The sequence below is a fragment of the Lepidochelys kempii genome, chromosome 24, assembly GCF_965140265.1.
Source record: "Lepidochelys kempii isolate rLepKem1 chromosome 24, rLepKem1.hap2, whole genome shotgun sequence".
In the NCBI taxonomy this organism is placed as follows: Eukaryota; Metazoa; Chordata; order Testudines; family Cheloniidae; genus Lepidochelys; species Lepidochelys kempii.
Window position 1 is genome coordinate 14,628,030 of NC_133279.1, and position 125,027 is coordinate 14,753,056.

The following is a 125,027-nucleotide window of genomic DNA, read 5'->3' on the forward strand; positions in this document are numbered from 1 at the left end:
TTTGAAATTGCTTTAAAACCAAATCCTTGCATTTACCACAGTCAGAAGCATCCTCAATAGGCATCTTGTTGAATATGTCCAGAGCTCTGCCAGTCAATTTTGCTACCAATGTGGTCATCTTGTGATTTTCAGGAATTGCAAGGAGGGTGCACAGTCTCTTAAAGGTGATGAAATATTTAGCAATATCACTGGATTCATCATACTGTGGACATAGTCGCTCCCATCTGTGGATTTTTGAGGAGGTGGAGCCAAGTGCTGAAGGGTTTTGTCCTTTTAACTTTATCACCTCCAGTTTGTGCTTTCTCTCTCTTTCCCTCTCCTCCTGAGCATGCTGCCTCTCTTTTTCCTTCTCCACCCTAGCAGCTTGTTCTCTGGCCACTTGTGCATCAATCTTCATCTGTTTTAATTTCAGTTGTTTTTTATGTTTCTTCTTTCTTTCTTCAGCTTCCAATCTGGCTAAATCTAGGTTTTTTCGGACGTTACTTTTCGTCATCCTAGCCTCCCTGTGCTTAGCCTAGCCTAACCCGAGAGCTAGAAAGAAAGAAAAAAACCCAGCTTGTGAATTCCCTTGCTGTAACTTACCTACTCTGCCCTGAGGCAGAGAAGAAAGAAAAAACAAACAAACAAACAAACAAAAACCCTCCAGCTGCTTTCAGTTAAAAAAAAAAAGTGTCCTTTAAAAAAAAAAAAAAAACCCAAAAAAAACCTCCATGACTTCAAGCAGTCAAAAGAAAAAAATATTTTCTTTTTAAAATCCTAAGGTCTGTGCTTCTGGTTCAGAATGATCCCACCGCGCTGCTATGATGTCAGGGTTCCCTCCCCACTCTGAACTCTAGGGTACAGATGTGGGGACTCGCATGAAAGACCCCCGAAGCTTATTTTTACCAGCTTCGGTTAAAAACTTCCCCAAGGCACAAATCCTTCCTTGTCCTTGGATGAGTACTGCTGCCACCACCAAGTGAGTCAGACAAAGATTCAGGAAAAGGACAAGGACCACTTGGAGTTCCTGTTTCCCGAAAATATTCCCCCAAGCCCCTTCCCCCTCTTTCCTGGGGAGGCTAGAGAATAATCTACCAACCAGATAGGTAAACAAGCACAGGCCAGACCCTGGGGTTTTTAGGACACTAAAAACCAATCCGATTCTTAAAAAACAGAACTTTATTATAAAGAAAAAAAAAGTAAAAGAGACACCTCTGTAAAATCAGGATGGAAGGTAATTTTACAGGGTGATAAGACTTAAAACACAGAGGATTCCCCCCTAGGCAAAACTTCAAAGTTACAAAAAACAGGGATAAACCTCCCTCTTAGCACAGGGAAAATTCACGAGCTAAAACAAAAGATAATTTAACGCATTCCTTGCTATTACTTACTATTTCTGTAATATTAGGTGTATCATTTCAGTAGGAGCTGGATTACTTGCTTGGTCTCTCTCTTTGTCTTGGAGAGAACACACACAGAGCACAAAAACAAAGCCTTTCCCCCCTGGCCCAGATTTGAAAGTATCTTTTTTCCCCATTGGTCTTTCTGGTCAGGTGCCAACTAGGTTAATTGAACTGATTAACCCCTTACAGGTAAGGGGATTCTGCATCTCTGGCCAAGAGGGATTTTATATTACTGCACACATAAAGGTTGTTACCCTTCCCTTTATATTTATAACAGCTCTGTTACAGACTTCCTGTGTGAGCATGAACAAATCACTTAGCTGCTCCATGCCTCAGTTTCCCCAGCTATATAATGGGGAGAATAGCCCTGCTTTGCCTCAAATGGGTGTGTGAGGATAAAGACATTGGCAACTGTGAGGTGCCCAGATGCTGCAGTGAATGGTTACACTTCCAGGGCATGGTGTTACACTAAGAACAAGGCATGAAATAATGTGGAGCTTCTGTGAACTAACCGCTCCCAACAGCAGAGGGCCTTTATTATTTAACATCTGTGCACAGAGCCAGGAGGGACAATCTAGCTAATGTGCCTGCAACGGCACTGTATGGACCCTATGCGGCAGCGCAGGTAGGAGAGGGAGTTGTCGGTGTCCTGAGGAACCAAGGATCAGTTGTTGTTCATGGTCTCGTGGATCCAGCTGACGTATCTACAGACGGTGACGTAGACACCTGGTTTGTTGGACAGTGCGCATGTCTGGCTCCCCCAAGACACAATACCCTGGAATTTCCCATTGCAGACTAGGGGTCCCCCGGAATCTCCCTAGAAGGAGACAAGACAACACTACATCATAGCCAAGAACGACAGGCAAGAATGCACCTCACCAGCAACATTATCGAACCTACAATGCCGTGACAAGAGTTCTCTGCCTTTGTATATGGGTACAGAGCAGAGCGCACCCAAAAAGGGGGTCTTTTCCAGTAGAAACGATCAACGAAAATGATAACAAATTTCACTTTTGCCCACGTCTTCCACCCAACTTTTTGATTTTCTTTGTTGAAAATTCAAATGCCAAAATAGTTTGGCCCCAACTGAAATATTTCAACTCGAAAATGATGTTCGGCTGATGGGAAGCAATATGCAGGGGAAGTCATTTGTAGCACAACGCATTTGACTGGTCTTAGAACACCCAGGACACATATTACATACTCTTAAGCACCACCTATTGGCACCGTTTGCCTTGACGAACTATATGCTAAGGACATTTTCCATAGAAACCACTTTTCGGTGGGAAATTGGGGTTTTGACTAACGTAAATTTTGGTGAAAAGTATCTGCTCGCTGTGAAAATTTGGTGAAAAACTAACTGCCTGAAAACTACTGCAGTTCCATCTGTAAAGAACATAAGAATGGCCAACAGTTCATATAGCCCAGTATCCTTTCTTCTGACAGTGGCTGGTGCCAGATGCTTAAGAGGGAATGAACAGAACAGGGCAATTATTGAGTGAGCCATTCCCTGCTGTCCAGTCCCATCTTCTGGCACTCAGAGGCTGAGGGACACACAGAGCATGGAGTTGCATCCATGACCATCTTGACTAATAGCCACTGATGGACGTATTCTCCATGAACTTCTCCGGAAGTTATCTTTTTTTAACCCAGTTCATTTTTTAGCCTTCACAACACCCCCTGGGGACCAGTTCCACAGGCTGACGGTGCGTTGTGTGAAGAAGTTTTGACTGGTTGTTTTAAACCTGTGATGCTTCATGGAAATTGTACTTTAGGTATCTCACGTTCTCCTCTATAGGTTGGACTACACCACCCATGATGCACCACGGTCTCCCCTCTTGGAGATGGGAGGTAGTGCATCATGGAAGTCCTAGGTTGTGGTGCATGACAGGTGATGTTGTCTGGCTGGGGAGTCCAGCCTATAGAGAACGGGGACATGTGCTGCCTGAACTATAACTCCTATGAAGCATCACAGTGGCCCTTCCAGATTTTTGTTTCTCTGGCATTTGGTTTGTCACCAAAAAATTTAAATGTTTGTGGACAGCAGACGCTTTTCACCATAAGCTTAGTTTAGTCAAAAACCCACTTTCACCATTTCTGTGGAAAATTTCCAACCAGCCCTAGCAAATAGCTCGTCAAGGCGAAAGGTGCCAATAGGTGGCACTCAAGAGTATGTAACACGTCCTGGGTGTTGTACGACCCACCAAATGGCTCTTCCCTTCAGCAACTTTCATTCTTCTTTGTGGCTGAACAGAGGCCCTGAAGCTTTCAGCAACAGCCAGGAGCAAAATTCCCCTCCCTGCTGTGATGCAAATGCACAGGGTTGCACGTGAATAGCTTCTTCCGAGCCCCATCGGCAGACCCCCAAAGCGATTGCACAGCTAGGGAACGAAAGCATGGGCGGTATCAGTCTTGTCTGCCACTAGATGGAGAACTTCAGGAACAGCGCAGTCCCAAGGGCTCTGCATCTCGGCGGGAAATAGCTCGTTAAAGGTGACGGGGGCACCAGGAACCAATGCAGCAGCCACTAGAGGGGGGCTGCGAGCCATTCTGTGTTCACCTGCACTGTGCATAGTCACTTTCTTCTGACACTGAACAAGGAGCTCTGTTCTAATAAAGGAAATGGTGTTATCCTCGAAAGCTGCTCTGTCTCCCTCTTCTGCTTCATTCCTGATTATGACAATCCCCAGCCCCTCCCACTGACTGGATTCTTGCTACCACTTTAAAACCACAGGCCAATGTTTTTCAAAAATGCCTTTCGTTTAGGTTTCCACTAACTGGCTAGGAAAGAGAGTCCAACGGTTAAGGTGCCAGCTTGGGTTCTGGGAGCCTGGGGTTTAATTCCCTGCCCCCGCCCCTTTCCAAAAAAAAGCACAGTCTAAGCAGACAAAGTCGGGGGGAGGGACTGAGGCAAGGAGAAGGTCACCTGGTGGCAACAGAACCCCGGTGTCCTGATTTCTAATCCAGCACCTTTGTCTAAGTCACTTGATGGCTACTTGCATGGGCGGAGCTTGTGATTTTCCCTTATTCTCCATTATGCAGAGGGGGAAACTGAGGCACAGAGTGGGGAGAAGTGATTTGGCCAAGGTCTCCCAGCAGGATCTGAGAATAGAATGAAGGTGTCCTGACTCCCTGACACACTGATTCTAGCCATGGGAGAAGCGGGCATTTTTATTATACCCCAGGTGGGGAAACTGAGGCACAGAGCAGGGCAGTCACTTGCCACAGCAGGTGGGGCTGGGATTTTCAAACCCAGTTTGAGGGAGTGGGGCGGAGGAAGGAAATGTGGCTGTTCCGCTTCTATTTAAATTTATGGACAGTGGGAAACACAGATCCACAGCGCATACACTCCCCTTCTCTAACGTGCGGACCACGCTGCCGATATGGGGGAAGAACGAGGAGATCCAGGCTTTTCTTGTCATGGGAAGCCTCCCCCCCACTCCCACCGCCGGGACACTCTTGGTGGGGCCAGGTTTATGCATCCTTTCCATTGTCTAAAGCAGAGCACTCAGCAGATTTCAGAGAACTTCTTGTCTTTGCAGCCACAATGGGATCGTTTTTGTGACGGGCTAATCTGGGTTCCTCCAACCCTCCCCTGTCAAGACATGTCTGCCCATTAGCTACTCAGATTCTACTGCAACAATCAGATAAGCAAGTCCCACCCACTATAATTGCACCCACTCACTCCTGCTCTTTATCCTGGGTTCCTGAGAACTCCTGGGCTCACCGCCAGACTTGCCAAACTCTGGTGAGTCTCAGGATATTTAAGGATTTTCTTAAACCCCCAGCTCCCAGAGTCACAGGATCCTGGCTATAATAATTTGGTCTCAGTTTGGTCGTTGTTTTCAGTGCTGATGGCCCGTGATCTACAGGAGGCTAAATGGTCTGGTGATCTCTTCTAGCCTGAACCTCCATGAGTTTATGACTATGGGAGGACAGCTGGGCAAAATTTTTTGCACAAAGCTTTCTTTCGGTTAAAAGCAGCGGTTTGGTGACATGGAAACATTTTGTGACGTCACCTCGATTTCACCAAATTTGTTTCAGATGGACAGAAACTGACCCAACATTTCTGAAACATCAGAATGTGTCGTCTCTCCAGTTTGAAAACCAAATCTGGTAATTTTCCGGCTCACAATGACTTTGCTTTTCACAATTTCCTTTTAAAACTAACCCTAGTTACAAATATTTTTGATGTTCTCAAAATGAAACCTTGCCCTCGACCCGAAGCTATTTTTTCTGACTTTTTGATTGACCAAAAATTATGAAAATTTTCAGATGTGGTTGGAGCAGAAACGAATTTTTTCCCTTCCGGAATGGCCAGAGACCATTATGGCCCTGGTCAGTGTAGGAGAATCTCAGTTCTGATTTAAAAAATAAAGCATCTTTCTAACCCTCTTGGGCTGGAAAAATGTGATCCGTGGAGAGGCTCAATAACCAGACAGCAGAGAACAGGTCAATTCTACAGAGCGATCTGATTGCACAGTAAACGGTGCTCACATAAACATGCATCTTAGTAAAGCTCTAGGCAACCTTGTACATCAAATTTGGTTCAATACAGGAGTATTTGGGTGAAATTTTGCATGCTAGTTGATCTAATCATCCTTCTTAGACATCAGAACTCTGAATTGGGCAGAGTTAAGAGCAAACATACTACAAGGCGGCGTTACGGATGCTCTAGCTCGACCCCTAGATATTGGCTGAATGCAGGAATCCCTGGGGAGGTTTTCCAGCCTGGGCACACTAGGTCGGTAGAATGGTCTGTTCTGGCCTTGAAAACGATGCCTCTATAGAAAACCACTCAAGAATCCATCGGAGTTGGTCTCACCTTCCTCCCATTCTCTCTCCCCGCACTTGGTCCCATTCCTGCACCAGCTGCCCCCAAGGCAGTAGGACCATCAGGCCAGCCCCCCAATCCCACCCTCAGCTCTGCCTTCCCCTCACCTGGCACGAGTCTATTCCCCCTTCCAGCACCCCAGCACAAAGCATGTTCTCGGTGTAGTAGCGAGGGTAGATACTGCGGCACTTTTGCTGGGAGATAATGGAGATGTTGCCACAATGGAGAACAGGTGGAAAGTACACTACAAAAAACAGCAACACAGCACAATGGATGTTTTGTCAGTGGGAAAAAGTCTTAGAGTTAGACCCAGGGCCAGGGTCAATGGACACAGCTCCACGGACACAGGGTTAGATCCAGGGCCGGGGTCAATTGACACACCTAGAACCTCTCTGAGGCACACGTTAACCTTAGATCAACCTTTCAAAAATCGAACTCTTGCTAGTTGGAAAATGGAGAGGGAGTGGAATTTCATCTTTTCCTCAAAGAAATACAGAATCTCCGAACTTTTTTCTGTTTTTCGCCAAATTTTTTCCTTTTTCACCCCCAAAATCTACAACTTTCCACCAGAAAAACCTCTTTGGGTTCTGGCCAAAATCTGTTTTCATTTTTAGTCAAAACCTTTCATTTTTGGCCAAAGTCTTCTCCAATTTCCAACCAAAATGTTTTTGGCAAAAGTTTTTCAGCACTCATTTTTTCAACCACAAATCAAACTTTTCCCAGGAAGCAGCCCCGTGCCATGGAAAATTTCCACTCATCGGCTACCCAATTTTAGGTTGGGGGGGGAGATAAAATTTCGATGGCAAATTTCCCAATGGCTCTAAATGGAACCTCAGGAATGATCGATTGCTGAAAAATAAATAAATAAATACATTCCTGGGAAAGTTTTCAGGGGAAACGGCCACAAAAGTTGCTGAGGCAAATAGGGACATGGCAAGAAAGAAGAAGAAATGTGGGGGGATGTTCAAAATTCTAGTAATGTATATTTTTCTCATTTTTCCGACCTGCTGGCTTCTTCCCCCTTGAAGCTAAGACCGCCCCTAAACATTGGTGTTACCGTACATTGAGGGCTTTTTGTTGTTCCCCATCCGGATACCACACATTTCTCCCCCGTGGAGGGGCAACTGGTAGGTAGCTCCAGGGGCTGGACGTTTTTGTTGAAGATCGCCGGGGTGAGCAGTTTGATGAGCATGATGTCATTGTCCTTGCTGGTGGGGTTATACTGGGGGTGGAGGATTGTTTTCTCTGAGACTCTCAGCTGCTCTGTCCAATCCAGATGCTTGATGTTGTGCTCTCCCAGGCGCACGCTGATGGGGCTGCAGAGAAATGGACACATGTAGAGAAAAGTGTGGGGTGGGGGACGGAGTCTATGGTGGAAACTGGGCACTGGTTGTTGGGCTGGAATCCCTGGGAGAGGTTCTCTGGCCTGGGCTATATAGGAAGCCAAACTGGATGGGTAGAGCATGAATCTATGGAATCCATGAATCTCTGAAAGTGGAGTTAAGGGCACACACACACGGGGGTGGAGTTAAGGGTGAGCTAGCTCAACCATCCAATATGGGCTGGATGCAGAAATCACTAGGCCTGGCTATGAGGTCAAACACAGGAACAATCCCATGGACACAGAAACGTCCTTTTACAAACACACATATACACAATCATGTATACACTCTTCCCCCCTAAATTTACAGTCACACATGCTCTCCCCAAACACACAAATGCACAGCTGCACTCTCCCAATCACAGTCACACATGCCCCCCCCAACCATTCACAAATGCTCAATCACAATCACACACATACACACTCCCTAACATATTCACAAAATACACAACCATGCTCTCAGACCCACTCACAATCACACATGCCGTACCCAACACACGCACACACACATGCACAACTGCACTCTCACACCCATTCACAATCAGACATACACTTCCCAAAACACGTACAACCACACCGTCACACCCACTTACAATCACACACCCACTCAGCTACACACAGACCCTCTCCCCGACACCCTCCACCTCACCCGACGCCCCCACAAACCCACACTCACCAATTGACGTGGCAGTGGGCTGCAGTCACCACCCAGTTTCTGGCAATCAAGGTCCCTCCACAGTTGAGCTGGGAGCCCACAAAGAGGGCGGCCTGCCAGGGTACGGAGTGAGGCCTGCAGGGGGCGCCGCCGATGATCCGGTCATTCTGGCCACTCACTGGGAGGCAAAGCAGAAGGGGTCACAACTGGGGAGGGAGGGGAAGTTCTGTCATGCAGCAGCGCCACCCTGCTTTGCCCCAGCTCAGGATCAGGGTCCCCCAGCTCCCTCCTCCTCTTGCTTCAGTGTCTGATTCAAATGTGCCCCAGGTGTAGCCAGTGGAAATTAGAAAACTTCACCAAACTGTGCCCTCGCCGTTAGCCAGCTCAGTCCCCCGGCATTTCTGTCTCTGACCTGACCATCACCGCAGCCCCTGGGCGCCTCCCGCTCTTTAGCACAGTGACCCTCACCTCCACCTCTGGAAGGCTGGGCAGGGCAATTGTCCCCTTTGTACACTAGGGGATCCAGTAAGAAGAGGGCCTGAAACATCAGGCCATGTATCAGAGGCCTGGTATGAGGCCTGAGGATGGAACTAAAGTAGTCAAAACTTTGCTGATGTAAAGGAAAGTTATGTTGTGAGCAAGAGGCAGGCCCCACTCACAGAATTTGGCAAGTACAGTGCTGATGTTGGAAAAAGACACATTCCTCAGAGGGGCTAAGCACAGGATACTCAGGCAAACACATTCCAGAAGGGTGGTAGCAGAACACCACTCCCCAAACATAACGGGAACACCCTGACCCATCTGAAGGATAAGGTCAGGATGACAACATGATGGATAGAGGTGTTTTGATTGAACCTACAGGTACAAGGAAATAGAGGGCGCCCTAAGACATCAGGGGCAATGGGTGACTTGTCTGTATCGGGGTATAAAGATGCATCTCAGAGGGGGTGTCTTTGGCCAGCCGAGGGGGCAGTGGAAAGTCCCACCACTGACTGAGCTGGTCCATTGTCATGGTCATCCGCGTGCTAGCATAACTGTAGACATTGATCCATGGAGCTAGGCCCATGCTCTGTTGGCAATAACCCCGGCCTGGTGCCTTCGCACCTTAACGATCTTGTGGTCATCAGGTGGTTCGTTTGAGGTCTGCTGTGCCAGCTGTCTGAGCAGGGCTGGGACGGCATATGGAGGGAACACACACACGCAGCCAAACATCTGACGACATTGGTGACCCCAACGTTTTGACCACTACTTTAGTTCAGGCCTCATACCAGGCCTTATGTTTCAGGCCCTCTTCTTACTACACAGGAAACTGGGGCACAGAGCAGCAACGTGACTTAACCGAGGTCACACCACATCTGTGTTGGGGAAGAATCAAAGCCACGACTCCCACATCCCAGGCCTGTGCGCTAACCCCTGGGCCATCCTTCCTGGCTCCTATTTGCAACTGATCTTTAGCAATGAAAATCACCTCGAAGGGGGGACTCCTTATTTGCTTCACAGGCATCTGCTTCAAGTGCAAAGCCATGCTCACCCCGTCTCTCACAAAACCGTGCACACAGACCAGACATTAGTGTACATTTTGACCAGGGAGAATAATTAATCACTGGACCCACTGCCTGAGGATTTTTCGTCACTGACAACTTTTACATCAAGATGGGGCGTTTTACAAAAAGATCGGCCTAGGGATCATTTGGGAGCCGTTTGCAGGCCCGTGTGACACAGGATGCCAACCGAGATGATCACAATGGTCCCATCTGGCCTTGAAAAAACACCCACTGGTGCACACACAAGCCTGCAGATGTGCACACTGAGAAATACACCCTCCCACACACTAGGGTTGCCAACATTCTACTCGCACAAAACCCAACACTCCTGCCCCACCCCTCCTCCAATGCACCAACCCTTCTCCAAGGTGCCGCCCCCCACTCCATCCCCCCCTCCCTCTGTCACTCGCTCTCCCCACCATCACTCAGTGGCTCATTTTCACCAGGCTGGGGCAGGGGCTTGGGGTGCGGGAGGGGGTGAGGGCTCTGGCTGGGGGTGCAGACTCTGGGGTGGGGCTGGGGATGAGGGGTTTGAGGTGCAGGAGGGGGCTCCGGGCTTGGACACAGGGGTTTGGAGAGCAGGAAAGTAATCAAGGCTTGGGCAGGGGGTTGGAGTGTGCGAGGGGGTGAGGACTCTGGCTGGGGGTGTAGATTCAGGTGGGGCTGGGGATGAGGAGTTGGGGTGCAGGAGGGGACTCCAGGTTGGGACCAAGGGGTTTAGAGGGTGGGAGGGAGATCAGGGCTGGGGCAGGGGGTTGGGGCGCGGGAGAAGGGTCAGGGGTGCGGGCTTCCAGCAGCACTTACCTCAAGCAGCTCCTGGAAGCAGCGGCATGCCCCCCTTCCAGCTCCTACATGGCGACATGGCAAGGCGGCGGTGCGCACTGCCCCGTCCACAAGTGCTGCCCCTGCAGCTCCCACAGGCCATGGTTCCTGGCCAATGGGAGCTGCAGAGCCGGCACTTGGGGCGGAGACAACGCATGGAGCCCCCTGGCTGGCCCTATGTAAAGGAACTGGAGGGGGGAACATGCCACTGCTTCCAGGAGCTGCGCAGGGCCACGGGAGGCAGGGAGCCTGCTGTAACCCCACTGTGCCGCTGACCGGACTTTTAACGGCCTGGTCAGCTGCTCTGACCAGAGCTACCAGGGTCCCTTTTCAACTGAGCGTTCCGGTCGAAAACCGGACACCTGGCAAGAATTATAACATTCATAAACCAGTCGGAGAACACTTCAATCTCTCTGGTCACGCGATCACAGACATGAAGGTCGCTATCTTAAAACAAAAAAACTTCAAATCCAGACTCCAGCGAGAAACTGCTGAATTGGAATTCATTTGCAAATTGGATACTATTAATTTAGGCTTAAATAGAGACTTGGAGTGGCTAAGTCATTATGCAAGGTAGCCTGTTTCCTCTTGTTTTTTCCTACCCCCCCCCCCCCCAGATGTTCTGGTTTAACTTGGATTTTAACTTGAAGAGTGGTCAGTTTGGATGAGCTATTACCAGCAGGAGAGTGAGTTTGTGTGTGTATGGGGGTGGGGGGGATGTGAGAACCTGGATTTATGCAGGAAATAGCCCAGCTTGATTGTCATGCACATTGTGTAAAGAGTTGTCACTTTGGATGGGCTATCACCAGCAGGAGAGTGAATTTGTGTGGGGGGGTGGAGGGTGAGAAAACCTGGATTTGTGCTGGAAATCACTTTAGATAAGCTATTACCAGCAGGACAGTGGGGTGGGAATAGGTATTGTTTCATATTCTCTGTGTATATATAAAGCCTGCTGCAGTTTCCACGATATGCATCTGAGGAAGTGAGCTGTAGCTCACGAAAGCTTATGCTCTAATAAATTGGTTAGTCTCTAAGGTGCCACAAGTCCTCCTTTTCTTTTTGCGAATACAGACTAACACGGCTGTTACTCTGAAAATAGTCACATTGACAGATTCAAACACAACTGTGCACCGCTGCAGTCCGAAAATACGGTAAGGGCTGTTCTAACGTGGACGGGGATCCATTATTCTCTGTGTCAACCAAGAATGAGAAGGAAACAGCTAAATCTGCATCAAAGGAGGCTGAGGATAGATATTTGGAACAACTTTCTCACCTCTGGAATCGATTTCCAAGGTAGGTTGTGGAAGACCCGTCACTGGAGGTTTTTAAGAACCGGCAAACACCTGTCCGGGCTGGTCTAGATTTACTTGTTCCTGCCACAGCATGGGAGGATGGACTAGATGACCTCTTGAGGTCCCATCCAGCCCCTCATTGCTGTGATTCAATGTGCACCCAGCCCCACACATTTGCATATAAACAACAGCACACCAACAGAATATGCAACACACCCCACCGTGCAGATACACACTCAGTCTTCTTTGCACAGCACTTGCAGATAAAGACTCACACGCACACACAGTCACGTGCTCACACTCGCACATGCTTGCAGATAAACACAATCACGCACGTCCATGTACTCACCGGTTAACACACACACAATCACCCACACATACCCTCACAGAGAAACACACACAGAGATAAAGACAGACAAACACAGGGTTGCACACACATACACACACACACACACACAGTCGTGCCCAAGCACACAATCGCACACACACTCAGAGACAAACACTCACATGCACACAGGCAGGAACGCACACGAGTGTGCAGATACACACACTGAGAGAGCAGGGCTCATCCCCTCCAGTAGGGGGTCACACACACACACACACACACACCCACCTGCAGTCACCAACAGCAATGTGATGCCCAACTGCTCCATGCCGGTGGGGGCTTCTGGCTCCGGGAAGGCCCCTGTGTGCCAAGGGGCTGGCGGGGAAGGAAAGGGAATCATTACCAGAGAATTGGCCCATAAGAAACTCCCCACTGCAGGCTCCACCCCCTGAGCCCCGCCCATCACCTTTGCTGACCTGCCACCCTCAAGGAATCCCATGCTCTGATTGGTTCCTGCCAGAGCGTCTCAGCGCTGACCAATGGGAAAAGAGTGTGAGGGACGCTATAGGTCTGGTCGACCCCCCCTCCACCCCGAGGCCTGACTGCGTGCATGGCGCCAATGGGCGGCACGCTCCCTTCGTGGGCGTAAACACCAGGGGAGTCACTCCTGATTTACTCCGGGTCAGCGAGGGGGAATTGGCCCCATTGACACCAGTGGAGTCACTCCTACTTTACACCAGCACGAGCAAGAGCAGAATTGGCCCCATTGATGCCAATGGAGTCACTCCTGATTTACACTGGGTGAGTGAGAGGGGAACTGGCCAGCTTGACACGAGTGGAGTCACTCCTGATTTACATCAGGGTGAGTGAAAGGGGAATTGGCCCCATTGAAGCCAATGGAGTCACTCCTGATTTACACCGGGTCAGCGAGGGAGGAATCAGCCCCATTGACACCAATGGAGTCACTCCCGATTTACACCAGGGAGAGTGAGAGAGGAATTGGCCAGATTGACGCCACTGGAGTCACTCCTGATTTACTCCGGGTCATCGAGGGGGAATTGGCCCCATTGACACCAGTGGAGTCACTTCTGATTTACTCGGGGTCATCGAGGGGGAATCGGCCCCATTGCCGCCAGTGGAGTCACTCCAATTCGGCCCCGGCGCTCATGCCAGAGGGTGAGAATCCGACACCGAGAAGTGAGTGGCACCCCTGGATGAAAACCCAGCCCCTCCCCCCAAAAACCACATCATCAACACCCTGCGTGTCGTGATCCCACATGTCATTTTCAATCGTAGCTCAAACATGCCCTGACAGGTCAGAAAGAGGCCCCCGTGCAGCAGAACAAAAGAGAAGCGAACCAGGAGGGCTGGGCCTGCGAATTACCTGCAGCTCTGGCGTCAGCAGCCTCGTGTGACCTGTGGACGGAGACCGGAGCGGTGTAGCTTTATAACATGACTTCCTGGCCGGCCAAGAGAGATCTGGGCTGTCAAATCTGCCCCCCAATCTGAGGCTCGCACAATATCAAGATCTCCAGGTAGGAACCTCCCAACGCCTCCAGGAGCTGTGCGTAAAGGGCGGATTGGCCCAGGGAGCAGGAGCAGGGCGGATAATTGTGTTCTGCCCTTCCCCGCAAATTAATCCCTTTGGGTCAGGCAACAGCCCTAGTGCAAGGCAGCTCCTAAGGAACCAGCTCCAATCTCATTTCAGTCCTGCCTGAGGCAGCAGGAAGCTGCTGCTAGTGACAGGGTGTGTCAGTCTTCATTCTTAATCCTTCCAAGAAGGAAGAAGTCACATGCTCTTCCTTCTTCAATTCTACAAGCCATCGGGGCCAGCCAGGCACAGGAGGAGGTGCAGAAGGGGCAGCTGGAGAGGGATTTTTTGCACTGCAAAAAAAAAAAAAAGACCACTGGTTCATTAAAAGTGAGATTGGGGGCAAACCTCCTGATTTGGAAAGACCGAATGGCTCAGTTTTGACATTTTTCTAAACAAGAAGTGTTGGGTTTTTCGGCTCCAAACAATTTTACCTTTTGAACTTGGATTTAATTGAGCCGGAAAACAAACAGACAAGGCTAAAACCATGGAAAACAGTTGAAATCAAAACACGTTTCGAAACAATCACCGCAAACCGTTTCCGTTGACCCAAGCTGAAATGGTTTCCAGTGTGTTTGTTTGAAAAGCTTGTTGAAAATTTGACTTTTTGGCCCAATTTGGGGGGCAATGTTGCAATCTTGCAAATTCTCACAGGATAGGAGAAACATTTCCAGCCCAGCCCTAACTCTGAGTCCATTCTGCTCATGTCAAGGCCAGGCCAGCCAGGCCTGGAGTTTCCCCATCAACCCAAGGAACCTGACCCTAGAGGACACCTTAGTAATAATACCTGGTTGTTCATGAGTAGATCTCCAGGTGCTGTACAAAGGAGTGCTATGTCATTATCCCCACTGTACAGATGGGGAAACTGAGGCACAATGCAGGGCCAGAACTACCCCAAAGTCATCCAATTAACTAGTGGGACAACATCCTTAGAGACAGGGTGGATTCTCCATCACTTGGAAAATGGACGTCTCTTTCTAAAAGCACCACACTAGTTAGACCATCAGATATGGGCTGGATGCAGGAATGTGCAAGCAACAACTCCTTCTGCTAAAAAAAGTTCCATCCCCTCACTATGACCCCACCCCTCACTGGGGCCTGACCACTCCCAGGGGGCTTATGCAGTGGCAAATGCCCCTTATCCCCCTGGCCCATTGCTCCAAGAAGGGGGAGCTGCTCTGAGTGTAACTAACACAGTGACGCAGCCTGAATCTGCAGAGAGCCTGAACCCATCGCTGAGAGAGGGGAGCTTCCCTCAGTGTACCTGACTCAGTAACACTGCCTGGGTCTGCAGGGAGCCTGGGACCCAGGGAGCTGCCTTGAGTTTGACCTAACACCTAACACCTTAGCTCAACTGTGACAGGACACCGGGAATGTCATTACAAGTGACACATCTCAGCGAGATGTCACAAGAATAACACAGAACTCCCTCAGGGCAGCTCTCATAATGACTGGGAGGGGCCAGTTTGAATTAGGGCCCAGTATGGGGAAGCAGAAATACGCCCACCAGCTGCTCCACACAGATCCTTTATGTCTCTGTTATCTGGGCAGGGAAGCAACAGACAAGGGACTGAATCACACAGGAGTGAGATTAGATGCCCACTCACTCTAGTGAGCAATGGATCAAGGCCAGGGTAATATGCAATAGTGTCTATTCTCATTCCCCAGCCCCATACATTCACCCACACCTCATCCTTTCCTAGACCAGGAGTTCTGGGTTCAACATCCCGCCTACTGCAAGGAAATATCTGAATGCTCTAGGCCAGTGCTACTCAAAGTGGTGGTCCGCGGACCAGTGCCAGTCCGCGAACCATCGGCTGCTGGTCTGCATGCATATTGGGGAAAAAATTGCCGGTCCCCCACATCAGATAGCTTGAGAAGCACTGCTCTAGGCAGCAGCTGATTCAAGATCTGGGTTAAAATATTCCAAAAGTGGGATCCTGATTAGAGCTGGCCAAAAGCCAGACTATCCAACCCAAGGCAAATCCCGACCGGTTTTCATTCCGAATCGGAGCAAAAACAAGAAAACTCCCTATGGAAACATGAAATTTCAATTTGGTTTGGCTGGAACATTCTGTCTCACTACTGAGACCGAGAAATTTTTCTTCTGATTCCCCACGGAAATGCTGATATCCGGTTCGGTTCTGCTGAGATAAAAATCAAAAAGTTCCACTCCGATTCTGACTTTCCCCCTTAGTTTACAGTGTGTGAACATTGAGGGTTAAGGCTATGAGCCAGTCACGGCTTCCGTGATTTTATGTGACTTCTGCAACTTCAGTCCTGCACAGCAGGACTCCAGCTATCGGCCCTGGGCAGCGGGGCTTGGGCTTCCGTAATTTATTTTTTATTGCCTGCGTCCTGTCCGTGACTTTTACTAAAAATACTCAGGACAAAATCTTAGTCTTATTTATAGTCAAATCTAAAATCAGCTCGATTTTGAAAGGAAAGGTCACGTGAAAATGAAAGAGCAAAGAGTTCCCTTTCAACCCCATCAAACCGCTTTTTTTTTCTTTCCATTTTTCTTTTCTAAACACAATTGCATCCAAAGGGTGGAAATGGGATTTTTCTGATGGAAAGAATGTTTTTTTGGAAAATTTCCCACCAGCCCCCCACAGACAAAGGGGCAGATTTAAGTACCAACTCAGGGTGCCCTCATCTATCCTTGCTGAGCACTACCACCTGAGGCGTTTCAGGGTGTAGTTCTCCTTTTTTCCCAATGCACCTAACTGACCCAGGAGCCTGAACGCGCCGTGAATTAAGCACCTAAACACCTTTCCCAATCTGGCTTTAAATCACTTTGGAAAATAGGACTTAGGCTGTTAAGGAAAATTTTAAACCCAGATCTGGAAACAGCTGTGCTCTCAAGAAGTAGGGTAATCCTTTCCATAGTGTGGTGCTGAAGGTCAGAGCAGTAGGTTCGGACACAGCTCTCCTTGGTTCTATTCCCAGCCCTGTGACTTTGATCAAGTCCCTTCATCTCCCTGTGCCTCACTTTCCCTTCCTACCCATGTCTATTCAGAAGGTAAGTTCTTCAGGTCAGGGAGTGTTTCTCATTTTGTACAGCACCTGGTACAACAGAGCTATGACTGCTGTCACTAAATGCTACCATAATACACCTGCTTGTGCTTGCACCCTTATCATTGTCCCCTTGGTAGAGTCATAGATTTTGAGAACCAAAGAAACCATTCTGCCCAGCCAGCTTGCCCTCCTGCATGGACCAGGCCAGAGAACCTCCCTCAGGGACCCCTGCCTCCAGCCCAGATCTGGGGGTTGAACTAGAGTGAACTAAGGCTGCCCCTTTGCAGTGTGCCCTTAACCCCCCCACGCCCATCATAAATTTCAAGCCAATATCTGGTGGGTGAACTAAAACAGAGCTTTTAGAGAGAGATGCCTGATCTCTATGGAAAGACCCCCAAGGGAGGGAGAATCCACCCCATCCCTGGAAAGTCATTCCTGGGGCCAGTTCCCCTTATTCCCAGTCTGGATTGGTCTGGCTTCAGCTCCCAGCTGCTGGATCTTGCTCTGCTGTTGTCAGCTGGGTTAAAGAACCCTCTGCTCCCTGAAATCTTCTCCCCAGGGAGACCCTGATGGACCGGGATCAAGTCCCCTCTGAGCCGTTCCTTTATAGTATCACACAGGGAGACCATGGACAGTTGGCTTGCACCTGGATCCCAGAGTCCCATGCTGTCCGCTCATGTTCTCTTGTAGCTCTGCCCAATTTATCCCCAAAATTTCTACAAATCCCCCCTTTTTTTCTTCTGCTTTGATAAGTAACCCTCTCCAGTCAGCCTGTTCCACTCTCCACAAGCCCACACGTAGCCATCCACCAACCCCCAGCAATCCCGGCCACTGGAAAAGGTGATCGGTGCCATGATTCATCCTCCCACCCGGGCTCAGGGCTAATCCCACTCCAATGCCAACAAAACAATCACGCAAGGCCTTGGAACGAATCACTCAAATCCGCAGGGCGGTGGCTCGGTAAATTGCACAGGCTCGTCTTATCTACTGGGAAACGCGGCACTTAGGGCTAATTGGCTTCCAGGTAAAACTGGGAAATCTGGCACTCCCAAAGAAGGTTAAGGGGTGACTATCAGCCCCTCCTGGGGGCAGGGGGAGATTTTGGGGAGCAGAGGGCTTTGAACCCAGCAGACAGTACCCAGGCAGAGCAAAAGCCAACTTTTGGCAGAGGAAGTCTGCATAGTTCAGGTTAGAAGGAAAGAGGATTCTTCAGTGGGAGGGGAATGAACATTGGATCAGCATGAAGAGGGGTGTATGGGATGCTCCATCTCTTGTTCAGGACACCTGGGTTTTCTTCTTAGCTCTGTTAGGCTCTGTGTGACCTTGGGCAAGTCACGAACCCCTTCCATGCCTGTTTCTCCTCCTGCCTTTTGGCAATTGAGATTCTGAGCTCTTTGGGGCAGGGCAGCACCCAGTACAACGGGGCCCCAATCTCAGCTGGGGCAGGGCCTGTCTCTGGCTGTGTGTCTGGGCAGTGCCTGGCACGATGGGTCCCAGGTCTCATTTGGGTCCTGTGGTAACACTAATAACACAGTGTCAGTAATTGGGCTGGCTATGATGTGGCTTATTCAGCTTCTGCCCAAGGGCTGGTTGGGCTGACCCTTTTGTGACTTTCCAGGGATCTATCTAGGAACCCGGACGTGGACACCGAGCAGAGAACCTCAGACAGTGCCCACCGCTCCTCAAAAGCATCAAGGGAGTCGTTGGACGCCGCCCAGAGGAACTCCGCCCGGATACGTGAACGGACCGAGGATCGGAAAACGGCCCCACAGTCACAGGAAACTCCATCGGCCAACCTCCTCTCTCTGGTTTTATGGATAGGCCGTTTTAGCCAGGGCCAGGAGGAGGTTAACTAGGAGATCCCGCGACTTTGTGAGGCCACGGATGGGGAGTGCATAAATAAAAAGGTGAGGGGAAAAATGCAACCAAAAATGTAATAGGAGATTTGTGAGGATCTGGAACAGGGGCTGCAGCCTGGCGCACTCCAAATATACGTGCGCCAGGGTTTCCCTCACACCACAAAAGGGACAAGTATCTGGGATGGGGGTGAACTGCGCCAAGTACGTGCCTGTGCTCACAGCTCCATGAAGGAGCCGCCAACTGATGTCCCCGACGGGCCTCGGAACCGAGGTGGAGTATAGGCTGGCCCACCGGGGCTGCTCACCCTCCAAAGGTGGCAGAAGGTCTCGCCACTTTGTGTTGGGGCGGGACACTAGGGTGAGGGCGTGAAGGGTGTGGAGCGCGAGCGTGTATAGATGTTTCCTTGGCACGGTTTGGAAGCGTACCAGCTGCAGTTCATGCAGCTGGCTTGCAGTGAAGGGGTGGGGGGGTCAATTGGATCTGCGGGGCAGGGGTCCAATTAAAAAGTCCGGCGGGCCTGTGGTAGAGGGTGGGCGGGATGTGCCCTCGAGCAGGACCCGGTCGAGGTAAGCTCAAGCAGCGGGCAGCAAAGCTGCCTTCACCTCCTGAAGTACGCGCCGGGGGTACGAGGTCTGGAGAGCCCCATGCGCCGGGCGAGTGTCAGGGGATCCAGCCAGTCTCCCCGGTCGTAGTCCAGAAGGTCTCCAACTCTCATGACTTCTGCCAGGATCAAGCTCTGGCACACATATCGGGACTCCGCCACCTGCACACGGAGCTGGGGGTTGTGTAGCAGGGGCTCCGCGGGGAGATCTACCCCCTCGGTGGCCGCCACGGGCCTGGTCATTAAAAACAGTTTCCAAGTCCAGAGGAGATACTGGTAGAAGACCAGCAGCCCGGAGAGGTCTTGCGGAAGACCTCCCGGACGGAGATAAAAGAGCTGCCGGTTGTATCGGAGCCCTCGGATGCGGCACAAGATGGCGTGTGCCAATATGCTCCACGCCGAACTGCCTGCACCATAGAAGAGCCTCTGTAGGGCCTGGAGGTGGAAGACACGGACCTGAGTGTGTAGACACTTCAGGCCCTGTCCTCCTTCCCTCAGAGGTAGATGAAGAACCCCTACAGGGGCCCAGTGTGTTCCTGACCAAAAGAACCCCAGAATCGATATCCGGAGGTTGATCAGGAAACCCGGGGCCGGGACCAGGGTGTTGAGCCGGTACCAGAGCATGGACAGGACTAGTTGATTAAGCACCAGCGCTCTCCCTTGGAGCGAGAGACATCGGAGTAGTCCCGTCCATTTCCGGAGCCGCTCTATCACCCCACCCTCTAAATTTTCCCAGTTCTCCGGCAGAGAGGGATGCGTGGCAGAAAGGTAAATGCCGAGGTAGAGCAGCGGACCCGCGCTCCACCGGATGGTCTGAATCACGGGTGGGAGGGAGCTCGCCTGCCGCCAGTCTCCTACCGCCAAGCCAGAGCTCTTGACCCAGTTGACCCGGGCAGAGGAGGCTGCCGAATAGATGGTCTGGCAAGCCTCCATCCATGCCAAGTCGCCGGGGTCCTGGATCACGAGGAGCACGTCATCAGCGTACACTGACAGGACCAGCCGCAGCTCCAGCTCCCGCAGCACCAACCCTGTCAACCTCCTACGGAGGAGACAGAGGAAGGGCTCGATCGCCAGAGCGTACAGCTGGCCCGAGAGCGGACACCCCTGCAGTACTCCTTGCCCAAAGCTGACCGGTTTGGTCAGGGTCCAGTTGAGCTTAACCAGACACTCTGCAGAGGCGTACAGCACCCGGAGAAAACCCACAAACTGGGGTCCAAAGCCAAACACCTGCAGAGTGCTCAGGAGGTACCCATGGTCCACCCTATCGAACGCCTTCTCCTGATCTAGGGACAGGAGGGCGAATGACAGACCGTCTCTACGCCTGAGTGCCAAAAGGTCCCGAACCAGAAATAGGTTATCAAAGATACTGCGGTCTGGGATGGTGTAGGTCTGGTCTAGGTGGATCACATCCGCCAGCACAGACCCTAGCCACAGCAAGATTGCTTTCACTACGATTTTGTAGTCCGTGCTGAGGAGCGAGATGGGATGCCAATTTCGTAAATCATGGAGGTCCCCCTTCTTCGGCAATAAGGTGAGCACAGCTCACCTGCACAAGAGAGGGAGGACTCCGCTCTGCAGAGACTCAGCCCAGACGGTGACTAGGTCTGGGCTAAGGACGTCCCAAAACATGCGGTAGAACTCCATGGTCAGCCTGTCCATGCCTGGAGACTTATTGGTGGGTATATGACGGAGGGCTTCCGAGAACTCGGCCAGAGTGAGAGGCAACTCTAGCCGGTCTTGATCGCTCATGCTGACCATAGGGAGATCCTCCCAAAGCACTCTGCAAGTGCTAGGGTCGGTCGGATCCGGGGAGAAAAGACTTCATAGAAGGCTCAGGCCCTCCCGCACATCTCCGCCGGTTCCGTGAGGGGGGTGCCATCTTCTTCCAGGAGGCAGGTGACGTGTTTCTTGGCTCCCCTCATTTTCTCCAGGGCATAGAAGAAGTGGTTCTGTGAGGGGGGTGCCATCTTCTTCCAGGAGGCAGGTGACGTGTTTCTTGGCTCCCCTCATTTTCTCCAGGGCATAGAAGAAGCGGGAGCCGCGATCCATCTCCCGAAGGATGTGGATGCGGGATCAAACAAAGGTGCCCTGGGTCCTTTGTCCTCCCACTTCTCCCGGCACGCTCCGCAGAGGAGCGGGTCTTCGGGGCTGGCGGCCAGATGCCTCTCCAGCTCTAAGACCTCCCTTTCCAACTGCTCTATCACCGCATTTCTCCGTCGGCTGGTGCCCCGGGTGTAGTTGCGACAGAAAAGCCGGGCGTGCACCTTCCCCAGGTCCCACCATCGTCGCGCCAAGAGAAAGGCACGCCGCTGCCCTCGCCAGGCCAGCCAGAATTCCCAGAAGGACGTCACGAAGCTCTCATCCTCCAACGGGCTGTTGTTAAAATGCCAATAGGCCGACCCCGGCCTCTCCACACAGAGGGAGGCTGTCACGGTGGCTAGGTGATGGTCGGAAAATGGGGCCAGCCGAATGCTGGAGGAGTGGGCTCATGAGAGATGGAAGTGTGATAGATAAATGCAGTCCAACCGGGAGTGGCTCGACCGATGGGCTTCCACGCCAGATGTCCACTAGGGAGTGATGTTCAACTATCTCCCGGAGGGTGTCCGCAGCGGCCGGGCACTGCTCAGTCCCCAAGCCGTCTCGCTCCTCGAGGGTGGTATTAAAATCCCCTCCCAGGACCAGGCACTCATGAGAATCTAAGGTGCCGAGGAAGACGGATGCCTGCTGATAGAATTGCAGCCGCTCCAGGTCCGATGTCGGGGCATAGACGTTAACAAGGTTAACCACGAGCCCCTCTATATGGACCCGGAGATGCAGCAGGCGACCCTGCACGGCCTCAGCGACCCCTAGCACCTCGGGGCGTAGGTCGGGGGAGAACAGGGTCACCACTCCAGCCTGCCGAATCGTGGAATGGCTAAAGTAGACCCTGTCCCCCTACTCCAGCCGCCAACTATCTTCAGCGGTCAGATCCGTATGGGTCTCCTGCAGGAAAATCACAGAGTACCCTCCCTCCCGAAGGAAGGAGAGCACCTGGGACCTGCGGAGAGCCATCCTACAACCCCGGGTGTCCAACGTTGCGATGGTGAGATGTGCCATGGGGAGGGCTGGGGGTTCCTCACAGGCAGGGACGCTTGCATCCCCCAGCGGGCTGTGCAACAGTCCTTGACCCATCCTGTAGGTGAGTAATTGGTCACGGAAGACGCGGACCCGCCAGTAGGCCGCGGCATCCTGTTTCCCCATCCCTTTACCTTTCCCCATGAGGGCCCTTGTGGCCCGGAGGATTTGAAAAAAATCCCCCCATCACTGGAGAGCAAGCTGCACCTTGTTGCGGGAGCCACGGACATCCTCTAAAAACTTCCGCAGCTCTCCTCGCAGCTCATGGGGGGGTGGGGTTATGGTTTCCCGGTTGTTCCCTGGCGGGGCCCTTGGTGCAGTCCCGTGGTCCACTAAAACGGACAAGCAGGGTGCGGATCCCCGACGGGGTGCCTGATGGGCTGGAGCTTCTAGGCCCACCTCAAGCTCTGGGGCGATAGGGGACAGTGGAAGGAAAATAGTCCCTAATGGGTGGGGGCAGGAGAACGCAAAGGCCGCTCCCTGGGGGTCATTGGTTGGAAAAGGAAAGGAGACAGCCCCGGGGGTGGCGATAACATCACAGGAGGTAGACTGGATAGGGGTAGGGGCAGGGGCACGGGCGAGGTTCTGGGTTTCGGGAGGCAAGCAGCTGGATGGTGGTGCCTCCCAATCAGGCTCAAGGGTTAAGGGGGTGGGGAGGGAGCTCTCAGTGACACTGGGCACGCGCTCTGTGGTGGATTTAGTGGCCACAGCATCAGGAGGTGGATTAGCTTCTGTTGGGCCCCCGCCCGGGAAGGAAATCGATTGCGCCGCACCAACAGGGGTGCCCCTGGTGGCTCGTGCCCCAGCTGCGTGGCACCGGCTGTCACCTGAGCAGGCTTGGTGGTTGTCAGCAGGGTGCCATCAGCGGTCGGGTTGATGGAGGAGTCCAGGGGCTCCTCGGAGGTGGGAGCAGAAATAGCAGTTAGGGGGAGGGAGCATGGGGAAAAGAGGGGTGGAGTGAGGTCGCCCAAATCGAGGTTTGCTGGCAAAAGGTCGTCCTCCCCCTGGGTGACCGGGGTCAGATCTAGGGCCTCGATCTCCTCGAACATGGAGGAGAGGACACTTTCCGACGCCCCGGGGTTCTCCCCACTGGCACCCGCCATGATGGTTGCCTCGGGGTTCACGGGGGCTTCAGGTAGTGTCAGGACAGAAGGGGCTTCCTCAAGGGTCTCGGAGGGGAGGATCTCCCGTGGACCCTTCCGGTGCTACCATGTCTTTCCCAGCTGACACTGGTGGATGGGACGCACTCGTGGGCAAAGCGGAAGGTTCGGCATCGGTTCCCCCCTTCCTGGTCTTCCAGGGGGCCTCTGCCTCGGGTAGATGAGGCAGAGCTCGAGCCTTCCGCTTGCCTCGCTTCCCCTGGGCTAGGGCCCAGCCCTCCATGGCATCATCTGAGGGCTGGTTAGCAGGGGTCGTGTCAGGGGGTAAAGGCGATGGCTCAGGGGCCTGGCGGGGGGACGGTGGGGCGGCATAAATGAGGGAGGATTCTCCCTGAGGCAGGCTCTCTCCCATGTCTGGTGGTATCTCTACCACGCTCTCTTCCATAGGCCCCGCCAGATTGTCAGCAGCGAGGGTGGGACTCTCCCTCTCGTCTGGGCGTTGTAGGGGAGGTGCCCCTTGGGCCTGAGCGGGAGAAGTGGTGGTCCGAAGGAGGGGGGGGCAGGTTCAGGTATCGGGCGGCCAGGGACGTCGGCAATGACGGGGCCAATGTCCTGCTGGGTCTCGGGGATCCCAGGTGCCCCTCCTTGCCGGGCTAAGGGGCAGTCCCTCCGGACATGCCCTGATGCCCGGCAGAAGTAGCACCAGGCTTCCCCCATGGAGAAATACACCTGGTAACGGGCCCCCTGGTGGGGGACTAGGAAGGACCCCTCGAGCGCCTCTCCATCACGCGCCGCTGACGGCAGTAGAAGCTGCACTTGCCGGCAGAAGGAAAAGATGTGACGGAGGACGGAGTCCTTGCAGCCCAACGGGAAAGGGCTGATGACAGAAACAGGTTTCCCCAGTGTGGAAAGGGTGGGTAACAGGGCAGCACTGGGGAGAAAAGGAGGGACAGAGGTCAGGACCAGGTGGACGCCCAGGTCCTCTAGTGGCTCTAGGGGGACAAACACCCCCCCCCCCACCGCCAGGCCCCTCTCCACTGCCTCCTGGGCAGCAGCCTCCGATGCTAAGAAGAAGACGACCTTCCCATACATTTTGGAGGCCACCACAATGGCCAAGGATCCTACCACCCTTGTCAACGCCCGCACGTAGGTCTCCATGTGGGGCGAGGCGGGCACCAGGAGGCATTGGACACCGTGCTTCCTTGTTATGGTGGGGAAGGGGCCCCGGCCGCTGTTGATGGTGGCGGAGGCGGTGGGCAGGAGAGATGATGAGGTGGCAGATGGGGAGGGGCTGCCGCCGCCCGGGCATACATCCTGGGGGCTGAGGGAGGGACACCCGCAGAGCCGGTGGAGGGGGCAGCGGGGAGGGACGCCGTGGTCAGTGGCGGGGCCGCAGCAGTGGGGGTGGCCTCTGCCCCGGGGGGCCTGGTGGTTTTAGCAGGGCCTTTCCCGCCGGCTGGGGGGGCTCCCCTAGAATCTGCGGTGGGCATAGCAGCGGCGGAGGTCACCCCGGTGCCCTCCATTGCCGATGCCCCAGCGGGGGCGGTGGCAGTTGGAGTTAGGGTCAGGTAAAAAGGGACAGACTGTGGGATGGGCAGTCCACAGGAGGGGGTGGGGGGCACATGAACCACCATACACTTGTCCAGAGAGTCCTGTTTGGTTGGCTGGTGCTTCTGGCCCACATGGTGGAATTGGAGCGAGCAGCTAAGTCCAGAGGCGGATGTTAAACAGCCAGCAGTGACGACGGAGGGGGCAGTGATGAGGATAGTAGTATGTGTGGGGGGGGGGACACAGATGGATCGGGGGGCAGCTCCATGCCACACCCCGTGTCCCTACAAACACAGTCACGACACAGTCAAGGCCTCCCCCCCCACGAGAGCACGGTTCGAAAGTTACTCAGTCTTGGGCCCCCTCCATGGCGTTTTGTAGATTCCCCGGGCGGCGTTCCTCCGGTAGACGGCTGTTTCCCTTCCTTGTCCGGGCTTTCTTTTTCGCAGCTCCAACATTCCAGGGATGCCGGAGCAGGTGATAAGAAATTCTCTCAGCCGGAGACGGGTCCACAAACAAACAGCAAGCGGCTGGGTCTGGGGGCTGGGTCCTTCCACTCCCCCACTCTGGGGAGCGGGTCAGCAGGCCCCCCCTCTCGGGGGGGGGTTCAGCTGGAGCGGCAGCAGGGTCCGAGGGCGGGCGGCGGGGGGGCTAACAGCTGGCCAGCAGCCGGCCAGCACTCTAGCAACAGCAGAGAAAGAAAGAAAAGAAAAGAAAAGAAAAGAAAGGGGGAAAGTGTCTGGCCCGGTCGGGGGGGCGGGGAAGCCGAAGCAGGGGCAAAAAGCAAGAAAACCCCAGGCCTGAGGGCAGCAGTAGGAGGAGAGCAGGCTAAGCAGGTCCCTTTTCCCTGGGTAAGGTAACAAGGAAGGTTTTTTCACCTTATAGACTAACAAATTTATTTGCGCATAATGTGACAGGGTCAGGCCAGATGGCTACAGGAGAGTGAAAGAAGGCAGATATATTAGCCCCAGGTTAAGTAGGTCCCTTTTCCCTGGGTAAGGTAACAAGGAAGGTTCCAGAACAATCAGGAACCTTCTGGAGACAATTAAGACAGGCTGATTAGAACACCTGCAGCAAAATCAAGAAGCTGCTAGAATCAATTAAGGCAGGCTAATCAGGGCACCTGGGTTTTAAAAAGGAGCTCACCCCAGTTTGTGGGGTGCGTGTGAGGAGCTGGGAGCAAGGGGCACTAGGAGCTGAGAGTGAGAACGCGGACTGTTGGAGGACTGAAGTGTTCAAGCATTATCAGACACCAGGAGGAAGGTCCTATGGCGAGGATAAAGAAGGGGTTGGGAGGAGGCCATGGGGAAGTAGCCCAGGGAGTTGTAGCTGTCACCGAGCTGTTCCAGGAGGCACTCTAGACAGCTGCATTCCACAGGGCTCTGGGCTGGAACCTGGAGTAGAGGGCAGGCCCGGGTTCCCCCTAAAATCCTCCCAACTCCTGGTCAGACACAGGAGGAGTCGACCTGGACTGTGGGTTCAGAAAAACGGCCAAGCTGAGGGCTGCCGTGAAGCTCCAAGGCGAGCAAATCCCCCAATAAGTGCAAGACCCACCAAGGTAGAGCAGGAACTTTGTCACAACACCTAATAATGTGCAGCACCTAGCACAATGGGTGCCTAGGCACTACTGTAATATGTCTAATAAAGAGCAATGATAACGTACAGCGCCGAGCACAACTGGGGGGCAGGGGTGTCTCTGTCCATGACTGGGGTTCCTGCATGCTACTGTAATACACCTAATAACATACAGCGCTCTGCACAGTGGGGTGCTGGTAAATTGGGCTCCAGTGGCCCCTGCAGGTGTGGCTGGACCTCTGGGGCGGGGGTCGCTGCACTCAGCAAAGGGATGGGGAGGCGGAGCCGAGATGGGGCCAGGCCTGGGTCGGAGGCAGCAGAGTGGATGCCAGGTGACAGGCAGCTCTCAGGGTGAGTCTGTAGGGCTCGGTGACTCAGCCGTGTTGCAAACAGGGTCACGGCCTCCAAGAATAGGGGAGCAACACCCCCCCCCCGAGTGGGGCAAGTGGGACCAAGGTGTTGCAAACTGGCTCAGCCAGCCAGGACGGATGCTGGCAGCTGGGAACAATTAAGTTGTGAGTGGAGCCACGGGGTAGTGGCTGTCACAGTCATACCCAGCCTAGGGGGCAGAATATGTGGGTGCCATCCCCACCTATGGGAGGAGAGGGGGTCTAGCGGTTAGAGCAGCGAGGGCTGGGAGCTAGGACTCCTGGGTTCTATCCCTGGCTTGGGGAGGGGAGGGGGGTTGTGACGAAGTGGGACTGTTCTTAATGTTTCCTCTGAATAGTGTGGGGTGCCTCAGTTTCCCCTATGCACTTCTTAAGTATCTAGGTGGTGGGATAAGGGTGTATGATCATTGCAGAGCCCTAGAGGGCAGGTGTGTGCAGGGGTCTGGACACGAGAATGGCCAACACCCTGTTTTCTGGCGACTGATGGCCGGGCCCTTCCCCCCCCGCAAGGTGAGAGCTAAAGGGTGGGAGAACAAAGGAATCTGGTGATCTCCTGGCCCGGAACAGGGGCAAAGCCCAGAGGAGGAGGGGCTGGAGGGAGTTTCAGTTTGGGGCTGGCTGGGGACGTGGAGTGAAGTGCAGACGGGGTTGTCTGGCTCCCTGCCCCCCAAAATGGACCCAGCTGAGGGGTCCAGTTCTCTGCACCTACAAGCTCTGTTTTAGACCGTGTTCCTGTCGTCTAATAAACCTCTGTTTTACTGGCTGATTGAGAGTCACGTCTGACTGCGGAGTTGGGGGTCAGGACCCTCTGGCTTCCCCAGGACCCCGCCTGGGCGGACTTGCTGTGGGCAGAGGGGCAGAGGAGGCTGAATGCTCCGAGGTCAGACCCAGGAAGGTGGAGCTGGGTGAGCTGTGTGTCCTGAAGACAGGCTGCTCACAGAAAGGAGACTTCCCCAGAGTCCTGCCTGGCTTCATGGGGAGCAGTTCCAGAGCATCACCCAGGGACTCCGTGACAGGGGTCTAGTGGTTAGAGCAGGGGGGGATGGAAGACAGGCATCTCACATTCACAGGATCTGGTCTATGCCCCTATCTCCTGGGCATGCCCTGAGGCCTACTGGACCCCAGGGCACAACTCTGTGAGCACAACTCCCAAACTGGACCTTTGGGCCCCAGGGTTTCCCACCATGCCAGCCTCGGGCAGAAGTCTGCCCCACCCCTCCAGGGTGCCAGGCTCTGATCGGAATTGGCAGTGACCCCAGGCAGCCTTTTCCCAACAAGGGAACAATCACTTCATCCCCTGGCCTGCAGCAGCGAGAGGAACGGGGAAGGCAGAATTCAGCCTGGCCGGCGCCAGGGCACCACTGAGCCATGCCCAGCTCCGCTCTCTTTCTCTCGCTCTGTCCCGTTCGCTTGCCCCCAGCAAGCGCTCCCAGAGCTAGCATGAGGCACCTGCAAGCCATGCAATTGCAGGAGGGCCCCAAGGCAGTGGGGGGTAACATGGGGGGCTAGGGGACGTCTGCACTGTAATGCCAACCCCTCGGCAGACTCGGCAGGTGCAGGGCTCAGGCTGGGGGGGCTATGAATTTGCAGCCTGGACAGTCAGGCTTGGGCTGGGGCTCAGGATCAGAGACCCCCCCAGGAGGGGGGAGGAGACCCAGGGCCCGTGTTGCAGCCCAAATCCCGGATGTCCGCACTGCAACGTCATGCCCCCGCAGGCCGAGGCCTGGGAGCCCGAGCCGGCTGCCCCAGGCCAGCCTCAGGGCTGTGGTCGAAATGTAGACGTCCCCCCACAGCGCCGAAGGGACACACCAGCCGTGCCTGGCATGGTGATCAGCCAGGGAACTCTGATGGAGGAGTGCTCCCCGAAATTGAACCTGATCTCCCATGTCCTAAGTAGCCCATCAATTATCCCCCCTCACCCCAACAGGCCACAATGCCAAGGGGATCAGCACAAAGTCATACAGAGAGTGCATAAAAATAGCACCAACAACTCCCATTTTCATCACTGCAGGACTCCTGGGTCCCATCCCCAGCTCTGGGAGGGGAGTGGGGTCTAGTGGTTAGAGCGGGGGGGAGGGGCGCGTCTGGGAGCCAGGACTCCTGGGTTCTATCCCCAGCTCTGGGAGGGGAGTGGGGTCTAGTGGTTAGGCTGGGGTCCAGGTTAGAGTTGGGGCTCGGAGGCAGGACTCCTGGGTTCTATCCCCACCCCTGCATGGTAACAGTGGGTTAGAGCCTGGGGCTGGGATGCACAGTGACACTCTACTCCCCCTGGTGGCAGCTGGGAGACATGCAGAGCTAGAAGCTTCGCTAGCAAACACAGGCTCCTGGTTAGGGCTGAGATTTTTTCCGAGATATTTTTCGGAAAAGTCACCGCCAGGACACGGGCAATAAAGAAAAATTCTCAGAAGCCATGACCTGGCCGTGCCCTTCCCGAAAAATATCCGTGACAAAATGGGGATCTGTGGGTCCCCACACTGCCTGCATTGGGTAGCTGCACCATGGCTAGGACTGCCCCCATGGGTTGGGTGCTGGAGCTCCAGGGGTCCCCCCACCACCCATGGCAGCCAGGAGCTTGGGGGTCCCCCCGCCGCCTACAATGGCCCAGGGGCCGCCAGAGCTCCCGACTGCCGCAGACTGAGGTCACGGAGGTCGCTGGAAGTGACCAAATCGTAGCCTTACTCATGGTCTTCGATCCGCAGGTTCAATCCCCCCTGCCGGCAATGCAGGCCGCCTCTCTGAGGTACCTACCGAGCTCCTATTACAGCGGTAACTCAATCCACACCCATTTCACAGCTGGGCAATGGAGGCTCAGACACTTGTCCACTACCTCACGGAGACAGAGCTGGAAATCGAGCACCACTCTAACCGCTGGACCATCCTTCCCATGTGATTTCCTAGGTTCTGTCCCTGTCCCCACCCTCTGTAGGGTTAGGCACGCCATGTCCCTGGATAGAATATGTCGGACACGTAGGCCGGGCTCCAGCTCATTGAGGTAGCATTGCAGTAATAATACCCAGGGCTTATATAGTGCTGGCCCTCTGCAGAGCTCAGAGCGCTTTAGAAAAGAATGGGATGTGACTGATGGGGAAACTGAGGCATGGGGAGGCAGAGGCAGAGCCCAGTATAGAACCCAGGAGTCCTGACTCCCAGCCCCCCCTACTCCAACTACTAGACCCCACTCCCCACCCAGAGTTGGGGAGAGAACCCAGGAGTCCTGGCTCCCCCCCACCCCCTGCTAACCCAGTACATGGGTCCATGGAATGGGGGCCACATGGCAGAGCCCAGCTGACACAGCCCCCCACCCTGTGCCATCCACTGCTAAGCCGTGGAGAGGCCTGGAGGAGGGACCAGGGCTGCCTCTCCTGTAGTGCCTGGGACGGGGCTCCCCGTGCCAGGCGGGAGGAATGCGAAGGGCCTTGGCCGTGTTGACAAAGGAGCCATGAGAGCAGCTGCTCCAGAATAGCTGTGCAGTGACGTGGTTTCTGAGAACCGCGTGCTGCTCCATAAGGACACAGTGCCGGGGGGCGCTGGCTCCAAGCCAGCTTCCGGGCAGGGGCCTGGCTGGCTCCGGGGGATGGGGAATGGGACACGGGGCCTTTCCCCTCTAGGGGGCCCCGGCTCTGATCCAGCCCCAGGGCGGGGGACTGGCTGGCTCCGAGGGGTGGGGAATGGGACACGGGGCCTTTCCCCTCTAGGGGGCCCCAGCTCTGATCCAGCCCCAGGGCGGGGGACTGGCTGGCTCCGGGGGGTGGGGAATGGGACACGGGGCCTTTCCCCTCTAGGGGGCCCCGGCCCTGATCCGAACCCAGAGCAGGGGCCTGGCTGGCTCCAGGGGGTGGGGAATGGGACATGGGGCCTTTCCCCTCTAGGGGGCGCCGGCTCTGATCCGGCCCCAGCGCGGGGGACTGGCTGGCTCCGGGGGGTGGGGAATGGGACATGGGGCCTTTCCCCTCTAGGGGGCGCCGGCTCTGATCTGGCCCCAGGGCAGGGGACTGGCTGGCTCAGGAGGGCAGGGAATGGGACACGGGGCCTTTCCCCTCTAGGGGGCCCCGGCTCTGATCCAGCCCCAGGGCGGAGGACTGGCTGGCTCCGGGGGGTGGGGAATGGGACATGGGGCCTTTCCCCTCTAGGGGGCCCCGGCTCTGATCCGGCCCCAGGGCAGGGGCCTGGCTGGCTCCAGGGGGTGGGGAATGGGACACGGGGCCTTTCCCCTCTAGGGGGCGCCGGCTCTGACGGGGGACTGGCTGGCTCAGGAGGGCAGGGAATGGGACATGGGGCCTTTCCCCTCTAGGGGGCCCTGGCTCTGATCCGGCCCCAGGGCGGGGGACTGGCTGGCTCAGGAGCAGGTTGGGAGGATGGGCTGAGCACGTGCTGCTCAGGTGAGCTTCAGAGCGGTGGCTGCGCACTTCCTCCAAGGGGTGCCCAGCGGGGAAGGCTGGGGGGGGGTGAGAATTTGCCACCTGCCGCGTGACCTTTGCGGTGTCCAAACAAGCCAGGGCACCGTGGGGGGGCGGCTGTTTCCTCATGACCCATTAATCATTGACCACCAGGCCCCCGCCCTAGGCGTAAAGTGCATGGGAACGGCCAAGCTTGAGCACCTGCTGCCCTGCTCGCCATGAAGCGGGCCGGCTTCGCGCTGCTGCTGCTGCTGCTGCCCGCAGGTGAGGGCCTGGCTGTGCGTGTGCACGCGTGTGAGCACGTATGTGTGTGCGTGCAGGGTTGTGGAGGGGTGTTGTGATCGTGTGCGCGTGGGGGGGACACGCATGCGGGTGTGAGCATGCACGAGCATTGTGCGTGTGCATATGAGCGTGCAGATTGCCGTGGCCTGCCGGTCTGGGTGCGCACGGGCGAGCTGTGCAAGGTGCGCGTGTCCTTTCCGCGTGAAGGGGGGGCGGGGGGGGATGTTGCATATGTGTGGGGAATGCTGTGTGTGGACGTGTTTGCATAAGCATGGGTAACGGTGTGTTTTCAATCCGCGTGTGCGCGTGTAAGAGCGGCTGTGTGTTCACAGAGGAGTGTGTAGCGGGGGCAGGTGTACGGGGAACGTGCCACCTCACCTGGGTGTGTGGGTGTGGGTGGGTGTGTGGGTGGGGGGGGGGTGGGGGGGGTGGGGGGGTGTGTGTGTGCACCACTGGGGGTGCCTATGTCTGCACGGGTTTAAAGGAGCACGTACATAGGAGCAGGTGGCCTGCTTCCGCGTGTGGCCTACCACGGGTGAGCATTGCTGGGTGTGTGTCCGTACCCGTGTGCACGGGTGTTGCATCTGTCTGCATGCGGGTGTGTGTCATTGCTGTATGGGTGGCTGAGGGTGTGCAGTGTGGGCGGGATGCAGTACGGGGCGGTCATCCCCCCGGTCTGTGTATTCCCACCGAGCTGAGCGGATCTGGGAGGCGGGCAGAGTGCGCTGTGTCCGGATGGTCTTTGTGTGAGCCACACAGTGTGTGTGTGTGCTTGCTTGAGTGCCTACATGAGAATCTCTTCTGTGTAACGTGAATCAGCCGTAGCCGCTGGAGTCAATGGGGCCAGATCCCAGCTGGGGTCAATGGGCCATAGCCCCGTTGGAGTCAATGGGGCCAGATCCCAGCTGGGGTCAATGGGCCATAGCCCCGCTGGAGTCAATGGGGCCAGATCCCAGCTGGGGTCAATGGGCCATAGCCCCGCTGGAGTCAATGGGGCCAGATCCCAGCTGGGGTCAATGGGCCGTAGCCCCGCTGGAGTCAATGGGGCCAGATCCCAGCTGGGGTCAATGGGCCGTAGCCCCGTTGGAATCAATGGAGCCAAATCCCAGCTGGGGTCAATGGGCCGTAGCCCCATTGGAGTCAATGGGGCCAGATCCCAGCTGGGGTCAATGGGCCGTAGCCCCATTGGAGTCAATGGGGCCAGATCCCAGCTGGGGTCAATGGGCCATAGCCCCGTTGGAGTCAATGGGGCCAGATCCTAGCTGGGGTCAATGGGCCGTAGCCCCGTTGCCATCTCCACCCCCCACTGATCTCTGCCCCTCCCACCCTGCAGCCTCTCCCCGAGAAGATCGGATCATTGGGGGTACCGAGTGCCCAGAGTTGGGGCACCCCTGGCTGGTTCTCCTCTACTACTTTGACCAACACTACTGCTCCGGCATCCTGCTGAACCGGGACTGGGTGCTCACTGCCGCCCACTGCAAGTTGAGGTGGGGGGCAAGGCAGAGGGGTGGGGGAAGGAGGTGGGGCGAAGGGAGCGGGGCCTGGGTGGGCAGGTGGGGGGAGCTGCTCTGTGCAGAGGCTCAGCTTGGGACACCCCAATATACCCATCAATTCTCCATGCAGCGTCCCAGCTGGGATTGAACCCACGCCCCAGCACAGCACTCCTGGGGCTACAGTGACCCCCAAAGGGCACGGGAGAGCTGGCTACCCAGCCCCGTACACAGCCAGCCCCATTGACACCCATCATCCCTCTACCAGCCCCATACACAGCCAGCCCCATGGACACCCATCATCCCTCTACCAGCCCCATAGACACCCATCATCCCTCTACCAGGCCCCTACACAGCCAGCCCCAAACACACCCATCATCCCTCTACCCAGCCCCATACACACCCATCATCTCTCCACCAGGCCCATACGCAGCCAGTCCCGTACACACCCATCATCTATCTATCTATCTATCTATTGACTGCAGTGTGTATGGGGATGGAGAGATGATACATAGATTTTGAGGTGTGTACAGGGATAGATAGATAGAAGGTAACAGAGTAACAGCCGTGTTGGTTAGTCTGTAAGGTGCCACAAGTACTCCTTTTCTTTTTATAGAAGGTAAGTGGGCAAGTAGGTGGGTCAGATGGGAGGTAGGTTGGTAGAGAGGTAAGGAGGTAAAAGGGTAGGGAGGTAGGTGGGTCAGTGGGAAGGTAGGTTGGTAGGGAGGTAAGAGGGTAGGGAGGTAGGTTGGTAGGGAGGTGGGTCAGTGGGAAGGTAGGTTGGTAGGGAGGTAGGAGTGTAGGGAGGTAGGTGGGTCAGTGGGAAGGTAGGTTGGTAGGGGGGTAAGAGGGCAGGGAGGTGGGTCAGTGGGAAGGTAGGTTGGTAGGGGGGTAAGAGGGCAGGGAGGTAGGTTGGTAGGGAGGTGGGTCAGTGGGAAGGTAGGTTGGTAGGGGGGTAAGAGGGCAGGGAGGTAGGTTGGTAGGTGGGTCAGGCAGAAGGTAGGTTGGTAGGAAGGTAGGTGTGTAGGGAGGTAAGAGGGTAGGGAGGTAGGTTGGTAGGGAGGTGGGTCAGTGGGAAGGTAGGTTGGTAGGGGGGTAAGAGGGCAGGGAGGTAGGTTGGTAGGTGGGTCAGGCAGAAGGTAGGTTGGTAGGAAGGTAGGTGTGTAGGGAGGTAAGAGGGTAGGGAGGTAGGTTGGTAGGGAGGTGGGTCAGTGGGAAGGTAGGTTGGTAGGGGGGTAAGAGGGCAGGGAGGTAGGTTGGTAGGGAGGTGGGTCAGTGGGAAGGTAGGTTGGTAGGGGGGTAAGAGGGCAGGGAGGTAGGTTGGTAGGGAGGTGGGTCAGTGGGAAGGTAGGTTGGTAGGGGGGTAAGAGGGCAGGGAGGTAGGTTGGTAGGGAGGTGGGTCAGTGGGAAGGTAGGTTGGTAGGGGGGTAAGAGGGCAGGGAGGTAGGTTGGTAGGTGGGTCAGGCAGAAGGTAGGTTGGTAGGAAGGTAGGTGTGTAGGGAGGTAAGAGGGTAGGGAGGTAGGTTGGTAGGGAGGTGGGTCAGTGGGAAGGTAGGTTGGTAGGGGGGTAAGAGGGCAGGGAGGTAGGTTGGTAGGGAGGTGGGTCAGTGGGAAGGTAGGTTGGTAGGGGGGTAAGAGGGCAGGGAGGTAGGTTGGTAGGGGGGTCAGGCAGAAGGTAGGTTGGTAGGAAGGTAGGTGTGTAGGGAGGTAGGTTGGTAGGTGGGTCAGTTGGAAGGTGGTTGGTAAGAGGGTAGGCAGGAAGGGTTACTGGTTGGGGGTCACTGGCGGCAGTCGCTGTCCCAACAGCCAAGAGTGCATTTCACTCTGTGAGACCTGCAGGGATGACTAAGATCTGGGTGAGGAAGGAGGGCTGAGAGAGAGCTGGAGCGGCAGTTGTGGTGCAGGGAGATCAGTGGGGTCAGTGGGGGGGGAGAGGGGGGCTGAGTCAGAGCTGGAGGGGGCTGTGGGATTTGCGGAGCTGCAGGGGGGGGCTGTAGGGTCTGAGGGGAGGCTGCGGGGGCTGCAGGGCCTGTTGGGCCTGGGGCCTCGGGGTTTATGGGCTGGGGTGGACTCTGAGACCTGGGGGTTGCAGAGCGTTGGGAGGGGCTAGGGGCCTGGGAAGGCTGCCAACTTTCTAATAGAAAAAAACCAAACATCCTAGCCCCACTCCTTCGCTGAGGCCCTGCCCCCCACTCACTACATCCCCCCTCCCTCGGTGACTTGCTCTCCGCCACCCTTACTCGCTTTCACTGGATGGGGCAGGAGATTGGGATGTGGGAGGGGGTGAGGGCTCCCTCTGGTGGTTCAGGCTCTGGGATGGGGCCGGGGTGAAAAGTTTGGGATGCAGGCTGGGGGTGGGGCAGAGGAGTTCAGGGTGGGGGAGGGGACTCTGGGCTGAGGCAGGGGGTTGGGGGCTCCATCTTGGGGTGCCGGCTCTGGGGTAGGGCTGGGGATGAGAGGTTTGGGGTGCAGGAGGGAGCTCCAGGTTTGCAGGGGCTCAGGGCTGGGGCAGTGGGTTGGGGCGCGGGCTTACCTTGGGTGTCTCCCGGTCAGCAGTGCTGCGGGGCTAAGGCAGGCTAGTCCCTGCCTGTCCTGGCTCTGCGCTGTGCCTCGGAAGCTGCCAGCCGGTCCGGCTCACAGGCAGAGACACGGCAGGCTGCTCTGTGCACTGCTCTTGCCCGCAGGCACCGCCCCCCAGCTCCCATTGGCCGGGAACCGCAGGCAATGGCAGTGTGGAGCTGGTGCTCGGAGCGGGAATAGAGCGCGGAGCCCCGTGGCTCCCCCGCCTAGGAGCTGGACCTGTTGGCCGCTTCTGGGGAGCTGTGGGGCCTGTTGGGGGGGCTGCAGGGCATGGGGGTTGCGGGGAGGCTGGGGGAGCTGGTTGTTGTAGGGGCTGGGGAGGACTATGGGGCCTGGGAGTTGCGGGGGCTGGGGAGGACTCTGGGGGCTGCGGGGCCTGGGGAGCCTGTGGGGGCTGGGTGTTGGGGGTCTGGGGAGGACTCTGGGGGCTGCGGGGTCTGTGGGGGTTGGTTTTTGGGAGGCTGGGGGGACTGGGGATTGCGGGGCCTGGGTGTTGTGGGGGCTTTGGGGGCTGGGGGGTTGCAGGGGCTGTTGGGGCTGGGGGGCTTGGGGATTTCAGGGGTTGCAGGGGTTGCGAGGCTGGGGACGACTCTGGGGGCTGCGGGGGCTGGCTGTTGGGGGGCTGGGGGTTGCTGGGGCTGGGGACTGCAGGGGCTGGGGAGTACTCTGGGGCCTGGGAGGCTGCAGGGGCTGGGTGTTGGAGGGATGGGGAGAACTCTTGGGCCTGGGGGGCTGCGGGGGATGGGTGTTGGGGGGCTGGGAAGGACTCTGGGGGCTGCAGGGGCTGCGTGTTGGGGGGCTGGGGAGGACTCTGGGGCCTGGGGATTGCGGGGGCTGGGCCTGGCCAGCAGCCTGGGACTCTCTGTTCTCTGTCCTCAGTCACATCCAGGTGCGCCTGGGGGAGCACAGCCGTGAAACGAACTCGGGACACGAGCAGTTCTCAGCCGCCCAGACCATCATCCCCCACCCCGGGTTCCGCGCCCTCATCGCCGGCAGCCGGGACTACGAGAATGACGTCATGCTGCTCCGCCTGTCACCCCCGGCCGTCTACACCAACTACGTGCAGCCCCTGGCACTGACCGACAGCTGCCCCCCAGCAGGGACCCTCTGCACCGTGATGGGATGGGGCACCATCACCAGCCCCGCCGGTAGCGGACCCCAGTCCTGCTGTGGGATAGCAGGGGCTGTGGGTCGGGAGTGAGGGGCACTGGCAGAGCTGGGGTGGGTGGAGCCCAGGGCTGGGCTAGCGGGGGATGAGTGAGGGGCACCAGTAGAGCTGTGCGGGGCAGCCCAAGGAGGGCTAGCAGGGGCTGCGGGTCAGAAGTGAGGGGCACCAGCAGAGCTGGGGGGTGGCAGGGCTGGGATAGCAGGGGGCCGTGGGTAGGGACTGAGGGGCATGCTACCCTCCCTCCCCTATGGCCTTGGCCCGCCCTCGTAGAAAACTGTCACCCCTTCCCTTCCAGAGACGTACCCTGATGTCCCCCAGTGCGTGGACATCAAGATCGTCTCCAACTCCATCTGTGAGGTCGCGTACCCCTACAAAGTGACTGAGAACATGCTCTGTGCTGGGGTACTGGAGGGGAGCAAAGACTCCTGTGAGGTGAGGGGGGCTTCTCCTGGGGCCAGAGGGGGAACGAGGGTTGGAGACACTGGCATGGCAGTGGCTCCATGGTGTGCCGTGGCTCTGTGTGGCACGGTGGGGCTGTCTCCGTAGCATGGCGTGGCTGCATCTCCACGGCTCTGTGTGGCATGACTGTGTCTCCGTGGCTCTGCGTGGGGCGGCTGCTGCTCTGTGGCCCCATGGGGCATGGCTGCCTCTCCATGGCACCGCATGGCATGCTTGGGCTGCATCTCCTGGCTCTCCATGGCATGGCTGCATCTCTGTGGCTCTGCATGGTGTGGCCGGGCTGCGTCTCCGTGGCTCTGCGTGGCCTGGCTGCGTCTCCGTGGCCCCATGTGCTGTGGCTGACTGATGACTTTTCTGTGACATCTCTGCAGGGCGACTCTGGGGGCCCCCTGGTCTGTAATGGAAAGCTGCAGGGCGTAGTTTCCTGGGGAGATCACCCCTGCGCCCAGCCCAACAGGCCTGGGGTCTACACCAATATCTGCAAATACCTAGCCTGGATCCAGGAGACCATGGAGAAGAACTGATGGCCCCGGGGGCCCGGTGGGGCGAAGGGGCTAATTACTGACACCAGCCTGGAGCCGGGTTCAGAAGCGATGGAAACACAATAAATCATCTGGAACTCGCCTCTGCTGCCCTGGCTGCTCTGCAAGGCCCGCTCGAATAGGGCAGCGTTTATAGCCTCTGGCCCCAGGCGGGGACTGGCTGGCTTGGGGGGTCGGGAGGGAATGGGACATGGGGCCTTTGCTCTCTAGGGGGTGCCAACTCTGATCCAGCCCTAGGGCGGGCGGTGGGCGGGCTGGCTGGCTTGGGGGGCGGGGAATGGGTCCTGGGGCCATTTCCCTCTAGAGGGTGCTGGCTCCGATCCAGCCCTAGGGATGGGGGCTGGCTGGCCCGGGGGGTGGGGAATGGAAGGACTCTGTGGGCTGCAGGGGGGTGGGGAATGGAAGGACTCTGGGGGCTGGGGCCTTTCCCTCTAGAGGGCGCCGGCTCCAATCCGGTCCCAGCCCCACAGTCAGAGGGCCACCTTCGAGACGTTGCTTAAAACGGGGGCCTGGCCCCTGTTTGACCCCGCAGTGGGAGGGCTTTTGGGGTGCAATGCCACGCAGGGCTACACTCCAGGCCCTTTGCCTTGCCAGCCTGGCCGCATGGGGTCTTGGCCTTTCGTTTTCCAACGGGCTGGGCTCTCGGTTGGGCCAGGCGGGGAATGTCACGTGCCCATATCCATTGTGTGCGTTGGACCCTCCCGCACCCCCCAGCTGGGTTTGGGCCGCTTGGGGCTGTGATGTACCAGATGCTAAACTTCTGGCCTCTTTGTGCCCCCCACCCCACTAGAATCCTTCCCATGAGCCTCGGCCCAGCAACTTCGGCCTCCTAGCAGCCTCCTTGGCTTGGCACAAAAGAATCCCCACTGCCCCCCCATTATTGATCCCATATGGTATGTCCCCGATTGCCCCCCTCCACTATGGCCCCCACTTGGTACATGCCCCCATGCTTCCCTCTGCCATGGACCCCACTTAGTATGTCCCCTCACTACCCTCTCCCTCTATGGCGCTCACTTGGTACATGCTCCACTATTCCCCCCGCTACTGACCCCCTATGGTACATTTGCCATTGCCCCCCTCTGCCATGGACCCCACTTAGTATGTTCTCTCACTACCCTCCCCCTTTATGGCGCTCACTTGGTACATGCCCCACTATTCCCCCCTGCTATTGACCCCCTATGGTACATTCCCCATTGCCCCCCTCTGCCATGGACGCCACTTGGTACGTGCCCTCTGCCCTTAGGGCCTCGGCAAAAGTCACACATCCAATTCCCGCCACCGAGGCATTGGTTCAGCACACAGGGAAACTGAGGCACACACACTATTAGTATAGGACAGTAAGACTTACATGCAACATAAGAAGGTGAATAAAACCCCACTTCGTCACATCTCTCCCCCCTCTGAGACCGAACTGAGCGGGGTCCCTTTAGCCAGTGGCCTGGGGAAGTTCCGGCCCCCCTCTCCGGGACAAAGCGTCTGCTATAACAGCGGCACTCCCCTTAACGTGGGCCACCTCCAGGTCGTAACCCTGAAGCTGGAGACTCGACCTCAGGAGCTTGGCATTCGCCCCTCTCATCTGGTGTAGCCACGTCAGGGGAGAGTGGTCAGTGCACACAGTGAAACGCTGCCCACATAGATACAGCTGCAGCTTTTTAAGGACCCAGCCCATGGCCAGGGGTTGCTTCTCTAAGGCCGTGTAGTTCTGCTCCCGGGGAAACAGCTTCTTGCTCAAGTACACGACGGGGTGTCTCTCCCCCTTCTCATTAACCTGCATCAGCACCGCGCCCAGCTGTGTCTGAGGCGTCAGTGAACACCATGAAGGGCTTGTCAAAGTCTGGATTTACCAGCACTAGGCCCCTGACCAGAGCCTCCTTCAGAGCACAGAGAGCCCTCTGGCATTGCTTGGTCCAGACCACCTTGCCTGGCTTTCCCTTCTTGCATAGCTCAGTGATGGGGGTGGCTATGGAGTGAAAGTGGGGCACTACCTCTGATAGAGCCCCGCCATCCCAGTAAAGGTCTGGACCTGTTTCTTAGACTGGAGAGTGGGTCAGTCTCTGATCACCCCCACCTTGGCTGGCTCTGGCTTTAGGCAGCCGCTCCCCACTTTGTAGCCCAGGTATGACACCTCTGCCACCCCCTCCTTGCACTTCCCAGCTTTTATAGTCAGTCCTGCATCCTGGAGCCAGTCCAGCATTTGTTTAACCTGGGAAACATGGTCCTCCCAGGTCTGGCTAAAAACACAGGTATCATGAATATACGCAGGGCAAAATTCTCCATCCCCTCGAGTAACCAGAGTCCTGACTGGCTTCGTATGGAGCAGTTCCAGAGCATTGGTCCTGTGACTCCGTAACAACTGGTGGCAGAAGTGGGATGAACTGCACCCTGTGGACGGAGCATCCTGCAGTAAGTGACTGGGGAGCAGTAAAAGGAAGAGGGATTAGCGAGAGACGGGCGTGCTGAAGGCTCCAAGAGGTGCGGTTCCAGGAGGTGGAGGAGCCTACGGCTTAACTCCGAGAGAGAGTGGACCCCCGAGAAGGGCTGTTGCACTGAAGGGTTCCTCCCATGGATCATAGGGAGCTGAGAGAGCACAGGCCTGTGAGTCCGTGACCACTTGGGAACTGCGTGGAGAAGGCCTATGAGCATCTCCTCAATAAGGACCTTGTAGAGCTGTGCAGAGAGAGGGCTGTGCATTGGAAAACTCACCAAGGCGCAGCTAATTGCTCAGTTGGAAGAGGAGGATCACTCTAAGGAGCCAGGTCTTGACCCAGATGGGGCCGTGAGAGAGGCTGGGAACAGCCAGGCAACCCCAGGGCCCACATCGGTTCCTGACCCAGCTGGGGCCATGAGAGAGGCTGGGAACAGCTGGGTGTTCCGGAGATCCATGCTCCCGACCAGCAGGGAGTCTCCAACAGGTTCCCCGTCGGTGGATCTGAGACGGATGGAACTGGAGCTGACATTGAGGGGGTCGGAGGACCATGAGAGACAGGGGAGGCATGAAGCAGAACAGCAGGAGAGACAGAGGCCGCAGGAACTGGCGATGGCTGAGCTCCAAGGCAGAGGGACCCATCCAGGAGAGAGTTGGGTGCCAATTCTGCGGGAAATCTTGACACTGAATTGCTGCCCCAGGTTAAAGAGCGGGGAGAGATAAACGCCTGTCTTGCGGCCTTTGGGAAGGCTTCAGCTGGAACCAGGCTGACCCTGCGGAAAGGCTCCAGTGTCTAGCCCCTTGCACGGCCATAGAGCTGTTTAGCCAGATGGGTGGGGTGGCCAACTAGCTCTCACTCCTGGCCCCAGCATATATGTCTGCCTGTGCTCTCCTGGGCTCCGGCCCCTTGGATCCGGTCTGGAGGGCTGTGACCGCAGGCAGCGAGAGGGAACTGGTGTCACTCTCCTCTCCAGCTGCTGAGTTCTAGACCGAGCTGCAGAAGGATCCTTCCTTAGAGAAGCTGGGGAACTTGCTGTCTCCAGTGCAGCGAAACCCCGGGGGGAAAGGCTGCCAGGAAAGAGTCCTGTGGGAGAAGGGGTTCCTGTACCGGGAACGGGCTCCCCCAGGGGAAGCGGAACCGTGGGGGATCCGGAGGCAGCTGGTGGTCCCCCAGAAGTACCGCCGCAGGCTGCTGTAGCTGGCCCGTGACGTCCTGCTCTCGAGACACCAGGGGATCCGGAGCCCCAGGCAGAGGCTGCTGCAGAAATTTCCCTGGGCTGGAGTCTGGGACGCCGTCCAGCAGCACGGCAGGTCCTGCGACCCCTGCCAGAGGGTGGGGAAGGTCCGGGATAAGGGTAAAGCAGCCTTCAGGCCCCCGCCCATCATAGAGGAGCCTTGTCAGAAGGTGGCCATGAACATCATGGGGACCTTCAGCAAGGCGACCAGGGCAGGGAAGAAATACAGCCTGGTGGGGGTGGATTTCGCTACTCGCTACCCTGAGGCGGTGGCTCTGTCCTCTATTGAGGCAGACACCGTGGCAGACGCGCTGCTGACCATTTTCAGCAGAGTGGGGTTCCCCAAGGAGGTCCTTACAGACCAGGGGTCCAACTTCATGTCAACCCCGCTCCAGTGTGGCGTCCAGCAGACCTGGACCTCGGCGTATCACCCTCAATCTAACAGGCTGGAGGAGAGGTTCAATTGGACTCTAAAGATGATGCTGAAAACCTTTATGAACCAGCACCCACAGGACTGGGACAAGTATTTACCCCACCTGCAGTTTGCATGCAGGGAAGTGCCCCAGGAACCCCGTTCAGGGCATCTGGCCTGGGTTCCTCCAAGATGGACTTGGTTGAAAGTCACTGATTTCTGTGCTAACAAGCTCTGTTCTACTCTATGTACCTGTCAACTAATAACCCTTCTGTGTTACATGCCGGCTGTTGTGCCCTGTGCTGCCCAGAGACACAGCGAGGGACAATCCCTGCTGTATGGGAGGAGAGTGAGGGGACCCCATGACTTGGTGAGGGACGAATGGGAGGGGAAGGCCTCTCCCGATAGAGAATCAGTGGTGGAGTATGTACTGGCTTTCCAGGAATAGCTCACTGAGCTCATGGGTTTGGCCAGAGGAAACCTAGCCAGGGCCCCAGGGAAGCAGAAGGTCTGGTACAATCACTCAGCGCAGGCCCGCTCCTATGCTACAGGGAACCAGGTGTTGATTCTCATTCCCGGAAGGAAGAACAAGCTGCAACCTGCCTGGGACGGCCCATTCAAGGTCATCAGGCAGTTAAATGAGGTGAACTATGTGGTGAAACCGTCCAACTGGGCACACCGTCACCGGGTGCACCATGTCAACCTGACGGAGCTGTACTGTGGAAGGGAGAAGCTGATGCTGGTTGTGTGTGGCCAGTGGGAGGAGCAGGGAGACGATCCCTTGGCAGATCTATTCCCTGAGACAGGAGCCGGCCCCCAGCTGGAGTCAATCCCCCTCTCTGCACAGCTAACCCCTGCCCGGCAGGCTGAGATCAAAGAGGTACTAGTTTGTATAAGCAGCTGGTTTCCAACCGGCCTGGGCTCACTAACCTGGTTGTCCAACCGGGTGGAGACGGGAGCTGACCCTCCCATCAGGTGTTCCCCATTCAGGGTCACTGGGAAACCTGCCTAGGCCCTGGAGAGAGGGGTCAAGGATGGGCTGGCTTTAGGGGAGATTCAGCCGGTCTCCAGCCCTTGAGCCTTTCCCGTGGTGCTGGTCCCCAAGAAGGACGGGCCGATCCTCTCTCTGAGCACACTGTCGGAGCAGTCAGCATCCCTGTTCTCACCGTGCGCTTCCTACAGCGAGTCTGCCTGGGCAGGACCCCTGGGGAAGCCAAAGGGGACCCCTGGGGAAGCCCTGCGCCCCAACTCCACAGCCAGCTGTGACGCTCAGCCGGCCTGTAACACAGAAGGGTTATTAGTTGACAGGTACATAGAGTAGAACAGAGCTTGTTAGCACAGAAATCAGTGACTTTCAACCAAGTCCATCTTGGAGGAACCCAGGCCAGATGCCCTGAACCCCCCTCTTCCAGTCCCCCACAGCAGACTGCCCTGGCCCCTGCTGCCTGGCCTCCAACAAGCCCGTTCTCCTCCTCTGGTCTTTGTCCTCCTTCCCAGGCAAAGTGTCACCTTGTCACCTCCCCCTCCTGGGTCTCAGGTTATGAAGGGCATTGGCCATACCTTAGTGCAGGCAGCTGGGCAGCCTCACCTTCTCTGAGGGCCTCAGCAAAAGTCATGCACCCAATTCCCACTGTCACGGAGTCCCTGGGCGATGCTCTGGAACTGCTCCCCATGAAGCCAGTCAGGACTCTGGGGTAGTCGCCTTTCTGTGAGCAGCCTGTCTTCAGGACACACAGCTCACACGGCTTCCACCTTCCTGCATCTGACCTCGGAGCATTCAGCATCCTCTGCCCCTCCGTGCGCTTCCCCCCAGTGAGTCCACTCAGGCGGGGCTCCTGGGGAAGCCAGAGGGTCCTGCACCCCAACTTCGCAGTCAGATGGGACTCTCAGCCAGCCAGTAAAACAGAAGGTTTATTAGACGACAGGAACATGGTCTAACACAGAGCTTGCAGGTGCAGAGAACGGGACCCCTCAGCTGGGTCCATTTTGGGGGGCAGTGAGCCAGACAACCACGTCTGCACTTCACTCCATGTCCCAGCCAGCCCCAAACTGAAACTCCCTCCAGCCCCTCCTCCTCTGGGCTTTGTTCCTTTCCCGGGCCAGGTGGTCACCTGATTCCTTTGTTCTCCAACCCTTTAGCTCTCACCTCGCAGGGGGGAAGGGCCAGGCCATCAGTTGCCAGGAAACAGGGTGTCGGCCATTCTCTGTGTCCAGACTCCTGCACACACCGGCCCTCTAGGGCTCTGCAATGATCATACACCCTTACCCCACCACCTAGATACTTAAGAACTGCCTAGGGGAAACTGAGGCACCCCCACACTATTCAGAGGAAACATTAAGAAGAGTCCCACTTCGTCACATCTCTCCCCCCTTCGAGATCGAACTGAGCGGGGTCACGTTAGCCGGTGACCTGGGGAAGTTCGAAGCCACCAACGTTCCCATGGATGCCCCAGCCTTCCTTGGTAGGAGTTACACAAGGCCCTTCCAGTTTCACACCCTCCCTTAGGTCAGGGGTGGTCGATAGCACTCGCAGGCCGCATGTGGGAAGGTTTATGCAGCCCATGCCCTTTGGCCACCCCAAGAATGTCTCCCCATTGACCATCACATTCTGCTCCCACTGGAGATCCGAGGGGCCTGGCCCCAGGAAACTCCACACAGACATATAGGTTGGGACCAGGAGTGGGAGCCTGTCCACATCCCCAACCATCTGGATGACGGAGTCTATGGCCTTGGGACCCAGCAAGGGAGCTAGACACCGGGGCTTTTCCGCAGGGTCCCCTTGGTTCAAATCACCAGCCTGCTCAAAGGCAGTGAGGTGGCATTCACATCCCCCCCTCCTTAACCAGGGGCAGCAATTTAGTCTCGAGGTTCCCTGCGGAACTGGCCCCCCGGGGTCTATCCCCACTCACCCCGGGGAGGTCCCCTAGGCCTCTCCACCCCACCACCGCCAGTTCATGCTGCTGCTGCTTCTGCAGCTCTTTCTCGGGCTCTCGCTGTCTCTCACAGTCCTCTTGCTCCCTCGGACTCAGCTCCAATCCCGTCCATCTCCGATCCCCCGATGGGGAACCCGATCGTGAAGACCCCCGTCTGGTCGGAGACAGGAGTCTTCGGGATGCCTGGCTCCAGCTCCAGCTGCTCCCAGATCCTGCTATAGCCCCATTGGGGGTCAGGAATCTGTTCCTTAGAGCGGTCATCCTCCTCCAGCTGCACGATTAACTCTGCTTTGGTGAACTTTCCAACGCTCAACCCTCTCTTTTTGCACAGGGTTACAATGTCCTTCCTAAGGAGACGGTGACAGACCATCACTCCGCTCCTCCCAAGTTGTTGTGGACTCACAGGCCCATGTGTTCTCAGCTCCCCACGGTTTCCAGGGAGAACCCCTAGTGTGCCAGCCCTTCTCGAGGTCACCACCTCTTTGCCAGGGTCGAGCTGCAGACTCCTCCGCCCCTAGGACTGCTCACTGCAATCCCCAGGGGAACCCTGTTACTGCAAAAGTCCTTCTCTCTCCCCGGGCCAAGCTGCAGGCTCCTCCGCCCCTGAGACTGCTCACTGCAGTCCCTAGGGGGACCCCATTACTGCACAGTCCTTCTCGCTAGTCACACACTCCCAGGGGTTAACCGCCCCCCGAAACCGCTCCTCTCTGAGCCTTCAGCATGCCTGGTCCTCGGCAATCCCCCTTCGTGTTACTGCTCCCCAGTCACTTACTGCAGGAAGTGCCATCCACGGGGTGCAGTACATCCCACCGCTGCCACCAGTTGTCACGGAGTCCCTGGGCGATGCTCTGGAACTGCTCCCCATGAAGCCAGTCAGGACTCTGGGGTAGTCGCCTTTCTGTGAGCAGCCTGTCTTCAGGACACACAGCTCACACAGCTTCCACCTTCCTGGGTCTGACCTCGGAGCATTCAGCATCCTCTGCCCCTCCGTGCACTTCCCCCCAGTGAGTCCACTCAGGTGGGGCTCCTGGGGAAGCCAGAGGGTCCTGCACCCCAACTTCGCAGTCAGACGGGACTCTCAGCCAGCCAGTAAAACAGAAGGTTTATTAGACGACAGGAACATGGTCTAAAACAGAGCTTGCAGGTGCAGAGAACGGGACCCCTCAGCTGGGTCCATTTTGGGGGGCAGTGAGCCAGACAACCACGTCTGCACTTCACTCCATGTCCCAACCAGCCCCAAACTGAAACTCCCTCCAGCCCCTCCTCCTCTGGGCTTTGTTCCTTTCCCGGGCCAGGTGGTCACCTGATTCCTTTGTTCTCCAACCCTTTAGCTCTCACCTCGCAGGGGGGAAGGGCCCAGGCCATCAGTTGCCAGGAAACAGGGTGTCGGCCATTCTCTGTGTCCAGACTCCTGCACACACCGGCCCTCTAGGGCTCTGCAATGATCATACACCCTTACCCCACCACCTAGATACTTAAGAACTGCCTTGGGGAAACTGAGGCACCCCCACACTATTCAGAGGAAACATTAAGAAGAGTCCCACTTCGTCACACCCACCACCTAGGCATTGGTGCAGCACACAGGGAAACTGAGGCACACACGCTATTAGTATAGGACAGTAAGACTCACACGCAACATAAGGTGAAAAACCTCACTTTGTCACAGGATCCCATTTGGTACATTCCTCACTGCCGCCCTCTGCCATGGACCCCACTTGGTATGTCCCCCCACTACCCTCTCCCCTGCTATGGACCCCACTGGGTACACGCCCCCACTACCACTACCACCACTATGGGGGGCAGAGTTAAGGGTGTGCAAAGGGAAGATTGTGGGGGCAGCATTAAGGTTTAAGGAGTGGAGTTAAGGTTAAGGGAGCAGTGTTACTGTTGAGGCAAAGTAGTTAAAGTTGAGGGAGTAGAAATAAGGTTGAGGGGACAGAGTTAAGGTTGCAGGGGAGAGTTAAGTTTGTGGGGGCAGAGTTAAGGTTGTAATACCTCATTGTGGGAAGGTGAGAGCTAGCGCTGTACTGTTAGGTAACTTCACTTTCCAGGTCCTCTCTGTGTTGGGGGTGAGGCACATGTGCTGCATGTGTGTAGCCCAGATGGTTTCACAACAAAACATCAGCTGTGCAGAAACTATGATTTCTATTGCAACAATGCCCCAAGACCCCGTTGTGCTGAGCCCCGTGGGAGAGCTCCACACCCTGGAGAATTCATAGTCTAATTACCTGGGGCAGACAAAGGCTGGGAGGGTAAACAAAGGCACAGAAAGGGGAGGTGGCACTGCGGGTCCATAGCAGACTGGGGGATAGATCCCAGGAGTCCTGAGTCCCAGACCCACTGCTCTAATCACTAGACCCCACTCCCTCACCGAGCTAGGAATAGAACCCAGGAGTCCTGGCTCCCAACCCCCCAGGTCTAACCCATTAGACCCCACTCCCCTCCAAGAGCCAGCTGAGAACCCAGGAGTGCTGGCTCCCAGCCCCCCCATACTTTAACCACTAGACCTCATTCCCTTCCCAGAGCCAGGTGAGAACCCAGGAGTCCTGACTCTCAGCCCTACCTTCCATCCACTGTCTCCTACCCACTAGCCCACACCAATTGGCCTGCAGCCTCCTAGATACTGGTGATCCCCACCATGGAGTCCCCTGAGAGTTCAGGGGGGTCAGGAGCCAAGAAGACTCCCCACCGCACACACACACACCCAGTCACAGGGAAGTTTTCGGCCTGGAATCTCCTCGCATCGCCTGGTATGCAACCTGCACGCACTGGGGTGGAGCGCTGGCTCCCCCTACTGGGCCTCAGAGCCTGTGATTGGCTTGGCTAAGTCAGCAGGCCCTTAGCACCGTCTGGGGAGGCAGGCGCCTGCTTGGAGGGCCCTGGTTTGATCCCCACCCAGGGACGCCCTGGCAAGTCGGCACCATTCCCCAGCCTGAAGGGGCAGCTCCCTGCATGCAACTGGCCAAAAACAAGCAACGCCGCCCCAGCCACCAGGTGGCACTCCTGGGCCTGCGGAGAGGAAGGGTGGGGCAGTGGTTAGAGCATCAGCCAAGCTGTCACAGTCAAGGCCCTGCTCTGCTGGCCTCTCTGTGCCACCCTGAGGAAGTTACTTAGCCTCACCGTGCCTCAGTTTTCCCCTCTGTGCTTCAGTTTCCTCTCTGTAAGGGGGGATAAAAGCACTGCCCTACGGGGCACATGGGAAGGGGAGGGGAAACATGAGTGAGGTGGGGGGTGGAATCGGGGCCCGAGTCTCGCACAGCGCAGTGCGTTCGGGCCTGGGAGCAAAGTGCCGCTAAGCCTCAGGACCGAGCCGAGGAAGCAGAGACAGCGCCAAGCTGGCCTGCCCCAGCATGAGTAGTGTCTCTTATGTGCATTACGGTACCTACCCCAGCTGAGATCGGGGCCCCGTCACGCCACGTGCTGCCCAGAGACCCAGCGAGGGACAATCCCTGCCCCAGCTGAGATCGGGGCCCTGTCGCGCCACGTGCTGCCCAGAGACCCAGCGAGGGACAATCCCTGCCCCAGCTGAGATCCGGGCCCTGTCGCGTCACATGCTGCCCAGAGACCCAGCGAGGGACAATCCCTGCCCCAGCTGAGATCGGGGCCCCGTCACGCCACTTGCTGCCCAGAGACCCAGCGAGGGACAATCCCTGCCCCAGCTGAGATCGGGGCCCTGTCGCGCCACGTGCTGCCCAGAGACCCAGCGAGGGACAATCCCTGCCCCAGCTGAGATCGGGGCCCTGTCACGCCACGTGCTGCCCAGATACACAGTGAAGGACAATCCCTGCCCCAGCTGAGATCGGGGCCCTGTCGCGTCACGTGCTGCCCAGAGACCCAGCGAGGGACAATCCCTGCCCCAGCTGAGATCGGGGCCCTGTCACGCCACGTGCTGCCCAGATACACAGTGAAGGACAATCCCTGCCCCAGCTGAGATCGGGGCCCTGTCACGCCACGTGCTGCCCAGATACACAGTGAAGGACAATCCCTGCCCCAGCTGAGATCGGGGCCCTGTCGCGTCACGTGCTGCCCAGATACACAGTGAAGGACAGTCCCTTCTCCGACACACAAACACACAATCACACTCGCCTGACTTGATTCTCTAACCTGCTGCAACGCAACTAGTTAGCAACTCCATTAGCACCAGCCAGGCGTGCCCTCTAATTTCAGTGAGACCTACATAAATTATCTCTTGTATAATCCCAAAAACACGACAGCTCCGGCTTCCTTCCCCCGCATCTGGGCCATGTGAGCTGCCCCTAATCCCCAGCTTGCATGGGCCTCACAATCAAGCACCACCCCTTATCCCTTTTGCCGGTGACACCCAGGCTTTATTTGACGCCAAGGCAAGGAGAGAGAGGCTTCGGAGGGTTAATGACAGGCTGAGAGGCGTGGGACAGCCCTGCCCTGCACGCTGCTTCGAGGGCAGCGGGTTCCAGGGCCGAAGGCAGGTTATAAGCCAAGCACACAGAGGATCCAGCAGAGAGGAGTCTGTGGACACAAGCCAACGTGACTCTGCTTGCTGGGGAAGCCAAGGTGCCAGGGGAAGTTCCTCCACCCAGTGCACGGATTACCCAGCTCCGGTGAGGGCAGATTTCTGGTTGATCTCTGGGCTGAGCCAGTTTGGGGGGACCGCAGTGGAGGGGGACGCCAGGACGGCTCGGTGGCCAGTACAGATTGGTGAAGGGTAACACTGCTTCTGCTTCATCTCGGTTCATTCAGGAGGGGAACCACACAATGGATGATTCCCGTGGCCTCCGCTTGACAGAACTCGGGGCCAAGCGCTCCGGGGCACTGTCTCCGCAGACCCTCCTCTGTTATCGGATTCATAGACTCCAAGGCCAGAAGGGACCATTGTGATCATCTAGCCGGACCTCCTGTAGAAGGCTGGAGAACTTTCCTCACTTAATTTCTGGTGGAACCAGAACAGAGCATTTGGCGAAAACAGCCCATCGGGATTGCAGAATTGCTGCTGATGGAGAAGCCATGAACAGCCTTTGATGAAGGGCAAGGGAGTGATTGTGGATTTGTGTTTGGCATTCGGTTAACAATAGGAAGGGTCAGTTTGGATGATCACAGAGGTTCTCATCTGGCTTTATAATTGGCAAAGCTAGGAAAATCACAAGATTGGCATGAAAAATCATGAGATTTAACACCAATAATAATCCAGGCAAATGAAACCGCGTTGTACAAAATGGGAGGCTAAAAAAATCACTCTGCCTTCAAAGCAAACAAAGAAACTGTTTAAATAACATGCAAAAAGCCTTTTAGCATTGAAAATGGATGGGTTCTAACACTTTCTCGTTTTGAAAGTTTCTGAAATTGTTTTTTTTTTAATGTGGTTTTGAAATTGCTGCTTAATTAATAGACACCCAAAAAGTCAATTTTGAAAATTGTTTATCGTGGAACCAGAAGTCAAGAAATGCTTCAGAATGAAAAAAATAAGTTGGTTTTAAATTTCAGTTAAAAATTGTCAAGGAACGTTTCAAATGTGGCAAACCGGTTCCAGTTTGAAAAAACCAACTGCATGAAAACCTGTTTACAAGTTTTCAAGTTACCCAATGTCTTGCATCCCCCCTCCCCAAAAAAATATTTAAAATGTCCCACAAATTCTTGAAAATTCCCCCCCAAAATTTGCAAAATTTCCCCCAATTCTTGACATTTTCTCCAAACATTTTGAAAATGTCACCTAAATTCTTGACCTTTCCACCAAACGTTTTGCAATTTCCCCAAAGTTCCGGATTTTCCCCCTTTTTAAATATTTTGTGTGGTTTCTTGAAATTTTCTGCAAAATCCTTGAAATTTTCCCCCAAATATTTGAATTTTTCCCAATATTTGAAATTTTCCTACAAAGTTGCAAAACGTTCTCTAAAAAATCTTGAAATTTTCCCCACATGTTTGATATATTTGGGGATGGAGGGGTGGGTGGATGGATGTGTTTGGGGACGGAGGGGATGGATGGGTGGATGGACAGACTTGTTTGGGGATGGGTGGTGGATGGACGGACGTGTTTGGAGATGGGGGGTGGGTGGACGGACGTGTTTGGGGATGGGGGGTGGATGGACGTGTTTGGGGATGGGGGGTGGATGGATGTGTTTGGGGATGGGGGGGTGAGTGGACGGACGTGTTTGGGGACGGAGGGGTGGATGGACGTGTTTGGGGATGGAGGGGTGGGTGGACAGACATGTTTGGGGATGGAGGGGATGGGGGTGGATGGATGGATGTGTTTGGGGATGGGGGGGTGGACGGACATGTCTGGGGATGGAGGGGTGAATGGACGGACGTGTTTGGGGACGGATTGGTGGATGGACACGTTTGGAGATGAGGGGTGGGTGGATGGACGCGTTTGGGGATGGAGGGGTGGGTGGATGAACGGACGTGTTTGGGGATGGGGGTGGGTGAACAGACATGTTTGGGGGTGGAGGGGTGGGTGGAGGGACGTGTTTGGGAATGGAGGGGATGGTGGGTGGGTGGATGGATGTGTTTGGGGATGGAAGGGTGGACGGACGGACGTGTTTGGGGACGGAGGGGAGGATGGACGCGTTTGGGGATGAGGGGTGGGTGGATGGACGAGTTTGGGGATGGAGAGGATGGACGGACGTGTTTGGGGATGGGGGGTGGATGGATGGACATGTTTGGGGATGGAGAGGTGGATGGACGGACTTGTTTGGGGATGGAGAGGATGGACGGCCGTGTTTGAAGATGGAGGGTGGGTGGACGGACGTGTTTGGGGATGAAGTGGCATCAAACCCAGAGCAGGTGGTGGGTGTCAGTGGGCGGAGCCCATGTTGTGGGGGCGGGCTAAGTTATCTGTTAATTTTCCCTTTTCCTTCTCTCCCCCGCCCCCCGTCCCAAGCCAGCACCCGCTCGCCCTGTGCATCACCACATCTGAGCCCCATGGAGCTGATGGCTCTCGCGCTGCTGGTGGTGACTGCAGGTGAGGGGGGTATATGAGAGAGGGGGGGCTGTGGGAGGGGAAGAGGGTGTGTAGGGAGGAGGGGGTTGTGTGCACATGGGGGGCTGTGTGTGCAGACAGGGACGGGGGGGCCATATGGGGGAAATGGGTTTTTGGGGGGGTGCATGTGTGCAGGGAAGGATTGTGTATTTGGAGGGGGAAGGGGAGGTGAGGGGGGGAGGGATGGGGGTTGCGGGAGAATGGGGAGGTGTGGGGGGATGGGGTGGGGGCAGAGAGAGGGTTGTGGGGGGATGGGAAGTGTGGGAAGAGGGAGAGGGTCATTGGAGGAGGGATGGGGAGGTATGGGGGCAGGGAGGGGTTGTGGGGGATGGGGGTGAGGGCAGGAGGGGGTTGGGGAAGGGGAGGGGTTGGGTCAGGGAGGGAGTTGTGGGGGGCAGGGAGGGAGTGGTGTGGGAGGGTTGTGCATAGCTGCAATTTCTGAGGGGGTCTGGCCATGACCTTTGCCCGCAGTGGGGTGGGGAGGCGTTGGACTTAAAGGGCCTGACGCATCTTAATGCATGAGCCACTTGGGCCTTGACTAGAGTATGGGGATAGATAGATAGATAGTTAGAGGGGGTGTGGGGGGATGGATGGATAGATAGAGGGAGTGTATGGGGATGGATAGATAGAGGGGGTGTGGGGGGATGGATGGATAGATAGAGGGGGTGTGGGGGGACAGATAGATAGATAGATAGAGGGGGGATGGATAGTAGTGATGTGGTGGGGCTGGATAGATGAATATTGGTGGTGTGGGGATGGCTAGTGGTCTGTGTAGGGGACGGATAGACAGCTAGAGGGGGCGTCCTAGATGCTGGAATTGGGGTTTTAGAGGTGGTGCTGCACCCCCTGGCTTGAAGTGGTTTCCATCATATACAGGGTTTACATTTTGGTCCAATGGCTCTCCGCACTCCCCACTATAGAAATTGTTCCAGCATTCCTGGGGGGTGTTGGGATGGATAGATAAAGCGGGGTGGGGGGATGGCTAGATAGATAGTGAGGAGGGGATTGTGGGGCTGGATCGATAGTGGGCTGTTTGGGGATTGATGGATAGATAGATCCATCAGTGAATCCTCTCCCATGGCTCCAGCAGCTGGGGATTTAAGACCCAGACAAAACACGGTGCCCCTTGCCCTAAAATCACTGGAACTGGCCCCACGACCCATTGCAGCAGCTCTGCCTGTGACCCCAGCGCCCGCCTGCTGGCCCTACCCCAATCTCACCCCAATCCTACCCCGGGCCCCTCGTGCTGACGTGGGGTTTGTCGACAGGTGCTGCAGTGTCTGCCCAGGACGACGGGGGCCGGATCATCGGTGGGTTCACGTGTCCCCCCTACTCCCAGCCCTGGCAGGCCTACGTCTACGGCCCGCTGCAGTGCGGGGGCATCCTGGTCGACAGGAGCTGGGTGCTCTCCGCCGCCCATTGCTACAGACCGTAAGTGTGTGTGCATGTGTGTCCCTGCTGCCCCCTGCTGGAGGGGATGGGCCCTGCTCTGTGTGGTGTGTGTGTATATATGTGCTCCCTGTTGCCCCCTGCTGGAGGGGCTCGGCCCTGCACTCTGTGGTGTGTGTAGGTTTGTGTCCCTGCTGCCCCCTGCTGGAGGGGATGGGCCCTGCTCTGTGTGGTGTGTGTGTGTGTATATATATGTGCCCCCTGTTGCCCCCTGCTGGAGGGGCTCGGCCCTGCACTCTGTGGTGTGTGTAGGTTTGTGTGTCCCTGCCGCCCCCTGCTGGAGGGGATGGGCCCTGCTCTGTGTGTGTCCCTGCCGCCCCCTGCTGGAGGGGCTGGGGCCTGCTCTGTCCAATTTCTCCCCCATTCCCAGGAGGGCGGCAGTGGCGGGGGTGGGTGGCCCGTGGGGCCAAGCCTCTGACTAGCGGCTCCCTCTTGTCCCTGGCGGCTAGCGGCCTGCGGGTGCGGCTCGGGGAGCAGAACCTGGCGGTGCAGGAGGGGCCGGAGCAGGACCGAGTCGTGGCTCGTGTCATCCTGCATCCCAACTACAACCGCTTCACGCTGGACAGCGACCTCATGCTGCTCAAGCTGGCGCGACCGGTCAACATTGGCCAGACCGTCCGCCCTGTCACGTTGCCCTCGGCCTGTGCAGCCACCGGGACCATCTGCCTCATCTCAGGCTGGGGTACTGTCACCAGCCCCCAAGGTAAGGCCGGGGAGGAACCGGGAACATCAGTCGGGAATGACTCCCGGGGCCTGAGTCAATCCAGTGTCAATCAGGAGTGAGTCCCTATATGTCCTTGGAGCTGACACCAGGGTGATTCAATAAGGAGTGACCCTGTGCAGGTCTCTGGGGCTGATTTGAGCCAATGTCACCCAGGCGTGACTCCCGGGGCCTGAGTCAACCCAGTGTCAATCAGGAGTGAGTCCCTATATGTCCTTGGGGCTGACACCAGGGTGATTCAATAAGGAGTGACCCTGTGCAGGTCTCTGGGGCTGATTTGAGCCAATGTCACTCAGGCGTGACTCCCTGGGGCTGATTCAACCCAGTGTTAATCAGGAGTGACTCCCTATGTGTCCCTGGGGCTGATACCAGGAGCGACCCCCTGTGGGGTCTTGGGGCTGATTCAAACCAGGGTCACTCAGGAGTGACTCCCTGGCACTGATTCAATCCGGTGTCACTCAGGAGTGACCCCACTGTCTCGGTATTTTCCCCAGCCACGTTCCCCAACCTCCTGCAGTGCGGATACGTCCGGATCGTCTCGGCCCAGAGCTGTCGGGCTTCCTACCCCGGCCGGGTCACCAACAACATGGTGTGCGCAGGGGTCATGGGTGGGGGCATTGACTCCTGCCAGGTGAGCCACAAACCACAGGGGTGGGGGGGCTCAGCCCACTCCCCTGGGTCTCTGCCATGACCCTGGGAAGGGAAGTCTCAGGGTGGGAGTGGGGATCTGGAAGGGGCTGGTGGATAGTTGGGGGGAGGGACAGGCACTGCCCCATGGGGGTGGAGGGGAGTGTGGACTGTGTGCCCCCCACACACACACACACATGAAGGGAGGTGGAAGGGGGGCACATAGGCAGCGCCTGTTGGGGGAAGGTCTGGCTCTACCCAAAAGAGTGGGCAGGGGGCACACACTGGGGGAGAGGTGGCCTGCCCCACAGTGTTGGGGCAGAGGCGGCCCAGATTCAGAGCCATCGTTTGCCACTTGTCATGGCAAAAGCAGGATGGGGATGGGGACCCAGTGGGGAGGGGGAGGAGCTGGGGGGTCTGGGTTTTCAGAGGGGATTGGAGCCCCATAGATCACGCTAGCTCCCCTTAGGGCAGGGGACCATGGACTGGGTCTACAGGTGCCCCTCAGTCCTGACCCGCAGCCCCCGCTAGCCCTGCCCTGGGCTCCTCCCACCCCCAGCTCTGCCGGCAGGCCTCACTCCCAACCCACAGCCCCCTCCTAGCCCAGCCCTGGGCTCCCCCCAGTCCTCCCAGCTCTGCCGGTGCCCCTCAAGCCTGACCCACAACCCCCTGCTAGCCCGGTCCTCGGCTCCCCCAGCCCAGTCGAGGGGGGTCGTTATGACGCAAGGTGTTGTCTCTCCACAGGGTGACTCCGGAGGTCCCCTGCTGTGCGCTGGGCAACTCCAGGGCATCGTGTCCTGGGGGCTGCAAACCTGCGCCCAGCCCAACAGGCCCGGCGTCTACACCAAAGTCTGCAACTATGTCGGATGGATCCGCAGAACCATCCAGCTGAACTGAGGACGGTGCCAGGGGGCAGAACCCATAATAAAGCCTGAGGAGCAGGGTCTGTGTCTTGGTGTCTCAGCTCCTGGGCCCCTGGGAGCGGTTGGACCCAGGTTCCACCAAGCAGAACCTGGCTAACAGCTCCTGTTTCTTCCCACCCCTGAACCAGGTGCATTAGGCACTGGTTGGGGCCCAAGGGCAGGTCCTAAAACACTGACATGGCAGGGAAATTTCTCTCAAGCAGCTGGTGCCCCTCACTACTGACCCACAGCCCCCTGCTTTCCCAGCCCTGGAATCCCCCCCAGCTCTGCCAGTGCCCCTCAATCCCAACATGCAGCCCCCTTCTAAGCCAGCTGTTATATGGGTAAACACCTTCCAGGTTTGCAGGAACTAGTGGGAAAATTATCCCTCCAAAGCTTTTTTTCAACTAAGACTTTTCTAGCTAACTCCTTACCAGGCTCCCATCCCCATGGTGTCTGGGCACCTCAACCTCTTCAATGCATTTAACCTCACGCCGATCCTAGCTAGCTCTAGCCCCGGGCCTGAGGGCAGCAGCTCAAAAAACTCTGCTGAGATAATTGGTTTTTATTATCAAGTCGGTGGCATACAGGACATACATATTTCTCGAACAATTCATAAGAAAAAGGGTAAATAAAAAAAATGAAAAGCCAGGGCCAGCTTCCACCTGTCACGACCTTAAAGCCGAGCTTTGAACTTTGATCCCAGGCAAATACAAACCAGCGACAAAAGCAGGGTGAAAGAATCCCGCGTACATCTGCATCACAACCGAGCCCATCCCACAGCCTGGCCCCTTTGCCACAGGCAAAGTGAAACGTTGGATCACAGACATAAGGGCTGGTTGGTAGAGATTTTTCCCTCCTGCAAAAATTTTCAAACTTTCAATTCCCTCCCCTCTCTCCCAAAGCCAAGATTTCCAAATTCTTCACACAATGAAATACTGGGCGCAGAACTCATTTGAGCTTGCGCCAAACGATTCTGACCTTGGGCTTTTGTCCAGTTTCACACACGTATTGCAAAAGAATATGTTGCTTCAAAACGGCGAAGGGAAATTTTGTGACGTGACCAAACAGGTTTTGCTCTTTGCAAAACTGCCCTCGGTGAAAATTTTTCAACCGGCTCTTAATTCAGCTGGTCGTCCAGTCTGACCTCCTGCATAGCAGAGGCCAGAGAATGGCCCGCATGGATCTCTGCTGCCAGCCCAGATCTGGGGGTCGAGCTGGAGCCCCCTTAACTCTGCTCACAAATTTCTGCAACATCTGACGCCAAGCGAACGGGAAAGGATGGCTAGCAAAGTGAGATTCCCACAGGTCTAAACTGGCACTCACTGTGGACTTATTTTAATCTACACTGCTTGAGGTGCTGCCAGGTTTAGCTTCCTTCCATAGTTTCATCATCTACCAACCAGACTCAAACGCAATGAACTTCAGAGGTGGATTTCTCGTCTCCCGCTGAGAAAAAAGCGGAGAAGGCTTTTGCTCTGCAGGGCGTACATCTTGGAAGCAGTCACGTAGCATAAAACAGAACTAAACGCAAAGGAGATTTTACTTGCAGGCAGAGAGATGCGGGGCCCGTTCAAATGAGCCAGGTGTGATGGCCAAACTCCAGGGAAAACGTCTGCTAAAAGCCAGCACTGGCTGGGAAGCCTAGAAGCTGATAGCAGGAGGGGAAATATACAAGAGTGACTGAACCAAAAATAAAAATGCAGTACCACTCTCCAAACCTCTGTTCAGATTCATAGAGCGAGGGGGGGAATTTTTGAGATTAAGAAATTTTCCTCTCCTGATCTGGGATGAAAAACCCCAGCTCGTGACAATTTTGGCAAAAAGCCAGAAAAAATTTCAGCTGGGCTCAAAACATTTCATTTCCATGATTTTAAGGAGCGTTGTTTTGCGGTCAGCTCTTTTTAAGTCCACTCTTACTAAAATTTCAAACCAAAAATGTCGACTCAAAACCCCCAACCCTTTTCATGCTGACGGCATGGACAACTGATAAACTTTCTGCCCTTGATACATTTTCCACCTCAGGAGATTCCTCCAAACCCAGACTGTGGCGTATCCAGCTCGTTTTGGACAAATCTCCCAACTCGAAAAAGTTTCCGTTTCGATGAGTCTGCATTTTTCAGTGGGGAAAAACGGTTTGCCAAAAATCACCTCCCGACCGGCTCTGCCCTGGGGGAGTGAACGCTGGGATTCCAAAACTCACTTTTACAACGAAGAATCGGTTCGGGCCGATTACAGAGGAAGCCTGGGGCTAATGCAGGTTTTCAAATCAAGAGAAGTGGTGTGTGTCATGTACAAAGTGAGAGTAGTGTATTTCAAACGCAGTTCCCCCCCCCGGCCCTGCCACCATGAGCCCCTGATACAAATCCTCCCCCATCAGAGGGGCAGAAAAGACAAAAAGCACTTCTTGAAATGCAGGGCCAGCCACTCAGCTGAGAGAAATCAGCAGCAAGCTGCGTGTGCATCTCAGTATTAACGTGCTCTAGATCTATCCCAATTAGCACAGATCTACCGATTACAGCTAGCCAACAGATCGCTCTCTCTGCGATCAGTCACTTGCTGCACCAGCCCTCTCTGCAATCAATAGCTTCGTGCCAATCTGCCACCGACAGCACTATTCGGTTCAGCAGAGCGCTGCTGGGTCACGCCAGCTGAGGGCTAGGACCCCAGACCAGGGGGTCTCAAACGGGGTCATGGCCCCGCAGGGGCTCATGAGGTTATTACATGGGGGATTGCGAGCTGTGAGCCTCCACCCCAAGGCCCGCTTCGCCTCCACCATTTATAATGGTGTTAAATATACAAAAAAGTATTTTGAATTTATAAAGGGGGGGGGGTTGCACTCAGAGGTGAAAGGAGTCACCAATACAAAAGTTTGAGAACCACTGCGCTAGATGCTATGGATATTTTGCTGGGCCGCCATTCTCACGAAGAAGCTGCCCCTCTCCCTTGCCAACACCCAGGGTAATATTTCGGAAGAATAAAGCAAAAAACAAAACAAAACCAACCTACCACCATCACACCCTGCCAAAGCACCGCTGCCTTCAAAACTCAAAGGCACCTGCTCGCAATTGAAAGCCGAGCTGTATCTGCAATCCCCACCCGCCCCCAGGTGGTTGAAACGGTGACTACAATTAGACAGATGAGTCGTGATGATGCCAAGTTGAGGCGGAGGGGTCGTGCATGGCCTGGTGCGTCCCAGCGGGGCCATTTACATTCCTGCGTGAGCTGGAGCGCTGCCTGGGGCCGGAGCTTCTGGGGGATTGTGCAAGTTGGTTTCCTTATACACGAACCAAGCATTGCCTGCCCACAGAATGAGGTTCAGGAAGCCGAAAACCTAAGGGGTCCAAAGGAGGAGGGGGTTAGCTGCAGTGTCTAGCTTCCAGGGTAGGCTTCCGGTTTGGCTGGGAGACACCCTCTCCAGCTCTACATGGACCATTTGTGCCCGGCTGCAGAGCCCCAGGCCGGAGAACCTTCTCCAGGAATTCCCGCCTGCAGCCCAGATCTGATGGTCAAGCTAGAGCGCCTTAACTCCACCCTCTTGCATTCATGCCCTTTACTCGGCCCCCTTTGTAGATTTCAAACCCAGATCCGATGGTCGAGCTATGGGTCAATTCCTCTGCATGACTAAAATTCACTTCTTTCCAGTCTGGATCTGTCTGGCTTCATTCCCCAGCTGTCGGCTCTCACTCTGCCTTGGTTGGCTGGATTAAAGAGCCCTCTGCTCCCCAAAATCTCCTCCTCACGGAGGTGCTGACAGACCGGGATTAAATCCCCTCTGAACATTCTCAGGGTGAAACTAATTTAACAAGTGTTTATTAGAGCATTTATTAGGTGTACTATGGTAGCAATGGGACCCTCAGGCATGGATAAAACCCCTTGCGCCAGGTGTTGTACAAACAAAACAAGTCTCTGCCCCAGATGCCTAGGGGCTTGGTTTCAGAGGGACACTCAGGAAAATTAATCTGAATTAACTGCGGGCTTGTCCACACACAGAGTTACTCCAGAATAGCAGTTCCTGAAGAGATTTTTTTTTTTCAGTTCACCGGTGATTCAAAAAGGAGAAAAAACTAACAACATTTTTCAAAATTGCTGGCGAAACGAAAAGTCGAACATAAGGGTGTTGGTCAAACCCACTTTGCTTGACCCTTTAGAAACTTTTTTTATTGGGGGTTCTTTAAATAAAACAAACGGATGTTTGGAAACCGAATCTGCCTTTTCTGCCAAAAGAAGTTTCATCTGGAAAATGTCACCCGTTGCTACTCCTGAATAGTTTCCCCAGTGAATAAAGCCAAATCAGGACAAGCCATTCGTACTCCAGAATAACAGCATCCACACATGGAGTTAAATCAGGAATAATTAGGGCTTTAAATTCACACTCAGCCTTAATCCAAATTAAATTTCAAGTGCAGACAAGTCCTCACTGGTGTGAATTTAAAGTGGATTAGTTAAACCACATCGTGGCTGCTCTCATTCTGAATTAAAGTGGCCTTAATTGAGTTGAGTTTAAGCTACACTGAATGAAGGTGACTTTAATTAAGAATGAGACTATCCATATTTTAACTAGTTCCAAGTTTCCATCAAATCCACAATCTGGTCTTAGACCCACTCTCCTAGATTCATAGATTCTAAGGCCAGAACAAATCCCTGTGATCAGCTAGTCTGGCCTCTAACAGAGGCCAGAGAACTTCCCTGAATTAATTTCCGCTTGAACGAGAGCAGATCAGTTAGGAAACCATCCAGCCTTCATTTTAAAAGTGCCAGTGAGGGAGAATCCACCACACTCCCTGTTAAATTGGTCCAAGGGTGAATTACTGTGACTGTTAAAAATGTACACCTTATTTTCAGTCTGTGTCTAGCTTCAACTTCCAGCCATTGGCCCTAGTTAGACCTTCCTCTGGTAGACTGAAGAGCCCACGATCAAGTATTTGTTCCCATGTAGGGACTTACAGACGGGGATCAAGTCACCACTGAAACCTTCTCTTTCTTAGAAGAAATAGATTAAGCTCCGTGAGTCTATCACTATAAGGGAGGTTTTCCAATCCTTTAATCATTCTTTTGGCTCTTCCCTAACCCCTCTGCAATTGATCAAGATCCTTCTTAACTGATGGACACCAGATCCAGACACAGGATTCCAGAAACTGTCGCACCAGTGCCAAACCCAGAGGTACAATAACCTCTCTCCTCCAGCTCTGAACCCTCTCCAACCAACGAACGCCCTACGGGAATCAATCCATTTCAAACTAGAGCTGTCAATTAAACTGCACTTAACTTCAGCCATTACCTCAAAGCAAATTTACTCAATTAAAAAAATTAATTGTGATTAATCGTCGTTTTAATCGGACTGTAAACAGTAAGAACAATAATTGAAATTTATTATGAATATTTTTGGATGTTTTTCTACATTTTCAAATACACTGATTTCAAATACAACACAGAATACAAAGTGTACACTGCTCACTTTATATTATTGTTGATTACAAATATTTGCACTGTACAAAAAATAAAAAATAGTATTTTTCAATTCACCTCATACAAGTACTGTAGTGTTATCTCTTTACAGTAAAAGTGCAACTTACAAATGTAGATTTTTTTTGCTTCATAACTGCACTCAAAAACAAAACTAAGTAAAACTTTAGAGCCTACATGTCCACTCAGTCCTACTTCTTGTTCAGCTAATCGCTAAGACAAACAAGTTTGTTTATGTTTATGGGAGATAATGCTGCCCACTTCTAATTTACAATGTCACCTGAAAGCGAAAAGAGGTGATCGCGTAGCACTTTTGTAGCCGGCGTTGCAAGGTATTTATGTGCCAGATATGCTAAACACTCATATGCCCCTTCATGCTTCCGCCACCATTCCAGAGGACATGCTTCCATGCTGATGATGCTTGTTAAAAAAAAAAATGCGTTAATTAAATTTGTGATTGAACTCCTTGGGGAAAATTGTACGTCTCCTGTTCTGTGGTTTAAACTGCTTTCTGCCATATATTTAATACTATAGCAGTCTCAGATGACGACCCAGCATATGTTGTTCGATTTAAAAACACTTTTATTGCAGATCTGAGAAAACGCAAAGAAGGTACCAATGTGGGATTTCTAAAGATAGCTACAGCACTCGACCCAAGGTTTAAGAATCTGAAGTGCCTTCCACAATCTGAGAGGGAGGAGGTGCAGAACATGCTAACAGAAGTCTTAAAAGAGCAACGCACTGATGTGGAAACTACAGAACCTGAATCACCAAAAAAGAAAATCAACCTTCTGCTGGTGGCATTTGACTCAGATAATGAAAATGAACATGCGTCGGTCCGCACGGCTTTGGATCATTATCGAGCAGAACCCGTCATCAGCATGGACACATGTCCCCTGGAACAATGGTCGAAGCATGAAGGGGCATAAGAACCTTTAGCGCATCTGGCACGTAAATATCTTGCAACGCCAGCTACAACAGTGCCATGCGATCGCCTGTTTTCACTTTCAGGTGACACTGTAAATAAGAAGCGGGCAGCATTATCTCCCGTAAATTTAAACAAACTTGTCTGTCTTTGCTATTGTCTGAACAAGACATAGGACTGAGTGGACTTGTAGGCACTAAAGGTTTACACTGTTTTATTTTTGAGTGCAGTTATATGAAAAATAAAAATCTATGTTTGTAAATTGCATTTTCACGATAAAAAGATTGTATGAGGTGAACTGAAAAATACAATTTCTTTTGTTTATCTTTTTTACAGTGCAAATATTTGTAATAAAAATACAGTGAGCACTGTACACTTTGTATTCTTGTTGTAACTGAAATCAATATATTTGAAAACGTAGAAAACATCCAAAACTATTTAAATAAATGGTATTTTATTATTTTAACAATGCGATTAAAACTGCAATTAATTTTTTAAATTTTTTGAAGGCCCTAATTTAAACTCTTAATTCAGATTCACCTCCCTGCGTGTCCCCATGTAGACAAGATCTCTGAACATGGGATCGGAGCCAAGCACACGCTGAGTTTCGAGGGAGGCCTGCCCCGCGTCTCAGTGGCACAGGGGAGGGGAGGGTGCTGGCCATACGTACCACGGACACGTTGAGGGAGCCCATGCTGCTCACTTCACCGAACAGGCAGGAATGTTGGGGCAAAAGGCAGAAGGCTATTTCCGACAACATCCCAGGCCCGGTGGATACTTTGATGTCAGTCAGTGCTTTGGCCCAAGCCGAAGTGCTGATCAGCCAGAGAAGCGCGACCAACATGGTGATCACAAAGTCCTGCACGAGGGGGAGATGGGGGGGGTGGGCGGGTTACTAGCCCAAGACCACCAGGAGAGAAATACACAATGGAGGGGACAGATTCCCAGACATGTACAATGGACACGCTGAGGCCAACCGTCCAGTGGAGCTACAGCCCATTGACCCCAGCTGGGATCTGGCCCCATTGACCCCAATGGAGCTACGGCCCACTGACCCCAGCTGTGGGTCTAGCCACACTGGCTTTAACGACTGGAGCGTTTTTACACCAGGTGACGCCCTCACACAGCCCCACTGAACTCACATAAGTGTTGATTCCACCTTGGGGCCGCTCAGCTGAGATGTGGGCACTGGGCAGCCCGGTTGGGGCGGGGGGGCTGCACGTCGCCCTGCCCGATGAGGGCCCCCAGTCTCCATCGGGTGTGTGTCGGGGGGAACCTGTGGAACGCCTGGCGCATGCCTCCCAAGTGCTTTCAAGAGACACTCTGGATTGCAGGTGCCCAACTGGAGATGCCATCCAGAGAGTCTGGTTTGGACGGGCGCCTGGCATTTTCTGAAATCCCGTCTCCTTTTACCACATCATGAGTCGGGCACCCAATACAATCCAGCCAGCTCTTTGGACAGCGCAGGGTGGACTCCACGGCATTCCCACAAACAGCCCAGCAGAGACGCCGGACCCTCCTCTGTTACACGGGAGGTGGACCCCTGAGCTACAGGGATGCACCCCGGGTCTGGACTCTGGCTTTAGACTTGGATTTCCAAAGGATCGCACAAGGCGCTGAATTCCCACAGCAATCAAGCCACTAAACAACGCTCCAGGCCTGGCCAAAAATGCCACTCACTGCGAACGCTTCATCCACTCACAGAAGTTAAGGGATTAATTTCATCACTTCTCTTCGCAGCAGTACTATTCTTCAGGTGTTTGTGACGGGGCGGCTGCCCCTCACTGGCTGTCAAAGGGTTAATAGCAGCCCTTGGAGCGGCTGCGCAGAACCCAGCCAATCAGAGGAAGGCTTAGAAGCAGCCAATCAGGGCCAGGCTGGGCCCTATAAGAAGGGCTGCAGGGCAGAAGGGAGTCAGTCTCTCCCTGGAGCTTGAGGGAGAAGGACTGGCTGCCTATAGAGAGAAGTACCTGGGACAGAGCAGTGCTGGGCAGGGTCAGGGGAACAAGCAAAGCTCCAGTCTGGCTGGCTCCCAGACTGTAGCCTTGACACAGGGGCCGAGTAGGTGCTGGGGCTACGGGGAGGTGGCCCAGGGAAAGCAGGTAGCGACAGAGGGGAAGGAGAGGCAGTGAGAAGCTGCCAGCTATAGGGTCCCTGGGTCGGGGCCCAGAGTAGAAGGCAGGCCTGGCCCCCCCACACGCACATTTTGCCCCACTGGCCACCAAGGGAAGTGGCCAGCCAAAGGACTGCAGTTTGCCCCGAGCGAGGGGCTGGACGAGGGGCTGCAGTTGGCCACTGCGGGGAGAGGCTGGGCGAAGGACTGCCAGTTCCCCCGGAAGGGGGGAGACAACAGAGTTGGGGCACAGCCAGAGGGAGATACACAGCAAGAGAGAGTCTCTGCCCCAAAGAACTTACAACATAAGCAGACAACGGAATGATCACTATCCCCACGTTACAGATGGGGAAACTGAGGCATGGACTCACCCAAGCCCTGCCCAAAGCTGAGTCTTGAACCCAGGTCTCCTGCCTTCCAGCTGGATCTCTCTAACTGCTAGCTCACCCCTCCTCGCTAAGGGAAGCTATTCCTGGCAAACCCTGATTTCACTGCAACTTTAGCTGCATTAGAGAAAGCTGGGGGGGGGGGGCAGTGCCCCATAGATCTTGCCGCCCTCACTGGCCCCATTCTGGGAACACATCCCCAGAGCTCTGATGCAATTTGGATTTTCCCTCCGCCCTCTTCCCCCCACAACTCCCTCACCCCAAACTTGGAAGCTGGGGTTTGCCAATTACTCCTGAATAATATATCCAACAAGCAGGTTAGCGCCACTGTGGGACCAGCAGGAGACACCCAGGCACTTACCGCATTTCCCAGCCCTCCGGGGAGCCGGCGCAGCAGGGAGAGAAGAGAAAAGGGGCAACTGTTTATCAAGTTACAATAATCCTCTCCCGTTCGCGACCCCTCTGCCTTCCAGAGCTGGGGGCTTTGGTTCGCATGCCAGCACGGCGCCAGGGCATTGCGCCAAAGATCAGGTCTCATGGCCTCTGAATTAGAGCTAGGATCCAGCCAGCGGGTGAGCCGGGGATTACGCAGATCACCGTAAGAACAGCTGGGGGGAGCCTTCACTGGTGTGAATCAGCACAGATCCACTGGACTAAATGGAGCGACAGCCGATTGACCCCAGCTGGGATCTGGCCCCATTGACAGAAGCTTGGTGTTTTGGGAAAACAAAAATTGCTGAAAAATGTCATCAGAAAACAAAACCCTTTGACCAGAACGTTTTAAAATGCCAGGGCAAAAGGGAACAACCACAGGCAAATTTTGCTCCAACGAAGCAAAACACATTCCTGCATTGTAACTCGACCTCAGAAAGCCGAGATGTGTATTGCACAAAACCCTTTTCATAGCAACTAGCCCATTTTGTTTCCTCTTTTTAAGGGGAAAATGCTTTTAAAAGGGGAAACGGGAGGTTTTCCCCACTAAAAAAAAAAAAATACAAAAGATTTAGCTGAACAGCAAGAAAATTTTGATCAAAGATTTTCCCATGAAAATTTCCATACTGGCCAAAAAAAAAGTTTGTTAATCTTTTTGTGGTCCCAAAAAACCTGGCCATGCCAAGAGTCTGAGCAGGACTCGGTCTGTGGAGTGCTTGGAGATCTAGGTTAGGAGATCTACACTCCTGGCTTAAGAGTGGAGCTCACTGAAAATTCTGCGTCACAGCTGCTTTTTGACAGAAAATTGCTTGTTTCAACAACAAAGAAAATTACTTGTGACACACGTCTGCTTCCCACGGAGAATTTCAACTTTTCTGTGAAAATTGTTTGTCCGAAAACCAAACTGTTTCGATTCAAAATGATAGAGTGGTGCATCATGGCAGCTGTAGTTCTGAATACCTTGTGCTCCAACTCTTCTCTATGGGCTGGGCTTTCTGGTTGGACCACATTTCCCATGATGCACCACTTCCTCGCCTCTTGCTGACCCACTGTGTTGCATGATGGGAGTTGTAGTTCAGATGCCTCATGTTCCTCTTCTCCTCTCTTGCCTGGACTACATCTCCTATGATGCACCACTCTTCCCCCTTTGGGTGGGTTGTGACCTAGGAATCTCTGGACATGGTGCAACATGGGAGTTGTAGGTTAGCCAGAGAGCCTGGACCACAGAGAAGAATGAGAGCACGGGGCACCCAGGACTACAACTCTCATGAGGCATTGCAGCCACGGACACCCATGACACAACCCCCCTCCTGACCACAGGAGGAAGTGGTGCATCCTGGCCTATAGAGAACTTAGCATGAAGCACCCAGGACTACAACCCCCATAATGCACCACAGCGACTCTGCAAGAGCGGTGGAAGTGGTGCATCTTGGGAGATGTTGTCCAGCCAAAGAGCCCAGCCAATAGGGGAGAATGGAACCCCGAGGCACTCAGGACTACAGCTCCCATGAGGCCCCACAATGTCATTCTGAATTCAAATATTCCAGGTTTCGGTCAAAATATTTCAGTGAAATGTCAAAATTTTCCCACCACGAAAATGAATAAAGATTTTAATTTTTGTCTCAATTCTCCAAGGGAAATTCCCCCTCTGCCCCCAATTTTCCTCCCAGCCCCCATTAAGAGCAAAGCATTACATGTCACTTACGATCATGGGCAGCTTGCCAGCGCCACGGTAAAGGTGCAGATACCCCATGTACAGCACCAGCGCCGCCATGCAGTAGAGGAAGACAAAGACAGCGAAGGTGACAAAGAACTGGGCCGAGGAGGAGAAGTCGCCCACGAGGTGGGTCTGGATCCATGTGTTGTTACATAGTTTGGAATCCAGGTCTTTGAACAACACAGTGTTCAGCCTGCCAGGGGAGACAGAGAAGCTTGAAGCGTTTCACTTTGACGCCAGCGAGACGAAGTGCTGGACCTCTGGGGCGAAAGATCCATATCTACCCACCCGCTCTGCCCTCCTGCATAGCCCAGGCCGGAGAAACTCCTCCAGGGATCCCTGCCTCTAGTCCAGATCTGGGAGTTGAGTGCCCTTAACTCCACCCCCTTGCATACATCCCCTTAATTCTGCCCTTTCATAGATTTCAAGTCCGTATCTGATAGTGGAGCTAGAGGGGAGCTTTTAAAGAAATGTCAGATCTTGATGGAAAGACTCCAAGGGATTTAGAAACTGCCCCATCCCTGGGGCAGTCGTTCCAAAGGTCAATTCTCTTTGTTAAGAATTTGCCTCATTATTTCCAGTCTGGCTTCATCCCCCAGCTGTCGGCTCTCAATCTGCCTTTGTTGGCTAGATTAAAGAGCCCTCTGCTCCCCCAAGTCTCCTCCCCAGGGAGGTACTGACAGACCAGGTACAAGTCCCCTCTGAATCTTCTCAGGGAGAAACTCACTAGATCAAGCTCCTTTAATGCAGAGGTGGGCAAACTATGGCCCATGGGACCGTCCTGCCCGGCCCCTGAGCTCCTAGCCAGGGAGGCTCACCCCCAGCCCCTCCCCTACTGTCCCCCCTTCCCCGCAGCTACGCGGGCAGCACTCTGGGCAGCAGGGCTGCACCCTCCTGCAGGGCAGCGCAGCTGCGTGTCTGGCTCCGGCCGGGTGGCGCGGCTCCAGACATGCTGCTCTGAGTGGCATGATAAGGGGGCTGGGGGGTTGGATATAGGGCAGGGGGTCCCGGGGGGCAGTCAGGGGACAGGGGGTGGTTGGATAGGGTGGAGGTTCAGGGGGGGCAGGGGACAGGGAACAGGTGGGGGGTTGGATAGAGGGTGGGGTCCCGGAGGGCCTGTCAGGGGGTGTGGATATGGGGTCAGGGCAGTCAGGGGACAGGGTGGGTTGGATAGGGGGTTGGGTCCTGGGGGGGCGGTCAGGGGCGGCGGTCCCAGAAGGGGGCGGTCAGGGGACAGGAGCAGGGGGGGTTGGATGGGTCGGGGGTTCTGAGGGGGGAAGTGGGAGGGGTCAGATAGGGGGCAGGGGCCAGGCTGTTTTGGGGACACAGCCTTCGCTACCTGGCCTTCCATATAGTTTTGCACCCCGTTGTGGCCCTCAGGCCAAAAAGTTTGCCCCCCTCCGCCCCCCCGCTTTAATGTCTTGCTCTCAGGCAAGTTTTCCAGCCCCTCAGATTGTTCCTGTCCCCTCCCTCATTTCCTGTTTGACAGGCGGCCCCCAGTACTGGGCACAGTCTCAAGTCATTGTCTCCCCAATGCCGTACTGAGACTTCACCCCCCACCAACTGACACAACCCTTTAGATCCAACCGGACACTGCACATCTCATGATCGTTGGGGCTTTTCCTTTCCTTCCATCTCAAGCTCCCGGAGTCACAGCATTCCTGGGAGAATCTCTATTAAAATGACTTTTCTCATCTTCAGACTTGGGGCCAGGGGGATGGGAAATGAGGCCCCTAGAAGCTAAAAAAAAAAACCCTGACGCTAGTTGCTTGTTTAAAAACAACCCGTGAAGTTTAAGCCAGTCGCAGGGTGTTTCGTTCCTAGGGGCTGGGAGAACACATAGGAGAGAAGGAGGAAACAAGGTCACGTGGGAATGATTCACTGATTCGAAGGCCAGACCGGCCCACTGTGATCATCCAGCCTGCCCTCCTGTGTCACACTCACCAGGGAACGTCCCTGAATTAATTCCTGTGAACACCGTCCTCCTGGAACTGCGGGCCCCAGGACCGGACGTGGGATTCCAGCAGCGGTTGCAGGTAAAAACAACCTCTCTGCTCCGCGTCTCGGGATTGGGTTAGCCCCGCTGGCCACCGCATCCCGTCACGAGCACAGAGTCAACATGACTGTCCGCCCGGGGCTACACTCACCGGAACGGATAGCCAAAAGCCGCCTCAAGGGTCTCATTTTTAACGTCCCAACAGCTGACTTTAATGGAGGTATGGCCACTGTACCCTCCACAGGTGGCAAAAGCAAAGATAGAAAAAATCTAGAGATACGGAGAGACACAGCATTAGAGTCATAGATTTCAAGGCCAGAATCCGTGCCCATCCAACCTGCCCTCCTGCAGAGCCCAGGCCGGAGAACCGCCCCCAGGGATCCCGGCGTCCAGCTCCTATCTGGGGATTGAGCTGGCTCCCATCTTTTTGATGCACCAACTCCTTTTCAAGCTCGGCAGACGCACTCCAGCCAGCGTCAGAAGGATCCGGTTAAGGAAAGCCAGCAGTGCACACGGTTCGTATCAGCTGATCCCACTCTCTCCGCTGGCATTCGCCCACCAGAACAGCAGCTGGGTTGGCACGTGCCACTCACTCTCGCCACAATTCTGATCGTCACAGGGTCAATTTTCTGCGGCCACCTGGCTCATTAAAAACGGTTCTAATGAAAATTGAAAGCAGAAGAGGCCAGATCATGAGCCAGGGTAAACTGACTCCAGCGGGAAGCTGGCCCCATTGAGTCTCTGGGCCAAGGACCACACCACTTTCTGTTGGCACAACTAATTGGAGACGGAACACCTCTGTCAGCAGCCCTCCCAGCTTCTGCAAACCTTGCCAGAGTCTGGGAATAATCCCTCACCTTCATGTGTTCTCCATGCACAGATCTCAAAGGGCTGTGGCAAGGAACGCGCGCAACATTATCACAAATGGGGAAACTGAGGCACAGAATGTCACCGTGACTTGCAGGTGACTCAACAGACCACAGCTGGGACAGCACGCTTCCTCTTTAACAGCTGCTAATGTCCTGAGCTATTGCTCATTCCCTGTGCCCATTCACAAGCTAAACACAAACAAGCGTATGAAGTTACAAACAGCTCGAGTTCCACTTCTGTCTCTCGTTTCCCAAGGGACTTAACGCTGATTGGAATATTTTCATCAAAATATTTTTCCTCCCCATGAAAAATGACATTTCTGCTATGAAAGAAATTTTAATGATTCACAGATTCCAAAAGCACAGAAGGGCCCATTGTGATCATCTTGTCTGACCTGTGTAACACAGGTCAGAGAGCTGCTTCATGATCATTCCTAGAACAGAGCTATTAGAAAAAACTCCAATCTTGATTTTGAAATGGTCAGCGCTGGGCACTCCACCACGACCCCTGGCGACGCGTTCCAATAAGTAATTGCTCTCACTGCTATGGAAAATGGAACGTTACTTTGACTGCTGATCAGAAAATCACTGGTAACCTCCCCCCTAAAAACGTGTCACAGAAATGGTCAGTTGTAGGCTACAAAAAAAAAATTTCCAGTAAAAACATTAGGGTTTGGTTTAAAAGTTGAGTTCAAATTTTCTAAAATCAAAACTCCGAATTGAGATCCATTCTCTGTAAACATCGTTAGTTAAAAAATCCCACAGTTTACGTTAAAATTTGCAGTTTGGGGCGAAGGCTTCAGTTTGCACTAAAACTTCTCTGGGTTTGTTTTTAAAAATTGAGTTTTACTTTTCAAAACCACGTTTTTGGCCAAAAACCGCTATCAGGAAACCGTTTTCCCCTCAAACTGTTTTTGCTTTAGCTGAAAATTTGCACTCTGAGGTTCAACTTTCCATTATTCCAGTTAACAAAAGGTTTGTGGATTGGGGAAATCAGATTTGTTTGTTAGTTAATTCCAGTTTGAGTTGAATTGGAGTCGGAGTCCTCGAAAAACCGATCTCAGGAACATTGTCAACAACACCGGTTTTCGAAAACTAAAACCCTCCGTGTTTATTTAGTTGGATTTTTAACAAAATTCGGACATTTTACCATAAGCCGTGCTCCACAACAGAACCATGTGGGGCTGAAAAAACAGCCACATTCTCCCGTGAAATTTTGAAGATTAAAGAAAACCTAGGAAAAATTTGCAAGCTTTCAACAAGAAAACCTTTTTTGGCCTTTCCACCCCCTCCCTGTACCGCTGGCAGACACCCCGTAGTGGCAGAGTAACACAATACAATTGAACAAATAGTGAGCAGGGACAAAAAGCCAGGGGATCTGGCTCCAAGCCTTGAAGGTCATGGCCAGGTTTAGCCATGAGACGAGTGGCAGATTCCAAATCCGGGATGCGTGAGCACAGGGGAGTTTCGGACATGGTCCCGCTCAGTGTGATTCCTCCTTAAGAAACCTTGCAAAGCTGGAGCTGCTGGCAACATGTGTCAATGGTGCCCGGGGGGGGGGGGGGGGGGGGCGGGGGCTAAGCCGGCCAGGACCCCACCGACGCCGGGCCTGGCTGGGAGCCAGGGAAGCCGAGTGCAGCGAGTACAGAAAGACATGCCTGTTCTGTGGAATTCACTGCAAGGCTCAGCAATCGGAGGCCCGGCTGGAGGCTTTAAGCGAGAGTTATTACTTCAACACCAGCAGCTAGGTTGTCCCCTATTGTACTCAGTGCCACAGAGATCCTCACTAGGATGGGGGGGGGGCCCTTCCTGCTGGGGGCCACACAGACACACACCCCCTCGACTGAGATCAGGGATAATGTCACGCTGGGTGCCACACAGATTTCCTGCCCTCCAACCGAGATCGGGGACCCCATCATGCCAGACGCTGCACAGACCGTCCCCGACTGAGATCAGGCACCCCGTCATACCAGGTGCCACACATATTCCCCGCCCCCACCCCAACCAAGATCAGGGCCCCTGTCATGCCAGGTGCTGCACAGCCCCCCGCCCATGACCGAGATCAGGGACCTCTTTGCACCCTCCGTTAGGAGGGATGGTCCAATCTGGAAGGGAGAGAAGATGCCCTAGCATGGCAGGTGGGCATCACAGGGGGCTCAGAATGAGGTAAAGCACAAAGCTAGTGGATTCTCATCATGGTAGTGCTGGGGAGAGAGCCCAGCCAACCCACAATCTCTCCCCCCGACTCCTCTCAGAGAGACCAGCCCCGCCCCGAGCACCGTCGAGGAAGCAGCCACAAGAAGCCGGCTGCCTGAATTGGCGCCACAAACCCAGATCATGTCCCCATCGGGCCACTGGTCCTGCCTCACACGGCAAAGAGCGGAAAGGCAATGCCGTGCCCACCCCGGCCGCAGGCTAACGGAGACGTGCTCACGGCCAATGCCCTGCTCCAAGGATTGGCATGAGACGGCCAAATTTGCAAAAATCTTCCATTGGGAAAAAGAAGGGGATGAAAACAGTCAAAACAGCAGATTTTCCAATGAATAAAAATTGGGACAAAAACCCATCTAAGCTGCGGGACAAAAAGTTGGGACAAAACAGTAAAATTTGCAGATTTTCCGATGAATAAAAATTGGGATGAAAACAGTAAAACCTGGGGGGGAGGAGGATTTTTTGAGGATTGCAAACAGCCTGCATGCAAAAAAATGCCCTTTTCCAGACACCCACACCCCGAATTTTCCTTGGGGGGAGGGAGTTTTTTGACCAGATTCCGCCATGGGAAAAAATTGAATGTCTTTTCCTTCTGGATCACATTAGAGGCTATAAATACCCTGGTTGCAGTTTACATCCAGCAGAGTGGGTCAGAGATGGAGCGGGGGGGTGAAGATGGCGTAGACTTCCTGTGGGCACGATTTTGAACTGTGCCCAGAGATGCCAGCATGCTGTGCCCTCAGCAGCTAGCGCCAATTAGCCAGGTGAGGTATCAATCTAGGTACTGATCTGGCTTTTAATTGTCAAAATCCCCCTAGGAGAGGGACGGGGTCTCCCCTCCCTGTGTTTGTATAGTGCCTAGCACCACAACCACAGTACAGCTCATAATCCTACTTCACAGCTGGGGAAACTGAGGCATGGGACAGGTGAAACTATTTGCCCCAGGTCAGGAGGGGGGCCAAGCCAGGATTTGACCCATGGTCTGTGCTCATCCCACTGCGCCGCTCTGCCAGGAGTGGCTGGGCCCAGGCAGAGGGAGCGGCCATGTGCCCAGTGATGGGAACGCAGGTAGGGGGGTGCCGAAGCGGAAAGGGCACGGTGGTTTCTGGGCGTTGCTGGCTCCTGTTTCCAGCCGACTGGGCAGAGCGGGAAGCAGAGCCGGGCGGAGCCAGAGGTGCCGAGGCCACCGTGCGGGCTGAAGCTAGCTCCATGGGGCGTTGCCTTCCGCCAGCCCAGCTGCTGCTTTCCATATAGCAGCTTCACTCAGCTGGGTGGCACCGCGGCCCTGCCCTTCCTTGAACGGTGCCTCCAGGCACTAGGCAGGCAACGGGGTCCCCGTCCTGCCAGGGACTACACAGACCCCCCACACACACCAAGATTGGGGTCCCCATCACACCGTGCACTGCACAGACCCCCAGACCGAGAGATGCACAGATGGGGGACGGGGGGGGCTGCTTATCTTTTTCTATCAGCAAAATGACAACTCTGCCGTCTCCGGCGACGTTCTCGCAAACCTCCCGCTCCTGGGGGACTTTTCGTAAGTCTCCAGGCTCCCGGAGTCACGACACAATCCCAGCTTTCGCCTTGAAACTCAGGCTTCCAGCCTTGGGTTTGGGGAGATAATCTGGAGAACGTGGCCGCTCCAGGTCAGAAACGGGTGGCAAAGATTTTAGCCTCCCCAACTACAAAACACAAGCATTTTTGTTTGTTTTTAAATCTCGTGATTTTTTACCCCAACCTTGGAATTTGGGGAGGGCTAAATTTGGATTGGACACGGCCGGCGCTGCTCAGCGAGCCCTGGCTTTTTTCCCCTTCCCCAGGTCCTTTTAAAGGACGCCGCAAAGGGGTGACAGGCGTATGCCTTAGAGTCAACTTTTCAACACCATACAGGGGGGAAACGTTTTCCCAACACTGCAGAAGAAAGAAAGTGAAACTAATGCCAACTTTCCCTCTGGTGGCACGAGGGCGGAAAAGAATCCCGGAGAAATAGTGATGAAAAGTACAGCAGAGGCTACAGTATAATCATCTAAAAGTCCTAGAGCTGGCAGACTTGGGAGTATAGATAAAACACCCAGAGGTGGCAGGCATCAGATAATTCGAGACTGGGGCTATAAAACTGCACTGTAGACATGCAGGCTCAGGCTAGAGACGGGCTCTGGGGGGACAAGTGTCTTTTTGTTCCAGGTCTGTACAGCACCTAGCGCAACGGGGATTTGATTTCAGCCTAGGGAACCTACCAGCTTGGTCTGGGTCCTGCTAACTTCTGTCTGGGTCCAAATCTAGCAGGTCAGGCCCAGGGCGCAATGTTGGAATTAGCTGATCATGGCAGCCCTGAGGCTGGCATGATCACAGCTAGCCTCCCATCGTCTGCGGTTCTCGCTCAGTCCCCAGCGCCGGGAGCCATCACGGGTCGCCAGGAGAACCCAGGCTTGAGAGGATGGGTTTCAATTCTTGCCCTCGCGGGATGGGGAAGAACAACTGGGGACTGGGGGCCCAGGAAAGGGCTCGGAGGCCAACAGGCAAATCAACCGGATTTGGTCACAATCGCGCAACCTCCCAAGGCGTTTTGGGGTTGTGTTTTGGGGGTTTTTTTAAACACGCAGGATTAGGCAAACTGAGGAGGAAAGATTGAATAACGGCCCCCTCCACACACTCTCAAAGCTGGGAATAGAACCCAGGAGTCCTGGCTCCCAGCCACCCCTGCTCCAACCATTAGACCCCACTCCTCTCCCAGAGGCAATGACAGACCCCTGGAGTCCTGGCTCCCAGCCCATTTCTGGGGGTCGAGCTAGAGCTCCTTATCCAGGCTGCCAGGCAAATGACAGCAGCGGTGGAAGGGCCCAGCTGCTACCTGCCACCAGCCCTGGCGCTGCCCTCCCCACCAAGCCCCCGCCATCCCTTCGGAGAGCTCTGTTTCATTAACATCCAATATTACCAAACCACTGGAAACCCACAAACAGATGCAACTTCCCCTACAGCGTCAGGGCCTCCTCTCTGTGGTCCCCTCCCACTGGTGAAAGTGCACCCGGATAGGGTGGCATGGCCCAGTAGACAAGGAGCTGGAGTGGGAGGCAGGATGCCTGGTTTCTCTGCCCAGCTCAGGGAAGAATCATAGAATCATAGAATATCAGGGTTGGAAGGGACCCCAGAAGGTCATCTAGTCCAACCCCCTGCTCAAAGCAGGACCAATTCCCAGTTAAATCATCCCAGCCAGGGCTTTGTCAAGCCTGACCTTAAAAACCTCTAAGGAAGGAGATTCTACCACCTCCCTAGGTAACGCATTCCAGTGTTTCACCACCCTCTTAGTGAAAAAGTTTTTCCTAATATCCAATCTAAACCTCCCCCACTGCAACTTGAAGAAAGTCCATCCCCCTCACATCAGGTCTGTGCATGGCTAGCACTTGTGTAAATGCCACATCAGTCCCAGTTGAACTACCTGGGGGTGCTCAGAGAGATCACCTACAGGTCAAAATATGGGCTAGTGGGTGGGGGTGGGCAGGGCTGGGAGCCTGGGCTCTTAAGTTCTTTCCCCAACTCTGGGAGGAGAGTGGGGTCTAATAATTAGAGCGAGAGAGGGGGGCTGGGAGAGAACTCCTGGGTTCTATCCCTGCCTCTGCCACTCCCTTTTTCCTCACGGTGCCTCAGTTCCCTCTCCCTGTTATTTGTCTATTCACACTGGAAACTCTTTGGGACAGGGACCGTCTCTCGCTGTGTGTCTGGGCAGCGCCTGGCACGACGGGGCCCCAATCTCAGCTGGGGCAGGGCCTGTCTCTCAATGTGTCTGGGCAGTGCCTGTCACACGGGGCCCTGATCTCAGCTGGGGCAGGGCCTGCCTCTCGCTGTGTGTCTGTGCGGCGCCCGGATCTCATCTCATAGCAACACGCCCTGGGCTACGCAGGGGTTTATACCCCAAATCCAGGATGCACCAGAAATCCGCTCATTGCAAGAGGCTCATGTCACTGGCCACATGAGGAAACGCCCGCACGAGCTATTAGCCCTGGGGACCGATTCCCACTAGCCCCCTTGGAGTGAGAGGGCACCGGGGTACTGGGCAGGGGGCTGGGACCAGTCCAGATCAGCAGCATTTTCCCCCCCACTTCTCCCCACCCCCTCCCTCACTGGATCCCCCACCCCAGCCTCCTGCCTTCCCCATTTCCTTCTCCCATCCTGCTTTGTACCCCACCCCTGTACCCTGACTGCTCCACCCAGCCCCCCCCCCACACACCTGGCCCTCTGCCCCCCAGCTCCAACGCCCTTGCGAGGCCCCCACACCTCCAGCCCTTCCCCTAACCACTGTCCCCCCCAGCCCTCCCCACGCACCCTGCCCCTCCCAGCACCCAGCCCACTGCCCCCCACACTCACCCACTGCAGGACCTTGATGAACCCCAGTGGCTCCTTCACAGGGCCCAGGTTGAGCTGGAGGCCGGACATTTTCTGGGGAGAGGCCAGAGGAGGCGTCAGGAAAGAAGAGGCGGGGGCGGGGGCAGGGCGGAAGTTTGCAGTGGGAGGGGAGTTTGCAGTGGGGGGGGCAGGCGGGAGTTCTCTGGGGGGAGGAGGGGAGTATGCAATGGGAGGGGTCGACGGGAGAATTTGCAATGGGAGGGGGTAGCGCGTTCCTGGGGGAGCGGGGGTTCCCTGGGGGGAGGAGGGGAGTTTGCAACGGGAGGGGGGCAGGCGGGTTCCTGGGGGGAGGAGGGGAGTTTGCAATGCGAGGGGGGCAGGCGGGTTCCTGGGGGGAGGAGGGGAGTTTGCAATGCGAGGGGGGCAGGCGGGTTCCTGGGGGGAGGAGGGGAGTTTGCAATGCGAGGGGGGCAGGCGGGTTCCTGGGGGGAGGAGGGGAGTTTGCAATGCGAGGGGGGCAGGCGGGTTCCTGGGGGGAGGAGGGGAGTTTGCAATGGGAGGGGGGCAGGCGGGTTCCCTGTGGGGGAGGAGGGGAGTTTGCAATGGGAGGGGGGCAGGCGGGTTCCTGGGGGGGCGGGGGTTCCCTGTGGGGGAGGAGGGGAGTTTGCAATGGGAGGGGGGCAGGCGGGTTCCTGGGGGGGCGGGGGTTCCCTGGGGGGGAGGAGGGGAGTTTGCAATGGGCGGGGGGCAGGCGGGTTCCTGGGGGGGCGGGGGTTCCCTGTGGGGGAGGAGGGGAGTTTGCAACGCGAGGGGGGCAGGCGGGTTCCCTGGGGGGGAGGGGAGTTTGCAATGGGAGGGGGGCAGGCGGGTTCCTGGGGGGGCGGGGGTTCCCTGGGGGGGAGGAGGGGAGTTTGCAATGGGCGGGGGTTCCCTGGGGGGAGGAGGCGGTTTGCGAGGGGGAGGGGCAGGGGAAAGGGGGGGGGGGCCGCAGCGCCTACCTGACTCACGCGCTCCATTCCCCGGATACGCGCGCGCGCTGACCTCACCAAACCCCACCCACCCCTCCACGTCAGGCCCCCACCGCCCCGCCTCAGCTGATCTAATGAGCTCATTTGCATACCCCCTTGCAGGGCCCGAGCCTCCCCCCCCCCCGCCCCCGCTGCTGGGTGCGGCGCCCTGGGAGGGTCCCACTGCAGTGGGGCAGTCCCCCCCCCCGTGGTCCTGTCCTCCCCCCCTCCTGGCTCCGGGGGGACCCGTCTCTGGCCCCCTCCCTTGGGCTCTATGCCAGCTGCTTTGCCCGCCCCGCCTGCCTGGCACCTCTCTGTCCATCGGGGCCCCGCCTGCCCCAGATCCCCCCCCACCACCAGGTGTCGATGGCCGGGGTGGGGTGGGGGTTTCAGCCGGTCCCTTCACGCCCCAGTTGTTCCACCCCTCACAGCTCTGCAGCAATTACCCGCCCGCCACCCACGGCTTTCCTCCGGCCGCCCCCCCTTGGGGAGCAATCCCAAGGCCAGGAACAATAGTACAGAAAATTCCCACTGCATCCCCGCCTGGGCGGGGCAGGGGAGCTGGGCTGAGATCCCCCTGCACGGGGTGGGGGGGGCATAGCTGGGGGTAGAGGGGGAACAAAGCAGCTAGGCAGGCCCCAAGTGTGAGCAACCCTGCCATGCTGCCTGAGCCTGCAGAGAGCCTGAGCCCATCGCTGGGAGAGGGGCATGCTCTCCAAGCCCGCACCTAGCCCAGGCCAACCCTGGACTCCAGAGCTGCACCCTGGTGAATTTGAACAGTTCGACTCTATGATGTCTCGGGTGGGAGGAGCTTATTTAGTGGGTGGAGCTTAGAAGAGCCCCACCTCCTTTTCTCACCCCCTCCCCTGCCAGACCAGGCTGTGTCTGCCCAAACAGAGGGGAAATCTCTCCTCCCTCATCCATGGGGCAGTGCCTTTCAGCCAGCACCAGAACCAAGAGCAGTTGATCTAGCATAGGTGCTTCTCTGGCCCCCCGTTCCCACAGCAGCTGAGCCCCTCACTCTCTTTAACGACACCCCCAAGAGGAGGGACAGGGCTCTTGTCCCCTTGGTACAGATGGGGAAACTGAGGCAAGGAGTTGGGCCTAAGGTCAGCCAGGGAGTGTGTGACACGGCAGGGAATTGAATCCAGGCTTGCTAAGTCCCAGGCTGTTGCACTAACCACTGGACAGGCCTACCTCTTCGCAAAAGACTATTTGTTTTTCCTTTGTACACCCCAGCCCAGCCCAAAATGCCATTTCAACGAAATTCACTCATTTCTGGCAAAGGAGTCGGCGTTTCCTGGTGGAAAAATGCTCTGTCAGGAAGCACCCGGCCGCCTTGACTTCATAGTCTTCAAACCTCTGCATAGCCCAGCGTGCGCTGAGCACACCTGGGCCCTGCTGAGGTTCTTGGAGGTGTCAGTCGCCTGCTGGGGTAGGGGTAAAGATGTAGCCCTGCCTCACCAGAGAGAACCCCAGGGCCTGCCTCTCGCTGATCCCCTCAATAACTCCGCCCCAGGCGTGTCTACCCTTAACTCCACCCTCTTGTATGTCTGCCCTTAACTCTGCCCTCTCCATGGATTCATACCATTTAAGACCACAAGGGCCCATTGTGACCATCCAGTCTAACCCCAGAGAATGGCCTAGAGTGATTTCCAATAGCTGGACTTGAACAAGAGCATCTCTCATCTCCAATTTTCAGTGATGGAAATTCCACAAAACCCACCCCTATCCACACCCCTCTATCCATCCCTCCATCCATCCCCATACACCCCTTCTATTCATCCCTCGCTCCATCCATCCATCCATCCCCATAACCTCCTGTATGTATCTCTCCATCCCTCCCTCCCCATACACCCTATCCATCCATCTCTCCCCATATGTCTCTCTCTCTCTGATGTGTGCAGAGCAGGTTGGATTCCCCAGCTGCCAGCCCAGCAGCCCCATGCCACTGTTAGGGAAGAAGATGCAGCGGGCTGCTGTCCCAGGTTTATTGTGACGGGGTCCCTGTCCAATCGTCAGTTCTCCCGCATGGTCCTGCAGATCCAGCCCAGGAATTTGCAGACCCTGGTGTAGACCCCAGGCTTGTTGGGCAGGCCGCACTCCACCTCTCCCCAGGAAATGATGCCCTGGAGCTCTCTGTCGCAGACCAGAGGGCCCCCGGAGTCACCCTGTAGAGACACAACCCAGCGGGAAGCAGAGAAGTTAGGGCCAGGATTGTCCATTACACCACTCAGCCTGCCCTCTTACCTACCCCAGGCTGGAAAACCTCCCCCAGGGATCCCTGCCTGCGGCCCAGATCTGGGCATTGAGCTAGCACACCCTTAACTCTGCCCCTTTGTAGATTTCAAGCCCACATCTGGTGGTTGAGCTAGAGAGGAGCTTTTAGAGAGAGATGCCCGATCTCGATGGGAAGACTCTAAGGTCTAGTGAATCCGCCTCATCTCTGAGGCAGTCATGCGAAGGGTTAATTCCCCTCCATGGGGAAAATTTGTCCCTTGTTTCCAGCCTGGATTTGTCTCACTTCGCCCCCCCCCCCGAGCTGTCAGCTCTTGCTCTGCCCTTGTCAGCTGGGTTAACGAGCCCTCTGCTCCCTGAAATCTGCTCTCCAGGGAGATGCTGACAGACTGGGATCAAGCCCCCTCTGAAACTTCTGTGGGAGAATCTCCACAGATGGAGCTCCTTCAGTCTCCAGCTCTCGGGCAGGTTTTCCAGCCTTTTGATTGTTTCTGCCACGTTTCTCTGACCCCTCCCCAATTTCCCAACGTCCTGTTTGACATGTGGCCCCACCAGAGCTGGGCGCAGTCTCCAGTCATGGTCTCCCTGATGCCATATCCAGAGGGGACCCCACTTCCCAGCTCCTACTTGTCCAGGGTTGTGCTCGCCCTCTTAGCCACAACATCAGCCAGGGAGCTCATGGGCCATTGGTCCTGGGTCCTTTCCAGACTCGCTACTTTCTAAAATACTGCCCCCAACCTTGAAGTGTGAGGTACAATCATCCTAATGGCCTATTCCTACTCAATGGTGATCTAAAATAACTCTAGTCTCATTTTAATCCCTTACTTCATCCCCTTGTGCATTTCACCTTAACTCCTCCCGCTTGTATGTTTCACCTTAACTCCTCCCCCTTCAGAGATTTTTCCAAGACCAAAAGGGACTATTGTGATCATTTGAACTGACTTCCTGTGTAAGATAGGACAGAGAATTTCAGTGGTGTGTCTTCCTCACCTACTGAGTCAATGACAGAGCTGGGTAAGATTTTTCAACCAACATTTTTTTTTTTTTTTTGGCAAAAAATAAGATTCAATGACACCAAAATATTTGGTGAATCTGTGCTGGTTTCGTTGGATTGTTCATTTCGGGCGGGGGGGGGGGGAACAATTGCCAAAAACAATCCAAATGTTTCCTTTTGACATTTTCCAAATGGAATGGGCCAACTTTTCGGAGCAAAGAACCGAAATTCCTTGCTTCAAAATTCCCTTCCACGCTGTTGAATGAAAAATTTCAGAAAAGTGTAAAAATGCTCCGAATTGACCCCAAATGATTTTATTTAGACTTTTCAAGGGGCTGAGAATTTTGAAAATCTCTGTTTGGGCTGACCTGGAAGTATATATTTTTGTCAACGTTTTTAACTCCCCAGACATCCCAGAAGCCCCCCTCCTCAGTGGCACCCCTGGGGAACCCCCCCACCTCACCTGGCAGGAGTCCTCACCTCCTTCCTTCACCCCTGCACATAACATGTTATTGGTCACGCCCGCAGGGTATGCCGTCTGACACACTGCTGAGCCCGTGTTGATGTCCGTGCAACGTAGGAAGTCGGAAAATGTCACTGCAGGGAGGAAGCAGAGAAGAAAGGGTTAATTGGCCATTGGTGATGGACAATTGCCGATCAATAAATATAAACTAAAATGCTCTACGCTCTCTTTACCAATGTAATACATAATTAATAGGAACTAATTAATATATGTCATTAGTAGCTAATAATTGTGTAATTAATAGTGATCAGTATAATTGATAGTAATTGATTGGTCATAATTAATTATTTCTAATTAACAATGATCAACACAGTGGATAATCAATAACCGATAATGAATGGGCACATTAGCAACCATGATTAATAGCAAATAGTTTCTAAATTAATAATGATCAATAAAATTGGTAGTAATTGATTGACAGTCATTATTAACTAATTATTTCAAATTAAGAGTGACCAATGTAATAGATAATTGCTCTTCAATAATTAATTGGGAATATTAACATCCACAATTAATAGCAAATAATTTATAATTAATAGTGATCAATATAATGGATAATCAATAATCCATAATTATTAGGTAATAATTGCCATAGTAATTATAGTTTCTAATTAATAGGGATCAATAAAATTGATACTTGATCATGGGAAATATAAACAACCATAATTAATATAAAAGTGTCTAATTAATAACGATCAATAGCTAGTTGATAACTAATAGGCAATATTAACAACCATAATTGAAAGCAAATTGTTTCTAATTGAGAATAATCAATATGTGGATAACCAATTACCATTTATTAATGGGTAATTTCAATGGCTTTACCTATGAGCACATTGTATCTAATTAATATAATCAACATAATGGATAATTGATAGCCCATAACTAATATGTATGTTAACAGCCATAATTAATAGTGATAGTTTCTAATAACAATCACTGTAAGTGACACGGTGTGGGTGACATTCAATACCTAACAGTGTCTCATTAATACTGACCTGAGTCGGTAACAGTGGATGGCTGACGTATAGTAACTAATCACTTTGCATTCATAATAATGGTCATTACCATAGGCAATGGGCAGCTGGCAATTAATAACCAGTAATTGATGATCAATAGACTGGAAGATCGATAATGAATAGCTAATGAATTCATCACTTAGAATCCCGCTTGGTACAAGCCTCAATCATGAACAACTGATCGGGCGTCATCAATAAACAATAATCGGTCCTGGATAGCCGATAACGATCCCCCCACCCACCCGCAGCACTAGCCCCATACCTGGAAGGCTGGCGGTCGTTCCCCACCCCGACACCAGGCAGCACCGTCCGGGAGGGGCGCAGCCGTGGCCCGTGGCAGGGGCTGCACATACTCGTTGATGGCAGCAGGGGGCGCCAGCTTGAGCAGCAGGAGGTCACTGTTTTTCAGGGTGACCAGATGAAATGGACAAAATATCGGGACACAGGGGGGAAGCAAAAAAAAACGCGGCCGGAGCGCAGTTGCCAAAACAAATTTAAAAAAACCACCGGAGTGACCAAAGCCGCAATATCGGGACACGGGACAAACAGCTAATCGGGGCAGTCCCAATTTTATTGGGATGTCTGGTCACCCAACTGGTTTTGGTGCGCAGGTCGCATCGGCCCCCCTGAGCTGCTGGCCCTGGGTGGGTCACCGCAGGTCGTGAGCCCCCAGGCGCACCTGGGTCAGGCTGGGGGCAAAAGAGCAGGCCTCAGGGATCCTTGCAGGGTCATCACCCCTAGATCTCAGCCCTCCAGCTACTAGATCCCACTCCCCTTCCAGAGCTGGGGATAGAACCCAGGAGTCCTGGCTCCCAGCCTCCCCTCCCCCTCCCCCGCCCCGCTCTAACCACTAGATCCTACTCCCCTTCCAGAGCTGGGGATAGAATCCAGAAGTCCTGGCTCCCAGCCCCCCCTGCTCTAACCACTAGATCCTACTCCCCAGCCAGGGATAGAACCCAGGAGTCCTGGCTCCCAGCCCCCCTTCTCTAACCCCTGGATAACCACATACGCGGCTTGATGAATATTGCAGCCTACCGAACACAGGCAGTTCTTTTAGCTCAAGCCCTATGGCCTCCTGCGGTCAGATCCAGAGGTCCCAGGTTCGTTCCCCGCCCGAGGGCTGTCGCACCCAGACCTACTCGGTGTGGCAGTGTGCCGCAGTGAGCACCCACTCTGGGCTGATCAGGGTCCCCCCCGCAGCTGTAGCCCTGGGGGGCATAGAGGGCAGCCTGCCAGGGCTGGGAGTGGGCCACGCAGGGGTGACTCCAGACCAGCATCTCCGCGCCTGGGGCGGCGGCTGGAAGACAAAGCCATGGAGGGGCATGGGGACCGGTGGCGAAGGGACCACGGGGGAAGCGGGAGGGGCATGGGGAGATGGGGGAGGGAGCACCAGGAGGATAGGGGGCAGGGAACCCATGTGGGGAGGAGATGGGGGCAGCTGGTACCTGTGGCCCGCAGCAGAAGCACAATGACCAGCATTTCCATGGCACTGCAGGGACCTGGCACCATCTGGTCCTGGCTCTCCGTGAAGGACACTGTGGGTGGGGAGATGAAAAGGAAGGTGTTAGTTGGGAATTGTTCCTCCCAACCCCTGCCCGAGTGCTGGACCGGAACCGGAGCTCACTAGAGGGAAAAGGCCCCCCGCCCCGTTCCCTGTCCACGAGATTCAAATTTTCATAAACAGCAAACATCAGACGCATAAATGGGTCAGAAGATGAAATTTTTTCCCTGCAGGAAAGGTTAAAAAAAAAAAAGGGAGAAAAATGGGCGGAAAAACCCACAAAAATCTGAACTAAAAAGCCAGACAGAGCCCGGCTTTGCTTAGATTTGTACTTGTGCTTTCTTAGGGCCTGATTCATGCTGGTTTTTTAACACTTTGGGTTGACAAGACCAAGCTCCAGCTTGCCGGGAGGCACTATACAGACAGTGTCACTCATTTAACCTAAGGCGTGAATTTAAACTGCCACAGTTCAGGCAGTGCGACAGGATGGGATCATTTGGGTTAAAAGGAGCTGAGCCCAGTTTAGCTGAGAACAGTTTGAGTTGGTCAGACGTTTTCCAATTAAAAGGCTTTTGTCCTTGGACTGTGCAATTTAGTCAAAATCAAAATTTCCTGTGGGAAAAGACCAGATTTGACACCATTTTTCAGTTTCCTGAATAAACGCCTACCTCAAAGCACCTTACAAAGGCCATCCGTTGCATTGTCCTCATTGTGCAGATGGGGAAACTGAAGCAGAGAGGGGGGCTGTGACTCACCCACGATCACGGTGCACTATCCAGTAGGCCCCGCTGCCTCCCCAAGGTGGGGAAACGACACATCGAGTCGAGCCAAAAAGCTTGGGGTTGAGTAAATGACTCATCTGGTGTTTTGTTTCCAGGTTGAAATTTTCCCACTTTTCATGCCACAGAAATCCTCGAGGTTTGGACTTTTGGGCCTCAGCTCAGGATCAAAAACAACCCTTGAAACACTGGGGCGTTCCCATGGGATGGAAAATCCCCCTCTGCCACCCACCCGGCCCTGAGAATTAGCTTCAGTGGAGCCCAAAGACACCACTTTGAAACCAAAATCCAAGGGGGGGTTGCTCCGATTTCGTTAAACTGACTTAAAACACAATTTAAGGATATTTCCTCCGCAGACAAGGAGCAGCATTTGCCAAAACTGCTCGGTGATCTAGGACTCTAAATCCCATTGGCTTCCTAGGGGGTTTAGTCTCCTAATTCACACAGGCACTTGGGGAAATTTTATCGCTGATCTCAGAGAGATGCATCCTTTCACCCTTCTATCACGGATTTTTCTACAGCCCATCACTGGGGCACCTGGTATTTTGCCTGTCCCATAGCATCTCCTGGCATTGGTGGGTAATAAGGGTGATGCTTTTTCCCCACCACCAATCATTAATGGTGCAGCGTCCAGACTCTGGACCGATACTTCCCTGCCTCGTCCTTCTCCCGACAACCTCCTGCGTTTAACCCCGCCCCAGCCAGGAGCAGGGTTTCTGGGCTACAGAAAGTGTCCTTCCTTCCCCAGCCTAACTACCTGCTATTGGCGGGTTGTCCTCATTTTGCCCGGCACCGTTCCCATCGCGTGGAGGTCACGTTGGGTACAGGAGTGAGGTTTAGACGTGTCGCTTGGTGGATCCCCAATGGCTGGTGCCCAATCAACTCTTCTTGGCCCCCACAGTTGATGAAAGGAGCGTATGAGAGCAGTGGCGTCTCCCCCAACAGCCAAGCACCCTACCCAACGGCAGAGCACCCTACCCAATGGCCAAGCACTCTAAGAGTTGGCATCTCCCAATGGGTGTGCATTCTAACGGGTGGCATCTCCCAGTGAGCATGGCGCTGCCCATGAATGTAAGTCGATAACATCCCCAGCCCCGGGGCCCCCCACCTGACACAGGGAGCTGGGCTCTTTGAAGAGCACCCGGGGGTCGGTTTAACGGGGCAGTTGACGGGTCGCATTTTTGCTTTGCAGGTAGGGGACCAGGGAGCGAGTGTGAACAATGGGACACTTTGGGGCGGGGGGGGGGGGGAGTGAGGGTTGTTGCCTGTCTAAGACAAAACCCCGATATCAGAGGATTTGGGCTCTGTTTGCACATGAAACGAGGCAGTTTGCAAAAAAATAACAAAACCCTGGAACCAAAGCTGGGACCGATGGCTCCGTTTTGAAGTAAAAAAGAAAATTCAGCTTAAGGTTTTCAATTATTTTTTGTTTTTTAAAAAAAAGGAAGTTTTTAAAAAACCCAAACCACAAACTTTCAACCCAAACCGCGACCTGGGTTTTTTTTTTTTAACCAAAAAGGGGTTTTGAAACTGAACTTTTTTCTTCATCAAATGCCCCCTGGCCCCCACAAAATATATTTTCCAGGAAAAATAATTGTAACCAGAACATTTGTGGCTCAGGTTTTTGTTTTTCAGTTAAAAACCAGGAGGCTGCAGGTTTTTAAACGTGGCAGGAGAATATCTGCTGCTTTTTTCCCCACTTTTTAACCAAAACCTCAAATGTTTTTGTTTTATTTGAATCCAAAAACTGTTCCTGAAAATGGTATTTTTTGTGTTACTCGTGATGTACACCAGGGTGAGTGAGGGGGAATCGGCCCCATTGACACCCATGGAGTTACTCCTGATTTACACCAGAGAGGGGAATCCCCCTCCCCGAGTTACTCCTGATTTACACCGGGGCCAAGAAGAGCGTCTGGTTCTAAGGCTGTTGGATCAGCACACCAGCCGAGACAAACCAGTAAGACTTGGGCCCGGGGTTTTGCTCAGTTCCCTTTATCTGCTGCGGTTCCCGGCTGCCAGCCCCATATGCTGGGCTCTGCTGGGCTCGAGATACAAAAGGAGCACTGAAAGACAATAAAGTCATTGTGGAGAAACTAGATGAATTCTTTGCTTCAGTCTTCACGGCTGAGGATGTGAGGGAGATTCCCAAACCTGAGCCGTCTTTTATAGGTGACAAATCTGAGGATCTGTCACAGATTGAAGTGTCACGAGAGGAGGTTTTGGAATTCATTGATAAACTTAACGGTAACAAGGACAGGTTACAAACCATAGTTAACAGTTCCGCAATTTCACATTTGAGTTCTTTCAGAACTCTTGAGTGAATGCCATCTGGCCAGGAAGAGCCTAGCCAGGGCCCAGGAACTGCAAAAGGGCTGGTACGACAATGTGCCTAATCGGAAACCAGAAGAGGGGTCTCAGCTCAGTGTGAAGAGCACCTGGGGAGAGCCCTGTGAAATCAGCAACCAGCTGAAGGAGGTGAGTCATGTCCTGGAGATGCCCAGTTGGGCAATTGTACCATGTTGACACAATGAAGCTGTACTTTGACAGGGAGACTGTTGGAGTGGCCGTGTGTGTGGACAGGCAAAAGAGAAGGGGAAAGGGAATCTCTCTCCTAAACCAGGAGCCAACCTCCTGCTCAGATAACTTCCCCTCTCTGACCAGCTAACCCCTGCCCTCCAGCTGAGATCAGAGGGGCTGCGTTTGTACCCACTGGGCGCCAGCTGGCCTGGGCTCACTAATCTCGCTGTCCCGGGGAGCGGGGGGAGGTGTTCCCCGTTCAGAGTCACCGGGAAGACAGCCCGGGATCCGGAAGAGAGGTCAGTGACATGCTGGAGTTAGGGGTGATCCAGCCATCCTCCAGCCCCTGGGACTCACCCATGGGGCTGGACCCCAAGTAAAACGGGTTGATCAGACCTGGTGTGCACTATTGGAAGCTCAATACTGTCACCGCGTTTGATGCCTGCCCCATACCCAGGATTAACAAAATCCTGGACAAGTGGGCAGGCGTTACCTCATTACTGTGAATCTCACCAGGGGCTACTGGCAGGTGCCTTTGGACCCAGTTGCCAGGTTGAAATCTGCTCCCATCACCCCAGAGGGTTCTGAGTTCCAGATCCTTCCTTTCGGCCTCAAAGGGGCGCCTGCCACCCCCCAGTGCCAGGGGATCAGTTACTGAGGGGGGTGCAGGACTGTGCCCGGTGTATGTTCATGATATCTGTGCCTTCAGCCCGACCTGGGAGAACCGTGTGTCCCAGTGAAGAGGGGTCTGGGAGGCCTCCAGGATGCAGGACGGATGATAGAGGCCAGAAGGGGTAAGATGAGGGTGGCAGAGGTGTCGTACCTGGGCCACATGGTGGAAAGCAGCTGCCTAAAGCCAGAGCCAGCCCAGGTGAAGGTAACCAGAGATTGGCCCATTCCTCAAACCAGGACACAGGCCCAGGCCTCTAATGGGATGGCCGGGTACCTCTGAGGGTTTGTACCCCACTTTAGCTCCCATTACAAAGATTACGGACAAGCTGAGCAGATGCCAGCACATTGCGAGCTTAGCCACAAGAACCTGCTTCCAGCAGGGGGGTCTCAAACGTTTATGGCTGGGCCCCCTTTGAAAATATTTCAGGCTGTGACAACCCCACCATGCCCCCAAAGTGACAGCAAATCATTGGGCTGGTAGGAGCCTGCATGGGCTTCAGCTCTGTCCTCATCTCTCTCTGGCCTGGGTGTAAACTGGGTCCTCCTACGTCCCTACTGCTGCTGAGCTGTAATGAAAGGGAAAGCTCGTCCTGTCCAAGGCATACGGCAGTGTCCTCGAAATATGGTACCCCTAGATCTCACGCCCCCCCAGTTTGAGAAATGCTGATAGACGTTTCCAAAATGATCTTGTTGGGCTGGTGCAGAACGGTCCGGCTCATGTCCCTGCCTGGCTGTGCGGATGGGGGACCCGCTCCGGGTGCAGCCCTGCCGAGAGCTGGGACCCGCTGCCGGCCCCCTGGGTGCAATGCAGGCCCTTGGGGATATGTCTGCACTGCAATTAAACACTCGCGGCTGGCCTGCCGGGCTGCAAACTCGCCGTGTAGACGTGCAGGCTTGGACTGGAGCCCAAGTGCGGGGACTGTGCCCGGAGGGACGGTCCCAGGGCCCGGGCTCCAGCCTGAGCCCAGATGTCTACACAGCAATTTTTAGCCCCCCAGCCTGAGTCAGATCAGACGCCAGCCGTTCCACGGGGCTTTTATTCCAGTATCGACGTACCAGAGACTCCCCTGTCATTTCGACATGACTTTTCCCCGGGCTTCACCCCAATGACGCACGGCCTCCGGTTCGCAGCGTCGCTCTCTCGGGGCCCACAGCAGCCACGAAGTGGGTAACTCACTGACACACTCTGCACCCCCCTCTAGCCCAGCAGTGCCCCTGTACCTCACCATCACTACCGCTGGCCTCTGCCGGGCGGGGCAGTCACCTTGGGAAGGAGGCACCTTGCACCTGGGAATGAGGGACTGTGGGACAGCCAGGATTCTTTAATTAACCGCGCTCTTTTATTTAAAGAAAAAAATCTATGCACAAGCAGATCTGAGATTCCCGATTCTTCATCAACAGCAAGAGGCAGTCCCTGCCCCAGCTGGCATCAGGGCCCCAGGTGCTGCCCAGACACAGCGAGAGACAGTCCTGTCCTGAATCACTCGCAGTGCAAAGAGAGAAGACAGACAAAGGCCGGGCGGGTCAGCAGAGAAAGGAGGGGGTTTCCCCAACGTCCATATGACAGAACTGGCAAGAGGACCCGGCCGCTCTGACTCCCGGCCCAGTGCTGGACCCACTGGACTCCTGGATATAGTGGGGCCGGCTCCAGCTCCTTCCCTGGCTCTGGGCAGCCCCTCGCTGCCTGAGGTTAAGGAACAATCATGAGAGCAGCTGAAAACCAGGAGATTTTAACAAAGAATCCAGGTGGGGCCAGGCCTAGTAGCTTCCTGGCGTCTCGGGCTCCAGGGCCTGCCCTGCCCTGCGATTCTCCACGCTGGTGGGGCCACAAGCCCGGGTAGCCAGAAGTTCCCCATCCTCCTGAGACTCCGGGCGCCGGAAGCCAGAACTGTCACAATGAAGAGAGAATGAATGGAGAGTGGTCACTTTGGATGAGCTATTACCAGCAGGAGAGTGAGTTTGTGTGTGTGGTTTTTGGGAGGGGGGTGAGGGGGTGAGAGAACCTGGATTTGTGCAGGAAATGGCCCAACTTGATTGTCATGCACATTGTGTAAAGAGTTGTCACTTTGGATGGGCTATTACCAGCAGGAGAGTGAATTTGTGTGGGGGGGTGGCGGGTGAGAAAACCTGGATTTGTGCTGGAAATGGCCCAACCTGATGATCACTTTAGATAAGCTATTACCAGCAGGACAGTGGGGTGGGAGGAGGTATTGTTGTTGTACCAATAAAATAAAAACCAGCAGGATCTTATTAAAGGGAAAAAGGCAAAATACCACATTTATTGTGAATACAGAAAGAATCATAGTAAGCAGTTAGTTATAGCTATAACATTCCATTCAATCTCATATTTATTCACACATTCATTCATACAAACACACACACATACACACCCACACACACAGGTTCTGCAAGGTTGTTATCATAGTTACCAGCCTTAGAGTTGCTCATGCCAAGCCACTGGCCAGGTGGCCTGGACATGAGGAGGGAGCAGGGCCTTGTCAGATGCTCATCTGATGCTCCTGGAAGTTGGTTTGCAGAATCAGACCCCAAAGTTCTCACTTTTTAGAGTCTATTTTTATAGGAATTTCTTCCTATGCCAGTCTATGGGAATTGCTTCATCATGCTGTTGCTGAATCAATCAGCAGATAGCACATTCCTGACGGCTCCAAGATGTTATCTTGTTCTTTGGTTCTCCCATTCTTGAGGCTGTTGGGTGGATTCCAGTCTGCCCTCCGGGGTGGGGGGGGTCGTCTGGTTATTTCCACTTGACGCCTTCTTCAGCCGATGGACACTGGATTCTTAGGCTGGCACCTCCCTGATCATTCAGTTATTATCCACACCAAGCATCCATCCACATGCATCCTCTATCTCTATTTTAATCACAATTGTTAATACAACAAAAGGGCGGGGAGTCTCTGGGTGCTGTTTCTGTTGTTAGCGTATTGCTTTGAGTCTCTCTCTGTGAATTGCTTTGAGAACAGACTCTGTCTTAGAATATACTAACACAATTAGCAGCTTGCAAGTTTCACACATAGAGGGAGAGAAACAGTACCAAAAACCAAGAGACCTCTTAATTAGTAATACCCTGGAATTTAAACTCTGGGGAATCAAACTCATTTGTGATTTTAATACAGAACTTCTTTAATATGATCCAACATTGTTTCATATTCTCTGTGTGTATATAAAGTCTGCTGCAGTTTCCACAGTATGCATCCGATGAAGTGAGCTGTAGCTCACGAAAGCTCATGCTCAAATAAATTGGTTAGTCTCTAAGGTGCCACAAGTCCTCCTTTTCTTTTTGCGAATACAGACTAACACGGCTGCTACTCTGAAAAATGAAGATACAAGAGATGCCCTTGGCTCCCCTGCACCGAACTCGCCCTGCGCGGCTGTCAGGTTCAAGGGATTTCGGCTCCCGATTTCTGTCAGTTCCAAAGGGAGTTAGGAGCTGAAATACCTCTGAAGGTTGGGGCCCTTCTTTCAGTAGCGAAGGCAACGCTGCTGGGTGCTTTGGGAATCGCCCCCACTGCTTTCGAGAGGCAGGAAAGAACACGCTGTGGCAAGTTTGTGGTGCTTTGTTCTTTCCTCTCTCTGCGCTGAAACGTGCTCAAAACATGCCTAAGCTGGAGACACAAAAGCTGCCAGCTTTCTTATGAGGCCTGGGACCGTCCTGGCTTTGCCTGGGCGCTTTCAGTGCATTGAAATCAGGAAGAGCAGTGGGACAACATTTTTTAATGTATAAATAGGGCCATCGAACTGGCCAGACAGGCTCAGCCCAGAGGCCCTTTGCGCTGTGTCCTGCCTCTGATAGTGACAGTACCAGAGGGTTCAGAGAACCCCATAGTAGCAGGTTAGAGAGAGTCTGACTCAGGGACAGTTCCTTCCTGACAGCCACTAGTTAGAGGTGAGTTCATGCCCTGGAGCATGAGAGTGTTTAATCTTTCCAAACTTAAAAAGAAAATTCTTCTCTAATGTCATTCTGGCTCTCTGCTTTAGCCATATAAATATCAGGTCCCTTTTCTGGGTCTTGCTGGGCTCTTGGCCTCAGCAAGATCATGTGGCAGTGAGTTCCACAGATAAATTCTGGGATTATATAAAGCAACATTCCCTCTCTTCCATTTCCAAGGGTCTGCCTCTCAGTTCCATTGCACGCTCCCTTCTCCTTGCACTGGGGATCCAGGTGGGGAACTACTTTTGCCCCTTCACCCACGCTCTGTGCTTTGTTTCCCAGCCCCGCGATGCTCTCCCTGTTCTCCGGCACAGAGAGCGAAAGGGAGAGGCTCGTGCGCGCCAGCCAGTCCCCGCTCGACTCCCTGCAAGGATGCATCTCGGCCACCCGCACGCTGCTCCGCATCCTCACCCAGCACCTTGACACCAGCGTGTCCCTGGAACCGGTGGGGGGCAACGTCGACGTGGGGGAGAACCTGGAGCACCTGCTGCGGGCAGCGCAGGAGATGCACGCCACGGCGGAGCAGACGGACAGACACGTGCAGAAGAACACCAGCCGGGACCTGTACGCCCGCATGGCCTCCCCCCACACCTCGCTGCAGGAGAAGGGGGCCATCGTCCGGGACTTCCACCAGGCCACCCTGGGGATCTTCGGCAGCGTGGGTGGCCCCGTGGTGGCCGTGCTGCTGTGGAACGCCGGCCTCCCCGAGCGGCTGGAGGCGGCTCTGCGGGAGGCGGAGGCCTCCCCGGTGCTGCGCCTGCCGATGGACGCCCTGCGCCGGAGCAGTGAGGAGATCGCCAGGGCTGTGTCTGCTTGTGCCGCCCCTGGGGGCCCAGCTGGGGAAACGGCTGCAGGGCCCCCCGAGAACGGCCCCTTCTCCGGGACTGGCGTGATGCAGAGCCTGGGCGACTACCTGCCTGATGCCCTCACGGGGCGCCGGGCTAGGAATGCCCTGGCAGCAGCCGCCGGGCATCTGGAGGAGGTGCTCCGGGCTCTGGCACCGACCTACAAGTCTTTCCAGTTGGCGGCTGCTGCGGCTGAGGTCTCCATGGCCCTGATCACGGAGCAGCAGCCGGGAACGGGAGAGGGCCCGGGCCAGAATCCTCCCAGCGTCGCCCACTGAACTGAGCAGCTCACGCACGGGCAGGCTTTGCCCCGGGCTGGTTAACGAGCCCGGCAGAGCCCAGTCGGTGGGGCTGGCAGCCGGGAACCGAGCAAAACCACAGGCCCGAGTCTTAGTGGTTTGTCCCAGCTGGTGAGCTGGCCCACCCGCCGTAGAACCAGCCTCCCTCTTGGCCCCAGTGTAAATCAGGAGTCACTTGGGAGGGAGTCCCCTCTCTGGGGTAAATCAGGAGTAACTCCATGGGTGTCAATGGGGCCGATTCCCCCTCACTCACTCTGGCGTAAATCAGGAGTAACATAAAAAATGCGGGCAGCGCTTACGGACAGCTGGGGGAGAGCTGCGGCTGCCCTGGCACAACCGGCGGCTGTTGCCTTTCCTCAGCCTCCGGGCCAGGAACGTAACGGATCCGCGGGGCTGCGCGGGCAGGGGGTTGCGGGTCAGGAGTGAGGGGCACTGGCAGGACTGGGGGTGGGGGGCTGGGCTGGCAGGGGCTGTGGGTCGGGAGTGAGGCGCACCGGCAGAGCTGGGGGGGCGGGGGGCAGGGCTGGCAGGGGCTGCGGGTCGGGAGTGAGGGGCACCGGCAGGGCTGGCCGGGGTAGGGGGGCAGGGCTGGGGGGGGCGGGGCTGCGGGTCGGGAGTGAGGGGCACCGGCAGGGGTGGGGGGGCACCGGCAGGGGTGGGGGGGCGGGGCACCGGCAGGGGTGGGAGGGTGGGGGGTAGGGCTGGGGGGGGCGGGGCTGCGGGTCGGGAGTGAGGGGCACCGGCAGGGGTGGGGGGCAGGGCTGGGCTGGCAGGGGCTGCGGGTCGGGAGTGAGGGGCACGGGCAGGGCTGGCGGGGGCGGGGGGGCAGGGCTGCGGGGCGGGAGTGAGGGGCACCGGCAGAGCTGGGAGGGTGGGGGGTAGGGCTGGGGGGCCGGGGCTGCGGGTCGGAAGTGAGGGGCACCGGCAGAGCTGGGGGGGTGGGGGGCAGGGCTGGCGGGGGCGGGGCTGCAGGTCGGGAGTGAGGGGCGGCGGGGGGGCGGGGCTGCGGGTCGGGAGTGAGGGGCACCGGCTGGGCTGGGGGGGGGGGGGCTGCGGGTCGGGAGTGAGGGGCACCGGCTGGGCTGGGGGGGGCGGGGCTGCGGGTCGGGAGTGAGGGGCACCGGCCGGGCTGGGGGGGGGCGGGGCTGCGGGTCGGGAGTGAGGGGCACCGGCCGGGCTGGGGGGGGGCGGGGCTGCGGGTCGGGAGTGAGGGGCACCGGCCGGGCTGGGGGGGGGGCTGCGGGTCGGGAGTGAGGGGCAGCGGCCGGGCTGGGGCGGGGCTGCGGGTCGGGAGTGAGGGGCACCGGCTGGGCTGGGCTGGGCTGGGCTGGGGGGGGCTGCGGGTCGGGAGTGAGGGGCACCGGCTGGGCTGGGGGGGGGGGGGGGGCTGCGGGTCGGGAGTGAGGGGCACCGGCTGGGCTGGGGGGGGGGGGGCTGCGGGTCGGGAGTGAGGGGCACCGGCTGGGCTGGGGGGGGGGGCTGCGGGTCGGGAGTGAGGGGCACCGGCTGGGCTAGGGGGGGGCTGCGGGTCGGGAGTGAGGGGCAGCGGCCGGGCTGGGGGGGGGGGGCCGGGTCGGGAGTGAGGGGCACCGGCTGGGCTGGGGGGGGCGGGGCTGTGGGTCGGGAGTGAGGGGCAGCGGCCGGGCTGGGGGGGGGGGGCTGCGGGTCGGGAGTGAGGGGCACCGGCGGGGGTGGGGGGGGGCTGCGGGTCGGGAGTGAGGGGCAGCGGCCGGGCTGGGGGGGGGGCAGCGGCCGGGCTGGGGGGGGGGGCTGCGGGTCGGGAGTGAGGGGCACCGGCGGGGGTGGGGGGGGGCTGCGGGTCGGGAGTGAGGGGCAGCGGCCGGGCTGGGGGGGGCGGGGCTGTGGGTCGGGAGTGAGGGGCACCGGTTGGGCTGGGGGGGGGGGGGCTGCGGGTCGGGAGTGAGGGGCACCGGCTGGGCTGGGGGGGGGCTGCGGGTCGGGAGTGAGGGGCAGCGGCCGGGCTGGGGGGGGGGGCCGGGTCGGGAGTGAGGGGCACCGGCTGGGCTGGGGGGGGCGGGGCTGTGGGTCGGGAGTGAGGGGCAGCGGCCGGGCTGGGGGGGGGGGGCTGCGGGTCGGGAGTGAGGGGCACCGGCAGGGGTGGGGGGGGGCTGCGGGTCGGGAGTGAGGGGCAGCGGCCGGGCTGGGGGGGGGGGCTGCGGGTCGGGAGTGAGGGGCACCGGCGGGGGTGGGGGTGGGGCTGCGGGTCGGGAGTGAGGGGCAGCGGCCGGGCTGTGGGGGGCGGGGCTGTGGGTCGGGAGTGAGGGGCACCGGCGGGGGTGGGGGGGGGCTGCGGGTCGGGAGTGAGGGGCACCGGCCGGGCTGGGGGGGGCGGGGCTGTGGGTCGGGAGTGAGGGGCAGCGGCCGGGCGGGGGGGGGGGGGGGCTGCGGGTCGGGAGTGAGGGGCACCGGCGGGGGTGGGGGGGGGGGCTGCGGGTCGGGAGTGAGGGGCACCGGCTGGGCTGGGGGGGGGCTGCGGGTCGGGAGTGAGGGGCAGCGGCCGGGCTGGGGGGGGGGTCCGGGTCGGGAGTGAGGGGCACCGGCTGGGCTGGGGGGGGCGGGGCTGTGGGTCGGGAGTGAGGGGCAGCGGCCGGGCTGGGGGGGGGGGGCTGCGGGTCGGGAGTGAGGGGCACCGGCGGGGGTGGGGGGGGGCTGCGGGTCGGGAGTGAGGGGCAGCGGCCGGGCTGGGGGGGGGGCTGCGGGTCGGGAGTGAGGGGCACCGGCGGGGGTGGGGGTGGGGCTGCGGGTCGGGAGTGAGGGGCAGCGGCCGGGCTGGGGGGGGCGGGGCTGTGGGTCGGGAGTGAGGGGCACCGGCGGGGGTGGGGGGGGGCTGCGGGTCGGGAGTGAGGGGCACCGGCCGGGCTGGGGGGGGCGGGGCTGTGGGTCGGGAGTGAGGGGCAGCGGCCGGGCTGGGGGGGGGGGCTGCGGGTTGGGAGTGAGGGGCACCGGCGGGGGTGGGGGGGGGCTGCGGGTCGGGAGTGAGGGGCACCGGCCGGGCTGGGGGGGGGGGGGCTGCGGGTCGGGAGTGAGGGGCACCGGCCGGGCTGGGGGGGGGGGCTGCGGGTCGGGAGTGAGGGGCACCGGCTGGGCTGGGGGGGGGCTGCGGGTCGGGAGTGAGGGGCAGCGGCCGGGCTGGGGGGGGGGGCTGCGGGTCGGGAGTGAGGGGCAGCGGCCGGGCTGGGGGGCTGGGCACGGCGGGGCGGTGGGGGGGGAAAGCGAAAGGGAAAGCGTGTCTGTGCTCCCGGCAGCCTGCGATGGCGTCGGAGCAGCGGCGGGCGCTGGCCGCCCAGTTCCGGGTGATCTGCCGCCCCGGGGGGCCCCCAGGTGAGACCCCCGCCCCGCCCCTTACCCCTCCCCCCGTGGGGTCACCCGTGGGGAAGGGCGGGAGCAGCTGAGCTCCCGGGGGTCGGGCCCCTCTCACCCCTGCCCCTCTCTCCCTGCAGGTGCGGGGTCCCCCGGGGCGCTGCGAGGCCAGGTGTCCTGTGGGCACTGGGTGAGCGCGGCCGGGCTGCGGGGATGGGTGCGGGCGCTGCTGGACCAGGTAACCCCCCCCCCCGCTATGGGCAGGTGGGCGCCGGGCGGGGCCTTCAGGGGGGAGGAGTCGAGGGGATGGGGGAACTTCAGAGAAGATTTTGGGGCCAGTTGAGGGAGTGATGGGGCGTTGCTGGGGGGTGCCAGGAGACGGGGTGGGGGTTTAGGGGGGAGGGGTCAGTTGGGGTGATGGAGAAGGGGGTAGGGGTTCAGGGGGAGGGTTAGTTGGGGTGACGGGGAAGGGTAGGAGTTAGGGGGTGCCGGGGGGTTGGATGCAGAGTGACAGGGGAAGGGGGGGGTGTTCCATGGGGAGGGGTCAGTTGGGGTGATGGGGAAGGGGGTGGAGGTTCAGGGGGAGGGTTAGTTGGGGTGATGGGGAAGAGGAGGGTTTAGGGAATGCCAGGGGGATTGGATACGGAGTGACAGGGGAGGGGTCAGTTGGGGTGACGGGGAAGGGTAGGAGTTAGGGGGTGCCGGGGGGTTGGATGCAGAGTGACAGGGGAAGGGGGGGGTGTTCCATGGGGAGGGGTCAGTTGGGGTGATGGGGAAGGGGGTGGAGGTTCAGGGGGAGGGGTCAGTTGGGGTGATGGGGAAGGGGAGGGTTTAGGGGGTGCCAGGGGGATTGGATGCAGAGTGACAGGGGAAAGGGAGGGGTGTTCCATGGGGAGGGGTTAGCTGGGGAAGGGAAGGGGTTGGGGGTGCCAGGAGGATTGGATGAGGAGTGACAGGGGAAGGGGAGGGGAGATTGGGGGTTCAAGGGGGAAGGCAGTTGGGGTGGGATGGGGGTGGGGTAGGTGGGTGGCCGCGAGCCGCAGGGGTGAGCTGGGGGCTGATCTAGGTCCCCCCATTCCCATCCAGGGCATCACCTCATTCTGCTGCCCACGCTGCCCGGACACCCCTTGGCTCTGGCAGGAGCTGTGCAAACTCAGGCTCTTCTCGGACGAGGACCGGGCCACGCTGGAGGCCCAAATCCTGGCGCAGGAGGGCGCCAGGGGCAGCTACCGCCAGGTGAGTCCTGCGGGAGGTGAGCGGGACTTGGGCCCCTCTCTCCCGGATCTGGCTCAGGCTGGGATCTGGGCGGGGGTCTCAATAGTTAATGCGTCCTCATTCTGCCCTGCAGTGCCCGGGCTGCCAGCGACTCGTCCAGCGCCTGGACCCCGGGACCCTGCGCACCCCCTGCCTGCCCTGCTCCCAGCGGGCCGGGGGGCTGTTCTGCTTCTGCTGGGGCTGCCGCAGGGAATGGAGGGACCCCTCATCCCATGCTGACTCGCGCTGCCCCCTACAGGCCGCGCTGCACGATGCCCCCAAGATCCAGGCCCCACGATCGTCCATCCACGGCTGCCCCTCGCTGCGGGCCTGCCCCGGTTGCAACGCCCTCCTGACCCACACCACACAGGGCTGCCCCATGGTGGTCTGCCCTGAATGCAGGTGTTGTTTCTGCTACCGCTGTCTGCGTCTGTACAGGGGACACCAGCCTCCCTGCCCCATCGCTGACCCGCAGCTGGTCTGCGAGGGTGGGGTGGGGCTGCAGTCATCCCAACTCCCAGGGGCAGCCCTGTAGTGCCTGGTGTCACGAGCTGGAGCCAGGGGCTTTGGAGAGGAGGGATCTGAGACAAGAGGGGGCTGCTTTGACTCCCCTCCCAGGGCTGTCAGGACCCCAGGCATCGGGGGCAGGGGCTTCCTCTCCCTCCCTCAGTGCAACGCCTGGCACAGCGAGGTCCCCGCGTGGCTGGGGCATTTAGGTGCCACCACAACGTAATGGAATTGTGTAAGGTAATTGTGTGTCTGAATGAGTGACTCAAATCGGCAATGAATGGACAGGGGGAGGACGAGGGGCCTTGAGTCTCTTCTAATATTACCATTAAAGGAAGGAAATTCCAAAGCTAAAATCTTTGATGTGATTGGATAATGGTTAAAGTATCAGTCATTGACATGTATGACAGAGAGAGAGATGTGGATATATGAGGATGGATAGATGGGTACGGGGGATGTATAGACAGATACTAAATTACAACAAAAACTAAGGAAATTCCCAGCCAATACCCTTCTGACAGGGGCTGCAATTGTTAAGTCCCTGGGAGCCGCAGCAGTAGGATATAGAGAGCTAGTCCCCTTTCCCTGGGGCAGACCTCAGTCTGTAATAGCCACTCATCACTGGCAAGGGGGAAGGACCAGCTGCCTCTGCAGCCCCAGTACCTCCTTAGGCCTTAACAAGGCCTCAGCCTGGAGAGTTACCAGGCTGGAGCTCCCCAGTGCCCCTTGCCCTTGCCACTCCCAGGCTGAAATGAGACTAACCCAGGTCTTCCCTTAGCCCTTCTTATACTGGCCCAGCCAGGCCCTGATTGGCTGCCTCAAGCCCGCTCATGATTGGCTCCCTGGGGCAGCCCTTTCCCAGGGCTGTTTTAACCCCTTCCAAACCGGAGCGGGGTGACCTCCCCACTACAACTACAAAAGATAGGTGATTATAAGTAGTAGGCAAAAAGAGTGGTTACCAAAATAAAATAAAATTTAAGCATGCAGTCCAAATTCTCAACCCGATTAGACTGGGCAACAACTAGGTTAAGCAGTTTTTCTCACCACACTGGATATTTCAGTCCTTAATATACAGGTTTGTCCCTTAAACCTGGGCCAGTCTCCTTTGTTGGAGTCTTCAGTCTTCTGATCGTTCTTGTTGCTTGCAGTGTAGGTGGGGGCAGGAGAAAGGCCGAGCGTGGGGCCCCTGGGTTCTATACCCTCGGTCCCATGTGCTTGGGGAACATGAGTCCAGGCATGTCTGGGGGGCATTGCTGAGTCCCCAGCAAGGTTGAGCAATTCCCCTGGTGTGGCCTCACGCAGGTGAGTCATTGCATCCTAGCTCCCTTCTGGACAGTGGCTGTTAATGGTTGTTTTGACACCCCGCCTGGGCGTTGGTTACTTTCCTGGCTGTTGTCTCTGGGGAGCTAATATCTGTCTGATTCCCCAATTTACAGCATGCTTTAGGGACCACCATACAACACAATTCTCATAACTTCATATGCACTAAAGATATGAATATTTAGATGGAACAGTGGGTTTCAGCAGTTCCTAATCTTTCCCCTGATACTTCACATGGCCTGCTTTATATGCAATATCATAGTTAAGTACAAGTGAGGAATATGGGGGTTACATGGCGCTCCCCCAAGGTACAGAATGTCACAGGATGTTTGTAAAAAAGTGAGACAAATAGAGGGAAAACAATCTCACTTTTTACCGCTCCCTGTTTTTCCAGTAGAAAAAAAAAGGGCGGGGGGTTAAAAAGTAAAAGAAAGTGTGACAAACCTCCCCCCCACCACACACAGACTCGCTTTTTCTTTTTTTCTTTCTTTCACTGGAACAATGTCAGTGGTTGTTTTTTCTTCCCGAGATTCCAAGGCCAGAAGGACAATTGTGATCATCTAGCCTGACCCCCATATGACACTGGCCAGAGACCTGCCCTGAGTTAATTCCTCCTGTTTGATCTAGAGCAGATCTTGTAGAAAAACATCCAGTCTGGATTTAAAAATTGCCAGTGATGGGATATCCACCACGGTCCTTGGTAAATGGTTCCAATGGTTCATTACTCTCTCTGCTAAAAGCTTCCACCTTACTTCTGGTCTGAATTTGTCTAGCTTCAACTTCCAGCCATTGGATCTTGTTTGGCCTTTCTCTACTAGACTGCAGAACCCATCATCAAATAGTTAAGGAGGACTTGTGGCGCCTTAGAGACTAACAAATTTATTTGAGCATAAGCTTTCGTGAGCTACAGCTCACTTCATCGGATGCATGCAGTGGAAAATACAGTGGGGAGATTTTATCTACACAGAGAACATGAAACAATGGGTGTTACCATACACACTGTAAGGAGAGTGATCAGGTAAGGTGAGCTATTACCAGCAGGAGAACGGGCACGGTGGGGGGGACCTTTTGTCGTGATAATCAAGGTGGGCCATTTCCAGCAGTTGACAAGATCTTCTGAGGAACAGTGGGGGGTGGGGGAATAAACATGGGGAAATAGTTTTACTTTGTGTAATGACCCATCCACTCCCAGTCTTTATTCAAGCCTAAATTGATTGTATGCAGTTTGCAAATTAATTCCAATTCAGCAGTCATCAAATAGTTGTTCTCCAGGCAGGTACTTACCCTTCACCATCCTTGTCTTAAGCTAAATAGATTCATGCATGGGCCAGAAGAGGGCCGTAGTTCCTTGTACTTTAAGAGAACGTTAAAAAGTCAGAGGGTCATTTCAGAAAGTAACATTTTCAAAACTCCCCCCCCACACCTGGCACTAACACTGAAAAGCGAAAGTGTCAATTTTGCTCCCTTTTAAACGCATTCCTACGTCACCTTCACACACAGCCTTTACTCGTGGAAAAAGAGGGAGAGAAAACAGGTAGAAAGTGGCATTGCCCCATTTTGAAATTGTGAACAATTTTGAAAATACAGAACAAAAAATAGTTTCCCACCCCCAATATTTAGTTTAGAAATTGTTTTAAAAAATACAAATGCTTTCATCACAAAGGAAACGAGTGTGCAAAACCACACCGTTCTCAATTAAACCTCCTTTTGCAACCAAAACATTTTGGTGAAGAAATGTTGACCAGCTCTTGGTTGCAGGGTTGGTTCCTGAGGGGAAGGGGAGAGGAATCTCCTGGGAGGGGAAAGGATACCCCGAGCAGTGGAAATGGCGAGAGTCCAATTTATACTGAGACCTGGCTGAAATTGGTCAAATGTTTTTTCCCATTAAAAATGGTTGGTTTGAAAATGAAAATGTCACACTGACAAATCTGATTTTCCAAATGTTCTGGGTTTCGTCTGACAAAAACGATTTTTGTTTTTTATTTTCCAGTTTTTTTCTTTTTCACCCCCTTTACCGGCGATTTCCTCTTTTCAGCAGCAAAAAGGAGGCAAGGGGGAGCGGGCTGAGAGGGAAAACCAAGGGAAAATTAAGTTTTGAATTAAAAAAGGAATGCCGCGATTTTAAAACGGAAAAGGTGGTGGCTTTCGAAAACTTTTTAAAACGTCCGATTTTGTAGTTGCCCCCAGGCCCCTTTCCCCCCAGCTCCTCCTCAGGGGACGAGCGGTTCGCTCTCAGGTCTAGCACAGGACTGGCTGTTTCTGTGAGACCCCAGGACATCTAAGGGTCCGTCTACACAGTCCGCAGCAGCACGGTGCCCCAGCTGACAGGCTCAGGCTCTCGGGGCTTATGCTGGAGCACCAGGCAAAGCCGTGGAGACATTTGGGCTCTGAGGCCTGGGGAGGGACGTGCAGTTCGGGGCCTGCTGCTGGCTGTGTAGACTGACCCTAAAGGGGTCTTGGGGTGGCTGGGCCCGAGCACGGCAGGCCTGGATCCAGGCCCAGACGCGCCCGGCGGCCTTCCCGGGAGGGGGTGACAGACGCATAGGACAGAACTCACTCGTGGGACTGGAAGGAAGGAGCAACGTGGCCACAAGGAGGTGCTGTTGCAGCACACGCTCCTCGCTGGGCTGCCGCTCCCCCAGGGCTGCGGGCGGAGCTGGAGCCAGGCTGCAGCGCCCACAAGGCAGGAAGCAACGCGCCCAGCCTGGGGCATCGGCACGAGGGCCGCTAGAAGCAGCCCCGCTCGGTGCCCCCGCGCTGCAGCCAGCCCAGCCCGGAAGCAGCAGCAGCCAGCCTATGGACTGGAAGGGATCTCGAGCGGTCGCCTCGTCCAGTCCCCTGCAGTGGTGGTTTCCCGCACAGCCGATGGGGCCCGTGCCCAGGGTCCCCGGCCAATTCGGGGGTCCCGCAGGAGCGGCTGGAACTCTGGCCCCGCCCCCGGCTCCTCCTCTTCACCCCTGAGGCCCCGCCTCCAGCCCAGCTGGATTAGATGCTTGCCAGAGCCCCACATTGAGCTGGCCAAAGGCCCCCCCACACACACGCTGTGCCAGACCAAGGGGGCTCCCTGCCCTGTGGGTAGCAGAGCTGGACTGAGCCCCTGCCATGCGCCCACACCATGTAGGGTTGGACCGAGCCCCTCTCCCTTCCCCTCCTCCCCACCCCCCACGTGCAGCTCTCCTGAGCTCCTCTCCCTTCCCCTCCTCCCCTGGTGCCTACTCCCCCCACACAGAGCTGGCCCTGTCTCCTTCCCCATGCAGGGCTGGACCGAGCCACTCGCCAGAGCCCCCTCCTCCCCTGCTTGGGGCTGGCCCTAGCCCCACCGCTCACCCTCCCCCGCTCCCTTTTTGGGGAAAGTGGGCATTTTGAGGAAAGTGGGCATTCCTCTTGCCACTGAGCTCTGGGGCCAAAATGGGACATATGGTCACCCTAGGTCAGGGATCCCAAAACATTTTCAGTCATACCCCCTTACCTCGTCTGCACCCCCCGCCCCCCGGGAGCTTGGTCGAGGAGTGGGGCTGGGACCCACAGTCAGCGGCTGAGAGGGGGGTGCGTCTGGGAGCAGAGTTGGGGTGGGGGCCAGAGCGGAGCTGGGGGCAGTTCAGGGCTGGGCCCCGCCACGCCTCTCCCCCCCAAAATGTTCCTCCGTACCCTCCTCGGAGGCCAGACTCGACCGTTTGGGGAACACTGCCCAAGCAGGGAGCCCAGGCAGTAGTGAAGAGCCCCGGACCCTGCACCTGCCTTGGGCTGGGGGCCAGGGTGCCCGAGAGCAGCCCGCAGCCTGTGCTTTGCCCCCCAGGGCAGGTGGAGGGTCCAGGGTTCCCCAAAGTGGCCTGGGCTTCCTGGGCAGCTCTTCCCATGGCCCAGCTTCTGGCCAGGCCAGGGAGCAAAGCCTTCGGGGGAAGTGGAGGGGCGGGGGGGGGGGCCCATGGCATGGGCGATGTGGGGGACCCAAATGTTCTTTGTGCCCAGGGCCCCAATATATATTAATCTACCTCTAGTCCCCTGCATTTGTGACAGGACTAAGTATTATCTAGACCATCCCTGACAGGTGTTTGTCCAGCCTGCTCTTAAAAATCCCCAGTAATGGAGATTCCACAACCTCCCTAGGCAATTTATTCCAGTGCTTAACCACCCTGACAGTCAGGAAGTCTTTCCTAATGGCCAAACTAAACCTCCCTTGCTACCATTTAAGCTTCTTGTCCTGTCCTCAGAGTTTAAAGAGAACAATATTTCACCCTCCTCCTTGTAAAAACCTTTTATATACTTGAAACCTGTTACTATGTCCCCTCTCGGTCTTCTCTTCTCCAGACTAAACAAACCCAATTTTTTCAGTCTTTCCTCATAGGTCCTGTTTTCTAGACCTTTAATCATTTTGTGTGCTCTTCTCTGGACTCTCTCCAATTTGTCCACATCTTTGCTGAAATGTGACACCCACAACTGGACACAATACTCCAGTTGAGGCCTAACCAGCACGGAGTAGAGCAGAATTACTTCTCGTGTCTTGCCGACAACACTCCTGCTAATACATCCCAGAATGATGTTCACTTTTCTTTGCAATAGTGTGACACTGTTGACTCATATTTAGCTTGTGAGCCACTGTGGCCATTTCTGCAGTACTCCTTCCTCGGCTGTCATTTCCCATTTGTATGTGTGCAACGGATTGTTCCTTCCTAAGTGGAGCACTTTGCATTTGTCCTTATTGAATTTCATCCTATTTATCTCAGACCATGTCTCCAGTTTGTCCAGATCATTTTGAAGTTTAATCCTATCCTCCAAAGCACTTTCAACCCCTCCCGGCTTGGTATTGTCCGCAAACTTTATAAGTGTACTCTCTATGCCATTATCTAAATCATTGATGAAGATATTGAACAGAACCGGACCCAGGACTGATCCCTGCAGGACCCCACTCGTTATGCCCTTCCAGCTTGTCTGTGAACCACTGATAACTACTCTCTGGGGATGGTTTTCCAACCAGTTATGCACCCACCTTATAGTAGCTCTGTCTAGACTGTATTTCCCTAGTTTGTTTATGGGAAGGTAATGCAAGAGAGTATCAAAAGCCTTACTGAAGTCAAGATACACCACACCTACTGCTTCCCCCCATCCACAAGGCTTGTTAACCTGTCAAAGAAAGCTATCAGGTTGGTTTCACATGATTTGTTCTTGACAAATCCATGCTGACTGTAACTTATCCCCTTATTATCTTCTAGGTGTTTGCAAACTGATTGCTTAATTATTTGCTCCATTATCTTTCTGGGTACAGAAGTTAAGCTGACTGGTCTGTAATTCCCCGGGTTGTCCTTATTTCCCTTTTTTGCAGATTGGCACAATATTTGCCCTTTTCCAGGCCTCTGGAATCTCTCCCATCTTCCAGGACTTTTCAAAGATAATCGCTAATGGCTCAGATATCTCCTCAGTCAGCTCCTTGAGTATTCTAGGATGTATTTCTTCAGGCCCTGGTGACTTGAAAACATCTAACTTGTCTAAGTCATTTTTAACTGATTCTTTCCCTGTTTTAGCCTCTGATCCTACCTGTCTGCTCTGGTCTCAGTCTCCCAGCTCTGCCTCTCACTGGGGAACAGGAGGGATCAGGAGGGGCCACTCAGGGCCCTGCGCCCCAGGGGTCACAGAGCTGCTGAGCTCCCAGCCAGTGAGCCAGAGGCTGGCCTCCCATTCAGCAGCCCGGGTCCCTGCACCCGCTGGGCAAAGGGATGGTGTCTGTGTGGGCATCTTAGAGCAATGGGCAGGGCTGGGCCCCAGCCACTCACACAAAGCTGGGCCCAGCACAGACTCCAGCCAGCCCCATGCCCCTGTGTTGTGGAGGGGACAGACCCCGGGCACCATCAGCCCCATGCGCCAAGTGAGAACGCTCGTCACCGAGGGCTAGAGCCACAAAGGGCTTTAGGCGTCTATCTGCCACGGTTGGCACCCGAGTCCCAAACCAGCTCCTCCCAACCCCCGCTCTGCAGCAGCCTCTCCACGTAAGTTCCCCAATTCCCTCAGCACCTAGGTTTCCTAGGGTTGCCAACCCTCCAGGATTGTCCTGGAGTCTCCAGGAATTAAAGATTAATTTTTAATTAAAGATAATGTCATGTGATGAAACTGCCAGGAAACCTCCAGGAATATGTCCAACCAAAATTGGCAACCCTAGTTTCCAGTGACAAAGTCCAGCAGGCCCCCAGGCTGCTGCAGTGAGCCCAGGCTGTCCTGACACCCGGTGCGCGCCCCGAGCCAGGTGTTTCCCGGTGGGCCCCATCCGTGGGATGCTCAGAGGCTGCCTAACAGAGCAGGCCTTGCACCCAACCCAGCAGCTGGACATGTACCCTTCCAGTTTTTAGCTCAACCATTTCAGCCATCGCAGGATCTGGAGGACACAGGTTTAGATCCTCCCCTTGCCTGCTTTGGAGCCAGGTCTCCCAGCTGGGAGGGGAACGGGCTGCGGACGTTTGGAGCCAGGCTCCCCAAGTCACTGCTGTTGAAACCGGTCCCTGTTGTACAGCTGAGCAGACACTCCTTGGGCCAGGGAGAGCCGGGGGCTGGCTCTAGCGCCCGGGTACCCGCAGTCACATCCCTGCACCAGTGAATAGTTGATGCAGTAGGAAGAGATCCTGAGACATAAGGCCTCGTATCAGAGGCCTGGTATGAGGCCCGAACGAAAGCAGCGGGCAAGAATTGCTGATACAAAGCAAAGTTAGCAAACATCAGGCTCTGCCTGCCTGCAAGTCCACAGAACCTGGCAAGAACCGGTCTGCTCTTGCAGAGACACACATTCCTCCTGCAAACACAGCCCAGAAGGGTGGGATCAGAACATCCTGATATCAAGGGTGGTACAAAAAATATTCCCCACAGAGAACAGGAGCACATGGACTCCGCCTAAAAGATCAGGTCAGGATGACAGTGTGATGACTAGAGATGTTTTAATCGAACCAACATGTACAAGGAGATGTTTGGATCAGGGTATAAAGAGGTATCTCTGAGACAATGTCTTGGTCCAGCCAAGGGAGGAATGGAAAGTCTCGCCGTTCACCGAGTTCACGGACAGACATGTCTTAGAGAGTCTCACAGAGTTTGCCAGGTGCGACTGCTTCGTCGTGCTTCATCGACAATAAACCTGGTGGGGTGCCTTCATCCCTTAACAGATCTTGTGGTCATTGGGCCGTTCGCTCGAGGTCTGCTCTGCCGGCTGTCTGCGCAGAGCTGGGGCAGCACACAGAGAGAACACACCTACGCAGCTGAACGTCTGACAGCAATTAATAGTTTAGCCAAAGTGGAACAGCTGCCATAGGAGCGCTCCCTGCCCCTGTAGCCCCATAGCCCAGGCGGGGCTGTCATGAGAGGGGTGTACTCACAGCCTGGCACTGCATCAGCGGAGGAGGAGAAGTGAAATGGGGTCTCCCAGGCCCCCAGTGCATGCAGTAATCATGGCGGGGGCTCAGTTTGAAACGGCCCTGTTGCACTGCCCAGGTTTAGCTGCGGACCTCCTGGGGAGGGGTCATCGCTGGGAATCCTCCAAGGAGATTGGCCCCCAGCTCCCCTTGAGAGGTGGGACTTAGGACTCCCCTTCTCCTCAGCATTTCCTATTGGCCAGCTTAGACGGCTCCTGCTCAGCCCGCTGGCCATTGCGGATCCCATTTCCAGGCACCTCTCTCTGCCCAGGCACTGGGGAGGGAGCCTGGCAACCAGGCGCAGGGCTGGGGAGTACACTGGGCGGCAGGGTGCCTGAAAGGGTGCGCCTGCCCCGTGCGCTGAGTCCGGGCTCTGACTCAGTTTGGGCCCAGCCCCCCTTCTGCCCACACACCAATTGCTTTGAGTCAGGCCAGCCAGCACTCAGGGCCCGGGCCCTGCTAGGGGTGGGTCAGAGCCCAAGTCCCACCGTGATTTGCCCGCAAGCCCCATTGTTTTGCCGCCCCGAGGCAGAAGGTCTGTGCCAGGCAGCGTGGACGTGTTAACACGGAGGTGAGACCCGGGCCCAGCGATTGTAAGTCCAGGTTTCCAATGCAGTGTGGACACTCGAGCATGGACTTGGAAACACCCAGGGCACAAGATGTGTGCCAAAGCCCCAGGTCTGCAATGCAGGGCAGACGTACCCAAAACAAGGCCTTGCAATGCTGAGCCTCTGGCTCCTTTGTGGATCTTGCCCTCAGCTCCGAAAACCAAACCTACTGGCCCCAGAGCAGGGTTGCCGACCCTCCCGGTTTCGCCGGGAGTCTCCCGAAATCCGGGCTTAATCTCCTGGAGGCTACTGAAGCCAAACTGGGAGATTTTAAACTGCTAAAAGTCCGGTGACGCAGCAGGGCTAAGGCAGGCTCCCTGTCTGCCCTGGCCCCGTGCTGCTCCTGGAAGCGGCCGGCACATCCCTGTGGAAGCTAGGCGGGGGAGGAGCAGAGGGTCTCTGCGCGCTGCCCCTACCCCGAGCGCTGATTCTGCAGCTCCCATTGGCCAGGAACCGCTGCCAATGGGAATTGCGGGGGTGGCGCCTGTGGACAGGGGCAGCGCGGGGAGACACCTGGCCCCCCAGCCCCTAGGGGCCACAGGGATGTGCCGGCCGATTCCAGGAGCTGCAAGGAGCCAGGGCAGGGAGGGAGCCTGCCTCAGCCCCTCTGTGCCGCTGACTGGGAGCTGCTCGAGGTGGACTGGACACATTTTGTGTGTCTGTGCCATGCCCCGAGCATGTCTGGTCTCTGCACTGTGTTTTTGGGCCAGCACAGAGCCAAGAAAGTGGATTTAAAAACAAAAATTCACAAGCCTGAACCCTTCCCAATCCCCCCGGCTGCCTGGGTTTGATTTCTGAAAACAGCTGGGCAGACACAGTGCAGAGACCAGACACATTTGGGTCACAGTGCGGACACACGGTGCAGAGACCAGACACGCTCAGGGCAGGGCGCGGACACACGGTGCAGAGACTAGACACGCTCGGTGCATGGCGCGGACACACGGTGCAGAGACCAGACACGCTCGGTGCATGGCGCGGACAAGCGGTGCAGAGACCAGACACGCTCGGTGCAGGGCACGGACACACAATGAGAGATAAGACACGCTCGGGGCACGACGTGGACAGACAATGCAGAGACCGGACATGCTCGGGGCAGGGCGTGGACACAGTGCAGAGACCTGACATGCTTGGTGTACGGTGCGGACACACAATGCAGAGACCAGACACGCTCGGTGCAGGGCGCGGACACACAATGCAGAGACCGGACACGCTCGGTGCAGGGCGCGGACACACAATGCAGAGACCGGACATGCTCGGGGCAGGGTGCGGACACACAATGCAGAGGCCGGACACGCTCGGTGCAGGGCACGGACACATGGTGCAGAGACCACACACGCTTTGTGGCAGAGGGGGCCGGGGCTCAGCTCTCCCCGGGGATCAATGGGGCAGCTCAACCCCTCAGTGGAGTTTTTTCAGGCTGGTTCCTCCCCAAGGTTCTTCGTTGAGTTTGGCCGAGGTCTCATTCCCTGGCAGCGGACAGACCCCTCCCCCTATCTCCCAGGCCCTGTGTTGCAAGTGGGGCCTGCGGGCCCCCCCCACGGCCCAGTCTGGGGCCGGGCCTCTGCACTTCCAGCCTCCTTTCCCTGCCTGCCTCCAGCTGGGACACAGCCCAGCCCCCCTGCACCCACCGTGAGGCCCCTCCCAGCTCACCTGGGGGTGGAGCAACACAGAGGTGGGTACATGCGGGAGATCGGATGAGTGGGGGCATGGAGGGGACGTGGGGGGTCAGAGCAGTGCAAGGCTGGAGGAGATTTGGGGGGTCAGCAGTGGGGGGCTGGAGCGGACATGGGGTCAGCATAGTGGGGGGCTGGAGGGGACGTGAGGGGTCAGAGCAGAGGGGGGCTCAGAGCAGTGGGTGTCTGGAGGAGATTTGGGGGGCTCAGAGCAGTGTGAGGCAGGAGGGGGCTCAGAGCAGTGGGGGGCTGGAGGAGATTTGCGGGGGGTCAGAGCAGTGGGGGGCTGGAGGAGATTTGCGGGGGGTCAGAGCAGTGGGGGGCTGGACAAGATTTGAGGGGAGCACTGTGAGGGGCCCATGTTCGGCAGGGCCCAGCCCGGTGGGTGAAGCTCTGCCCAGGGCTGGTCTCCAAACTGGCCGTTTCCTGGACCCCGGCTGACAGTGACCCCAGAACAGAGCCCCTCCCCCACAGTGACACTTCTGCGGGGGAAGGTGAGTGATGCTGTGTGGGCCCTGACCCCTCTCATGACCCCCCCTCCCTGCTATCTCCCTAGCTGCTCCTCCAGGCCAAGGGGGGCTCTGGGGTTCCCATTCCCCAGTGCTCCCTCTCCAGGGGAAAGAGCCTAGAACTCCCCTGCCCCGCCCCCAGTCTCCCCCAGCTGAGGGGAGGGGGCTTTCTGCCCCACAGCTACTCCATAGGGACGGGGAACTCAGTGCAGCACAGGAGTGTGGGGTGCAAAGGAGGGGGGGGTCAGAGCTGGGCTGGGGGGATGCTGGGGAGTTTTGGGGTTTCAGCTCTGACCCCCCAAACCACACCTGCCCCCTTCAAAACTTGTCCCTGCTCCCCCCATGCCAGCCTCTGCCCTGCTCCTGCATCCTCTGCCCAGACCCTCAGCCTGTGGGGCCCCAGCAGACCCCCCCCCCGTCTGTGGGGCGCAGGGCTGGGGGGCAGTGGGCTGGGTGGGGCAGGCGGAGGAGCCCAGCTGAGGGAGGAATCCTGGGCCAGTCCGATCTGCGCCTCGGGGGTCCCTGCCAAGGGGCCAGAGGCTGGGGGGGCAGAGCTGGACTGGGGACTGTGCGGGGACAAGGACAGTTAACAGCCCCACAAGGTTGATAAGGTGACGGTAAGCTTCCCGGTGCTGTGAGAGCGACTGGACCCAAACCTGGGTGCCAGAAAATACAATCCCCCAACACAGCCGGGGCTCACGGGTCTCAGCCGAGCCCGAGTGGGGACAGGACTTGTACCGGGAGTTCTGCTGGGCCAGCGAGCCAGGGCTGGACCCACAGGCACCTCTGCCACGAAGTTGGGTCTGTGCGTGTGTGTGTGTGGGGGGGAAATCTGTGTGTTGGTGGGTAGGGTGTTGGCAAGGGCGGGGTGGCATGAATGGGGGTCTGTGTGTGCGGGGATTGACACGGGCGGGGAGGTCTGTGTGGTGGTGGGTAGGTGGTTGGCATGGGCAGGGGTCTGGGGGGGTTGTCATGAATGGGGGTCTGTGTGGGGGGTTGACATGGGCGGGGGGGTCTGTGTGGTGGTGGGTAGGAGGTTGGCATTGGTGGGGGTCTGTGTGGGGGGGTTGACATGGGCAGGGGGTCTGTGTGGTGGTGGGTAGGAGGTTGGCATGGGCAGGGGTCTGGGGGGGGTTGTCATGAATGGGGGTCTGTGGGGGGGTGTTGATACGGGCGGGGGGGTCTGTGTGGTGGTGGGTAGGAAGTTGGCATGGGCAGGGGTCTGTGTGGTGGTGGGTAGGAGGTTGGCATTGGTGGGGGTCTGTGGGGGGGGTTGACATGGGCAGGGGGTCTGTGTGGTGATGGGTAGGAGGTTGGCATGGGCGGCGGTCTGGGGGGGTTGTCATGAATGGGGGTCTGTGGGGGGGTGTTGACACGGGCGGGGGGGTCTGTGTGGTGGTGGGGGTTTGACACGGGGGTCTGTGTGTTGTGGGGGTTGACACGGGCGGGGGGCTCACAGCCGGACACGCAGCGCTGTGCTGACAGCCTGTGGAAATGCAGATCTGGCCGTGACTCTGCCCCGGCACGGCAAGAACACCTGGACTAGCAACGCGCTGCTCATCGGCTACAGACAGCAGGGGCTGGGGGTCGGGAGTGAGGGGCACCGGCGGAGCTGGGGGTGGGGGGATCCCTGCCAGCTGGGCTGGGGACTAGCCCAGGGGGCTGTAGGATCTACAGGTGACGGGGGGCAGGTGCAGGTGCAGGGGGGCTGCAGGGCCTGTCTGTTTGCCAAGGGGGGAGGCTAGGATCCTGTGCAACATCTCAGGCCTGCGTGTGGGTCACTGTGTGGGGCTGGGCCCGAGCAGCGCCCTGGGCCATGTGCGGGCATTGGGGGGTTTGTGGGGCTACCGTGTCCAGACACACACACGGCCCTGGCAGCCATCATCACGCACCCCCTGCCAGCCTCCACACAGCACAGGGTGGGGGACACGCCCATCACCACAGTCTGCACTGGGCCCAAGGGGCCGGGACGTGGGTGGTGCTGGACCAGCCCCCCATCTGGGTCAGTCAGCCTGGCTGTGCTGGGGCAGGGGGTCCCTGAGGATGGGAACCAGCTGGGGATCGGAGTGCGTGTGTGCGAAGGGGGGGGGGTGCGCGAGGGGCGGGTGCTGGGGGGGATGGGGGTGTGCTAAGCAGGGTGCTATAGGGGTGGGGATGTCTCTCTTTCTGCCAAGGGGGTGTGTGTCCCTGTACCGGGGTGTCTGGCAGGGTTTGTGACCGTGCTCCCCATCAAAAGCCACCCCCCCATTCCCAGCTGCGTCCAAATCCCGGCCCCCTCCCCCAGCCCTTCAACAAGTCCGTCCCCCCCGCCCCCTGCAACAATCCCTGGCAGCTGGAGCCAGCTGGGCCAGTCAGATGGGCCCTGGGCTCCCAGCGCCCCTGGATCCTTCTCCCCCGCCCCCCTCCCCCGGGTTGTGCTTCTGGCAGGTCCGGCCTGGGACCCAGCGCTCGAGGGGCCTAGTCCTGGCTCCGTCACTGAGGCCTGTGTGACCTGGGGCAAATCCTGCATCTCACGGGGCCTCGGTTCCCACCCGGGCAACATGGGAATAAATAACCCTGCCGGAGTCGCCTAGGGCAGCGGCTGCCTGATCTCGGCTGGGGTCCGGGCAGCACCGGGCACATGGGGACCCTGGTCTCGGCCGGGATCCGGGCAGCACCCGGCACCTGGGGACCCTGATCTCGGCCGGGATCCGGGCAGCACCCGGCACCTGGGGACCCTGATCTCGGCCGGGATCCGGGCAGCACCCGGCACCTGGGGACCCTGATCTCGGCCGGGATCCGGGCAGCACCCGGCACCTGGGGACCCTGGTCTCGGCCGGGATCCAGGCAGCACCCGGCACCTGGGGACCCTGATCTCGGCCGGCGTCCGGACAGAGCCTGCTGGGCTCAGAAGCAAGGGCGGCTGACTGGAGCAGTGGGGGCTGCAGGTTGGGATTGAGGGGCACCGGCAGAGCTGGGGGTGTCTCTAGATTGGGGGAGCCCCACTGGGGACGGGAGTGGGGCTGAGACTTTGTGGCCCAAGTTGGGAAGCTTTCTTCAGCCTGTTGGATGAAGTGCCCCCCTTCCCCGGCTGCCAGAGGGCCCCACCCAAGGCCCTTTGAGCCCAGGGGAAGGAGCCGCACAATGGTGCTAACCAGGCGCCAACTGGGCTGTGATCGACACCCCATGGGGCTGGACAGGTGGGAGGGGCTGGGCCCCACCATTGTCCGGAGGGTTTATGGCCCCTCGGCTCTCTCTGTCTGCACCCAGCCCCAGTGCAGCTCCCACAGGCTGCGGGCTCTGCCCCAGCTCAGCCAGGTCCCAGCCCAGGGGCCAGCAGGACCCACAGGTGAGGGGCTGCAGGTGCTGGCAGTTTGCAAAGGGGGCGGGGGCTGGAATCCTGTGAAGCTTCCTGGCCTGTTTGTGGATCACTGCAGACCCAGCCCCAGAGCCTCAGGGGGTCTTCAGATTGGGGGCTGGGGACTGTGAGCTGGCCAGGAAAGCGATCAGCGCCCCGCAGGCTGAGAGCTGAGCTGGCCCTTTAGACACCGGGCAAATCCAGGCCTGGGCTGCGGTGGGCTGTGGGTCAGGACTGGGGGGGCACCATTGGAGCTGTGGGTGGGGGGAGCCCAGGGCTGGGCTAGCAGGGGGCTGCGGGTTGGGAGTGAGGGGCACCGGCTGAGCAGTGTGGAGAGCCCAGGGCTGTGTTCCCTACCTCTGCCCCACGCCATCCCCGCTACTGGGGCTTGTTCAGCAGTTCCCCCCTTGCAGAGCAGGGCTGGGCGGAGCGAGGCCTCTGGAGGCGCCGCCAGGACTCGGGCGTGTGGGGGTCTCGTCCCACAGGGGCAGGATGCTGTTTGAGGAGTTCGACCCCCGGCATGGCCTGTGGGATGAGGACGGCGAGAGCGGCGAGTCGGAGGAGGAAGAAGCCTTGGGGTCGGACTGGGCAGAGGACAGGGGCTGGTGAGAGCTGGGGCTGGAGGAGACGGGGGCGGGGAGTTGTTGAGAGCTGGGTTTGGAGGAGACGGGGGCTGGGGGGAAGTAGGATGTGGGCAGCGGGGGGTGGGACAGATGGTCCATGAAGCTGAGCAGGTCTCTTCTCCCACCCACAGGCTGCAAGAGGAGCCCAGGGTGGGTCACAGCCTCCCCCATCCATGTAACAAGTCTACGAGGCCTCGGCCATGTCGCTGGCAGCTCTTCTCCCCCTGCAGGCCCTGGCCCCACAACCCTGCCCCAGGCCAGGGCTCGCTCCCCGGCTGGGCAGGTAGGTTGGCAGCAGAGGGCGTCAGGGTTGATAGATACCAGGCATGTGGGGCTTGTCTCACCCAGTCCATGTCCGTGCTGTGGGGAGCGGGGTGTGAGCTCAGAAGGGGGTTCTGTGCTGGGGGGCTCAGTAGGGATCACGATGCTGTGGGGAGCAAGGGCTCCGTAGGAGTCACAGTGCTGCGGGGAGTGGGGTGGGGGGCTCCGTAGGGGTCACGGTGCTGCGGGGAGCGGAGCGAGGGCTCGGTAGGGGGCGCTCTCCCCTTGCGGTCAGTGCTGGCCCAGTGCAGCACTCGAGGGAGCTATGCAGTGGGGTGGGGGGCTCTCCTCGCAGACCCATCATTGACTCCAGGGCGAGGCAAGAGACCCCCGCGTAAACGGTTGCCGGCCTCCACCCCAGAGGCAGCCGCATCCCAGCGCTGGGCTAGAACTGCCAGGCCAGGGAAGTGATCTGTACCGACGGGTATTTATCAGGTTCCTGAGCATCCACCGGCGCTCATGGGGAATCCCCCCTGTTTCCAGGGCACCTTTCTGGAGCTGGGCTGAACCGTGAGCCGCCAGGCACCGATCTCAGGGCTCCCCCGGCTGGGCTGGCACGGGTGGCACCAAACCCGACAGCGTCTGCAAACCCGGCTGCCTACGAGAGCTCCTGGGAGCCGGGGACGGTAACTGGGGAGATCTGTGAATAAGGGAGAGTCAGAAACAGGGCTTTGCAGCTCATGGGCCCAGCTGGGGGCTGCGGGTCGGGAGTGAGGGGCTCCGGCAGAGCTGGGGTGTGGGGAGCCCAGGCCTGGGACAGCAGGGGGCTCTGGGTCGGAGTGAGGGGCGCTGGTAAAGCTGGGAGGGGAGCCCAGGCCTGGGGTAGCAGGATCTGCGGGTCAGGAGTGAGGGGCACCAGCAGAGTTGGGTGTGGGGAGCCCAGGGCTCGGACAGGGGGCTGCAGGTTGGGAGTGGGGGGCACCAGCAGAGCTGGGGGGAGCCCAGGGCTGGACTAGCAGGGGCTGCAGGTCGGGAGTGAGGGGCACCGGCAGAGCTGGGGGGCTGCTTGTCCTGATCTCTCTGCTCTCCCCTCTGCAGGGTCACTCGCTCTCCACCCGGACGCTCTCCCACCCCTCCTTCTACCCCTACTATGCGGCTTTGTCTCGCTCCGCACCAGGGACCCATCCAGTGCCCCATGGGGACCGGCCCCAGGGCTCTGGCCTGCAGGGGGGCCCAGCCATTGGATCAGGTAAGAGTCCAAGTGGGGTATGCGGAGGGGAAGGGAATCTCCCTCTCTGTGGCTGGTTCAGCCCTGGGCCCTGTGGGGAAGGGCAGGGGTCTGTGCGGGAGGGGGAGACACCCTCCCCCCGCCCACGATCTCACCTTCCCCTTCTCTGCTCCAGGTCTCCTGCTTCCCATTAGTTCCAGTGAATTCTTCTACACGGATCCCCTGATGCCCCCAGGGCACCGGGTCTACAACTACCTCTCCCACCCCTCCCAGCAGGTACGGTGCCCCCAGGGGGAGGCAGGGCACAGTGGGTGGGTCCCCTCTCCCCAGCGTTGGCCAAAATGGTGGCTTGGATGTCTTAAGACCCCATAATGTCATGTGGCAGGCAGTTCTGCAGGCTAGTTCTAAATATTATCCTGCCCCAGGGGTTACACAGGGTTAAATCCCAATAACAGCATGTGGCTGGGACTTCCCCTGCTGCAATGAGTTCCACAGGTTAGCATCGTGCATCAGGCACATCTGCAGCTTAACCATAATAGTAGACTGCTCAAGTGGCTCCCACGGGTTAAATTCCTTTACTAGTAATGTGGCAGGGAGTTCCACAGGTTAACCCTACTAATAGCTTCTGCTAGAGTGTTCTGTGGTTGAACGCTCAGTCACGTTGTGTGGCGTGCAGCTCCACAGGCTAACCCTCAGGAGTGTCGGTAGTTAACCCTCCCCACAATATCATGTGGCAGGGAGTTCTGCACGTAACTTTCCCCCCTTCAGCCAGGTAAATAACCTCCCTCTTGTCTGTTCCCTCCAGGTCTGTCAGAGTCTCCGTCTCAGCACCCCAGACCCCATCATGTCGGTCCGTGAGGCTTCTCCTCCTCCCCCTCCCTGCTTCCTGCCCCGCAGTGGCATGAAGTGGCTCTCGCAGGCAGAGTACAATGCGGTCAGTGCCCTGATGGAGCTGCCGTATGAGGAGCCGGCCTGCAACCCTGGGGAGGGCTCACCCAGAACCCAGCTCCTCCTGTCAGCCGTGGAACCGGAGTATGGCCGGGTGGTCACCCAGGAGGCCGCTAATGTCCTGCTCAGCCTGCACAGCTCCCCAGACACACTGGGGGAGCTCCTGGAGGGCCCTGAACCCCCAGCACTTCCCCAAGGCCTTGGGTCTGTCACGCTAGGGGCCTTCTTCCCCCACGGGGCTGTAGGGGAACCAGCACTTTAATTCTCGCACCCCCTTTCCCCAGTGATGGTCAGTTCCAAAGGTCAGGGCTGCCAGTAACATGGCCGGGAGTCCCAAAGGCCATCCCTCTTCCTAATGACTTTCCTCAGAGTTTTTTACCTAAGTTAAACCTGAGCCACATCATGTAACAGGGGGTTCCACTGGCTATGTCCTAGTTGCCTCCTCAGCGAGTTTTCCATAGGCTAAAATGCAGCCTAATATCCTGTGGCAAGGAGTTCAGCAGGTTATCCTATTTGCCTGCCCAATGGTCTGTCCAAGGTTTACAGCCCAGTCAAACATCATGTAGCAGGGAACGCTCAAGATCATGTGGCAGGAAGTCTCTCAGACCATCAGCCTGCCTTTGGGAGTTTTCTGTGGGTTAATCCCAGTCATATATCCTTTGGCAGGGAGTCCCACAGTTTACCCCTTGATTGCCTGTCTCAGAAATTAAATCCCTGATATAATATCTTTGGGTACTTCAGTTTAACTCTGCTACCATCCTAAAGCAGGGAGTCCTGCTGGTTCACCATACCATGGGTTAAACCTCTGCAACATCCTGTGGCAGGGAGTTCCACAGGTAAACCCAGCTGGCAACTTGGCAAAGGGCTTTTTCAACAGGCCCATGCCGTTGTTACCCTGCAGCAGGTAGTTCTACAGGTTTACACACCCGCTGGGTGTCATTTGGCCATATGTGGAAGAGCCAGGTTTGACGATGTGAAGGGACAATTTTGTGCCTCTTTGCTGTGAAACAGTGTTGTCAAGTGTGGACTTATTTGTAACTTTTTCTGTTCAGTTTCTTTCATGTTAATAAATGAGAGTTCCAGGGGGACGTAAAACCCAATGTGCTACGTCTTTAAATCCAGTTCAGATCCAGCCCCAGGGAGGGGAACTGGCTGGCCCAGGGGAGCAGGGAATGGGACACGGGGCCTTTCCCCTCTAGGGGTATCGGCTCCCCTCCAGCCGCAGGGCGGGGGACTGGCTGGCTTGGGAGGCTCAGAAGATCTAGCCCAGTTAGCAGCCTCCCCTCCCTGCTGCCCTGAAGTGTCACAATCCTCAGTGCTGGGGGTGGAGGGAATTCAACATTTTCTTCCTGACCCCTGTGGTGGGTTCTGGAGCATGAGGGTGAATCCCCCTCCCCAGCTACAAGGACTCGGGGACAGGGCTCCACCTCCCAAGGCTCTTTATTGCAATCGATCCAGAAGGGGGGGGGGGTCTCATCCAGCCAGCGCCCAGCTCGGGGTCCTGGCTGGCTCAGGGGTCCTTGTCAACACTGGGCAGGTCGCCACCTCTCCTGGCACTGTAGCCTCCTCCCCATCTTCTCCATCACAGCGTCCAGAAGGTGCAGCACATCAGCCAGCGCAGCATCGGCGGAGCCCGTGGGCCTGTGTTCAGCTGCCTTGGGTGTGACCTGGGGCTGGGGAGGAGACAAAAATGGTGGGGAAGGAAGCTATGGATCAGCCCCTGCAGGCTCCCAATCCCTGGGATTGAACCTCTATGTGGAGGGCAGATGGACAGCTTAACCCCAAAAGCAAACAGGCTGAGCCCTGTCCAATCCCAGCACTATCATGTGGTGGGTAGTCCCACAGGTTAACCCCAATAATAAACGACTAGCAGGGAGTTTGTATAATCAGTGTGGCACCCCGTCACACCATTCCCCCTCCCCATGGGCACTAAACTCCCCCACTTCTCAATAGGCCAAGGGCATGTACCCCAGGCTTGCAACAAGGAATTCCCTGTGTTAATTCCTTTTATAAGCCAGTAGCAGGGTGTCCCCAAATATATCCCACAGCCAGGTCCTCCATTTAGCCATACTAATAGCCCAGTGGCAGGGAGTTTCACAGTCCAACCAGCCCACTAACCCTCTGCCAGGTAGTCCCACAGGTTAACCCCACTAATTATCAAGTGGTAGGCAGCTGTGTAGGAGAAAGCCTCTAATGGCAGGGAGTCCCACAGGTTAACCCTCTAATAACCCACTGGCAGGGAGTCCCACAGGTTAACCATCTAATAATCCACTGGCAGGGAGTCCCACAGGTTAACCCCACTAATGACCAAGTTTAAGGCCCGGCAGGTCTCCAGGCTCCTCCATGCTGCCACCCAATGGCAGCTATAACCAGGTCGTGCTCCACAGCCCATGACCCGTTACAGACACAGACCATGGGAAGTCCCGCCTCAAGGGGTCTGACAGGCAGCAGCCTTTTGGCTCCTGATTGGCTCCCCGTCCTATGTACACCCCAGGGGGGTTCCAGAAAGGGTGCAGGGAACAGTGTGGGTCTGCTGTAGCCACCACAACCATCCCTGCTCCTGAACTGGCTTTGACCTCGTATCCTGACCTCGACCCGAAAACCTGCCTCGAACTCTGACCCTGGATATCGACCCCGGCCTGGAACCTGCCTATGACTCTGCTGCTATTCCCAGCCTCAAGCTGGACCCTGCTGCCCTTGTCGGGATGATGCCACCAAGTGGCAGGGAGTCCGGCAGGAGACCCCCTCCAGGAGGCCAGTGACAGGAAGCCCCACAGGTTAACCTCGTACTGTCAGACCACTGGCAGGGAGTCTTGTAGGTTAATCCTACTAATAATCCAATGGCAGGGAGTCCCACAGAGAACAGCTCCACTAACAATCCAGTGGCAGGGAGTCCCACAGGGTAAACTCCACTAACAATCCAGTGGCCGGGAGTCCCATGGGCTCACCCAGTTAAACTCAGTCCCTGACTTACTTTCTCTGGAGAGCGGACCCACCGGGGGAGCAGGATTGTGATGGTCAGGGCACCCAGTACCAGGGTGAGGGCCAGGGGCCAATAGGCCAGGCCAGGCCAGCCCAGGGCCCCTGCTGCTATCCCCAGGGCCGGCTGGGATTGCAGAGGGGTCTCCCCTGGGGCTGGCTCCATCCCCACTTGGTACCACGTGGGACGCTGCCCATGGGTCCCACCCCATAGACCCCACCACTGAACACTCAGCAGCAGGCAGAGCTCCCCCTGGCCCATGGCTCAGCCACCCACACCCGGGACCAGGACCCGAAGTGTCGGTTCCGAGCCAGCTTCTGGAACCTCCAGTTGCTCAGTGATACGCAAACAGCAATGACCTCAATGGCAAGGGGGGGGCTGCGGGTCAGGACTGAGGGGCTCTGGGGGCCGGGGAGCCAGGGGCCGGGCGAGCAGGGGGCTGCGGGTCGGGACTGAGGGGCACTGGGGGCCGGGGAGCCAGGGGACGGGCGAGCAGGGGGCTGCGGGCCGGGACTGAGGGGCACTGGGGGACGGGGAGCCCGGGGACGGGCGAGCAGGGGGCTGCGGGCCGGGACTGAGGGGCACTGGGGGACGGGGAGCCCGGGGACGGGCGAGCAGGGGGCTGCGGGCCGGGACTGAGGGGCACTGGGGGACGGGGAGCCCGGGGACGGGCGAGCAGGGGGCTGCGGGTCGGGACTGAGGGGCACTGGGGGACGGGGAGCCCGGGGACGGGCGAGCAGGGGGCTGCGGGTCGGGACTGAGGGGCACTGGGGGACGGGGAGCCCGGGGACGGGCGAGCAGGGGGCTTCGGGTCGGGACTGAGGGGCACTGGGGGATGGGGAGCCCGGGGACGGGCGAGCAGGGGGCTTCGGGTCGGAACTGAGGGGCACTGGGGGACGGGGAGCCCGGGGACGGGCGAGCAGGGGGCTTCGGGTCGGGACTGAGGGGCACTGGGGGACGGGGAGCCCGGGGACGGGCGAGCAGGGGGCTGCGGGTCGGGACTGAGGGGCACTGGGGGACGGGGAGCCCGGGGACGGGCGAGCAGGGGGCTGCGGGCCGGGACTGAGGGGCACTGTGGGGGGGAGGAACCCCTGGCCAAGCCCAGCCACTTGGTTCTAGGGCTGTTCAACTCCCCTAACAGTTTTCACTCCGTCTGAGACCTTCTCTAGGGCCCCCCCACTGGATCTCTCTAATGCAAGGTCAGGGGATCCACACTCGCACAGTCAGAAACTTGATTGCAAAAAAACCATGAAGGTTTTTCTCTTCAGGAATCTTTCTAAGCAACATCCCATCTTCCCTCTGCTCTGCAGAAGCATTGCTCCGTGCAGCCGTGACAAACTCCTTCCAAGTTTCACTTACACCCAGAATCACCTCTGGCCCATTAAGACTTTCACATAATCCCCTTTCCGGCAAGCTGCTGAACTCCATGGTCAAAGGCTTGGAGGTGGCACGCTCTTTCCCTCTGCGGCGTCCCTCCCTGGCAGTATGCAGGGTACCACGCCCAAGCTTGGGAACACTTCTTTCCTGATGTTCAGTCCGGTCCAGAACCACCTCTGGGACAATGGACAAATCCCAGTGTAAGGGGACTGTTGCCCCCTTACTAACAGTCAATGGGGGTTTCAGAGGAACAGCCGTGTTAGTCTGTATTCGCAAAAAGAAAAGGAGGACTTGTGGCACCTTAGAGACTTAGAGACAATGGGGGTGTTTTAGTTGCTAGCTCCCAGTACTAAAAAGGGGGAAGGGTCGATGGGGAATCAGGACCCTGAGACTGACAGCCCCCAGGAACAATGGGGAGAGGCCAATGCTCCAGGTCAGCCTGAATGACAGGGCGGGCGGGCTAATCAGGGAGGCAGGAGGCCAGGGAGGTCCTGTCCTCTGTGTGAGCTGGATTTGCCTGGGTCAGACAGAGTGGAGCCCAAGCTAAGGAGAAAGCAGGGGCCCAAGCTGAGCTGGGGAGCAGAGCTGGGCCAGATCCAGAGAGAGCAGCCCCTGTCCTGGGAGCAGAGCTGCAGCCCCAAAGCCAGAGGCACAGCCCAGAGAGAGCAGCCCCTGTCCTGGGAGCAGAGCTGAAGCCCCAAAGCCAGAGGCACAGCCCAGAGAGAGCAGACTTGTCCTGGGAGCAGAGCTGCAGCCACCAGAGCCAGAGGGGCCAGAGAAGCAGCCCAGGGAGCTGGAGGCAGCAGCAGCAGTGCAGAGGCCGAGCGGTGGAGCTGGGGCTGGAGCAGTTCGGAGCTGGGTGCGGAGAGCAGCTGGGGAGAGCGAGGGGGACCCTGGGCAGTGGGCCCAGCACAGGGAGACGCCTCAGCCAAGAGGCTCTGCAGGCCAGGCTTGGATCGTAACCCCGCCAGGGCGGGGGCGACACTGGGCAGAAGGGTCCTACCACTTAGAGCCTGAGAGCGTGTGGCCACCACCAGAGCGAGTGTCCAACCCACAGCATCCCTGCAGCACAGCCAGGGCCTGAGAAGAAGGCCTGGGACTTACGAGGAACAGACTGTGAACTGCCCTGACGTTCCAGAGACACTGTTTGTGATGTTCCCTGCCACAGAGCAGGCTGATGTGTTTCCTTTAACCTTTCCCATTATTCCTTACTCTTTTTAAAATTAATTGTTGATTAAATAACTTGTATTTGCTTTAACTTGTATGTAATGGTCAGTGGGTCAGAGAAGTGCCCAGTGCAGAGAGAGTACCCCGGAGTGGGGACACCCTAGCCCCTGTACTAGGTGACCACAGCAGGGTTGGGGGTCGAGCCCCCCAGGAATCCTGGGCCCAGCCTTGTTGGTGTTACGAGGACTCTGCCAGACAGGAGAGTGAAAGGGGAGTCCTCAAGGGCAGGGAGGCCACTGGGTAAAGGAAATGGGAGCGAGGACTCAGATCCTTTCGCTAGCCCACTTCACCGGGGTCGTGCAGAAGCCAGGAAAGTTCCCCACAAGAGCGGGACTATTTCGCCGCTTACACCAGCATAAGCTGGGAGGGTCCTTCCCAGACAAAGGACTGGAGGTTCACTCTCCTTCTTCAGCAGGGACACTGCGATTTGCAACAGGCCACCAACTGGAAACAGTCTGTCCCTCAACAGATAAGCTGGTGTTTTCCACAAACAGCGGCTCCTCGCATTGAATTACTTTAAGCAAAACACTTCTACTTTGTTCAGGCTCGTTTTTACAAACTTCACCTGCCAACAATTCATCACCTGCTAAAAATCTACCCTTTCCTTCCTCAGTTAGGGCTTTAACCTGGTTAAACACAGACAACTGCTTAGAGCCAGACACGCCCTCCACCTTCACAAATCTGCCTGTTACTAACAGATAACATAGCAAGTTCCCATTCATACTCTCTCTGGGACTGGGTTATCACATTAACTTGACTGAACATAGCTTTAATATCACTCCCAATACAAAGATCTGTAGGCAATAACTTCCTTATGTTTAACACTGTTCCATTCAAGGTGGATTCTGGCTAAAGGAACACATAGTAAACTCATAGAGGAGTACAATATTCACGCTCTTATCTGGTAACTAATCTTCCTCTCTGACAAGATCTGCTTTAACTAGAGTGATGTTAGAAGCTGTAACTTGCCCTAAAAAGCTTTTACCATTGACTTTTACACTCTTTAGGAATTTTCTATTATAACCCCCATAAGTAGCATTGGCCCACAGGTTACCTCCTTCAGATCTTACAGTAACAGAATTTACATAAAAGATGGCAGTGTTGGGGGATATTTGGTTACCCTCTTTCTGGTCAAAGTTCTTTAGCAGATTTTTCAGTTAACACCTGGACTAGCTACAGCCTCAGTTATGGAGTAATTTCTTCCAAACCCTCAGGGATTCATGGATATAATGAACCAAAATGACAAAGAAACTTTAATAACAAAAGGGATACCACACATTGAGCTCAAAGACAAGGGACATGGGATTCTTTAAAGAAAAGAACAAGAATGTTCCTGTTTAGCTGTTCATTTATGGTCCATTGTGAGAACCAAAACCAGAAATATGTCACCCAAGGACGCCCCCTCCACCAGGAACTTCCAGGCTTTCCCAATTGCTACCCATAGTCCTAAACAGGGACAGAATCAGGACAGCAGGTTGCAAGAAACCCACTGAACCCCCTTTCTCAGCTCCAACGTCAGCAGAGATTTCAGGGTATTTTAGTGTAATTTACTGATTTACAGAACGTTCCTGAGGCCTGTTTCCTTGAACAGAGCTGGTCACACCCCTGAACGACACAGTTATACTGACCTAATTTCCTAGCAGAGACCTGACCTATGTACCTTTGTGGATCTAGGCCAAATTGCCCATGGGCAAGTCCCTCTTGAAGAGGCCTTGACTAAAGCACCAAGAAGTGGATCTCTCTGGGACTCTACTTAAAATACTGTTTTCTTTTCCTGCATCAGCCTCTGGACTTTTTAACTTGAGGAAACTTCTAATGCAAAGCATGAACTCAAAAGACAGCCTGCTCATTACCCAACTTTCTGTGCAGCTGCTCTGCAACAGAAAGAAAACTCAGAAAAGATTTGATTGCTCAGGGGGGAAAAGGAAGCTTGAACACCCACAACGTGCTTGAATACACAATCCCCTGAATGACCGTCCGTGCAGCTCCTGAATGGACTGACTGGAACTCTGTATTGGGGCAGTCTCATGGGGCGCGCTTATACATCAATGACTCACCCCTAGACATCAGCACCTCTTGCTATGGCCATTTGGAATACGGGAGAGGGAATTTAATGTCATTTTTTCCAACCTTTGCGGTTTGGGTAGTTGAACTATTCTGTTCAGGAAGGGCAGGGACAGTTTGGCAGGATTGTGTGGCCACAACCTTAGGAAAGCTTTTTCTTGAAAGACAGCACAAGCCCGAGAGAGTAGAAGAAATACATCGCCTAGTAATGCCCACACTCCCAGCGTCTGAACGTTCAGGCTTTTTTCTAGAAGTGGTTTGGTCAGTGAGGAATCAAATGCCCTGGTTCTATCCAAGCCGTTCTCAACAAGACAACAATAGCACATCAGAATGAGAGGAACACCAAGCAGAAAATAACTTTACGTGGATTGAACTGTGTTTGTTTACTATCAACGTGAGGACATCTTCTACCTTGGACTGATTATTTAATCATCAAAAAAGAAACAGACCCAATTTGTGCAAAGTGTGATTTGTAAAGACTTTTAAATGGCTCCACTTTTGATGATCTACTGCATCACATGAATGACACTGTCACTTTCAACAGCATTTATTAAGCTCACGGTCACGCTCCTATATGTCTGTCATTTTCTGTTCCCTTTGCCTTCATTCCACCACACCTGGGTCCCTATCTATCAGGGTCTGACCCTAGAGCCTGCTAGAGTCCTCCTTGATCATAGAGGGGAGTGAAAAACAGGCTACACAAGCCACAGGGCAAGGAAATGGCCTTTTCCATCCCAATCATTCCCTGTTCTCTATGGTTTGACAGTACAAAGATTGTAGCATTTAAGGTCACAGAGATAGCCCAGTAGAACGTCTGTAGGATGACAATAGTCCTCCAGGGTCATAGTGACTGGGGTGTGTGAGGCTAGAGGGAGTGAATATAACCAATTGGGGAAAAGGCCGGGGGGAAGCCCATGACCACCTTTCAAAATTGCAGCTAGGAAATTAAAAGGAAATAAACAAGGAATAAATATGCTTCATTTACAATAAGTAAAAGTTAGGCTTCAAAGGAGCGGAGAGGGAAGTTCCATAACCAGTCTCACCGTCAGTAACACTTTAAAAAACTCCCTCGCCTTTCTCATGCTCTTTTCTTCTCCCTTTTCTTTCATTTGATTCAGTTTTACACCCCATTGTCTCTGGCCCTTGTTTTCCATCCCTATTTATTTCCCTGCGTTCCCCTCAGTCTTCTCTGTTCCCGATCACAGACCACTCCACCTCACCTTGCCAGTTCTCTCCCCTGAGTTTATCTTCTCACCTCTTGCTGCCCGCTGAGCTCGATGGCTTTGCTTTCACTCTTCACTTCAGCCTCCCTCCACCTCCCCCTTGCGTCTCTGTTTATTTCTTTTAATTTTTCTTTTCCCTTCCAGAAAACCCCAAACTCTTTCCCACCCTAGCATCCCTTTCCTTGAGGGCATGGAGGTCACACGCTTCAGTCACTGGGCCTCCTTCTCCCAGGCTTCCTGCTGGTGCGGAGCCTCCATCTTTCCCCCAAGGACCCAAACCCTAATTAATTAATTAACTCTGTGTCCCTGCCACCTCCACAGCTTCCTGTCCCCTGGCCAGCTATTAATTCTACCCCCAGCCCCCACATCACTTCTGCCTCCTGTCCCTCCATCCGTTCTGACCCTGCCGCCCCCACATCTGCCCCTTGGGGCCCATCTGCTCCTCCTGCAGCTCCAGGGGTCCTTAATAGAATCATAATCATAGAATATCAGGGTTGGAAGGGACCTCAGGAGGTCATCTAGTCCCACCCCCTGCTCAAAGCAGGACCAATCCCCAATTTTTGCCTCAGATCCCTAAATGGCCCCCTCAAGGATTGAACTCACAACCCTGGGTTTAGCAGGCCAATGCTCAAACCACTGAGCTATCCCTCCCCCCGGTGAAGGAGCTATCCTTCACCCCTCCCTCTTCCCATCCCTGGGGCTGCAGGGGGGTGGGGTGGGGGGAGGAGTTCCCAGGTGTCACAGAGATGAGGTATCGGGGGTTGGGTAGACAGGATTC

At 56.2% G+C, this 125,027-nt stretch overlaps 6 protein-coding genes and 1 pseudogene across 8 annotated transcripts; 4 read left to right on the forward strand and 3 right to left on the reverse strand.

Moving 5' to 3' along the window:
• Positions 1-1,800: 1,800 nt before the first annotated feature.
• Positions 1,801-13,858, reverse strand: LOC140902559 (trypsin-like). Its single transcript, XM_073322760.1, has 6 exons — positions 13,620-13,858; positions 12,524-12,610; positions 8,274-8,430; positions 7,279-7,532; positions 6,324-6,460; positions 1,801-2,199 (listed from the first exon to the last, which is right to left on the reverse strand). Exons 2-6 carry the CDS (start codon positions 12,561-12,563, stop codon positions 2,047-2,049), a joined length of 741 nt encoding a protein of 246 aa, XP_073178861.1. The 5' UTR covers positions 12,564-12,610; positions 13,620-13,858; the 3' UTR covers positions 1,801-2,046.
• Positions 13,859-31,598: 17,740 nt separating this feature from the next.
• Positions 31,599-38,031, forward strand: LOC140902477 (trypsin-3-like). Its single transcript, XM_073322588.1, has 5 exons — positions 31,599-31,692; positions 33,044-33,197; positions 36,660-36,928; positions 37,244-37,380; positions 37,779-38,031. Exons 1-5 carry the CDS (start codon positions 31,647-31,649, stop codon positions 37,929-37,931), a joined length of 759 nt encoding a protein of 252 aa, XP_073178689.1. The 5' UTR covers positions 31,599-31,646; the 3' UTR covers positions 37,932-38,031.
• Positions 38,032-42,705: 4,674 nt separating this feature from the next.
• LOC140902478 (trypsin-like) lies at positions 42,706-55,633 on the forward strand. 3 transcript variants are annotated; one of them, XM_073322589.1, is made up of 7 exons: positions 42,706-42,901; positions 49,280-49,534; positions 51,808-51,888; positions 53,175-53,337; positions 53,805-54,058; positions 54,571-54,707; positions 55,448-55,633. In XM_073322589.1, exons 3-7 carry the CDS (start codon positions 51,849-51,851, stop codon positions 55,598-55,600), a joined length of 747 nt encoding a protein of 248 aa, XP_073178690.1. In that variant the 5' UTR covers positions 42,706-42,901; positions 49,280-49,534; positions 51,808-51,848; the 3' UTR covers positions 55,601-55,633. The 3 variants fall into 3 exon arrangements, with proteins under 3 accessions (XP_073178690.1, XP_073178692.1, XP_073178691.1); XM_073322591.1 differs by having other exon boundaries at positions 51,812-51,888; XM_073322590.1 differs by having other exon boundaries at positions 49,298-49,534.
• Positions 55,634-56,155: 522 nt separating this feature from the next.
• Positions 56,156-77,117, reverse strand: LOC140902998 (synaptophysin-like protein 1). Its single transcript, XM_073323613.1, has 6 exons — positions 77,060-77,117; positions 76,083-76,154; positions 68,792-68,910; positions 66,633-66,837; positions 62,667-62,855; positions 56,156-58,939 (listed from the first exon to the last, which is right to left on the reverse strand). The coding sequence occupies exons 1-6, from the start codon at positions 77,075-77,077 to the stop codon at positions 58,814-58,816; spliced, it is 729 nt and encodes a 242-aa protein (XP_073179714.1). The 5' UTR covers positions 77,078-77,117; the 3' UTR covers positions 56,156-58,813.
• Positions 77,118-79,086: 1,969 nt separating this feature from the next.
• Positions 79,087-85,952, reverse strand: LOC140902944 (kallikrein-11-like; annotated as a pseudogene).
• A 5,597-nt stretch (positions 85,953-91,549) lies between these two features.
• Positions 91,550-92,383, forward strand: LOC140902945 (uncharacterized protein C12orf60-like). Its single transcript, XM_073323527.1, has one exon. The coding sequence runs from the start codon at positions 91,550-91,552 to the stop codon at positions 92,381-92,383; it is 834 nt and encodes a 277-aa protein (XP_073179628.1).
• Positions 92,384-95,654: 3,271 nt separating this feature from the next.
• On the forward strand, positions 95,655-100,718 carry LOC140902526 (uncharacterized). The gene is made up of 4 exons (XM_073322684.1): positions 95,655-95,746; positions 95,866-95,963; positions 96,812-96,961; positions 97,074-100,718. Exons 1-4 carry the CDS (start codon positions 95,677-95,679, stop codon positions 97,512-97,514), a joined length of 759 nt encoding a protein of 252 aa, XP_073178785.1. The 5' UTR covers positions 95,655-95,676; the 3' UTR covers positions 97,515-100,718.
• Positions 100,719-125,027: the final 24,309 nt, after the last annotated feature.

Bases quoted from the DNA above. Each gene is read 5' to 3' on its own strand.
- LOC140902559 (XM_073322760.1), bottom strand. From the start codon at position 12,563: ATGGAGCAGTTGGGCATCACATTGCTGTTGGTGACTGCAG. The intron at 6,461-7,278 runs GTACGGTAACAC...TGTTTTTTGTAG, and splicing joins AACAACAAAAAGCCCTCAAT to TGTACTTTCCACCTGTTCTC. The intron at 2,200-6,323 runs GTGAGGGGAAGG...GTCTCCTTCTAG, and splicing joins GGGGAATAGACTCGTGCCAG to GGAGATTCCGGGGGACCCCT.
- LOC140902477 (XM_073322588.1), top strand. From the start codon at position 31,647: ATGAAGCGGGCCGGCTTCGCGCTGCTGCTGCTGCTGCTGCCCGCAG. The intron at 31,693-33,043 runs GTGAGGGCCTGG...CCCACCCTGCAG, and splicing joins GCTGCTGCTGCTGCCCGCAG to CCTCTCCCCGAGAAGATCGG. The intron at 36,929-37,243 runs GTAGCGGACCCC...CTTCCCTTCCAG, and splicing joins CACCATCACCAGCCCCGCCG to AGACGTACCCTGATGTCCCC.
- LOC140902478 (XM_073322589.1), top strand. From the start codon at position 51,849: ATGGAGCTGATGGCTCTCGCGCTGCTGGTGGTGACTGCAG. The intron at 51,889-53,174 runs GTGAGGGGGGTA...GTTTGTCGACAG, and splicing joins GCTGCTGGTGGTGACTGCAG to GTGCTGCAGTGTCTGCCCAG. The intron at 54,708-55,447 runs GTGAGCCACAAA...GTCTCTCCACAG, and splicing joins GGGGCATTGACTCCTGCCAG to GGTGACTCCGGAGGTCCCCT.
- LOC140902998 (XM_073323613.1), bottom strand. The intron at 68,911-76,082 runs GTGAGTGTGGGG...CCGTATCTCTAG, and splicing joins TCATCAAGGTCCTGCAGTGG to ATTTTTTCTATCTTTGCTTT. The intron at 58,940-62,666 runs GTACGTATGGCC...TGGACCCCTTAG, and splicing joins GCTCCCTCAACGTGTCCGTG to GTTTTCGGCTTCCTGAACCT.
- LOC140902945 (XM_073323527.1), top strand. From the start codon at position 91,550: ATGCTCTCCCTGTTCTCCGGCACAGAGAGCGAAAGGGAGAGGCTCGTG.
- LOC140902526 (XM_073322684.1), top strand. From the start codon at position 95,677: ATGGCGTCGGAGCAGCGGCGGGCGCTGGCCGCCCAGTTCCGGGTGATC. The intron at 95,747-95,865 runs GTGAGACCCCCG...CTCTCCCTGCAG, and splicing joins CCGCCCCGGGGGGCCCCCAG to GTGCGGGGTCCCCCGGGGCG. The intron at 96,962-97,073 runs GTGAGTCCTGCG...TCTGCCCTGCAG, and splicing joins CCAGGGGCAGCTACCGCCAG to TGCCCGGGCTGCCAGCGACT.